The sequence below is a fragment of the Ostrea edulis genome, chromosome 8, assembly GCF_947568905.1.
Source record: "Ostrea edulis chromosome 8, xbOstEdul1.1, whole genome shotgun sequence".
NCBI lineage: Eukaryota > Metazoa > Mollusca > Bivalvia > Ostreida > Ostreidae > Ostrea > Ostrea edulis.
In genome coordinates, this window is record NC_079171.1 from 53,004,224 (window position 1) to 53,112,448 (window position 108,225).

Sequence of the window (108,225 nt, forward strand, 5' to 3'; positions counted from 1 at the left end):
GTAGATATGATACACAAAGCCGCGTGCAGTGACGGGTAAATTATAGTTTACATATAATACATTAAGGCGCGGGTGGTGAAGGGGTAAACAGTAATATATATATTACATTCATATGCCGATTTGATATATCCCTGTGAGCTCGAAATAAAGGACACCGCAGAGTCGTCCACTTCTGCTTCATACTTAGATATTTTATTGAAAGTAGACATTAACGGTAAACTGACAACTCAACTGTATGACAAACGGGATGATTTCAGCTTCTCCATCGTCAACTTCCAACATTTGTGTAGCAATATTCCATTATCACATGCAAAAGGTGTTTATATATCTCAACTGATTCGATATGCAAGAGCTTGTTCTGGGTATAGTCAGATTTTAAATCGAGGTAAGCTTCTGACAAACAAGTTGATGGTACAGGGATTTCAACAGTCTCGATTGAAGTCAGCATTTCGCAAATTATATGGTCGTTATAACGATCTAGTTCTTCAATACGACCTCGCATTGGGTCAAATGCTGTCTGACATGTTTTATACTGATTGTTAAGCCGTTCTTGACACACTGAATTTGACTGCGGATAACTCTGTTTACCTGATCAGGATATGGGGCTCACGGCGGGTGTGACCGGTCAACAGGGGATGATTACTCCCCCTAGGCAACTGATCCCACCCCTGGTGTGTCCAGGGGTCCGTGTTTGCCCAACTATCTATTTTGTATTGCTTGTAGGAGTTATGAGATTGATCACTGTTAGTTATCTTCACCTTACATAATAAAAAGGGTGCGTATATTACAATGCACATATATATAATATGCAGTGACGAAAATAACAGTGCAAATTTAAAATACAAAGTATTGGGTGTATATGAAGGTAGACATATTTTTTTAGATGTACGGCTTATTTTTTCGTAAAAGAAATGTTGGTTTCAAACGATTCGTTCAACCGAATGTCCTGATAAAATATCACAGATATGCTGCATTATCACATTTGATTGAAATAATCGACATAACATAAAAGAACAAACTCTACCTGTACAGTGTTATCAAGATGAACCATCAGAAATTGCAGTCCTTAATTGTCACGAGAATCGGACGTATTTTAAGATAAACGCGGTGTTATCATTACTTCGGAGGATTTCAAGGTGAATTTGGAGAGGGAGAAAATCAGTATAATTCAAAAAGGATGTAAAAAAACCCTCAAACATGCTTAAAATGTTTGTAGAGGGTGCTGAAATATCGCGGAAAATAATATCATATTCATAACGAGGTCATCATTTTGTAAAATGAAAAGGTTTATGAACAATTAATAGAATCACAACTAGAAGTTTTCCTCAGGTTATACTAATTACTATATGTATTTTAAAATCAATGTAACTTGTTACGGAAAATTCCATATTTGCATAATTTAATAATGTACAAATAACCGTTAATATACTTATTGATATATCAATATGATTATAAGTAAAGGTATTTACAGGAACCGATTTCATTAAAACCAATTAAATTTTCGTTATAAAAAGATCTCATGATATCCTATTAATATTCATGTCAGCGGTTACTTTTTTGTGGAAGTCGTAAATGTTGTTTATTGGCATTTATTGAGTTAGGATTATACAAGCCCCTACATTCCAACCTAACCAGTGGATGTGGGGTATTTTACAGGTAAAAATATGAATGCAACAAGCACTCACAAAGAAAGAAAGAAGGAAATAGGACAGACCAGTATAAAAAAAAGATGTTACAATACTTTGGCTATATAATCATTATATAAAAAGTAGACCAGGGTTCTAAGCAATTAGACAACCATATATTGACAGTCTTTACATGTAATTTACTACATTATGTACTTGATAATATTCATACATATAGCATTATAAATACAAAACTTTTATTATTGCATTTTAAGTTGCTCGAATAGCTTAAAATCTACATAGTTGTTTCTTTTAGCAAATTTTAATTATATGTTGTATATATTTGACAAAGTCATTAAAACTATTCAATGCAAGTGTTTTGTTCTGACATCTATAACAATATATAATATTTAAGGCGGAAATTAATAATGTTAATAATTTCATTTTCAGCACATCCAAGAATGTATTCTTTTTACAAGTTATAACATCAAAAGGAAAACTGTCACTGATCCATTCATATACTTTCCTTATAAATATCTGAACTAGTTCACATTCATACAATAGATGCTCATCATTTTCTGTCTGTTGGCTACAGAATGAAATATGAAAACGAAGAACTTGATACATTGTCAGAATGGGTTAAAAGCATCAGAGGGATATTAAAATCCCGCATTAGACACATGAAAACAAAAGTACGTACCATCTATCCTTCTGTGTTTAGTAAACCAGAAGTGATAAAAGAATTAGATAGGTTACATGAGGAATATGTTTTGGTTCCAGCTGACAAAGCTAGTAACAATATTGTCTTTGTCTGTAAGGCTCATTATTACAACTGTATTTTAAACGAACTTGGCATTAATTCCATTTTTGGTAATCATACTTATACTCCAACTGCCCTTTCAAAAGACGAAATTCTTCAAAACCATGCTTCAGTTTTAGACACATTTAATATTCCAGTCAATGGGTCGAATGAATATGAGTTACCGTACATATACTGGATTCCTAAACTACATAAAAACCCTTACAAAGATACATTGCTGGATCCAGTAAGTGCTCTACCAAGCCCCTATCTTTGCTCCTCACGAAAATGTTAACAGCTGTGAAGGAGAAACTTCAAACTTACTGTGCGACTACATATGCCAGAAGTGGTGTTAATCAAATGTGGATTCTAAAAAATTCTAAAGAACCTTTAGTAAACTTGAAATCACAGAATTTTCCCCAAATTAATAGCATTAAAACCTATAACTTTTCAATACTATACACGACCATTCCTCACGATAAATTAAAGACTAGACTTTTTGACATCATAGACAGTTGCTTCTTCAACAAAAACGGAAAACGGAAATACTCATATCTAGTGATCAGTCATTCAAAAACTTACTTTGTTAAATACCACTCTGATTCCACGCAAAAGTACTCTGAAGTTGAAATAAAAAATATGCTACAGTTCCTCATTGACAACATCTTCGTGGTCTTTGGTGATCAGGTCTTCCAACAGTCTGTTGGAATTCCCATGGGCACGAATTGTGCTCCTTTGTTAGCTGACCTGTTTTTATATTCATATGAAGCAGAATTTATTCAAAAACTTCTACGTGAGAAGAAAAAATATCTCGCTGTGACCTTCAATTCGACTTTTAGATATATCGATGACGTTTTGTCTATTAACAATGATAGCTTTCATTCATATGTCGATTTGATATATCCCGGTGAGCTCGAAATAAAGGACACCACAGAGTCGTCCACTTCTGCTTCATACTTAGATATTTTATTGAAAGTAAACATTAACGGAAAACTGACAACTCAACTGTATGACAAACGGGATGATTTCAGCTTCTCCATCGTCAACTTCCAACATTTATGTAGCAATATTCCATTATCACCTGCATATGGTGTTTATATATCTCAACTAATTCGATATGCAAGAGCTTGTTCTGGGTATAGTCAGTTTTTAAATCAAGGTAAGCTACTAATAAACAAGTTGATGGTACAGGGATTTCAACAGTCTCGATTGAAGTCAGCATTTCGCAAATTCTATGGTCGTTATAACGATCTAGTTCGTCAATACAACCTAGCATTGGGTTAAATGCTGTCTGACGTGTTTCATACTGATTGTTAAGCCGTTCTTGGCACACTGATTTTGACTGCGGAAAACTCCGTCTACCTGATCAGGATATGGGGCTCACGGCGGGTGTGACCGGTCAACAGGGGATGATTACTCCTCCTAGGCACCTGATCCCACCTCTGGTGTGTCCAGGGGTCCGTGTTTGCCCAACTATCTAGTTTGTATTGCTTGTAGGAGTTATGATATTGATCACTGTTCGTTATCTTCACCTTACATAGATCTGTGTCTGACTTGTGAATGATTTTTAAGAGTGTGTCAGTAGTTATTAGCCTATAGTTAACACGATATTGAAGCCATTGCATTTTTCGTTCTTGAACTAATGAAAATACATTAGTATTAATGTCTTTCCATTCATCTTGTAAAATTTGAAACCTTTCATTCCATTTTAATTGTCCTTTAGGTTTTACTTCAAATCATTAAGATTATCATAAATTCTTTCATTTTTCTAGTTTTTGTTGTCGTGTTTCTTATTTTTGTAGGAACATCAATTTGTCACCATCTGAAAAATATATCACAAGCATTGCGTATTTATTGATCTTTATGGGTTTCAAAAGAATACAGAAAGCAATATTTGCTTTATACTTTCGTTAACTTATTATGTTATGTTAATTTGTTATATATATATGTCTTAAATGCAGAGTGCAGAGAGTGTGTAGAAGAAATAACGTCTGAACATGAAGCACACCACTTTAGTCGTGATTTGTGCCTTGATTGTAAAAGGTATTACATTCTTCTGAGAAAATGCACGTAATTGGTAATGTTTTGATGTTGTTTACAATTAAAGTCAAAAGAAATAAGTGTTAAACAAACCCTAAAAAACAACAAGGTTTATGAACTTATAACCCCTAGAAGGAATACACATTAAAAGTTAGGCAAATATATGTATACATATCAAACAACCTTCTTATTATCATATTTAAGGTTTTTTCGTCTTCACAGATTTGATCTGAAATTGTATCTTCCTCATTTAATTCTAAACATCAATCTGTGATTTATTTTCATAGTAGTTTTCATATATGGCATCACACATTGAGTATTCAGTAAGTATTTCCCAGGTTTCGGTTAGCTTTATATATTTGTATACCAAGTTTAAAGTGAAGGCTTGCGTCCCCAGGTAGCCCAGACGTAGTTATCAATTTTTATCTATTTCACGAAACATTTATTTTCCTTTCTTATGTTTGAAAGTTGAGATTGCGTAAAATAATGTAAACTTTATATTTTGGAAGATTTCCTATAGTAATGCACTGTGGATACCTACCACGGAAATAATTTTCAAGCCCATGTTGATATTCTAGAAAAATAGCATCCTTTTTCACTTCATTTGTTTGAATATCCCAGTGAGCGTTTGTCATGAGTAAAATCAATTGATTAATTTTTTAATACAGTCATTGCCTCCACTCTGACTGTAACCTTCAACTTAACATTTACATGCATCAATAAAACGCTGTCGATATATCAATAACATTCATTTCCATTGATGTGTCGTTTCTATGTATTTCAGTGTACTCAAAATGAAAAGTACTATCTTGATATCTTACTCGATTACTCCGTTTACTTGATCAAGATGTAGGGTTCAAGGCGGGTGTAACCGGTTGACAGGGGATACTTACTCCTCCGAGTCACGTATATCCAGGGGTCCGTGTTTACCCTACTCTTTTTGTAGGAGTTATGAAATTGATTACTGTTCGGTATCTTCACCTCTTCAATATAGCTGTTAACGGAAAACTGTTACCTTTACTTTTTAATGAATGCATAATGGTCTCAACTTTCAGTGCCCTATCTATATAGAACAATATCCCAAGCATTACTTGTACCGGATTACCTGTTATTAGAGAACTATATCATTGCAGTATAACGCCTTCCTCATAAATTAATGATAGTAGGTCCTAAATAATTTCTTTCTAGGTGAATTGCTCTCTGCCATTGGGTTCAGTGCCCGTCTCTCTGGAGCTGTCTACTTTGGAGATGGACAAACCGTAAAATACGACAGAGTGATTACTAATTATGGTAATGGATACAACAAGTGGACTGGTCACTTCAAAGCACCTAGAAAAGGACTGTACTTGTTTTCATGTTCCATTATGGCCAAAGGGAGAAACCACATTCACATTGAAATTGTCAAAAACGGAAGAAGAATATCAACCATCTTTTCCAACGACTCTGGCTTTCATCAAAGTTCACAGACTATTGTACTATATCTAAAGAGGGGAGATTATGTTTGGACAAGACAACGTGACGAAGGACGGCATCTGTTTGACAGTATAGGGTATAACATGTTTACTGGAATTCTGATATCAGAAAACGTTTAATATGTTGATGATACATTCACTTATAAAGAAGAATTATGGAAGAATGAGGTATATCAACCTGATTTTTCATCACATTTCAAATATTTTCATACACAGACACACATGCACACGCACGTCCACAGAAACGAACGAATGCACGAACACAAATTTCAAAAATATTAACTCTGTTTTCAGAGGTAAAGATCTAACGCATTTTGAAGTAAAGGTACTTTAATTGGAATTGAAACCAAAGTATGGGAAAGTGACAGATTAAAAGCGTTATCATTTGTTGATGTACAGGTAGTGGAGCATATACTTGGTGTCTACATATTTAGATCTTTAAAACATTCTTTTTCGATCATGTTCTCCGTCTCTGCATTTTTTGATAACCTGTGTGTGAACATTACGTACAGGTACTGCAGCATTAGAAGAGACATAGGACATTTAAATATTCACAATTTTTATGATTCAACATGTACTCCAACTCTACATTTTTTTTGTAGAAATCGAAACCTATGGTAAATTGATCAATACGAATGTAGTTGTTTGTAATCTCAGATAACGAAGTTTCAATACCTATGATTGAGAAATTTTAACATGTAAACCCACTATCTCTTTCTACACAGATGATTGGAACTTTTATGAAGGCAAATATAACAAACAGTGATCGATCTCATAACACCCACAAGGAATACAAAATAAAGAGTTGAGCAAACACGAACACCTGGACATACCAGAGGTGGGATGAGATGAATAGTAGGAGTAAGCATCCCCTGTCGACCGGTCATTTACGTCGGTGAAAATCTGTGGTCACTAAATAAGATACATATATTTCCAATTGATAATAGAAGAAATCCATTTTGATTCCCTTGGCCATTTCATTTTGTTCACGAGGTTCATAACTCTGCGTGAAAAGAAACTATGGTCACCCTAGCAACTGAAATTTAAATTGATAAAGAGAAGATTAATGATTTAGAACACCAGGCATAGTTATTCTATGAAATATAAAAAAATACGATAATCCATGAATGAACGTACACGGGTACCTGTACATCTAAGCTTCACGTTCGCGTACGCACGTTCCCGTTTTTGGAGTTTTATATTAGACCAGTCAGCAAAAACATGAGGCGTTGTTGACCCCGTGTCGCTACATCATGTGATCGTCACTCCTACATCCAAATTGGTACCGTATAAGTTATACATGTATAACCCTGATATTTATAAGAGAAATACTGCCATGATTCTATCAGTCCTTCTTGTATTCCTTGACTTGATATTTGTTATTTCATGTTACCTTATAACATTTCAATTTCCATTCTTAATTCTATTTTTTTTTTTACTACATGACATTCTTAATTACTCAGAAACTAAAAGTACATGTATGTCATAAACATCTGCATAATATAGATGTTTTAAGAATTTCAAGCAAATTTATGTGTTGATACCTTACCTTATCTACATTGTATGTGGTACTGTCAATGTGTAGTATTGTGCCAAATAAGTCCAGGAATAGGACGTTGGTTTGTAAGGTCGTGTATTGAAATTGATATTGAATTGATGAGTGACTTGATCTTTAGTCAGATGTATAGTTAAAAAACCATTTTCTTTTACCATCCATTTGGTACAGTAAAAACATGTACAATTCTTGCATGTCTTGTGTTTGAATAAAACGGATATACACAGTGACTTTAGGTTCTCAATCTTTATTGGCATGATTGAAAAAAAACAACATTTTAAAGATTAAGGGCGAGATTAAAAGTTCAATAACTGACACCTTCATGAAATCCCTAGTGGTTTTCATCAAGACATTACAACCCTTTGAAAATGATAATTGAAATAAATTCATAAGTATAAGTACATTGAACTAATAGCAATGAAACTTACTTAGTACAACTCAAATGACATAGACGTAACATGTTCAATCTTTCTCACAGATCCTTAAAAAAACAGAGCCTACCCTTTGAATGAAAGGTGAAGATAATGACCAGTGACCAATCTCATAACTCTTATAAGCAAATCAAAATAGATAGTTGGGTAAACACGGACCCCTGGACACACCTAAGGTGGGTCAGGTACTTAGGAGGAGTAAGCATACCCTGTTAACCGGTCACACCCGCCGTGAGCCCTATATCCTGATCAAGTAAATAGAGTTATCCGTAGTCAAAATCAGTGTGCCAAGAACGGCTTAACAATCGGTATGAAATACGTCATAAAGCTTTTGATTTAATGATAGGTTGTATTGATGAACTATATCGTTATAACGACCGTACAAAATGCGAAATGTTAAGTTCAATCGAGACTGTTGAAACCCCTGTACCATTAACTTGTTTGTCAGTACCTTGCCTCGATTTAAAAACTGACTATACGCAGAACAAGCTCTTGCGTATCGAATCAGTTGAGAGATATAAAACCATATGCAGGTGAAAATGGAATATTGTTACATAAACAAAGGAAGTTGACGACAGGGAAGCTGAAATCAACCTGTTTGTCATACAGAAAACAACCCTTTATTCGACATGACCTGTTGTATCTCGCCCCATTTCAAGCATGTAATATTTCAAATATTACCACTGAAAAGGAAAAGCACAACTATTGATTTGGATGGTTTCTTATTTTTACCCACCCCTCATAAGCTTTTTTAGTGAAAAGTAATTGAAAAGGCAGACATAACATGAATTGAAGTCAAGTGTGTCATCTAAGAAGTCATTATCTGAACTGCCAGAATAATCTTCAGCCTTATTACTGTCTGTGTTAAAAAAAAGTCCTTCAAAGGAAAGATATTTAGAATCTCCACAACTACTAAGTATGTGACACACATCGCAGCATTTTGTTTATTAAATTCCTCTTTAAGTTCATTTAAATTGAATTCACTCAAAAACTGTTTCATAATGTTTATTCATCAACAAGTAAGTGAACGTAGGATATTTTGCATGGATTTGTCAAATGTACACAGATGGTAGGTGTTAAACAAAATCAAGGCAATTGATGATTCCCCATATCTTCCAATGTGCCCTATTTCTTGCACCAAATCTAAAATATTTTCGGATATTGCGAACAGAATTACACCGTTGCAATAGGATTACATCGATAACCATCACTAATGCACTAGTGCAAATCACTTAAATAATGTTGAGGTGTTATTTTTATTCACTTAGGCTGTGTTATTTGTTGATTTTGTTTTGCCAATGGGTGTTTCTGAGTGAAACATTTCAATGAGAGAAAAACTATTGCCATCCACCTCCTTAACGAGATAAGCGTAAAATTTAGAAACATCATTAATGCTAGAACAGTAGATTAATGTTTTGGGGAAAGTCACTCTGCAAATGTTGAATTCCGTCTACACTCCAGGGCAGTGCCATTTGAAGATCACTGGATACTTTAGATATTGAGTATTTCATGTTAGCTTTATTTGGAGACGTAACAATTTCTACTGTGTTTGGTCCAAACGCGTTTTGAAAATCTTTTCTAAATTTTTACTGTAGATGTTTCACTCAGTGCGATAACACTGGCTTTTGGAAATAAAGATATTTATTCTCCCAGTTGCGGAAACCACTTCACCAATGCTTGTTTCTTTGAACCAATTCGGTCTTCGCCCTTAGATAAAAAAGAATAATCTGGGCAGTGGTGGTTATCAAACATGAGAAATCATTAGTAGGAATAGTGTTTGTATATGAAATACACTTACTCACAATAAGTAAATGAAAATTCACCATGCTGCAATCGTATAAAATTCATCAATGACTATGTTGTCTTTTTTTCATATATTCCTTCCAAACTGCATTACTTATCACTGATTCTGGAGATGTATAAATGACATCTATTTCCACAAATAGTATCTGCCTGTCACTTTCTTCTCCTGAAACTGTAACAATGTTGTTTTAAGGAATACCCTGTAAAATGGCTAGTAATAAAAGATTTTTCTCCATTTTATATGTATTTATTTATTTTTGTTGTGAAAAAGTATCTAACGCCTTTCGTGTGCTATTTTGAACCTTCAATCTACAGGGTTCGACATAATCTGAGGAAACTTGTGTATCCTATTGTCATAATACAATATACAATGTGAGACTTAGCATCAGTGAACAAAATCGGCATCATGGATTACATAAAGCCCTTTACCGTTGTACGCTGCCGATAAACCCGGCACAGCTGATATTTTCTTCACTTGGTCCTACATTAGTGCAGCTAAAGGACGGCAGACTAATATCACAGCACTGAATCCGGGGTTCATCTCGCGCATAAGCGGAATGAAAACTTGAAAAGGCAGCGATTTGCAAATTCGCCATTCAGTCTGTGCCTTCAATCGTGACATTTAATATCTCCGTTGTTCTTTCTTCAAAGCACAAACAACCAAACGTGTTAAGATTTTCTCCAAAGCTGCATCAATTACTTTAATGTCAACCATTTTCCCTTTCATACCAAATGTATTTTGTAAGAATAACCCGAAATTGGTTTAAGCAGATGTATTTCATTGGTGAAACTCAGGTCACCAAAGTTGACCAGATTGTTTGACTGCCATATCTTCTGACGTAAATGTTGACATAGCTACCCACCAAAAAGTGAATGAAAGAAAACAAGTAAAGTTGTTTACACATTCGATAACACGCAGTTAGTGTATACAGGCTGACACGCCGCACAGGTATATAATTCTCTGGACTAGGTTTAGGTTGAAGTAACGGGGAGGCTATGTTGGATTTTCAGGTAAGACACAATTTTATACACACAATCTAATATTTTACTGTCATTAATATGGAAATTTGTGTGATGTACTCATTTTCAAAAATCATTTCATATAAATCGGAGGGGGAACTTTGATATATGGATGCCTCGTTTTTTGATGTAATGTAATTCTAGTTTGTCATTTGTTTTGAGATATCAAAATCTTTAATTTAGATTCTATTTTTAATTGACAGTAAATTGTTCGTGTGGTCCCGAGGTCAGAAATGCATCCCCGGCGCAGTGGTCAGGAAGTCCTAATGTGTGATATCTGCGAAAGTGTCTTCGTACAGAGTCATTGTGAACTTTGTAATCTAAATTTATGCAAAACCTGTGTTGGGGAGCATCTCTCAGATTCGTCTGTAAGGCACAACGTCGTACCCTATTCACACAGGAAGTCTACCCCAAACTATCGGAAATGTCCGAAACACCCGAAAAGACAATCCGAACTTTACTGCGAGAATTGTGAGATTCCTGTCTGCATTATCTGTGTCTCCTCGGGGAAACACAAAGGTCACGATATATCAAATGTCTTGGAAAAATTCAGCTCAAAAACGCAAAATTTACAAAAAGATCTGGAAGAATTAGAAACAAGAATTTATCCCCGATATCAAGAAATGGCGTCCGATGTCCAATCAGAAAAAGCCGAGTTAGTAACGATTTACGGAAAACTGATCACAGCTGCCGAAAAACAAGGAGAAGTCTGGCACCAAGAGATCACCGCCATTGTCAACCGACAGACTTCCGATATTCAGGAAATGAAAAAGAAACACCTATTTACCCTGAATAAAAATACAGATGAAATCAAACAGAAAATTATTGAACTCAAACAGATCATTTCCGACTTGAAATCAATCCTAAAATCAAATGACGTCTCCTTAACCTCTACTTACAAATCTAGGAATTCCGAATTTAGAACATTACCGCTTAAAGTCCGAATTACACTACCACGCTTTTCTCCACGGAAAATAAGCAAAGATCAGCTCAATGAAATGTTTGGTTCTCTGTCATCATTATCCATTAACACAGAACATGGCGACACAATGAAGTCACCAGGAGCTGTATCGTCTCATTCAGTCAAACCACTGCTTGATGAACCGCGACTCACCGCCATCATAGACACTGGGTATAAACAAGGATTATTCAGTGTTAGCTGTATCAGCGAAGATCAAGTCTGGACACGCGGGGATACCAACACCATGAAACTCTTCAACCTCCGGAGTAAACTACTGACTTCAATACAAACTGAGTCAGGGAACAGGCCAGAGGACATAACAGTGACACGGAATGGAGATCTTGTTTATACTGACTATAAGAGTAAAACTGTAAATCTAGTGAAGAATAAACATATACAGACCATGATCACACTACAAGGGTGGAGACCCCGCAATATCTGTTGTACCTCGTCTGATGATCTCCTGGTTACCATGGACAGTGATGATAGAACACAATCGAAAGTTGTGCGTTACTCAGGTTCCACAGAGACACAAAGCATTCAGTTTGATGATCAGGGTCGTCCTCTCTATTCACATGGTTATTATAATAACTATCAATACATCAGTGAGAACAAGAACCTGGATATTTGTGTCGCTGACCGTGAAGCTAGTGCAGTAGTGGTGGTCAATCAGTCAGGAAAACTCCGATTTAGATACACTGGTCATCCCTCTATTACCACGGAATCATTTGATCCAGTCGGCATCACTACAGACAGCCAGAGTCACATCCTAACAGCAGATTGGGATAATGGTTGTATCCACATCCTAGATCAGGACGGACACCTCCTCCGATATATTCGGAACACTGACCATTTAAGCACCCCATGGGGTTTAAGTGTGGACACCAGGGACAACCTCTTTGTGGCTGACTATCACATTGCTAAAGTGAAGAAAATCCAATATCTTCAAACACAGTGTTAATCACACATATCAAGACAGCGTTAATTACACATACCAATAGTATTAATTACATAGCTTGTTCTGGGTATAGTCAGTTTTTAAATCGAGGTAAGCTACTGACAAACAAGTTGATGGTACAGGGATTTCAACAGTCTCGATTGAAGTCAGCATTTCGCAAATTCTATGGTCGTTATAACGATCTAGTTCGTCAATACAACCTCGCATTGGGTCAAATGCTGTCTGACGTGTTTCATACTGATTGTTAAGCCGTTCTTGGCACACTGATTTTGACTGCGGATAACTCCGTTTACCTGATCAGGATATGGGGCTCACGGCGGGTGTGACCGGTCAACAGGGGATGCTTACTCCTCCTAGGCACCTGATCCCACCTCTGGTGTGTCCAGGGGTCCGTGTTTGCCCAACTATCTATTTTGTATTGCTTGTAGGAGTTATGAGATTGATCACTGTTCGTTATCTTCACCTTATAGTTAAACTGAGTGTTACAATCTTGTGACAATTTTAGATATTTTTGTATAATATATTTATCGAATAGTTTCTTACGTGTTGTCGTTATTTGTTAACTATTAGTGTAAAGCGATCGACTATTTTCACTTCTCTGGTCACTTTGTCTATATTAGTAGTAGAAAAGGTGCAGAGTGTTTCCTTAGTTTGGCCAGGTATACAGATTTTGGGTGTTGATCAGAACGTACGGATGCAGACGTTACAATTCCCTGCTGAGTGATCTCGGAAGACACGAGTATTGTCTTTGAGGTTATTTTTCCATATGCTTAATGATCGAGGGATATGCTACCTGTGTGGTTATAGTTTTACTTGTACCGTAGTGGTTTTCTGTTGTTAAGACGCCACAACTCAGTGTTTTCTTATTTTTACGAAGTTTGTTTTATGATTTGCATAGAGTACTTATGCTTTTTAATTGCCTGAACATTGAACTATCCTGACTAATACCCATGGTTTGACTGGACCGGGAACCAGATCCGAGAATCCTGTGTCACGTAATCTAACGACTGAATTATCCAAACGAATATCGATGGTTTGACTGAACCCGAACTCAAACCCGAGGCTCCTAATATCCACTACAGTATGTGGAGGTCATTTTTAATTACCTAATACGATTGGGTCTCATTTTATACAATCTGAATTATTACATAGATATTTGTAGACCTTGTATGTAAAAGCATAATACAATGGTGTGCACTTTTTCCGTTATATTATGTTTTCATAATGAAATTGTCTACAGAAGAGAAAAATCATAACATGAGACTGTATAACTAGAATGAAAATATTCATAACATATTATATGTATACATTAAATCCTTTCCTGCATCTGAGGAAATAGTTCCACGTTTAATTTAAGTGTTTTGTTGCTTAACATTTTAAGCAATGAATGAGAACATTCTACCCAATTTACCTGATACTCTGGTTAGAACTTGACATAACTTTTACTTTGATGTATTCGTTAACAACTAAAAATCAGGTTCGTGGGGAGATCACTCACATACGTTATTGCTAGAACATGATATGTCCTCCTGTGACCCTGAACCCGAGCATAATTGTTTGAATTTGAATGTTCAGTACATGATGATGCTTGCTGATCAGTTTGACAAAGTGTATAAAGAAGATGCCATTTCAAGGAATTTTTCCATTGTTGTATGTAAAACTTATACGGTACCAATTTTCATGCACCAGATACGTATTTCGGAAAAATTATGTCTCTTCAGTGATGCTCAACCGGAATTTTTGAAATCCGAAATAAGAATAAACTTGTAAAAGTTAATTTAGGGACAGAGTGCCAAAAATAAAAAAAAAAACCAAAAAAAAAAAAAAAAAAAACCAAAAAAAACTGGAGTCAAATACGTCTAAGGATAAGAGCTATGCATGAGGGAGATAATCCTTAATTTTGAAATGAATTTCTAAATTTTACCCCAGCGATTAAATATACATCCGTATTTTCATGCTAGGAATGAAGTACTTAGCTACTGTATGCTACACAGTGTGGTAATATCTAATCAAATGAGTTTTTCCACTATGGTTTTGAAGGATATATGTTCAATTGTTAGGTGTAGGATCAACTTCTTGTCGTGATATGAAAAGGGAAGGAACACAAATATTTTTCCCAAAGAACCCAGTAAAATCTTTTCACCATCTAAAGTTTGTATTACGTTCTATGAGATACGTTCTGCATTCCAAGCACCGAGAGAAAAAAAAACCCAGACACACACAAAACGCATAGGGTCCTACAAGGAATTTCGGGAGTAATTTTGGTAGTAATGTAGACTGATAATGTTTGGATATATTATAATACAGAGCGTAATTTTATATTATTTCGTTTATTGTTTTTACTTCAGTGAACTTGGATACCCTATACCAAAGTTCGATACCTTTACTTCTAACAAAGCGACACATTTAAGAGTAATATCATAATCGTCCGACTTTTGATCGTATCCGACTCGAGACAAAGAACAATGTACGATTGTATACATAAAAAGGCCCAACAATTTTCTCTCTATAAAATGTGTCTGGAATTAACCTTAATCAGCGTTTTAAGAAAGTAAAATATATGCCAGGTATACTATGTCAACAAAATCAGAATGATATTCCTAATTCGATAGCATTATGACGTCATGAATAAGACATTTCCCGCCTTTTTTTTTCAAAATAAGCCTCAAAATTGTCAAATGTCATACAGATTATTCCTCAGGGAAAGATGTGCGCATTTGTCGAGCAAAATGAAAAAGATATATATTGTGAATTATTTTAAGATGAAAAACATACTTGAATATGAATTTGCTCGACGCATGCGCTGTATGTTTTTTGAAAGGAAAACCACCTGAATTTATTGATATTTTCGTTGAAATTGGAATTTTTGCTATTTTATGCCAACTTCAAGCTCTCGTCATATGACACAAATCATTTTGCTGATCAAACTGAGCGGATTTTGGGTTTGCTAATCTGTTCCTTATTTGAATGACAAGGTTTGAGCTCCAAGTGAAATCATCAATATTTTGGGCTAAATGACTTTAGAAACTTTACCGACTTCTTTACCCTGCAGGAATGTGATTCAAACAACAGTCAACACCTAATACTTTAGCTATCAATTCTCTCGTCCAAGATAAATAGGACAATACAAAAACGATGAAGTGCATACAACACCTCGAGCCATTTAAATGTTAGTCGCTTGAATTTAATATTTCTAAAAAGATAGACTCCATGGGGTAGACCTAAGCATTGAGTAATTGCTGTTCTGTTATAATTTGCTTCGGTATCTACATTGTAATCAGAACCGCAATGTACAACATGACGTCAACAGGTGAATATATTTGTTAATTAGATAATTTATCAATCTAAACCTTAAATAAACCAGTGATTGGTGGGTGCTCTATTGATAGTAACTGGGTAAATTTAAATGCTGTAATTGAACATGAACAATTCTGTACTTGTAAAGATTGTAAAGGCATACTTTTGACTCGTAAATGAAATCGCGAAATCTCAAACGAACATTTTAAAACAACTTCTCCGAGTCTTGTTTTATTAAGTAACAATTTCATATCTATTTATCAGACTTACTTTATCAGGATATAGGGCTCACGGCGGGTGTGACCGGTCAACAGGGGATGCTTAATCCTAAGGCACCTGATCCCACCTCTGGTGTGTCCAGGGGTCCGTGTTTGCCCAATTATCTATTTATATTGCTTGTAGGAGTTATGAGATTGATCACTGTTCGTTATCTTCACCTTTCATCCAGAGGAATTCCTAACATTCCAGTAGAAAGTAATTCCGGTCATTTATGTTTCTTTTCGTTGAAAACGATTTACCAATAATTTTTCAACCAATGCAAAAGCGTGCAACATGTAAAATTAAATGACAGTACGATCAAAACTTGTATATCCACACAACATCATTACAAGTTAATTCTAGCGATTCTCATTACTGGAACAATACTTTGATGTTATTATTGGATTCTTCCATGTAAGTCTTGGACATTTGAATGGCAATGTTTTAATTCTACATGAAACATTATCAGACTGTTTTCGGCATTAACAAGTCTCAAACAGTCTGATAATTTTCAATATAGAACAGTATTCGGCATACTCGTATATCCAATACAAAAGCTATTTAAACCTCCAAAATCTTGATAACATCTAGACTGGCACAGGTCGCCATGTTTGATAACCAGTGCTCTCTTTAATACTTTTTGATAATGCCAAACATGGTGACATCTAAGTATAGTAGAGAGCGGATATATAGATTTCTGAAACACAGTAAAATTTGGACGAAATGATAAAGTAATTAAAACAGCATTTATACTTGAGCAAGTCTAAATAGTATCGTACGGATAGAGTTTGTTCTTTTAAGATCGGGTCGACTTTGCGTCACTACACGCGCCTTTGTGTTTTATCGTGTGCAGTGTACGTTACCCCTCACTGCAGTAGTAGGTAAAGATCGGCCTGTTTTCTGATATAAAAGTATATTGTGAACATGAGGAGGTTGACTGTGGGCCTTACACTTTCAATGTGTTATCTCTTGTTTAAACAAATTCAAAAATTGTTTTGGTTAGTTATGTCAATATTTACTTCAGGAGATGGGATTAACGGTTATGTTTTCTTCTTTCATGAAAGAAAATAGAATCATATACAATGTAAATATAAATTACAGCACTATTTAGTTTACAGAGAGGAAATTTCGGGATCTCTCTATCTATCCATCTACCTATCTCTACTTGGTTTTATGCAGGTGTGACGGAATTTTCCCCATTCACGTAGCCACTTCATATATGCCGACTTCGTGTATTGCAAAAATCATCGCTGATACAGACGAAACAGACATGTATCATCATCTATTATATACAAACACTCATGATCTTGAAAAGCGCATGTTTAATACAGTTGTGATACTAAGTTTATTATCCTTTACACCTGGTATGTATGTGTCGCTATTAGCATACGTTTTATAGAAAAATTCCCGAAACAATATATGTCTTATTTTGGTAGAATTATATACTTTTAGAGGGTTTTATCCCAGGTCCACAACGAGTGTTTGAAGACAGCTCCCACACCTCCAATAAAAAAACTGTGAGATCTTTGAAGTAGAATATGCGATATTGATGTAATCTAAGTTGTGAAATGGTGTAATCTACGTTATCAAATTTAAACAGGCTTTGCTTTCATAGATTGGTAAAGTTCTTAACAAATATGCAAATAATAGTGCGAAACAAATCATCACCCTCATAGAAAGTGGACAAACATTAGTGAATTTATGTTCAAATAATTCAAACACCTCAAATCTTTTCCGTTGCAGATTTGATTTGGTAATTTACGTGAGCGACTTAGAACGCTTCTATGGTGTTGATTCTGACATAGTGTCAAAGTTACAGCGTGTGCAGAATTCAGCAGCACGGCTGATTACCAGAACTAAGAAAAATGAGCACATAACACCAGTTTTAGTGAACCTCCATTGGCTTCCAGTACATTTCAGGGTTCAGTAGAAACTGTTAATGTACACATTTAAAGCTCTCCACGGTCTTGCACCTGTCTACCTTGAAGAACTGGTCAGTCCATACAATCCATCAAGGTCTGTACGATCCGAAAACGCCATGCTTATTCAAACACCAAGAGTTAAGACCAAAACGTATGACGACAGAAGGTTTGACAAAGCAACCGCCACACTCTGGAATAACGTTCCAAGTTACATCCGCTACGAAAATTCTTTCGAATTTTTCAAGAAAAATTTAAAAACTTACTTCTTCAGACTTGCTTATCACGATTTTATGTAAGCCATTTCCAGTGACAGTATTAATATTCTTTTTTATGAAACCTTTTTGTATGTATTTTCTGTAGTTTGATCACGGTTTTGTGTAAGCCAATGCTAGAATTCATATTCTTTTAATGAAACGAATGTTGTTTTTTTTTACACTGTTTTAGATATGTTCAATTTTTAATTGTAGTTCATTGTTATTTTAATGTAAGGCGTTTAGAGTAATTTTATAATATATGATGCGCTATATAAATACTGTAAATAATAATAATAATATAATCAAACGATATATCGAAAATCACACAAAATATCTTAAACTTACAAATAGTGATTTGATGTTTTTAAAGTGTTATTATCAAGATATAGGCCTCTTCTTTTCCATTTTGTTTTTATGTCATATGGAAATCGATAGAAATGATGAAATACATTATCATATTTACATGAAAATTGCTCCTGATACAATTTCTTTAAGGTAATATGTTATAATCAATGTAATTAATTACTTAACGCATTCTTTGCTTGGTTGTCAATATGTTTGTGCAGGTGACCTTTATTAAAAAACTGCCTGCTGGTTCTCTTTTTTGCTATTCGGAATATCAGCAAGTAGCATAGTCTGAACACTACCAGGAAATACAACTCTTTCCATTGTTCATTCACACCACTAAAATTCTACAAGAGTTGTCTTTCTACATCTGGTGTTTATATCTCTCAACTGAATCGATACACTTGTTCAGCGTATGGTTAGTTTTTAAATAGAGGCAACCTACTGACAAACAAGTTAATGAATCTGGAGGTATTAACAGTCTCAATTAAAGTTAGCATTTCGCAAATTATATGGTAGTTATAACAATCTAGTTTGCCGATTCAACACATCACTGGGTCAAATGCTCTCTAGCTTGTTTCATACTGATTGTTAGGCCGCTCGTGACACATTGATTTTGACTACCGATAATTCCGTCTACCTGATTAAGATATAAGGCTCATGACGTGTGTGACCGGTCGACAGTGGATGATTAATCCTCCTAGGCACCTGGTCCCACCTCTGGTATTTCCAGGGGTCGGTGTTTACCCAACTCGCTATTTTGTATTGCTGATAAGAATGACGAGATTGATCACTGTTCGCTATCTTAACCTTTCCTTTTCCCATTATTTCCCCTTAGCAAGAGATAAGTTCCTTTATTTCATCAATTTGAATGTTTTATTTAATGATGCTCTATACTGAGTTTGGTTCAAATTAGGCTAAGTGGTTCTAAAGAAGTTGAAAATGCGTAAAGTGTTTATATCTCTCAACTGATTCGATGCACAGGAGTTTGGGTGATGGTGCATGGATTTCAACAGTCTCATTTTAAGTCAGTATTTCGGGAATTATATGGTCGTTAAAACGATCTAGTTTGCCAATACATCCTATCAAGAGGTCAAATTGTGCCTGAAGTGTTTCATACCGATTGTTGAGCCGTTCTTGGAACACTGATTGTGACTACGGATAATTCTGTTAACCTGATCCAGCTATATGGATGACGGCGGGTGTGGCCGGCGGACAGGGATGTTTAGTCCCACTAGACACTTGATCCCACCTCTCGTATATCCATGGGTCCGTATTTGCCAAACTCTCTATTTTGTATTGTCTATAGGAGTTATGAGATTTATTATTACTGTTCGTTTTCTTCACCTCTCATCACTTGAACGTTTTTATTAACTTAAGCAAATATGTCAAGTTTTTTACTTTTAGTACGACATTATCCATATAGCAGCACTTTTTGACAGTTTAGATATTCCGTTTGTTTTTATACAAGGTAAAATGATTATGTTTCTTGGCTCTGCGTTCATTAACTCATGTAGCGAAAACAACTAAAATCAGCCTCCACCACCGGGGATGAAAGATTTGAAGTATGGCAGAAAGCGCCGATTTTATGTTCATTGATGTGCCCATATTTTTTAGCATATCATACAGTCACCAAAGTTCCAGCTGGCTGTCCCTCTCTTTGAAAACGGTGCTACAAGTCTGTATATTTATAATTCAATGCTGAATCACATACGAATTCCCATATGACAGATGAGATTGCAGCCCCACATTGACGAATGTCTCTTAAGCGCAAAATTCGGTGCACACTTGCCAGTGGACATCACTTCCTAACCTTAGTTTATGAAAGAAAAAAATATTCATAGCACTTATTATGGCAATTTCTCTTCATTCGCTCGTCATGCTACACGTATGTATTAATAAACGTAATTAATGTGCACCTGTAATATATCTCAAAAATAGACTTTGTTTAGTATGAAGTCGATCTGACATACAAATCAAATGTGCAAAACGATGACATCTTTGCGCTTAAAACGAGTTATTAAATTAAGACTGTCATATACATGCTTTATGGAGATGTAACTCAAGGTGGCGAATATCTGACCATGTCCACAGGCACCTGCGGATCCAAGCTACATGCCCACATTTGTATCCAGCATGGAACCAAACAAGGTTACCGATAAAATTCCATTTATAAATGAATACGTGAGCGCTCATTACGAATGAGGCTTTAACAAAACATATTCAGAAGTTTCTCGTGGCATTCATGGAGTGGGGGAATACATACACGTAGTCGGCGTTGTAAACATACGGACATGTAAGACCTGAATGAGTGGCGGATTTAGAATTTGTTTAAAGCGGGGGAGGGACTGACCGAGTCTAGGAACCTCATAGTTATTAAGCTTTACAAGACTACTTTAATGGTTGTTCTAGTTATAATTTATATATAACTGAAATCAATAAATAACAACGATTGACTGTAATCATATGCCCTTCTGTGTATACTTTTTTCTGTTTAAACTGTTTTTAAGCACCCAGGAGGTGGGGGAGGGGGCTTCCATCCAAATCAGCCTCTGCATTGCATCTGTATTTTGTCCAATAAAGGGAAGTGGAAGACTCTAAATAGCAAAATGACATTTTTTTCTCAAACATATCTAAAAAGAATTGGGAGGGGTAGAGGTCAACGCAAACCACTCTACATCCGCCAATGACATTGATAATAAAATGATTCGTAAAGTCCTAAAATGTTCAGGACTAGAATAAAAAATGTTTTTATGGATAGTTTTTGTTAAAGGTGACATTTATTAGTTTTAGTTTAGTTTTCAATGTTCATATCAACCATCCATTCATATATGTTCATATAATATGATCAAATGGGTGAACAAAAGGGAAGAATTAAGTGTATAACATATAGCAAACTCTAATCTAAATTTCTTGATAATGTACGAATGCTGAAATATTTAATCATTGTGTTAAAGATTAGAATTTTCTATTGTGATATTCAACACCTTCAACGATCAATAATAAATTCAAAGTTCACGGATGCATATAACGTGAATTGTGCTTGAAAGACATCATCATTTATCATATCTATAAATTTAGTTTTCGGGTTAAAGATAAAAGTATTGCATGGGAAAAAGAAAATGCATGCAAGTAACTCAGATGTAACATACTTGATCATGTTTAGTTGTACGTCAACAACATTTTATGTATCAGTGTAATGAATAGAACCCTGTAAATTCCGGCGTTGTATCCTCCCCTCGTCACATAAGATCCTGTATCCACCCCTGGTGTATGTAACGTGACAATGTCACCTCGTGACCCAAACTGTATCAGTTACTCTCAAGTTTAAATATCATGGATGTTAAGTCTAGCAGATGTTATGAAAACAATACTGGTAAGAATATTTTCTGAATGTATACATAGACTGGTGAAATGTATCTAGATGTATGTAGACGTACATAGGGTGCGCATTCTCATCATGGAGAGCTTTTATTTGTTCGCTATATTTAGCTTATCAGTAAAAAGATGTACACATCGGCTCGTCTGACACCCGCAGGATCTAATCTTTTATTTCCTACCCGTAACGCGGACATTGGTTTGAAATGAATCCCCCACATGTCTAATATTTGATTTAAATCACTCTAGATATTTCCAGCAGTGCAATTCTATTGTCGGTTTTAGCTAACTTACGCCAAAGGATTTTACAATCACTGGGTTAATTTCAATTCCTACATTTAATATATAGACATTCTCCAGGTGTTTTAATTTATACTTTCCTTCACATTATGGATCCTTGGGTTAGGTAAAGGCTAAAATGGAGAATCAAATGTTGCACTAAACATTTTTAAAAATGTTTTAAACAATCTTATTTATAACAACACACTTATTTAGGTTCGTGACATTGATTTTGAATCATTAACGTTTTATGAATCATTTTAGTTTAGACCCTATCGGTTTTAATGGGTGTTTCAGCTAGCGAAGATCGCTCTAATGACTATACATTTGACTATACATTTGAGTCACATGGTCTGCTCTTTATCAGTTGCACCCGGATCACATACCGATTCCACCTAACCTCGGATGTATGTTTTCCGCCATATTACGTATACCAGTGACGTATAACACCATTTTTGACGTTACTGATCCACAAGAACTATTTCTAACTCCCACGAAATATAATCCTTTCCATCATATAACACTCTCAATGTTTGTAACTGTTATTCTTTGAGAATTATGTTTTATATCCAAATAGAAGGCAAATCCGATAATTTCATTTAAAAAAGCTATTTTGATCACTACTTACAAAAAGTGGCAGTATTTCCGGGAGAGTAAAAAAAAACAAAAACGACCGCATTACAAATGTTAGGCGTAGCTAAATATCAATTACCGTCATACATCCGAGGTTAAATCAAAGGTACCGGAATCTACCGACGTTTGCCGAATGCATCAACTGAGAACTATGAGTATTACCCGTGATGCCTCAGGAAATAAAGTGCCATCTCTGACATATACTTTTTAGACAACTCTGTAGAGAAACAAAATAGATAAATTGAAAAGGATCACAGAAAATTTTAAATTCCAGAGAAAAGTTTCTCATAACATCATGCCTTTTGCTCTGGATGATTGCCTGGTTTGAAAGAATAGAAAACGTAGCTAATATGACACGACAAGGCACTGTTTACATCAATCGCGTTATATCACTCGTTTTGAATGAATAGGCGGATCACATGCCTAAAATCATGTTACGAGATGTTATGGGTCTTTCCTCGTCTCAACGGTCCTACCGTAAACCATATGTTTTATGGCGTGACCGTGTTTAAGGGCGATCCAAAAGGTATTGACATTAGTATATATATCCATGACACGACAAAAAATAACCCGTGGTTAGGAGAATAACTGTACTGTTTAATTGTCACGTGCAGTATTATGCAGCTTTCTGTGTCCATACCGCACTGTGCAGCCGCCTGTTCAAATTTTATATTAAAATGGCACGTGAATATAAAATGTATATTACATATAAATGAACATATTTAACGAACAGTGATTAATCTCATCAATCCCATGAAGATACCACATCAAGATAATGGCAAACACGGATTCCTGGATACACCAGATGTAAGATCGGGTGTTGAAGAGGAGTCAGCACTCCTTATTGCCGGTCCCATCCGCTTTGAGCCATGTATTTTGATCAGATAAACGGAGTAATCCGTAATCAAAATGGGTATCGCCAACTTCAATCCATATTCCTGTAGCAACATTTCGTTATCACCTGGATACGGATTCTCTGTCTATTCTGATAGAGAAAATGTTGTAGGGGTTTCAACGGTCTCTAATATCTCGTAGTTTTGTATCTTAAAGAGATTATGAGATCGATCACTGTTGATTTTCTTCACTTGTTTATACAAGTAGATATACACGAAATATGAAATTGACATGGAATATTTGATATATACCGTGGACTTTTTTTTTTGCTCTATATGTCTTGGTGTTCAGGTCAGAGATAAGACCCATAATCTGATGTTGTTAGGATGCCAAAAGATTACGATTGATTGATTGCTTTGTTAACTAATATAGCAAAATTTCTTATTTCAGTTTTTGCTTAGAAAATACAATGGCGACCGGTCAAGAACAGGATGTGATACGATGTGACCTTTGTGAGAATCCGGTAGTGTTCCACTGCAATCCCTGTATTACAAATATGTGTGGGAACTGTGTTCTCACACATATGTCAGATAAAACTAAGAAACACGAAGTGGTGGAGTTTAAGAATAAAAAAGAAAATTTCCTGTATCCAGAGTGTAAATCTCACGAGAGCAAATGTGAGACTTACTGTCATGGCTGTAAAGTTCCCGTATGCATAAAATGCGCCATAAGCTTGCATAAGGAGCATGACGTCACGGAAATAGAAGAAATCGTACAGAAACACAGAGAGATTATTAAGTCCGATACACAGAAACTCAGAGGAAAGGTCGAAGATTTCCAAACGCGTAAAGAGAAAATCTCGAGAAGCGAGGAAGCATTTGATAAGGTCATTGCTGATATAACAAGAATGGAAAAAGAGATACAAGAATTGGCTCATAATGTAGCTGAAAAGATGAGGAAAGAAGTTGCTGAAAAGAAAGATGAGAATGAAGCGGTGAATGCCGGCAACGAATCTAAAGTATCCGATGCCGAACGTAAGGTACAACGAGCTATAGAGAATAACATCGAACTTCTACAGTCCAAAAATATCATGGATTTTATTAACTATCGTGGTGCATATGAAGATGTGACAAAATACCTAAATCTAGCAGAAAACCTATACCCACTTATGCTATGCAGTGAAATTCGAGAACATCAGATTTTGCATCTGTTTGGAACTTTATCTTTTGAAGAGGATCAAAAGGTCAGACGTGAAGTATTTCACTTAATAGAAAATCCAAAGGTCCTTGCTACCGTACAGAGCGATCACAGCAAACTTAGACAAATATTTTGTGCTGGGAATGAGAGAGTATGGACGAGCGGGAATAAAAACACGATAACACAAATAGAAAAGTACGGGGACAATTCAATAAATATTAAATCAAATGGCAGTCCCACATGTTTATCAATAGACCACCAGGGGTGCTTAGTGTTTTCAACAACAGATGATACCAAAATCAGAGTATACAAGGAGGGACATGTAGAAACACTTTTGAATATCACAAGCTGGCGTCCAAGGGGTATCTGTCATACAAGGAATGGGGATATGCTAGTGAGTTTGCGCTCTAAAGGTAAAAAGCAAAGTAAAGTGGTGCGGTACTCGGACACCACGGAAACTCAGTCGATTCAGTATGACAAGAAGGGACAGCCATTGTTTTCTACTGGATCACAGTCTGCACTTTTCCAGACTGAGAATGGAAACGGAGATGTATGTGTTGCTGACTATGGCGGGAAGGAAGTGGTCGTGGTGAATGCGTTTGGAGGACTGAGATTTAAGTATCGGGGCAACCTTTCTAAGCAATCCAAGTACACCGAATTTAAACCATTATTCATTGCTGCTAATGTCTACCATCAAGTACTGATCAATGACAATATAAATAACATTGTACACGTTGTAAACAGTGATGGTAACTTTATCCGTTATATAGAACATCCGTGTAACGGAGGACTAAGCATTGATGCTGACCATAATCTGGTCGTTGGAGACGAAACGTCTGGAGAAATTAAAATAATGAAATACTTGCAGTGACAACCTTGACTGAAAATCAGCCATGGCCGCACAAACCTGTCTCTAACTTGCATTCATGTATCTATACATAAAGAATTTCAATATTTAATCACTATTTCTGTTAAATGGGTTTCTTAAAAGACAGTTCATAGGTGGCTCATTACAGTAAATGTTTACTCAATGACTTTTGTAGTTAATTGATTTTATGTTGTTTAACTTCACTCTCGAGAATTGTTTACTCATATGGAGAGGTCACCATTGCCGGTGAAGGGCTTCAATCTCACATTGGTGATAGGAATGCTGGACAACACGCCCCCAAGACAACTCGCCCTCAGGACAACTCGCCCCCTCTTAGGACAACTCGCCCTCTCTCAGTACAAGTCGCCCCCTTCTCTTGAGACAACTCGCCCCAATATTATATATAAATATATTATCACATTTAACCCTATAAAGATACGTCTTTTTCTTTCATACTTTAACTGAATGGTAATTTCTAATAGAATTATACACATATTTAATTATTGCAATTCAGAAAAAGTTATATTTTTCATAAATCAATTGGCAAGGAAAATTATATTTACTGATCTTCAGGTAATTGATTAAATGTCTCTAATACTGAGAAAATTTTGAGGGTGTGGGTGTTTTTTTTTATCGATATAGTATCCATAAGTGTAAAGGTGAAGCATGAATATTCTGATACATGTAATTATCTTTTAATGCATTTCTCAACTAATACCTGTTGAAAAATAATAAAAGTCCCATTTTAGAAATTTTATAACGGCTTTGCTTTACTGATTCTTTTTACGCGGTGTGATTCTTTTTACGCGGCGATTTCAAAGTGTAAAGAACTCTAATGATGAGTAACTCATAACGTTTGAAGTAAATTTATAACAGCTTGGGGGAAATCAAACAATTAGATTTAACAACAGACGCATATTATTGATAATTATACTACGTCAGCTGTAGACCAAACTAATACTCTCCCTGTACCAAACGCTAACTTGTTTCCGCTGAGATTATATATTTTACATGTATATAAAAGTGATGATGAATTTACTGAACACAAACACTGGATTTTCACTAAAATCTTTCGTCTTGCATAAATGTAAACACGTCTTATTGTCTGTGATGTATATACTATCTATAAGAAATTCATTAATTTTTGCTAATACACCTCTTGGATTTAGACCAAAAATAATAATTGTAAACATGTATGATATGAAGGAGCAAATTATCTCAAGAGAGGGGGCGAGTTGTCTTGAGGGCGGGTTGTCTTAGGGGTGAGTTGTCTTGAGGGCGAGTTGTCTTGGGGGCGAGTTGTCCGATACCGGTGATAGTGATCTCACATGGGTAATATTGGTCTCACACTGGTGATAATGTGAGCAAGAAATTTCTCACAAGGGTAATGTCGGTCTCAAACTGGTAATGAAGTGAGCCAGAAAAATCTCATATGGTTGTCTCACATGAATAGTGTTTGTCACACACTGATTATAATGTGAGAATTAATAATGTGAGAATTAAGATGTAGATGAACATAATTGAATACTCTGGGTTAAAAAACGTAGATATGATTCACATGAATTTAATGTAATCCCAATAAAACCACAGCAGATGAATGTTCAAATAAGAATAGAGTGAATAGCTAAATCAAAGGATTTACTGAATTATCTAAATAAAAATTATAGACCTGTCAGTATATCACCTATATTGTCGGAGAGGGTTGAAAGCTAGAGCTATGAACATCATTACTTGGGTTTTTCAATTTCCATTTTAACGGTATGTTATCAGATTTTAGACCAGTATACGGATGTTAAAAGATAACACTAAAACAGCTGGCGATTGGAAATTAGCTTTCGATCGTAAAAATACACCACAGCAATTTTGATGAATCTATCAAAAACTTTTAATTGAATTTCACATGATATTTTTTCTGACAAAATTAAATGGTATTACGAGAGAAGCCACCAGTCTTACAAAGTAAACGGAAACAATGTGTCAAACTGTGAAATGTTTGTAGTGATTTTTTTTTAGAATTACACAAAGGTTTTCCACAAGGTTCTACTCTTGGTCCTGCTATCTTTATTTTTCAAATTTGTCAGCGATTGTGACCTTTACATTTATGCTGATGACAATAATCTTTTAAACTCAAGAAACGACACTAACGCACTGGTAAATACTTTGGAAAAGCAATAGAAGAGATAATCGGTTGTGAAATAGATAACAGTACTATTTCTCCAGAAAATGAAATTAGTCTTTTTGGTGTTGATATAGAATTCGAATTTCAGTTCAGCAGCCATTTCTCAAATATCTATAAAAAAGCACCCCAACAGCTAAACGTCCTAAAAGTAAAATACGAAAGTTAGCAATGTTATCACACTTTTATCATGTTAAATGTCCACACCTGTCTACTGGTTTGACGTTTGTGTGGTGATAGAGAAACAGGAAATGGGAAATATCGGATAAGGGTTTTGCCTTTCGTACGATTATAAAGAAATCGCACGGGTTTCTTCTTGAAAATTTAAATTACCATTTTTTAAAACCCTGAAGCGTCAGAACGATGCCGTTAGAATGTTTTAGAGTTTTTAACATATAATACATGAACCTTACCTACCTACAAGATTTTCTTCAAAATAATAAGACACCGTATCCTTTAAGATACACACAAACTGCTGTTTTACTAAAGGTTAATCATCAACATATGTATTAAAGTATTTTAATCAAGGAGCTGCAAAACTATGAAATTTCTCTTTTAGAAATTAGAACCATTTCATATCTAACATTAGCAGTTGGTACGGAGATTGTTGAACGTGTAGCTAATCTTATGATAGAAGTAATTTACTGGCGAATGGAACACATATTGTTCCAAGTTTTTGGTATAGCAGATTTTTTTTTTTCAAATAATAATATGATAATGGTTACATGCAGGTTGCTGACCCCGAAGCGTGCTACTGCACCTCCAAAGCCGTGCACACTGTCCAACATTCTGTGCAAAACGTTCACTGTTCCGTGCAACCCATTCATCGTTCTGTAAAAGGTGAAGATAACTAACAGTGGTCTATCTCATTACTGCTGCAAAAATCGTTCCGTAAATGATCACGCGACGCCCAGAGAAACGTGCAGACCGTTTTACCTATGCCCTTAGAGGGTTATAGACCGTGCGAAACGTTCAAGTCCTTTCGCTAGGGAATCTGGAACAGGCGGGCGTTGCTGGAAATTTGAGCTAATATGTTGAAATGTCTTTGATGTGGCCGTCCACAAGTAAAATATACCAAAAATTGCATTAACCAAAATACATGTAATAATATTAAAACTACTGGGTAGGGCTAACGTCGGTAAACTCGTAGCTATAACCCTCAAAGTATATTGAACACCCTTGAAAGTCTCCAGAGACGTAATGTAATATATCTGCTCTCGTGATTCTTCTTCTATTTATGGGAATAATTTGTCTTCTTACACCTGTTTGTTCACATTTCGTTATTCAAAACTATTGTAATTATATAATTTGCTTTAGAAATGTCAGAATGAAAATGCAAAGAACGACATGTGTATCACTTGAATATGAAAGGTGAAGATAACGAACAGTAATCAATCTCATAACCCCTATAAGCAATATAAAATAGATAGTTGGGCAAACACGGACCTCTGGACACACCAGATATGGGATCAAGTGCCTAGGAGGAGTAAGCATTCCCTGTCGACCGGTCACATCCGCCGTAAGCCCTATATCCTGATCAGGTAAATGTAGGTATTCGTAGCCATGAACGGCCTAATAATCGGTATGAAACATGTCAGAGAGCATTTGACCTAATGATAGGTTGTATGGACGAACTAGATCGCTATAACGATTATAGAATTTGCGAAATGCTGACTTCAATCGAGACTGTGGAAACCCCTGCACCATCAATTTGTTTGTCAGTAGCTTGCTTCGATATAAAAACAGACTATACGCAGAACAAGCTCTTGCGTATCGAATAAGTTGAGAGATATAAACACCATATGCAGGTGATAATGGAATATTGCTACATCAATATGGGAAGTTGACGATGGAGAAGCTGAAATCATCCCGTTTGTGATACAGTTAAATTGTCAGTTTGCCCTAAATGTATATTTGTTGTCGGTATAATCTAGGCAAATTCCAAGGTGCTTTAACCATAATAGAGGTAAGATAGTACGGGTATTTGAAATCAACAGCAGTTTTACAGACTGGGGCAATTTGAATATGACAAAAGAGATGTGTATCTGTTCTCTCTCAAAAATGAATATGTGATATGCAGTAGCTTTCCTCGGGTTTAAATTTGAGAAAATTAAAACAATGTCAAAATCATTTCATGCTCAAAATTGCTAGAAATAGGTTTTGAATAAATTAATATAATAAATATTGCTACAAGAAAAAGAAGTACGATTAAAGTTAACCGTTTTTATTTATCTAATATCAGAGTGCAGTCGAAATTTTTAGCTGCAATATGCGATTGAAACACCAAGAACCGGCTGATAATTACTGTACTTAGTAATCATTTGCTTTATTTATTTAATTCATTTATCATGTATTTCATTTATTCATCAATCTGTGTAATTGATTTTTGAATGTTTATTTTTGCTTTGTATTGTTTCTTCTTATCCAAGGTGTCAGGTTCTTGTCGACAGGCTAGTACGGTGTCTAGATGTAGACTAATAACCACACCCAGGTCCAGTCCACCATCCCCGGAAATGTGTTTCAGTCTTACCTGATGTGAATGATAAATTCTTTTTATTTTTTTCTATGTTGCCATTCATATATACAACAATATATAGACAACACTAAGATCAAACTGGGAATACGATTGCCCTATCAAAATCTTGAGAACCGTTTAACTGACATATATCAAACTTGGTATACTGATTTACTCTAATGATTTTGAGGTCACGATGTTAAGGGTGAATATGGACACTGTCAGATATTTTCTGCTCAATTTATCGATAAACCTTTGCATGACAGTAAACAAGTTTAGCATACTGGTTCTAAATAAGGAATATATAAACCCTATTGATTTTGAGATCACTACATCAAAGGTCAAACTACTCTGGATATTTGCTATTGTCTATTCAGCAACTTCGGAAACCTCTTGCTTGAGAGACATCAAACTTGAAAACAGTTTGGGGAACCCTTTGTTTAAAAGACACCAAACTTAAAACTTTGGTATATGCTTAGCAGTAGATAAACCCTATTGATTTTAAGGCCACAACGTCTATGGTCAAATTGTTCGCTCATTATCGTGAGAACCCTTTGGTTGACAAACATCAAACTTGATACACTGATGCCTCCTTAGGAGTAAAGGACCCCAATTGGTTTTCGAGTCACAAGGTCGGTGGTCATGATTCAGATCACTGGTTGCTTGGAAAAGGCTGTTCAGTGTGTTGAGATATCAACCTTATGGTTGACACAGTCCATTAGATCATTGTTATTCACTCTCAATACAGACATTCTAATTATGAATGTGGTCATTTAGAATATTGTCGTACGGTGGTTACATGTTTCCAAAACGTTTTTTGTTTGGCAAGTGTACATCTCCAGTCGGTTACATTAACCCTAGATACATATTTGTCTGCATTCAATATGTGTAAGTGACGAGCGTGTCGTGCATAATACACACGTTTATTGATCTAACATGAAGTTATAATGAATAGTGTAATTTGTATATATCTGTTGTCTACTTCTGGACTGCATAATATCGATATGTTTGCTGAAAATGCTTATATGTACTTGGAGTTTTATATAGGAAATATTATCTACATTATTAAAAACTGTTAGAATATTTCAATCATAATGTCTATGATGTCAAAAAGTCTAGTCTTTAACTTATCGTGAATAAATGATCGTATATTTCAAACAATTCGGTTGATCATCACTGAAGAGACATTATTTGTCGGAATGCGCATCTGGTGCATCAAAATTGGTACCGTATAAGTTTTACATTATGACCCCTGGGTCGAGGCCTCTTCTGGTGGACTGTTAGTCCCCGAGGGTTTCTACAGCCCAGTAGGTAAGTACTTCGTTACTAGCTTGAAAATAGGGATGTATATTTATATGCTGTTACAAAATTTAGAAATTCATTTCAAAATTAAGGATTATCTCCCTCACGCATAGCTTTTATGCTTAGACGAATTTGACTCCACTTTTTTGGCACACTGTTTTTGTCTATAATAGCTCTAAAACTTCATCGTTGTTTCGGATTTCAAACAATTCCGTTGAGCATCACTGAAGATACATTATTTGTCAAAATCCGCATCTGGTGCATCTGGTGTATCAAAATTGGTTTTACATAGTGTTGAAAAGTCATAGATTTTGATGTTATTGATTTTGGAGGAGTTTTGCGATTTGAAGTTTGCTAAACGTTCTTTAGATTTTTTTTAGAATCCACATTTGATTAACATCAATTCTGGCATATGTAGTCGCACAGTAAGTTTGAAGTTTCTACTTCACAACTGTTAATATTTTTCGTGAGGAACAAAGATAGGGGTTTAATAGAGCAGTTACTGGATCCAGTAATGTATCTTTGTAAGGGTTTTATGTGTATAATGTGATAAGGAAGAAATATATCATTTATGTGATTAACGTCCCCGTGGATTATCGTTTCCCAAATTAATTCGAATAAAACAAATACACGCATTGAACAAAACATCTTTCTTTTGAATAAAAATCTCAATGAAAGTCATTTCTTCATTCATATTCAGCGATACATGTGTCTACAGAAAATCTTGGTTACTTTCCTTATCCAAAGTTTGGTATACATTGGCCTAGCTGGCTTCAACCATGTTCACTTTTTGCGTAACACAAACAGAGAAAGACGTGCTTGGCCTAATGACTATTTTCCGTGAGAGTCGTGATACATCTGTTCATGTTGCGTGCGTGTGCAGTAGAATGGCCATTTTTATCTTTGTTGTTTTTAGTTTTGCATTATCAACAGACAGGTGGGAATGTCTTTTTTATCCATTTGAAAAATATATAAGTTTTACATAGAAAGTTTACATGGTAATGTGCTTCACTTATCTTGACATGTAATAATCCTGTGTATTTACTGATTTTTATGGATTTCAAAGCAATATAAAACTGATGTATATCTTATACTATCGTTAACTCATTGTGTTAATTTGAAATTCATGTGTTACATACAGAGCGCAGTCACTGTGTAGCAGAAATAACGTCTGAACATGAAGCACACCACTTTAGTCGTGATTTGTGCCTTGATTGCAAAAGGTAATTACATTTTTGTTCTTAAGAAATGCAAGTTACGGTTAATATTTTTTATGCCTCCTCCTTACCAAACACAAGAAAATTCCAATGTTGTTGAAAATTCAACATGTATAATAGAGACAAAATGAATAGATCATGTGACTACAGATATAACATGTATAATAGGGACAAAATATAGCAGATCAGATGATCACAAAAATGCCACCAACTAATACCAAGTGTACTTTGGTCAATCATTCAATGGCAGGCCTGCTACATCATAAAAAATACACCTATCCAATATTCATATTTTACCGGTATTAAGAGAACAAAGGTAACACGTATGTGAGTAGCCAATAGGAATATCAACAAAATTATGTGCAAAGGCGGGATCATCGCCCACAAGTTGAGTAGATCATGGAACTTTGAAATTACCTCACCCCACAAAAGCCTATGCTTGCACATCTTCCTTAGCAGCAAACAATATCTCATACAAGCTACATCATCAGTAATTATATCCATGATGTCTACATACCAAATGTAAGGTATTACCGGCCCCAGCACGTAATACTGAAACAAGTTACATATCAAACAATTATATACAAACGTCTAGTGTATTACCGGCCCGAGCAGGTATTGCTGAATACAAGCTACATATCAGGCAATTATATAAAAACTGTCAGAAGACAAAATTGGGTATCACTAATTATCCTTTTTTTTTTGGTTAACGCGAAGCGATAAAATAATTACGTTTCAATTGGCTACTGGTTCCAACCAACACGACTTGCAACAATACCGCCTTCGTTTCTAAGGCTCATTATTACAATTGTATTTAAGAACTTCATTCTTATTCCATAACCCAACTTGTACTTAAAGATTGGTTTCAGAAAGCCTTATGAAGATACATTGGTGGATCTAGTAAATATTCAAAAAGCCATCTTTGCTACCCACGAAAATATTAAATGCTGCAAAGAACAAACTTCAGTTTGCCAGAATATACATGCAAGAGGTAGTGCTAATTAATTATGGTTCCAAAGAACCTTCTCCTGAAGTGATTGATTGACTGAGGCTTTACGCCGTTTTTGGCAATATTTCAGCCATTTTACGGCCGCTTTCCTGAAGTGACAAACTTTTCAAAAGTGAATAGAATGATCAATGTCATGATTTTTTGTCAACAAATTACAGTATCATTGCTGATGATGATTTTAGAAACTGGACCTTTTGAAATCATAAACTCCTGCTTCTTCCTAAAAGAGGAAGTGTGGAATATTCATATATTGTGATCAGCATTGCAAAGACTAAGTTTCTGAAACGTCATTCTGATTCTGCGCACAAGTAATCTGAAGTCGATATTAAAATGAGATCGTAGTCCCTCATTGGCAAAACTTACGTAGTGTTTGAAAAATCACGTCTTTTATCAGCCTGTTAAATTATCAAAGAGCTTGTACAGGAGAGGAAAAATATTTTGTTGTGATCTTGAAATTGACATATTACATGCATCGACGACGCTTCATTTATTAATGATAGTCATTTCCATTGTCGAATCGATATTTCCCAGCAAACTTCAAATTAAAGAAAAATCTGTTTTTACTTCGATACTTTACTCGAATACTCCATTTACCTGATCAAGATATTGGCTCATCAATCGTGTAGGCGGTCGACAGGGGATACTTACTCCTCCCAGGCACCTTATCACACCTTTGGGAAATACAAGGATCCGTGTTTGTCCTACTCTATTTGTAGGAATTATTAGATTGTTACCATTTTTAAAGTAGACGTTAACGGGAAAATACGTATTCAACTTTATGGCAACATCAGCTTCTCCATTGTCAGCTTGTTGTGGTGTTGCTAGGTGTTCGTGTCTGTTTTGCTCCCATTTTTGCATTGTTAATTGGATTTATGAGGTTGACCATTACTTCTTACTTATACGTGTGTATAATAGCTGAGAACCTTAAGTGCCCTACCAATAGAGAATATTCCATGCGCTGCTTGTACCGAGCTGTCAGTTAATAGTTAACCACACTATAGCAGAATGCTGCTTTCCCCCGAGGTAGAGGAAATTATACACAATGATATAGATCCTAGATGTATTTTTCTAGGTGAATTGCTCCCTGCCATTGGGTTCAGTGCCCGTCTTTCCCGAAGTGTCTACCTTGGAAACGGACAGGCCGTAAAATACGACCGAGTGATTACTAATTATGGAAACGGATACAACAAGTGGACTGGTCACTTCACAGCGCCTAGAAAAGGACTGTACTTGTTTTCCTGTTCCATTATGGCCGGAAGAAAAACCCTTATTCACATTGAAATAGTCAAAAACGGAAGAAGAATATCGGCCATTTTTGCCAATGACTCTGGCTTTGATCAGAGTTCACAGACTGTTGTACTATTTCTAAAGAGGGGAGATTCTGTTTGGACAAGGCAACGCGATAGGGGACGACATCTGCATGACCATGTGGGGTATAACATGTTCACTGGAGTTCTGATATCAAAAAACGTTTAACATGTTTATATGTTCTCTCTAATATGATGACTGAAATAAATTGTGGGAAAATGAGACACATAGTTTGGTAATTTTTTTTTTTTTTTTTTTTTTACAAACAATCATTTTCGCATACACCCCACACAAACACGTATTCCAGATAAGTTATCAATATTTCCAGAGGTATCAAAGTAAAACATTTTATTCAAAAAGTGACATTTATTTGAAATGGATATTAAAGTATGACCAATTCATATATTGAAAGAGGTATCATTTGTTTATGAAAGGCGAGGTTTGATGCTCCATTTCTACAATTTTTAAAAGAAATAAAAACCAGTGAAATCTTTAGTATATTGGTCAATAAGAATACATTTATTTGTAATCCTAGAGGACAAAGTTTCAATTATCAAACTTTTTGAAAATTTGACATGTAACCCTTTGAAGTTGTTTAAATATTTGAGTACAACTTTCATGAAGTGAATTACATCGAAGAAACTAGATTAAGGCATACATTTCAAAGGAATGATAGAAGAGATTCATTTCAATTCCTTGACCATTTCATTTTCTCCGCGAGAGTCAGAATCCTGCGGACTACTTCCGGTCAACCGAAATGGACACCAATCGCATGTTTACGGACAAGAAAGACATTAAACTGGCAAATAACGGTTGTCAAACGGAGGTCCACGGGAACAGTACAGATCCGCTCATTCAACAATGAAAGAACGTTTTATCAGTTAATCATGTGCCTCGTGTTCGTTTAACCCGGTAATTGTCCGTTATTCAGACGGCAATGTCCGTTAATAGAACCTTCGGGATCTCTCTAGATTCAAACAGGGTTTGGGTCGATCTGCTCTTCTGCAGCAATGTCAATGACAGAGGGAGGACATCGGCGTCTTGTAGCATTTCCCCGTGCCCTGATTTTACTCTTCTTAACATTTGCAGTCCTTCCTAACGAGTTATCATGAAAATTTGTCTTGAAGGGTGATGCGTCTGGAAATATATATTCACTTTCGATGTCCCACGTTCGTTTAACACGGTACTTGACCGTTATTTAGACGGTGTTGTCCGTTATTAATACAGTGTTGTCCGCTTTTTGCCACATACACGTCCAGTAATTATGGTTTTATATGATGTATACACCGACTGCAGGAGCTCCAAGTAGCGGCGGCGAGAATGACTTTCATCAACAGATACCAACATAAATCATTATGTCACAATTACTTTTGTCCGTGCGACATCTGTTTATCCTATCCGCTAAGGTATCGCTGCGTCTAAAGTCTACATTTATGGTACTTCACCTAAGTCGGTAACGTCTCAGCGTAATTGAAAATTTTTTCGACAGGACATAACACAAGCAAACAAACTTTATTTACAAGACTGAAAACGTCAGTATTTGTACCATTGCTTATAAATTTCCAATTTTGCACGGTGAATCTCAAGGTGACTGAAGAGTTAACTTAGATAAGTATTGATTTGAGATAACAATCGGGTTATGACCATTTAAAGAAATTGTGGAAACATTTTTGTTAGATTTGAAAAAATTACAAAGACCAAAAATGTTAGAAATTTGTATTGATTGATTCAAACGCAAATATAACTGTAACTTGTTGAACATGATATAACATGTACTATACTTAACATAAATTCGGATGGTAGAAACCATCAATTTCGAATGAGAAATGCTCAGTTTCTAGGGCTAAAATTTTTAATATTTCAAGATGCATGTGGACTGGGTTCTTAATTGTAACATAAGTTACCTTTCTTGTCACATAAACATTTTCTTTAACATTGTCAACGGAATCTCATAAGGGCTATTATATATTGAATCATTAATGCTGGATTTCATGTAAAATTTGAATAATCAACAATGTTTTAAACAATTGTTTATAAAAGATCATGCACAAAATAATCAAGTGACCAAAATGTCACAGTCAATTAATTTCTGAATATTATATTTTTTTGGCCTAAGTTTTTATGTTTTAAAAATATAGGGCGCAATACCAATCATCATTATGATAATCATTATGCAATAGATTAGCCTCGACAGTGATATACCACTAAATTATGGAGTTGAGTTTGAGACTCACTATGTACTGTCAAGCCTCTCATGTTACTTTTATAGATTATTCTTGCTATTCCTTTTACACAAATATCAACAAAGAATTGATTGTTGCATAATGCCAAATCGTATACCTTTACTTATTTAGTTTAAATTTGGTCAAAATAAATACAAGATTTTGTTCCTTTATTGTAGCCCAACCCAACCCTACCATGTTTTGAAAATACTTAAATTACACTTCCTAAGGATGTTTGCATATCAATAATAGTATTTATCTTATACATGTTGTCTGTATTCCTAGTGAGATAAAACATTATCTTTATCACACGGCCGTTTGATAAAGCACTTCCAGTCCGAACTACTTTTGACACTGTCCCCGCTTGGATCAGGATGACATATTTTCTGTGTTGATGCATATCGATACATGGAATAAAACGTATAACTTGTTATTCTGTATTTATTTAGAATTTCTTTTATAGCAAAATCAAAATGATATTGCCCCGACTGACCTAATGCAAGTTAACGGTCATAAAAATGTCAACTCCATCAATAACTGCTCAAAAATATTACGATAAGAAAACAAAGAGATGTCCACACTATCATCAACAAGGAATTCACCGCCTACTGGACAGGCTTAATCGAAAGTACCTCGACCTTCACAATCATTCACAAGCACAGTCTCTTTTCTTTGAAGCCATATTGAATGTAATAAATCTTAACAGCTTTACTTACTAGATTTCTAACTTACTGAAGTGCCTCAGGATTTCCTCTCACCCTCAGTTTCAAAGAAACCACGTGAATAAAATCCAAATACACAAACACTTCTATTTTTCATTGTAAACTGTTGAACATTCTAATAACGCTGCATTAAAATATTAGGCCTATTTTCAAATATCGGTATTACAAATCCAATCAGCTGTTTGTACCATGCTGGGGATCATTATCCAAATTAAACGAAAATAAGACGTATAAGATAAATAGAACATCTATAATTGCGCATTTTGATTTTGGGTTTATCCAACTCGTTGATATGATGTATTTATTTGGCAAGCCTTGCGAATAAATACACTATATTAACTCGTTGGATAAATCAAATATCAAAACACGTAATATATGATATCCTCTATATCATGGTCATGTTCTTGAAAAGGTTTTATTGTATACCCTCATGTAAAACTTGTATTCTATTTTCTGACGTACATGCTGGCATTGCTGCCCAATACATGAACTAAGGCAAAAGAAATTTTGAATGCATTTAGATAAGAGATGACACCTAGATAGTGAAGATCCGCCATTACCCGCTCCTTATTTTTACAAAGCGACTTTTAGCTCTTCTGAGCCGAAGGCTCAAAGAGTTAATCATATGGCCATGTCTGGCGTGCGATGTGCATCAACTTTTTGGGAAAAGGGCTATATCTCAAGAACCCCTTGGCCAATTTTTGTCAAATTTGTCACAGGGTATCCTTGGCCAAAGGGCTTTCATTTGTACAAACACTAAGGATGTGGCCCTTTAACAAGGGGATATAATTAGGAAAATACCAACAAAAGTAGTGGTTTGCTAAAAAATCTTCTTCTCAAGAACCACTGGGCAAATGATCACCAAACTTATGCATGAGGATAGATTGTAGAAAAAAATGTTCAAGGCATTATCCTGGGGCAAAAGGTGTGGTATCAAGGTCACTTCAAAATTGACCTTAACTTTAATTGTGTTAAAACTTTGATATTTTGCTTATTATAAAGACTAGGATCTACATATTTTGTCAGTTGATGCATCTTAGGACCTAGTATCATGTTGTCTCAAAAGTAAGTCATGACGACCTACTTTTGGAATTTCGCAGGTAATTATCATTTAATGGATTTTGATGCATATCTTAGACACTTTTGAGCCTATGATCATCAAAAGTTGTCAGTTGATGGATCATGGGATCTTAAACTGCGTCAAGTGAAAAGTATGTCACCTTGACCTACTTTCTGAATTTTATGGTTAATCATTTATGAATACATTTTAGGTTGTTATTACAATTACGGAGAGGTTTACAATCATCAAACCTTGTAAGTTGATGTGTCTAGAATGCTCGAAACATATTTATAAAAAAAAAGTAGGTCACAGTGACCTATTTTTTGAATTTTGAAGACATTTAAATTTAACTTTTTCAATTTTAGATGCTTATTTTCATCACTATGAAAGCTAGGATCATTAAACTTTGTCAGTTGATGAATCTTGAGTCTTCATAGTTTGTTAACCAAAAAGTAGGCAACCGTGACCTACCTTTGGAATTTGAAGACTATATTTTAATATTTCAGATACTATTTGACTTACAATCATCAAACTTTGTCAGTTGATGGGTCTTGGGTCTTCAGAGTGTGTCGACCAAAAAGTAGGTCACTGTGGCTTTCATTTGGAATTTGACGTTTATATCTGAATATTTCAGATACTATTTGACTTCAATTATCAAACTTTGTCAGTTGATGCATCTTGAGTCTTTCGAGTGTGTCGACCAAAAAGTAGATCACTGTGGCTTTCTTTTGGAATTTAACAGCTATATTTGAATACTATTTAACTTCAGTGTGTCGACCAAAAGTAAGTCACCGTGACCTACTTTTGGACAGTTACATTTAAATGTTCAGGTACTATTTGACTTAACATCATCAAACTTTGTTAATTGATGAATCTTGGTTAGTGAGAATTTTTGCCTGTTCTACAATGTATCAGAAGAGCGATTCTAGGCCCATGGGCCTCTTGTTTGATCTTGACCCACTTATGCAGTGACGGATAAAGTACAGATATAATATACAAAGGCGCGTGCAGTGTGGAATAAAATTTAATGTAGATATAGTATACAAAGGCGCGTGCAGTGACGGGGTAAAATACAACGTAGATATGATACACAAAGGCGCGTGCAGGGACGGGTAAATTACAGTGTACATATAATACACAATGGCGCGTGCAGTCACGGGTAAATTATAGTTTACATATAATACACAAAGGCGAGGGTAGTAAAGGGGGTAAACAGTAATACATATATAATAAAAAAAGGTGCGTATATTACAATGCATGTGCAGTTCACATTTAAAATACAAAGTATTTGGGTGTCATGAAGGTAGACATTTTTTGTTAGATGCAAGGCTTATTTTTTCGTACAAGAAATGTTGGTTTCCAGTGATTCGTTCAAGCGAATGTCCCGACAAAATATCACAGGTATGCTGCATTATCACATTTCATTGAGATAGTCGACCTAACATAAAAGAACAAACTCTACCTGTGTAGTGTTATCAAGATGAACCATCAGAAATTGCAGTAATTAATTGTTACGAGAATCGGACGTGTTTTAAGATAAACGCAGTGTTATCATTACTTCGGTGGATTTCAAGGTGAATTTGGAGAGGGAGAAAATCAGTATATTTAAAAAAGGATGTAAAAAACTCAAACATGCTTAAAATGTTTGTAGAGGGTGTTGAAATATCGAGGACAATAATATCATATTCATAACGAGGTCATCATTTTGTAAAATGAAAAGGCTTATGAACAATTAATGGAATCACAACGAGAAGTTATCCTCAGGTTATACTAATTACTATATGTATTTTAAAATCAATATAACTTGTTACGAAAAAATTCATATTTGCATAATTCAACAATGTACAAATAACCGTTAATATACTTAATGATATATCAATATGATTATAAATAACGGTATTTACAGGAACCAATTTCAATAAAACCAATGAAGTTTTCGTTATAAAAAAGATCTCATGATATCCTATTAATATTCATGTCAGCGGTCAAATGAAATTGACCATTGAAATCACTAAAGTCAAAAATTCAGAATGTTTTCTGTGTTATACAAAATCATAGTTATCATTAAATAATGATGATTTTTTGATAGCAATTTTATTCAGTTTTTGATGTGCAAATTTCTAAAGACCATAGAAAATGAGTTTTAATCGTTAGTAGTTGGGTTTCCATTGGAATGAAATGTTTGATTTTTTAATAAAACTGAAAAATAAGCCATCACAAATAATTGTTTTTATGCCGCCGGAATGACTGTACTTGAGAAAAAAAATGGCATATCTGGGCTCATTTTTTTAATGTTGAGATATGACATTCACCACTTGACCCAAATATGGACTGTACGGATCTTTTGTATATTTTGGACATGATGAAATATGACCTGATTGAAATATCTATTGCAAAGAAACATTGGGTAAATTTAGAGGCAATTTTTATTGTTAAGATATGACACCACAACTTGTCTGAAATTTGGAATATACAGAAAAACAATGTACATATAAGATCATTTAAGGTCATGTTTCAATATTAAAACTTGATCTAACCAGTAATTATCCCTGGGGATCATTTTGATAAGGGTCAAAATTTTACCCGTGGGAGGGCAGTTAACTAACGGTCTGGGTCAGTTTTCAACGTTGAAAATGATGAAACATCCGTTGAAAATGACCCCCTAGGATCGCATTTCGACGGACTCTCTATTCATGTTACACAGGCTGTACCCATCTTTTGTTTAGTTGTGAAATGATGCTATAAACATGTGTATTTTTCAAAAGTAGAATTTAAATGCTGGAATACCAGACAACCTTCATCCGCGTTCACATTCATTACGACATGATCAGGATCACCTGATGGAATTCATGATAGCTGAAGTTGCTGCCCCACATTGACGAGTGTATTTTCTCAATATGAAAATTGAAACAAGCAAAATTGAATTGATTGGTTCTTTTTTTACCCTATGCGAACATGTTATTCATATTGAGACGTCACCAACTGTAGGTGAAGTAATGCAATTTTTAGACATCTTTAGTAATCTCCGTAGCAGTGATGAAAAGTGAAGATAACGAACAGTGATCAATTTCATAACTCCTATCAGAAATACAAAATCGATAGTTGGGCAAACACGGACCGCTGGACACACCAAAGGTGGGATCAGGTGGCTACAAGGAGTAAGCATCCCCTGTCGACCGGTCACACCCGTTTTGAGCCCTATGACCTGATGAGATAAACGTGACGCTTCTTCAATTTGCTGACAACGACACGACACTGGACCTCAGTTTTTAAGGTCATATCCGAAAGAACCGTGATTGTCACTTCAAAATCCTAAACTTTTATTACCTTTGTTTTTGCCATGACACGAGCATATAGACGGGAATTGCCGCCATTAATTATCCCCATGTTTCTGGAAATTTGATTATGCCATATGACAATAACATTTCTAATTTGAAAAAAAACCCAGCGTGGAGCTTCTCCCTTGGCTAGATTTTATAATATAGTTGAGGAGTTACTCTACGTCGTCATAATGACTTCTTTCTTCTTAAAAAACCACCGATCAAGAGGTAAAACGGTCGCCAAACATGCGGAGGGTTGGGTCTAGAAGGCCGTTCGATCCCGGCCGCGAAATACCTAAGTCGTTAAAACAGATAGTGACAGTTCCATTGCCAAACGCTCGGCATCATGAATGAATGCCACAAGTCATCTGAGATTACCTTAAAAACGGATAACCCGTGTCAAGCTAACAAACCTTCTCTGTTCAATGGCTGTGAGCGCCAAGCATAGACCTACATTTGAAGCTCTTCATCGATCTTGGTGACGTTTCCATTTGAGTGAAAACCTCAAGGGGGACCTTAAAGAATATACAATCAATCAATCAATTCTTTTGAAATATGAATAAAATATAAAAATGTAGTAATGTTTGTTCATACATTTCAAATATCTTTGCCTAGTCGTGTAGCTCAGTAGGTAGCCCATCGACTGATGAACTGTAGATCGCAGTTTCGAGTAGAGTATTATGTGTTGTCAGATTGCTTTCTACTAAAACTGCCTTTTTTAATAGAAAAATTTGAAAGTTTTCGATTATCAAATATTGTTGAAGTGCGATTATCACGCCAAGGTGCGATGGTTTGTTGAAATTATGAACCCAAAAGTGCGACAGCCCGTTATTTGTAGGTGCAGCACGCCAAAATGCGATGGCCTGACACTCCAAAGTCCGATGGTGCGGACTAGAGTAACGTTTGTGATGTCACATTATGTGACGTCATTTGTAATGTTTTTCATAATCAAACCGAAGACATGCGATTTCCGTTTACCCCCAACGACTGTTCTTTCTGCTGGCACAAACGTCTTTGGAGTGTTACAGGAAGTCTAGGTGATTAAGATGGGTATTGAAAATAGTAAAGAGAAGGTCTGCCCTGTTGAAGATTGTGAGAACGGCAAAGTACAAGTAGATATCTAAACATGCTGTAATTCATGCTGTAATTCATGATAAACCATTGCTTGTGATGTACATGTAATAAATTTCAGGGAAGGTATGATATAATGCAAAACATTCTATGTGATTTCGCATTTGGAAGTATTGTGCTTAATAACACAACAGCTGAATGGTAATGAAATAATTTTTATCATTATTACTATTTTCATGGATTTTCGCATTGCTATTTTAGTGAAACAGCACATGGCTGGTACACTCTGTGCTTAAATACTGTGTCCATGTTTGCAAACCAATGGAGGTCGGTATGTCACTCCGTCGCACTTTTGTGCATTAATGTTTACCATTGCACTTTGTCGTGTCATACCATCGGTGTTTGGCGCCTGAGCGATGACCATCGGTTCTTGTCGTGTCATACTATTGTAGGTCGGCGCATACGCACTTTGGCGTGGCCATCACTCTTGGTACCCTACACACATCCTCTGCTTTTCATCCATATCAAATTTATCTGGTGTAGCATTCCTCCTTAAATAAATCCTATGAAGAAAGGTTTTCTTCTTTAATCTCTGTTCAAAGTCTCTAGTTCAACAAAACGTAAACTATTATTAAAATAAAACTGGAAAATGTAATTCAGGATAAGCTAACATGCACGAGTACAACAGAAGTTTAATCATACACGTGTAAATGTACATAGATATCTAAAGGTTCTTTATTCCACTCACCTCAATCTACAATAGAAAATAAATGAAGTATATAAAACACAATTGTTCAAATTATCTTTCAAACCCTTTCACTAGAAATGAATTTATTTACAATGATTTCTTTTTTAAAAAAGAAACCATTTGTCTGTAATCTATATATTAGGAGAGAATGTAGTGGCGGATCTTGAAAGTTTAGAAAGGAAGTGGGTGAGGGAGAGTAAATGACTGGAGGTGTGAGGGCTAACTTGTAAGGCCCCAGTGGGTTCAGAATAAGAAGGTGGTATGTCAACAACAACATGTACATACAGGATGTGAAGGATAATTAATAAACTGAATATCACTGAATTCAATCGTGGGTGTTTGTATGCAGTGAATGAATTAAGTGAGAGTTAGAGAGTGGTTTGCATAGCAACAATTCATACACTTACTTTTACTAACACATGCCGACTTTTAGATGGACACGTAAGAGAAAAGGGCAGTCTCATCTGTTTAAATGTGTTATCGCCCTAACCTATCCACCCCACCCCACGATGAATTAGGACTTTAGAATTTAGAACCACCCTCTTAAGTAGCTTGCTCTATTCGTGTAAATAAATTCAAGACAAACTTTAGATTTCTATACACTATCTAAATACAAAGTATATACAGTGAAACTTCTCTAAACCGACCTGCTCTCGGACCGAAAAAAAAATGGCCGGTTTAGAGGGGTGGCCGCTTTACCGAGAATTTAGAATTTAGATATTTTATCTCAATATTCACAAAGTAGGTACCGTTCACTTTGTTCTGGTGATCTATGATTGGTGATCGGTTTAGATCAAATTAGTTCACTTGTACCTACAGATAATTATAAACACCAAGAAATATCCTCGCTGAAGTCATCTGATTTTAAACTGGAAATATATAACAGAATACATAAAGAAAAGACAGAGGCCTATTATTGGAATTCCTCTTACCCATAAAAACTCTGTTTACATTAATCGCTTATATCATTAACAATTTCTTTGACGTTTTTGAAAAGTACAGTAGTAAATATGAAATTGTTATTTGAACATTTCTTAGGAATTTTAAGTCTATGGAAACCAGGAAAATTCATTCATTATTTAGTAATTATCATTAACAGCCATGGGTTTGTTCTTTATTAACTACCGTTTATATCCATATTATAGTATGGTGCAACAATATGGCGGTTGATACTGGATCATTTAATATGTTCCTAACTATTTTTTACATTTTGTACATAATTTTGGAAGGGTTACTTGGATTAACCAAGTGTCATTTAATACCCTTGACAGTACAAGTAAACATTTACAGAGGCCACTCGTGTCTTTCACACCTCCGGTCGATAACTTCCTAATCTTGCTGATACGTCAGTCAATTTGCATACCTGGCTGATCTTGACCACCCTCTGACAAAAGTTTCTTGTCTTGAAAAAGTGGCGGGTACTATAAGGGTATATTACACATGTTTGTTAACAAATGTACTTTAAAATGTGTCCGATGTGCGGTTTTCAGAGGTAGCCGGTTTTGTAAGACTTTTTTAGTGAGAAAATGTTAAGGTTTCTGCCGGGACTTTGAAAATCGGCCGATATCTAGAAAAAGCGTTAATTACAACCCTGTGTTAATTTCAGCCCTGTGTTAATTACAGCCCTGTGTGATGTATCTGTGATATGTAACATGTATTTGTATTTGTGTGTTTAATAGTCTCTCTGAAACTGAAACTGTTTAGTAATTACTGACGATGGAGAAGCTGAAACTGTTTTTATTTAATTTGACACAGTGTACTTTATGGCGTTGTACAATATAAAAAGCTGTTTAGTAATTATACCTTGCAATCTCTGTATATATTTAGTGGAACAGTTTTAATTTTAGTATATGCTGATATGTGAAACTGATATGGTACCAATTTTGATGCACCAGATGCGCATTTCGACAAATAATGTCTCTTCAGTGATGCTCAACCGAAATGTTTGAAATCCGAAATAACTATGAAGTTTTAGAGCTAAATATAGCCAAAAACAGCGTGTCAAACAAGTGGAGCCAAATTCGTCCAAGGACAAGAGCTATGCATGAGGGAGATAATCCTTAATTTTGAAATGAATTTCTAAATTTTATAACAGCAATTAAATATACATCCGTGTTTTCAAGCTAGTAACGAAGTATTTAGCTACTGGGTTGTAGAGACCCTCGGGGACTAACAGTCCACCAGCAGAGGCCTCGATATCTAATTTGACTGCTAGTACGTATGTAGTGGTATATATCTTTTTGAACACATTTGAATGACTTAATACAATTTGATGAAGGTAAATCAGTGATTGTGAAGTAGAAAGAAATATCACTTTGTCAGTACGCAGTTGTGTTCAGTAGGGTCATAGAAGTATGTCAGGGGGATAAGCATTAATAAACAGTTCAAATTTTGACAAATTCTATACACACAACCCTTTTATACAAAAACAATATAGTACATACAATTAAGTGTATATTGACCTCCTATACATTTTCCACCAGACCGACAGTCTCTACATCAGTTTCATATCACGTGATCAAATATCAAGATAAAATCGTACCGTGTATGTATAAATCGTCCCATTGGCACGATATCCAGATATCAATGGAAGTTGAAGTTAATATAACTTTAAAGCATATTAATTTCTTAATTTGAAAAGTGATGAGAGCAAGTTTATAATGACTTGTAACATGTCTAATTTTTACATTGAATATGCGAGATGCAACGATTTTTGCATATACGAAGTTGAATCTAGCCTGAAAAACATGTTTTCTGTTGAAGACACAACTTGCTCCCCTAATTTACCTTTTGCACTGAAGTTCACATGTCACATAAAATATCTTTCACCTAAAAACCCCGGGGTGTCGTGCCAATGATGAAATTTTTATGTACGGAAACCCTGTTTATGCAAATGAGTCCATTGTGAAAATCATTATACGTGCAAATTAGGGGCGATATTAAGATCACAATATAATATGGATATTACTTTAGTATATATGTTATATTAAGAAGAAAATGAAATTATTTCAATATCAAAGAGAATTAATATAACCCATTTGACAGAAACTTTTACACGATTGCGGTTTATTGTTTGAAAGCGGTGGTAAATAACGAAAATATATTTTGACATTTCCAAACGCACAGGGAATGTAGATATGTACGTCATGACCTTCGTCATGACGTATATTTCATTGTGACGTCATGTAATGTGCCAGTGCGGTAAAGTACATTTTTGACAGCACTGGTAGTTATGAAGAAAACCTTAATTCAGCCGCGTATTTTGTGTGTAGCCTAGAATTATAGTACATCCACTACTGGGTACTTACTTATAACTGTTTTTGTGTTGCAGGCTACTAATTGAATTATTCTTTTTGTTAATAATATAAGGTATATATGATAGATACACGTAATTTGGAGTACAATCTTACATTATTACTGAGTACTTATATATGTAGTTCAAAGACAGACCCCAAACGTCCAGTCTTCATCACTAATCTTCAGATCCAAGGCCACGATTTCTGTTTGTCATCATTAAGTTGAAACTACGTATCTAAATATCCACCATCCTACAAAATAAACGCTAAGTGTAATCACATCATACTGAACTGTCAATACATTTCTGTTATCAAGAAGTCCATTAATCTATTAGTCTAGTATAGTGTGCTATATTTACACCTATTTATGTATGCATGTAATTGTAATTTGACAACGAAAACGTATGGATGGACTATATTTTCAACGTAACAGGAAGGTGAAAACGTTTGACTGGATCGGGAGTCGAACCCAAAACCACAGCACTACAATGCAGGTGTTTAACCATTGGACTATCCAGATCAATAGCCATGGTTTGACAAGGAATCCAATCCGCAAACATGTAGTGTGTGGGGGTTGTTTTAATCACTGAGCTATTGCGACCGATAACCATGGTACACATAGCTAAACATTTACCGGCAATCCTGTACTAACATGCGTATATATATTATCATAACAGGATTATATTTCTGATTTTGGACATTTTAGTTCCATATCTTTGACTGATGAATAATCATCGACTTAACTTGTTGATGAGACTTGTTCCATAGTAGTCAGTGGGTAGAGCACCTACCTAGAGTTTCTGGAACTCCGGGTGTCTAATCCCAATCTGGTCTGTTACATTCCTGTTATGCAACAAATATCTATGTTTACAACTATGCATAGGACATTGAGCTTCTTGCAGACCATATATGACGAATGTCTCCGGCAGTGGGACACACAGGGATGCTATTTAGTCACTAAAGTGAAATATTTGACTCTCACTACCCCCATCTTCCACATAGTTGGTGATAGGAAAGGTGGACATGTCATTATTCAGTTGTAAGGGAGAAATAAATGGGTTGGAGCGACACAAATGTCTCTGCTCAGGACCATAACCCTACCAAAACTTATCCGAATTAAACCATACAAGTATTTGACCTGTATGTTTTTGTGATATATCTATCTTTAGAATTTCAATTCCATATATCCATGAATCATACAGATAATGAGCAGAATATGTGGGTTGTTAATACCTCTGGTATATCCAGGGGTCCGTGTTTGCCCAACTCTCTATTTTGTATTGTTTATAGAAGTTATGAGATTGATCACTGTTCGTTATCTTCGTCTTTCATTTCCTAATTCCAACAGACATACCTCTGCCAAAATATCATCTCATTCTGACCAAATTCATACATAGAGTAACTCCACCTGTATTTTCTCATGCATGGGTATATGTACATATATATCCCATGGCCAATTTCAATTTGAAATGTTCATGTGTAACTAAGATAATGAGAGGAAATTGTGAATTGTTTAAAGTTTTAAAAGTCCAAGGGGCATAACTGTCCTGTGTATTATTAGGATATATATTTCCTTAATTTCAATACATCTTGGGATAATGTTAAAAAAAAGTCCAGAGGGCTTAACTCTACAAATACCATCTCATTAAAATCATGCATAGGGTAACCTTTGTGTGCATAAATGATGTTTTATTGGCATTTATTGGGTTAGGCTTTTAAAAACCCCTACATTCCAATCTACCCAGTGAATATAGGGTATTTTATCGGTGAAACAATATCCAACAAGCACTCAAAAATAAAGGAAGAAGATAAGAAAACAGGACAGTGAGAAAGATGTGTAACAAGGGGCACAAATCGTTAAAACAGAACTAAATAAAACCCTATCTTAGATATCCTTATGATGTATCTATATACCAAATGTCAGATGAATATTTGCATCCAAAGTAAAAATAATGAACAGGAAGTGAATTATGATGGAATGGCGTAAGTACAAAATGGTGAAATGGGGTAAATTATGCCTCTGCCGTTTTATGGAGGGGCGGAATATTTTGCATTATTTCATTAACAAACTTAACATTTTCTACAGCAAAGGATTTATCAAAGTCCTACACTACGTCAGTGTCTCAGGAATATCTGTCGGACAGTAGATGCTACCCTGAAAAAGAAAACTGTTTTCACATTGAGGATTAAGTAACCATAAATGTCATTTTCCTTATAAAGCATTATATCATTACGTCTCTAAAACATAAATGTTTGCACAAAAATTCAAACAGGGGATGTTTTCTTCTCCTAGGCACCTGATTCCACCTCTGGTGTGTCCAGGTGTCCGTGTTTGCCCATATATCTATTTTGTATCGCTTATATGAGTTATGAGATTGATCACTGTTCGTTATCTTCACCTTGCATACAATGCTATTGAATGTATGAAAAAGACACCGTGAACTTAGCTGAAAATATTCCTAACACGCATCATTTGTATACATGCATAATGGTTCTCAATCTTATAGTTCAGTATTTGTAACTATGCTTAATTTAAGTTTCATGCAAGGTGAAGATAACGAGTAGTGATCAGTCTCATAACTCCTATAAGCAATACAAAATAGGGAGTTGGGCCACTGTGGACCTCTGGGTTTATTTAGCCCATCGTCTGGCATATTCTTCCACATGATTTATAATAGAGATGAACGATGAAATTTTGTCGTCAATTGAAAGACCGAGGTTCTCTGTATTTAGGACCTTTTAGAATCAGTGATTTTACATGTAGGTCCTCATTTTCAACTATATCAACATCAGCAGTAATGCCATGTTCAGCTGGACTATAGTTAAAAGAAGATGAATAACAAAAACACGCTGGTGAATTACGTATACGTATACGATGGTCTATATCTAGGCACTGTAAAAGAACTAGAACCACAAAGTACTAAAATTGGCCCTTTTGCCAAATTAAATGAGATTTTCACAGTTGATGCTCGAGGATTTATAGGTTATAAAACAATTTATCTTATAACTATATCTTTTCTAGTTTTCGTTTTACAGTCGTTTAAACTTTGTGCTGTTTTTCAACAGAAAAACTATCTAACGTCATGATGTTGACGCTATGAGAATCACAGTGTAATGCACAAAATATGGACGAATAGGTTAATATATATTTTGGGGCTTATTCTGGCTGTAAATCACAACTATTAAAATGCTAGGAACTATATTTTCTATCACGATGTTTACATTTGTGATACATCCCCCCTCCCCACTACATAACACTTTACTTCTTTTTTTCGCTGTATTTGATGTAATTGAAAAATGGTGATCAAAAATTAAAATTCCATGCAGTGAAAGGACTACAGCAAATATTATTGTTTTACCGTCTACCTCAAAAACGAGTTTATATTTTCAAGCTGCATATATCTATTCGTATCAATTTCCATTAAAATTGATATTAATTGACGATAAAAAGAGACAACTGAATAATTTTGGTTAAACTTGAGTAATTATAGTAACTAATTAGAAAAAATGGATTTTTTTAACATCCGCCTCGTAAACTATTTTTTTATTAAAACACGATGGACCTTTAAAATTGTCGGCACCTCGATCTGAAGTCTCAATTTTCTGAGCGAGGTAGACCTATAAGTCCACGGACGATCTTCGTGGACATCTGACATATGTGCCACCGTGTACCTTCGTGTGATAAAACAAAGAAATAAATACTAAGCGAAATGTTAATGGGTGAAAATTAAAACGTATAAAACGGCGACTTGTATATATTCTTATCATTTAATGATATATGTTATTGTACATTTATAACAGTAATTTAATTTTTAAAAATGTACTTTCACTGTCTATCTTTAAAGAATTAGCATACTGATTTGATAACTTACTTAAATTGTTTACATGTTGGAGTTTGCTATTCGAAACAATTTATCTTAATTACCCTTAACTTATGACATCCGTTATGTACTAATTTTTCACGTTTATATGTTTGAAGCAGATAAATTGTTTCTAAAACCCCAGAAATAGAGTGGACAGTGTCGCTAAATAGATTTTAATTACCTCTAAGTAGAATCCTCAGCATGTTTGTAAATCGGTATTATTTCTTGTACATGTATATAGATATATCAAGATATTGATATATATCCGTATGCAGACCTCCGCAGACGTTCACACCTTTAGGAAACGCCCAAATTATCGACACCCCGTACACAAACACCTGTACGTGTTAGTCAGCACATTGTTTCACAACACGAGCAGCACGAGTTCACCAAATAAGAGAAGGATCAGTTGACTTTGAAAATGAACAAACGAATATCACATGTTATAAATTGGCAATGATTCAATTTGATAAATAGCATGAATTATTCCAGCTCAAAGAAATGTGGACCATAAAATGACAAGTAAAAGCATTGGTTTATTTGTGCGACTATTTTAAAAGATTAACATTTATATTAGTACACCATATGTCTTTTAATGTATAGTTGTTATTGTAATTAAGAATATTAGATGATTTAGATCCGCTGTCTACATGTTTACAGGTAGTGTAGAAATATCAAAAAGTGTACAGTTGACAACGATTGATATAAGAATGCGGACGAGTTTTTGTTTATTCATTGACTCACGAACCTACCCGTCTTCTGAATGAAAGTTGTAAAACAAACATACTATTTTGTTGGTCAGTAATAACACCCGAAAACAGGTGTAAAAATCATCTTCCTTTGCCATGGGTTTTGGGTCCATTGTGTTCTTCGTGGACTGAATACATTTTGCTATCGAAGGTGGAAAAAATAATTTTAAAAATGTCTAGATTGTCCGCTTGCATAAACATGTATTACGGTGGTAGAAAATCTAGTAAATCCAATGAAGTTGTAGTAATATAGATTATATACTTAATTTTAATTTTAACTGAGAGGGCGTTAGATAGCTAGGTACGAAACATCGGTTTAAAAAAAACTCGCAGTCCTAACTCGCGCAAGCAGAATAATTTAACACGGAAAAAAGGGAAATTAAATATATCAGAATGAAGTGGAATGGTTAATTACAGTCCCTGAAACGTTTTACTTTACCATTTTTCCGTTCGCTCACCGTTCGTTCACCGTTCGCTCACCATGCGTTCACCGTTCTTTCAGCGTGCGTTCACCCTGCGCTCTCCGTTCACAGTTTTGAGTTCAGCGTGCGCTCACCGTTCGTTCACCGTTCGAAAAGCGTTCAGCGTGCGCTCACCGTTCGTTCATCGTTCAGTCTTTTCATTGTCATTCGGAACACCAAAGTGGAAGGACCAATCTTGATAGCAAGGCGAAAATGAAAACTGAAGGTGTGCGTAAGAGTGGAAGGATACTTTTTTACTATATCAGATATTTAATTTTGAAGTACAAAATGTCAGGATTATCCACTGTGAATGCCGAAAGGTTCATTTGAGCTTTTCCTAAAAGCAATTCTAAATGAGAGACGAATATAAGGGCTTGTCGTTATGAATTTAACCCAATTACAAAAAATAAGACAGTTTCAGGTAATGAAAACCTCTTCCCCTGTGTTCACGATTTAGCATTTACAAGTTCGGGTACAAATTATATAATTATTTTGCATTGCTTGACAAGAGTTTTAAGCAAGTCACCCCCTACTTTGAAAAATAAAAACAAACAAACGATGCTACACAATGTACATTGTACCGTATCAACGTGTTAGAATGTCAAACTGATATAGCTATTTTTACGCCTAATTTTATTAAAGACATTGTCAATAAACTGATATTTACTATTCTTGCCAATTTTGAAACCTTTGTAACATTTGTCCTTAATGCAAAGATGTAAGTGTTTATCTGGTACGTTTCTGCATTAGCCTTTAAACATTCTACGGGTAGTTCAGCATAATAAACAGTTTTATCTACATCAAATATATACAAATATTGCACGATCTAACTGCAATTAATGGTCACATCAATAATAAAAATAGAAAGTTGTGTACTGATTATTTCCTCGGGTCGATGTAGCTGCGACAAATGAATGACTAGGAGTGTTGAGGTGTTTACACAGTGTATACCGTCCATATTTTTTTTTTTACTGCATCTATCTTGACTCCTTTCGGGGGTGTTTGTTAATTACATGTATCCCAAACGATCGAGCTCGTAAAGTTTGAAGCCATACATGAACACCTGTTAATTCTGGATGTCATTACACATGTAGACTATAGTGTTTTCCTTTTCAAATACATTGTTTATATATTATATCCATGCATTAAATGTATATGTACATGTAATGGTATACACAATGTAGATACGGAATTTGCTTTTTTTTTGTGTATGACTGTTGCATGTATCAAAGGGAAAGGCAACCCTAACCATATAGTTGCTTTTATGAATAAAGTATCACTTACTGATATCGTAATTAACAGTCTTTAACAACAAAAACCCTTGCTTAACAATTAAATCAATATTAATCTATCATGTATTTTGAATTACCCGCCGCTAAGAGAGTGGCCATTGAAGTTTAATTTATAACGTCATTACGTCTATTCTGGTTTATTTCATCAGCAGCACTGTAAACATGACAAGTCACGAACAATTAAGTTTGGACACGTATAGATTTGAGCCCGCTCTTTCGCAAGAAGAAATTAAGAAAAAAAGACATTCAGTCAAGTCGGAGAGCAGACAGACGGTAAACGTTTCTTTATACAAATGTCTTGAATCTCAACTTGTTATTAAGCAAATGATGAATCCACAGTTACATGGTCTTTTCAATTCAAATGACTTGGTTGAGTCTGGAATTTCGGGAAAGAAACCTACTTTTTCACATCTCCCTTTCGCATTAGTGTAATTAACTGCTTGCCAGGAAGGCATCAACCTACATGCATTTATTCGTAAGATCTACCACATGCACGTCTTTGATGATCTCACAGGTGATTTGGGTTCAGGACCCCCCCCCCCCCCTTCTTCCGAATACGCTACAAGAGTTGATTTAATTAATTTTTGTTGAAAATATTTCTAATGCATGTCAACAACGTCTTGCATACCCATAAAGTCCAATATACATGTAATTCAAAATAAGCCCTTTTTAAAAATAATACGCTCACTGGTAAAAGGGCTTATTTTGAATTATTTTGGACTTTATGGGTATGCATACCGTTGTTGATGTGCATTAGAAATATTTTCAAGAAAAAAATAATTAATCAACTCATATAGCTTATCCGGAGGGGGGAGGGGGGTCCTGAACCCAAGCACCTGTGGATGATCTTAGAATCTCATCAAAACCGGAACAGACGGCGTGACGTCAAACTTATTGATTTCTCTGTTCTTGAATACAAAAGAGTTACACATCATGGCAGCCTCTACAGAGAATTTCAATTTTTGACGTTTTCAAATTAGTCCTGAAGCTTATCTAGGCCACATATCAACAGATTTGTATGACAAATCTTTATCATGTAAAACTTATACGGTACCAATTTTGATGCACCAGATGCGCATTTCGACAAATAATGTCTCTTCAGTGATTAAGCCTATCATTTATCATGTAAAAATATTTTGGGTTGCCTTTCCCTTTAATGTACAATTTGCGATAATTTCATGAAATATATACATGTACAAAAATATAGTACATTGAATATATCCAGAACTGTAAAATATGCTGTATCACGATTCTGGTTTATTTAATTTTTTTTATTAATTGATGAAATATACTTGAACATGTTTTTTATTACTTGATTATGAAATAAGTAAAATCCCAGGGAAAAATCCGAAACAATCCGAGTAAATAGATCATGTTGCGTTCAGTGTGCGCTCAGCGTTCGTTCACCGTTCACTTTACACTCTGCGTTCGCTCACCGTTCACCAAATTGCGTTCACCGTTCGCTCTGCATTCGTTCACCGTTCGCTCACCGTGCTCTCATCATTCTCTCACAGTTCAAGTGGGAAAGAAGAACGTTTGAGGGACTGAAATGAGAAGAATATTGTACATTTTAAGATTTGATTAAACTTTTCGTACCTGTATTCAATTGCTAATGTTCTCCTCTCTCTCTCTCTCTCTCTCTCTCTCTCTCTCTCTCTCTCTCTCTCTCTCTCTCTTTCGCGCACGATGTTATAGGTTCAGTACTGCTGTATAGCGTGTATGAATAGAAACAATTAAAATGCAAATCGTCAAATAATTCTGTCTATATTTTTATTTGTGCGAACTTGTTGCATTTGAAACCGAAATTTCATCACATCCTTACAGTAGAATTGGATGGGTTCATGTGGCGACCTATCCACTGCACACTTAAAGAAATTGAATTCGGAAGGGGGATTGGGACAGTTTGAGTGGATGAGAACCACCACCCACCACCGCCACCACACACATGTACAAAATTTCAGGCTTGAAGATTGGAGAATTTAAGCACAATTTCCTGTTGCTATTGTAGGCTGGATTATTGGCACAACACATGTCCAGATTATTAATTGACAAAACATATATAATATAGCATTCAGTCCGCCTGTCATAATTTAATTTCACTTGTAAAACGCTATTCGATTTATTGAGCACGCTGTAAAAAAAATGTGTTTATATTGTAAAAATGTAACTTGGTATGGGGACACACCTCCTTGACAACCAAGACGACGCTACTTTTCCTTTTCTAATTTTACATTGGACAATGGAACACTGATACGTTGATAGGCCTTCGAACTAGGCCTATGAAATAGGAAATCAACGGAATTATACATGCACAATAAATACTGTATTGTCTTAACCCCAACCCCCCCAAAAAAAACCACCCCAAAAGCACACACACAAAAAACGAAACACTGCACAGTCTTTGTTTACAAGTAAAGTTACATATAAATACAAAATAAACTCTTGACATGTACAACAATATCATATGTGAAATTAAAAAAAACCTGTATATCGAGTATTTTCATATGGGGTTACTTGATCCGCCTATCAAAGCATAAAATGCGTAATGAATGTCTTACAACAGATGAAGTCATGTCTCATCGATAACATGTGGATCGCTGTATATCTATGAATCGCTTACATAATTCACTGTGTCGGATTTAACTGGCGGCAATGCTGCATACTATGGTAAGTCATATTGTAGTTTAAATATTTTAGTTTGAATTCCTTTTTTCCTGACCAGGGCATGTTAATATTCAGCACGAAATTTGGATGTACTGTAAAGAAGGACTTGCTCCCAATGTACGTAAAGTACGTAAAATAAAACAGTTATTTCGAATGTTGACAGTCTAAAGCTGCGTAGTAACAATTTTGTAAAATAAATAAAGCAAAAATTATTCGATATGATATCAGTACCATACAAGAATACTTGCGTGAAGCCTGAATATTTTTCGATATCCCAAAGTGAAAGAAGATGCCATGTACATTTCAGTCACTAGGCCTAACAATTTCGGTAAATGTAGTTTCGTTTAATGATAATGTTTATGATAATAATGTAAAACTACCAAAATTGTACACAGTTTTTAAGCAACGATGCAATGAAGGTGCTTTGTGAACGACTTTAAAGGATGAAAACGATTAGGTATTGAAAACGAACATCTATATATATAGTAAAAGGACAAAAGAAGCTACAACCAAAAACTATTATTAGGTGAGGGAATTTCCCTTGCTTTAAAAATAAACACCGAACTATAATGACCTATAGATACATGACACGAAATAAAAAACGAAATAAAAAACGTAGTTTGTTTCTCCATAAGATACTTCAATCAGCCATATTATCTGTAAAATCCAAGTTTACCAACACCAGCGCATTATAACCGTAATATTTTTCAGCAATCCGGAAGATCATTTTTTGAAAAATGAAAATAGTGCTCCTGGCTCGCCCTAAAATATTTTTACACTTATGGTCAATTTGAAAAGGTGTATATTATAAAAATACTTTAAATATTTTGGGCGAGATGAAACCAGTATGGCTAAACCTTTATAAAATAACCAGTTTTTGGATAAATATGACCGAAATACGGTACCATATCCGTTTCTAATATGTATAGAGCTTTAGTTGTGCTCTTATTTTCAAAATCCAACATGTTTTTTGAAGCCCGGATTCTGATACCTATTTATAACACCAATACTCCTATTCAACATTTACTTTCATTTTTATATATTTTAAGGGCCATATTTTGGGGGTTTGTGAATCAGGTTCTTTGTTTAGAATTAAAACGTTTGGATTTAATAGTAGAAGTATATCTGTAGGAAATACAGGGTGTAGACTTGAAATAAGTTGGAATACAAAAGTTGAATACAAAATAACACCTTTTACGATTTCAAAGACAGGGTTGATATTATAGGTCACCAAGGTTAAAAAGTTTGGCACTAGTGGAAAGGTTTTGCCACAATGAATACACACACGAAATATGCACGTTTGATGATGTAAAATATATGACAAATGTTAAAGTTTTTCGATTTTTTAAAAAAAATTAGGCATATGGTCAATGTTGGGGTCAGAATGCCAACACATCTGGTATCGTTAGAAAAGCCACCTCACAAAAATGCACAGACCTAATCTACCAACAGTAAGTACCTTCTTCAGTTTGAAATATATTGCTTATTTTTTAAAGTACATTAAAGTTGAATGTCATCATATCAAAGATTTTGCCGAAATAAATACAAATCCCATTTATGCCAAGTATCAAAGCTGTACCTCTTATGGTGTAAACGATATGACAGAGTTTAGAAGTAGGTCAAAACTCAATGTAATAATCACTATGTAAAACTTATACGGTACCAATTTTGATGCACCAGATGCGCATTTCGACAAATAATGTCTCTTCAGTGATGCTCAACCGAAATGTTTGAAATCCGAAATAACTATGAAGTTTTAGAGCTAAATACAGCCAAAAACAGCTATACCAAACTTTGGTAAAAATGGAAAAGCTACAAGGAACACACATACCAAATATGAAAGATTTACCTCTGATGGATTAAAAGATATGGGCAAGTTTAAAGTATTTTCCCACAGACAGACAGACAGACGAACAGACTCAAATAACTTGATGCTCCAAATCATTATAGGAATTTAACTTCATGCATGCTCACATTCATGAAGACATGATACGAATTCCCTAATGGATTCATTGCAGCCCCACATTGTCGAGTATCTTTGTTCGATATCAGAACACCTCTGGTGTGTCCATGGATTCATGGTTGCCCAATTAAACAAATTCACAATACTGAACAGTCTGGTCGAAAGTCAGCATTTCGCAAATACTATGGTCGTTATAACAATCTAGCTTGCCAATACAACCTGCCATTGTGTCAAATGCTGTCTGACCCGTTTCATACCTATTATAGGCCGTTCTTAGCACATTGATTTTGTCTACGTATAACTCCTTTTACCTGATCAGGATATAGGGCTCACGGCGGGTGTGATCGGTCGACAGGGGGTATTTATTCCTCCCATGCACCTGATCCCACCTCTTGTATACCCGGGGGACCGTGTTTGCCAAACTATCTATTTTATATTGCTTATAGAAGTTATGAGATTGATCACAGTTCTTTTTCTTCACTTTTCATCTATATATGTCTTTTTCGGGTTTAAGATTAAAAGAATTCGATAGGAAAAAGAAAATGCATACAAGTATTTCAGTTGAAATCACCATTGATCGTGTTTAGTTTTTCGTTAACTACATTTTATGTATCAGTGTAGTGCGTATAACACTCAACATTCCGGTGTCGGATCCACCCCTCGTCACACAAGTTCCTGCACCCGTCCTTGTGGTATATAACGCGACACTGTCACCCTGTGACCTGAGCTCTATCAGTTACTCTTAGGTTTAAATACCATGGATGTTAAGTCTAGCATATGCTAGGAGAACAATATTGGTAAGATTATTTGCTAAATGGATACAATGTATATAGGCGGGGGAGAGGTACCTTGGGTGTGTATTCTCATCATTACGTACTTTTATTTTTACGCTATTTTTAGCTTATCGCTGAAAAAATGTACACCTCAGCTCGTCTGCCAACCGCAATATCTAACCTTACCCGTGATGCCGACATTGTAATCCCCCGTTTCCAATATTTGATTTGATTCAAATCAATTTAAATCTTTGAAACAGTACAATTCTATTTTCGTTCTCAGCTCACCTGAGCCCAAGGTTTGTCGTTGTCCCAATTGTGAAGTTTTTACTAGCACTGGTTAAAATATATTTTGGGAAGTGTCACGGGCATTTTTGAATTCTAGGGAAACTGGCTTATGTCTTGATGCGTTTTGTTGTTGTCAATACATATTTTGAAACATCGCAGCTACAATTTACATCGACTTTTATATATTCCGCGTTAAATGAATCGGTAGATTAATAAATGTCTAAGTCATGCTGTAGGGTATTAAGAGAATTCGCTCGTTTCAGCGTTCACGCCGTAAAACACATCATGGGATCAAAATTTTATGAGAAAGAACAGGGAAAACACTTTTTGAAATTATATGAAAACAAGTCCAAGTTGATCCATGTGAGCATTTTGTCCCATGGAGGACATCTTGTCATTATTTATCGTACTTTCGAATATGTTTTAAAAATGACTAACACATAAATATACAGATTATAATAGGTGACTTATTTTACTATACAGTTTCATGAGAGATAATGTAAATTAATATTTCGAGACACCGGCTGTTCACTGTCTGAGTAATGAGATACAGTATGTAAAACGTATACGGTACCAATTTTGATGCACCAGATGCGCATATGTATACAATTTGATATGTATAATACTTTTTACTTGCAACGTGTTTCATAAACCCAGCTGCAATTTCTGCATACAATGCATTTTGTGTTCAATTTCAGGCAACATACATGTAGGTCTTGTATCAGTTTATTTCTGGTCAATATGTATTTATTCTTCTGATACAGTATCAATTTATTTCTGTTGATGAATTTTGTGCAGAAATTTAATTAGCTATATAATTAATAATTACGAGTATTGCATTCGGAATCCCATAATTCCTATAAACAATACAAAATAGAGTTGTGCAAAAGGTGAAGATAACGAACAGTGATTGATATCATAACTCCTATAAGCAATACAAAATAGAGAGCGGGGTAAACACGGATTCCTGGACAGACCGAGGGTGGGATCAGGTTCCTAGGAGCTCTATATCTTGATCATGTAAACTGAGTTATCCATAGTCAAAATCAGTGTGCCAAAAACAGTCTACCAATCGGTATGAAATAACATTGCATTCAATGATAAGTTGTATTAGCAAACTACATTGTTATAACGACCATAAAATTTGCAAAAAGCTGATTTTAAACGCGACTGTTAAAACCCTTGTACCATCAACTTGTTTATACAAGGTGAAGATAACGAACAGTGATCAATCTCATTACTCCTACAAACAATACAAAATAGATAGTTGGGCAAACAGGGACCCCTGGACACACCAAAGGTGGGATCAGGTGCCTAGGAGGAGTAAGCATCCCCTGTTGACCGGTCACACCCGCCGTGAGCCCCATATCCTGATGAGGTAAACGGAGTTATCCGCAGTCAAAATCAGTGTGCCAAGAACGGCTTAACAATCGGTATGAAACACGTCAGACAGCATTTGACCCAATGCGATGTTGTATTGACGAACTAGATCGTTATAACGACCATATAATTTGCGAAATGCTGATTTCAATCGAGACTGTTGAAATCCCTGTACCATCAACTTGTTTGTCAGTAGCTTACCTCGATTTAAAAACTGACTTTACCCAGAACAAGCTCTTGCATATCGAATAGCCTGCCTCGATTTAAAATCTGATTATACCCAGAACAAGATAAGCTCTTGCGTATCGAATCAGTTGTAGGAATCAAATATCATATACAGGTGAGTAGAATGTTGCTACATGGATACGGATAGTTGACGATGGAGAAGTTGAAATCACGATGGAAAATCTAGAATCCCCAAAGAAGTCAAGTTAACAGCCTCACAATAATGGAGTCCGAAGAATTCCAGCATATTACCCTCTATATCAAATTCTTGATCCGCCACTGGGATATATAACATAGAATTTTCTTATCTACGTATGACATCCATAATTAGTTGTCTAATTGTAGCTTCATTAGTCTCCAAAAGCGTTGTAGAAAGTTTGATGGTAATAATGCTTCATGTAGGATAGATTTTGATGTATGTTTTAGAATATTAAAATGAATTGGAATGAATTTGATCTGTGATGCTAAACTCATCAGATCTCGATTGTATCATGTGACATGTAATTTAGATACCCATTACCTATCTAAATGATCTCTTCTCTGTTTCGTTAGATTGCAACATGTGTCAAGTAAACGATATCATTTCATTTTCTGTATACTTTTTCTATATAAATCGCGGTAACCACACATGTTTTACCAGACTTTTGAAAACAAAGGTAAGTCACTTGAACTGATTGAATCTGGTATTACATGCATAACGCTCAACTGCTTCGATACGCAAGCGATTGTTTTGCATTTTATCAGTTTTTAATTCGAGACAAGCTACGGACAACATGTTGATGGTACAGGGGTTTCAACAAGTATCGTATAAAGTCAACATTTCACATATTCTATGGTCACTATAACGATCTAGTTTGCCAATACAACCTAGCATTGGGTCGAATGCTGTCTGACGTGTTTCATATCTATTGTTAGGCCGTTCGTGGTACACTGATTTTGACTAAGGATAACTCCGTTTACTTGATCAAGATATAAGGCTCACGGCGGGTGTCACCAGTCGAGAGGGGATACTTACTCCTCCTTGGCACCTGATCCCACCTCTGGCGTGTCCAAGGGTCCGTGTTTGCGCAACTATCTATTTTGTATTGCTTGTGGGATTTGTGAGATTGATCATTGTTCGTTATGTTCACAATACACAACATGTAGTGCTTTTCTATGTTCCTTACTGAGAATAGTTCACGTACATTTAAAAAACACTTACCTTTTGTCCTTTTTACAGAAGCTGCAAGTCTCCCTAATCGGAACTCATTGACGGGTATTTAAACACTAGAGGCATTTATCAAGATTTAAAGGCTTATTATGTATTTGTCATTCCAATATTTGTAGCAACTCTTTTATCATTTCAATCAGAAAAGCACACAAGTTCTCGCTAGCAGTATTGATTAAAAATACAATCACATGCTGTATTCGGCGTGTTTATTGTGAGTCTCATTCACATATTGGAGAGGAAATCAATAATTAAATATACTCAGCGCATTGTAATAAACATGAATTTGAAATGAGACAATCATAAATAATCAAGCAAAATCGAGATTGAAAACATGAAAAGAATCGTGTGTCCGTTGTAAAAACGAACAAACAATATTTATATTCAAAAGTTTACGACCTTACCCCCTGAAGAATGCAGTAAACCATAAATGCTTTTGGAAAATTAACATAAAGGTGAATTTGAAAATAATATTAATGAAATCGTTTCAATTGTTTTGGAAATTACAAAGAAAAATGCTCTCGTGAAACAACATTTTAAACCCACAGATTTTTAGTGCAAAAGTAGAACATGTACAGGCTAAATTTATTTTCTATCATGGAGGTACTTTTTTGAATTCGAAGTTGCCCCTGAATTTTAACAACAAAAATCATATGAAGCCCTTATTACTTGATTTCAGAAAATTATTTTGGCTATTTTTGTGTTATTGCACGTTATGTCTTTAACATTTATTTAAAAGAAGAACTGTTGTATTAAGAGATAAGTTCCAGTTTGTTTCATCATATATTTGAGTAACTTAATTTCATCAATCCATCACGCAACACCTTTCCGGAAATTAACATGAGACGAACAACACTTTTATTTCATACCCTCATGGAAGGTGAATATAACGAATAATAATAAATTTTATTACTCCTTTAAGGAATACAGAATAGAGCATTGGACAAACACAAACCATTGTAGGGTTCGACGCTCGTCAGAATTTAGACTCGCCATTCGAGCAACCTAGATGCTAATCACAGGTTGCCAAAATGGGTTTCAGGTTCCCCATACAGAACGAATTGTTAATGTATTGTTTTTGTATTTATTGTAGTTTCAAACTTAATTCTAGAACCTTTCTCATCGCAAAAAGCATTTTCACTTTCACCAATCTCCTTATAATGATAGGCAAAGATAACGAACAGTGATCAATCTCATAACTCCTATAAGCAATACAAATTAGATAGTGTGACAAACATCACGCCCATTCTCTCCGAAACATTTCGTGCTCTCTACCACTATATTTTCTTCATTTCTGTCTAACATTTAATTCTTCTTTGCAACTTAATTCACACTCTATATCAAATTGACATGTCTATCATTTTCATTTCTTCCCCTCCCTGTATTCATTTTGGCTAACTCAGTGTATGGATGCAGAAATGTAACCCCTACATGTACATGTATTTCAGTCTTAACTGATTTTAGATTTATATTTTGTCATACACGTACAGGAGTTTTTCTAATATCTGTCTAAAAGAATAGGCTGTTCTCTTATTTCTTTCTTTTTTAGAAATGCATTAGAATACATAAATTGCACGTGCATTTCTACGATACTCAAATTGAACGTGTGGATATATTGAAACAGACGCAACCATGTCATTTTCAGTTTGAATGAAATGAAGTGTGAAGAAAACGAACAGTGATCAATCTCATATATCCTGTAAGCAATATGAAATAAAGAGTTGGGCACACACGGACCACTGGACATACCAGAAGTGGAATCAGGTACCAAGGATGTGTAAGCATCCCTTGTCGACCGGTTACACCCGTCGCGAGCTCCATATTCCGACCAGGTAAACGGAGTTATCCGTTATCAAAATCAGTGTGTAAAGAACAGCTTAACAATCGGTTTGAAATATGTCAGGTATCATGTGACCAAATGTTAGGTGATATTGACAAATTAGATTGTTATAGCGGCCATATAATTTGCGAAATGCTGTTATTAAACGAGTTTGTTGAAACTCCTGCACGCTATTGATTTGGAGGTCATAAGGTTAAGGGTTAAACTGGCACTGTAAGATACTGTCTTCTCAATATATCAAGAACCCTTTGCTTGACAGACATAAAAATGACGCACTGGTTCTAATTAAGGAGTAGATGATCCTGATTATTTTAAGATTACTAGATCAAATGAAAAACTACTCTGGATTCTTTATATCCCCCATATCTTGAGAAACTATTTGCTTAACAAACATCACACTTGATACACTAATGCATGCTAATGAGTAGATCACCCCACATCTGTTCCATGTAAGAAGGTCAGAAATCATGGTTCAAATCGCTGGTTATTTGGCGGACAGGGAATAGTTGTCTCTTTTTCACATACTGAAGTCGCAATTGGGTGCACATTTGCTCAGTATTTTAAGAGATCAAACTTATGGCTGACACAGATCAGTATACCTATATTTTCATTCTCATAACATACATTTTAATCATGAAGTTCGCCCTTTACAATATTGCTAGACGGGGACATGTCGTATAGCGTTTTTTTTTTGTCGGGGTTATAATTGTGGCTTATTTTAGCAGTTAGATAACTTTCCGCCAAAATTTCACTCGTCAAATATGCACACGATTGCGACTTCAGTATGTGAAAAAGAGACAACTCTTCCCTGTCCGCCGCAATTTATTCCGCCAAAACTATTAGCATACCTTTGAGTCAGAAAATCGCGAATAAACCTGTTACACGGTATATGTTTCTTCTTTAGCACGTGTACATCCCCAGTCGGATACATTAACCCCATATAAATATTTTTCCACATTTTATACGTTTTACCAGCGAGTATGTCATGGATCAATACTTTTCATGATAAATTAAATACTGTAAATTCTGTGATATTTCTTTTTTACATTATAACTCTATATATTTCATCAATTATTTTTCCGCCTGGGTTCTATAATCTCGATATGTTTACTGAAAATACGTCCATGTAAAACGTATATGGTACCAATTTTGATGCACCAGATGCGCTTTTCGACAATTTATGCCTCTTCAGTGATGCTCAACCGAAATGTTTGAAATCCGAAATAACAATGAAGTTTTAGAGCTATTATATGGAAAAACAGTGTACCAAAAAAGTGGAGTCAAATTTGTTTAAAGATAAGAGCTATCCGTGAGGGAGATAATTCTTAATTTTAATTAGATTAAATATAAATATTAAATATACATCCGTATTTTCAAGCTAGTAACGAAGTACTTAGCTACAGGACTGTAGAGTACTTGGATTTATGTATAGACCTTTCTACATTTCTTAGTTTAAATCATTCAAAACTTTTAGAATACTGTATTTTAGTAAGACACACTTTCTTAGATTCTAATTATGATTCATACTTCTTGTTTAACAGGTGGTTTCATGTATTTATTATGTGAAATTGACGTTTGTCATTAGTACGTTTAATTCAATGCCAATAAATGACAAGTATACCTGATACATGAGAACAATGTATATCTGAATCACGTGCTGTAAAATACTTACATACATGTATGTGTATAATTCGATTTGTGATAAGGAAAGATATATTTCTTTTCTTAACCTTGCCTTAGATTATCGTTTCCCAAAATTGATGTGAATGAAACGAATGTACACATTTTCTAAAACATATTTCTGTTTAATACAAATTTTAATGAAAGTGTTTCTTCATTCACAGTCAGCGATACTTATGTCTACTGAGACCAATATATTTCATAGATTTCTGAGAACAAGACAAAACACCTCTAAGTCTTGACTGTAGTTGTTACCCAAAGCTTGGTAAAATTTCACCTGGCTGGTTTCGACCATATTGCGTAATATAAAACAAAGAGGAAATATTACGTGACTTAAAGTATCTTTTCTTGAGAGTTGGGATACATGTGTTCCTACTATGTGTGTGTAGTAGTAGAATGGCAATGTTTTTATTATATTGGTTTTAGTTTTGCATTGTCAACAGACATGTAGGAACGTCAATTTATCCTCATCTGAAAAATATATCACAAGTTTTGTGCATATACTGATTTTTTTTTTTTTTTGTGGATTTCAAAAAAATAAAAGAATAGAGAAAATTATATTTGCTTTATTCTTCGTTAACTCATTGCATTAATTTGTAATCCATGTATTACATACAGAGCGCAGAGACTGTGTAGGAGAAATAACGTCTGAACATGAAGCAAACAACTTTAGTCGTGGTTTGTGTCCTGATTGCAAAAGGTAATTACATTTTTCTTCTGACAAAATGCAAGATTTGTTTATCTTTTATAATGTTTAAAATTATAACCAAAAATAAATCAATGTAAAACAAAGATTGGGTCTCCTGGAAGGAGTTTATTACATGAAAACAGTGATGAATCTCATAACTCCTATACTAGTGAGGCGGAAACCTGACAAACTATTTCATTTTATGATGTTCCGTTTACCTGATCAGGATATAGGGCTCAGGGCGGGTGTGACCGGTCGACAGGGGATGCTTACTCCTCCTAGGCACCTGATCCCACCTCTGGTGTGTCCAGGTATCCGTGTTTGCCCAACTATGTATTGTGTATTGCTTATAGGAGTTATGAGATTGATTACTGTTCGTTATCTTCACCTTTCATGATACAAGCATCAAATTTTGCACACTAGTTCCTCAAGATATGCTCTTTCGAATGACATTGTGGGCCACTTTGATTTTGCCATTTTGAAAATATATAATGTTGTATATTACAGTCTGGATCTGTAGCAATTACCGGAGCATTCTTTCTTGCAACCACATTTCAAACGTTCTTGACATGAGACCGCTATGGGAGGCAGTGAGGTCCAATATGGAACCCACATATTGTCTTGTTTTTGTCAACCTTTTCTATCTGGTGCCGGTAATTGCATCATTCCATTCAAAGACAGACCCCCAAATTTGACCTTCTTGTAATAATACAACTCTTTTCACATGTTCTACTGGTGCAGCTTTTGTCGGCAGAACAGAATTATACAGAAAAATACAGTTTTAGCGTTTGTGTGAAAAGATCAAATAATATAAAGTCAGTCTAACAGTGCCATGTAACATTTTATTTTCATTAATATGACTTTATGAGGTATAATCACTAGATTTGAAAAAAAATAATGGGAAAATTTGAAAATTTCTATTTTCCCTAGATTTCTGCATTTTCGAAAGACAAATCAGTCTTATTTTATGCGTGTACAGAAAGTGAGAAATATATAGTGTATATGAGCTCAAGTGTGGAAAAGAGGACAAGTATATAGTCTTTTTATTGGTCCCGCCCTCTGTAATCTGTTGACAAATCTTAATTTTTTTGTACAAAAAAGGCACACTCGCAAAAGAAAAACAACGTTAAGTGAATGTATTCAAGTATCCGTATTATCATCGTGACTCTGTACCATTACAATACCAGAAATCAATTCAATTAACATATTTTCTTAACTTAAAGACCATTCGTGATGAAATGGAAGTTTTGGTTTTGACCGTCATTCTTAAAAAAGATGGCGGCCATCTTTAAAAATGCAAAATCGACGTGGCTTCTGGTTTGATTTCAACTAGCATATGAAAGGTGAAGACTCCTGTAAGCAATTCAAAATAGAGAGTTGGGCAAACACGGACCACTGGATATACCAGAGGTGGGATCAGGTGTCTAGGATAATCCTTGATGAAATGGAAGTTTTGGTTTTGACCGTCCGGTATAATAAAGAATAACTGCAAAATTTGGTGGTTGTATTATAAATTGAAATATTTTTTGTCAAATTGGTCAAGTTATCCACCCCACTATAAAAGAATACAAATTAAGTGTTAAGAAAACATGCATATAAATATCGAACACCTTTCTTATTAATACATACAAAGTTTTTCCGTTTTCACAAATTTGATCAGAAATTGTATGCTAATATTCTAATTCTAACCCGTAATCTAACCAGTAATCCGTGATTTATTTTCATATATGACATTGTATCTCCCAGTGTTTGGACTTTTTTTTTACTTTTCGGTTAGATCTATATAATACTAAGTTTAAAGTGAAGACTGGCGTCCTCAGGTAGCCCAGACGTTGTTGTTCTCAATTCTTATCTATTTGACGAAATATTTGTTTTCCTTTTTTTATGTTTGAAAGTAAAGATTGCCTCAACTTTACATTTAGGAAGATTTGCTATTGTAATGTAAAACTTATACGGTACCAATTTTGATGCACCAGATGCGCATTTCGACAAATAATGTCTCTTCAGTGATGCTAAACCGAAATGTTTGAAATCCGAAATAACAATGAAGTTTTAGAGCTATTATAGCCAAAAACAGCGTGCCAAAAAAAGTGGAGTCAAATTCGTCTAAGGATAAGAGCTATGCATGAGGGAGATAATCCTTAATTTTGAAATGAATTTCTAAATTTTATAACAGCAATTAAATATACATCCGTATTTTCAAGCTAGTAACGATGTACTTAGCTACTGGGCTGTAGAGACCCTCGGGGACTAACAGTCCACCAGCAGAGGCCTCGACTCAGGGGTCAAAATGGAAAACTTAAACGGTACCAATTTTGATGCACCAGATGCGCATTTCGACAAATAATGTCTCTTCAGTGATGCTCAACCGAAGTGTTTGAAATCCGAAATAACAATGAAGTTTTAGAGCTATTATAGCCAAAAACAGAATTGAATTGTGTATACCTACAACGGAAATCATTTTCAAGCCTATGCTTATATTCTAGAAGAATAACATCCTTTTCTACTAAATTTGTTTGAAAATCCCAGATATTTATGTTCCCCAAACAAAGTTTGGGAACATATTGTTTTTACTCTGTTTCTCATTAGGGTCTTCCGTCTTCAGCGGAAGACCCTTCTATTATTCTATTGTTGATTTTTCACTTTTCTTATTATTATTATTATCAAGGTCTTCCGTCTCCTGCGGAAGACCTTACTATTATTGTTCGCGTTCTTCTTCTTCATTATTATTATTATTATTATTATTTTCCTTGGTAGTACACGCGTTTTTCTCAGCCATTTCTCGATCGATTTTCACGAAATTTTCAGGAAAGATGTCTTTTGGTGACGAGACTTTGCTTGCAAAATTTCGTGCTTGACGTCACTTCCGGTAAGGAGTTATCTCTCTTTTAGTGACTTTTTGAAGGGCCTTGTTGTCCACACATCTCCTCCGTTAATTTTGAAGCTAGAGTCTTGAAATTTCTACACAAAATAGAGTAAACATTTTAGAAGATTTGTGGGGGATTCTATTTTACCGGAGGCGATTTGCCTAAACGCTCGCCTGGACCTGAAAAAATGGATGCCAAACTTTTTTGCCGATTTCGGCGATTTTTGACCTTTGATCTCCAATATCTTTTTTCTTGCAAATATTTTGTTAAGACATGTAGAACAAAAGTTGTGCACATTTACGAGATATTTTCGAAAATATCAAGATTTAGGGGCTAGCCCCTTAAATTAGGGATCTAGAAGGGCTCAAAGTCTAGATCAAATATCTCAAAAATCGTTAATATTTTGGTATAAGTCAAAGAACAAAAAATGTTCATCTCAACAATCCAAATCTATTCATATAAAAATTTAGGTCATATGTTACGTAATAAGGGATTTTAAGGGCCAAAACCATAAATTTTTTACCCCTTGTATCTCGAAAACGACAAATATTTTGAAAAGCAATAAAGAAGAAAAGTTGTTCAGAATGATGATCTGAACAATATGCATATTTCGTTTTTACCCTATGTGGCCCCGTTAGGGAGCTACAGTTTGGCCCCTAAAAATTACTTCTAGAAATAACTCGAGAACGGTAAAGAATTTCTAAATACTTGTTGAACAAAAAATGTTTGAAATGTCATGACCTTTCTTACGATATCAAGCAAAAGGGGCTGACCCTTTAAATTAGGGGCCCAGAAGGGTCCAAAGGTTTATGAGAATATCTCAGAAACTATTAATATTTTGTAATAAGTCATTGAAGCGGAAATGTTCATCTAAACGAGCTTGTTCTTATCAAATCAAAAAGTAGGTCATATGTTACGTAATAAGGGATTTTAAGGGCCAAAATCATAAATAATTGACGCCTCATATCTTGAAAACGACAAATATTTTGAAAAGCATTATTGAACAAAAGTTGTTCAGAATGATAATCTAAACAATATGTACATTTCGTTTTTTTCCCTATGTGGCCCCGTTAGGGAGCTACAGTTTGGCCCCTAAATATTTCTTGTAGAGATAACTCGAGAACGGTAAAGAATTTCTAAATACTTGTTGAGCAAAAAATGTTTAAAATGACAAGGCCTTTCTTACGATATCAAGCAAAACGGGCTGGCCCTTTAAATTAGGGGTTCAGAAGGGTCCAAATGTTTTTGAGAATATCTCAGAAACTATTAATATTTTATAATAAGTTGTAGAAGCGGAAATGTTCATCTCAACCAGCTTGATCTTATCAAATCAAAAAGTAGGTCATATGTTACGTAATTAGAGATTTTAAGGGCCAAAATCGTAAATATTTGACGCCTCATATCTTTAAAACGACATATTTTTTGAAAAGCATTATTGAACAAAAGTTGTTCAATGTGTCATAACCTATCGATCAATATCAAAAAATGGGTCTGTGGGCCTCATGGCTCGCCTGTAGAGTCGATTTTTGTCGATATCAGTCGATTTCAAAAACTTGTAACTGGTAAATATTTTGTAAGGACATATTGAACAAAAGTTGTTCAGTTTATCGAGATCTATCGATTGATATCAAGAAATAGGCCTATGGTCCTAATGGCTCGCCTGTAGAGTCGATTTTTTGTCGATATCGGTCGATCTCAATAACTTTTTACAGGTAAATATTTTGTAAAGACATATAGAACTAAAGTTGTTGAGTCTATAGAGGGCTAACAAATGACATCAAGAAATAGGCCCGCGGGCCTTATGGCTCGCCTGGAGAGTCGAATTTCAAACGAATTTCACCGCAACTTTGCTTCAGAAGCTTATGATATGAAAAATTGATTATATCTAAAGTGTCTTAAAGTCGGAAACTAAATTGGGACTCATTTGTCTTTTCTTTTTTTTTTAACTCCGAGTGCATCAACAAATCGGACGGAAGACCTACTCGTTGCTCGCAACGAGATCGTGTCTAGTTATTCTTTTTTTTTCTCCTTACCGATTTTTGTGCAGAAGATTTCTCGGAGATGGCTGGATCGATTTGCTTCAAATTTTCAGGATTGATGTGTTGCCATTTGAGGTTTGTACCGCCTTTTCAATTTTTGAAAAATCACTTCCGGTTGGAAGTTATCCCCCTTTTATCGATTTTCAGATGACCATTTTGTCCAGACAAAAACTCAAAAACGATAAAAGCTAGAGTGCTGAAATTTTCAGTGATGTTAGACGACATGTTGTAGTTGTGCGCCTGGGTTTTAAAAATTTCCGGAAGTGCCTAGTATGGAAGCTCGGTAGGGGTCGAAAATGGAGTTTAAAAACGTGTCCAATTTTTTTCCACGTTATAAATCAGAACTTTTTACTCGTAAATATTTTGTTCAGATATATATAACAAAAGTTGTACAGTTTATTGAGATCTTTCGTGTCATATCAAGAAATAGGCCCATGGGCCTCATGGCTCGCCTGAACCATTGAATTTCTGTTACAATGATTAACTTTTTTCTCACGAAAGTTTTGGTAAGACATGTAGAATAAAAGTTGTTCAGTTTTGCAAGATCTATTTACAGATATCTTTTAAAAAAGGCTTCCGGGCGTCATGGCTCGCCTGAACAGTCGAATTTGTATCACAATTAATAACATTGATAACTTTTTTCTCGAGAAACTTTTGACAAGACATGTAGAACAAAAGTTGTTCAGTTTCGCAAGCGTTAACTAATGATGTTAAGAAATAGGCCTGAGGGTCTCATGGCTCACCTGAACAGTTGGATTATTGTTGCAATCTATAACATTTTTGTCAAGAAACTTTAAATAAGACATCTAGAACAAAAGTTGTTCAGTTTTGCAAGATCTTTCGAACAACATCATGAAAAAAGCGAACGGGCCTCATGGCTCACCTGAACAGTTTGATCAGTGTCACAATTACTAACTTTTTTCTCGAGAATCTTTTGATAAGACATGTAGAACAAAAGTTGTTCAGTTTTGCAAGATCTTTCAAACGATATCAAGAAAAAGGCCCAGGGGCCTTATGACTCGCCTTAACAGTGATAAATGTCGCATAACTTTATACTCGTAAATATTTTGTTTAGAGATATATAACAAAAGTTGTACAGTTTATTGAGATCTTTCGTGCCGTATCAAGAAATGGGCCCATGGGCCTCATGGCTCGCCTGAACCACTGAATTTCTGTTACAATGATTAACTTTTTCCTCACCAAACTTTGATAAAACACGTAGAGTAAAAGTTGTTCAGTTTTGCAAGATATATCTAATGATATCAAAAAATACGCCTACGGGCGTCATGGCTCGCCTGAACAGTTGAATTTGTATCACAGTTAATAACATTAATAACTTTTTTCTCGAGAAACTTTTGATAAGACATGTAGAACAAAAGTTGTTCAGATTCGCAAGCGTTAACTAACGATGTTATGAAATAGGCCTGCGGGTCTCATGGCTCACCTGAACAGTTGGGTTATTGTTGCAAGCTATAACATTTTTGTCAAGAAACTTTTAATAAGACATCTAGAACAAAAGTTGTTCAGTTTTGAAAGATCTTTCGAACAACATCATGAAAAAGGCCAACGGGCCTCATGGTTCGCCTGAACAGTTTGATTTGTGTCACAATCAATAACTTTTTTCTGGAGAAACTTATGTAGAACAAAAGTTGTTCAGTTTTGCAAGATCTTTCAAATGATATCAAGAAAAAGGCCCACGGGCCTTATGACTCGCCTTAACAATCTGATAAATGTCGCAATCAATAACTTTTTTCTTAAGGAAATTTTGATAGGACATGTTGAACAAAATTTGTTCAGTTTTGCGAGATATATCTAGAATGATATTTTAAAAAAAGGCCTCCGGGCGACATGACTCGCCTGATCAGTCGAATTTGTATCGCAGTATATATAACATTATTAACTTTTTTGTCGAAAAAAAGGCTGACCCCTTCAATTAGTGGCCGAGAGCGACAGAGAGTCTTTAATTCATAGCACTTAAATGATCAATATTTGTAAAACATTACCGAAACTATATTGTACGTCTAGACAATATATTTGTATCATTATTCATGAACGAAAATCTCATTCGAATTCTTATCTCATCACATCTAAAATTGGACGGAAGACCCACTCGTTGCTCGCAACGAGATCGCATCTAGTTATTATTATTATTATTATTCTTTTCTCCGGTACTTTTTTGTCCGGTAGTGTTCTCAGAAACTACAAAAGGGATCAATATGAAACCTTCCAGGATGATAGTATAGCGTTTGTAGATGTGCATGGTGATAGTCATCTTGTCTGCACGTGCATGCACGCGCGCGCACGTGCATTGCAATTTTGGTACAAAAAATGGAAAATCAGAATTTTGAAGGAAGCGATATAAAACCTAAATAGGATGATAGTATATCATTCGTAGATATGAAAAATAATGGTTATTTTGTTAGCACGCGCACGCATGCGCGTGTACGCGCATTACAAAATTTGTACATTAACTTTGGAATCAGTCTAACTTTTTTGTTGTTCATTGAAATGGCTTGAAATTCATATCATAGGTAGATATTGAGACCCTTAACTGATCTGCATGGTCAAAATTACCAATTTGCACGCGTATGCACGTGCGCTTCATTTTGATTGGATAATACTAAAACATTTGTAACTATCTTATTTATGAAGCGAATGAGATGATATTCACAGCATACGTAAACAATATGTGTATCTATATATTGGTGTAACAAAAAAATGCCAACCTACACGCGCATGCGCGTGCAACGTTTTTTAAATGTTCAATTTTTAAAGGACGATAACGTTTTTGTTTTTCATCAAATTCTATTGATATTAATGGTTTAGATGTGTCTTAGTACTCCTTACAGATTGCTTGGTTAAAATTACTGCTCATCACGTGCATGCACGTGTGCTGAATTCTGATTGGACGATTTTAAAATCGCTATAACTTCCTTATATTTGGTGGAAACGTTATGAAATTCACACTGTGGGTATATGATACAAATGCCTGTTGAACGACAACAACAAAAATTCGGAATCATACACGCATGCGCGTGTATGCGCGTGCAACGCTTTCTTTCATTTTTTGGTACTGAAATGACCATATTGAACGTACTACATGTAATTAAAAGCTAAAATAAAATGATTTTTTGCTATAGATTCACAAGGACATCACTTTTTAATCGGGGGAGGTTTGGGGAACATATGTAACTGTCCCCGTTACAATTAGAACTAGTCAATAAAGGTTTGATTTTACCAAATTCAGTAAATTGAAGTTAGAGAAGCGTTAATCATGATTAAAATGAATTAATTTATTTTTAGTACAGTCATTGCCTTCATCTCTAATTGTGACCTTTAACTTGTCATTTACATGCATCAATAAAACGCTATCGATATATTAATAACACTCATTTCCATTGATGTGTCGATTCTATGAATCCCAGTGTACTCGAAATGAAAGACAATATATTCATATCTTACTCGATTACTCCGTTTACTTAATAAAGATATAGGGTTCACGGCGGGTGTGACCGGTCAACAGGGGATGCTTACTCGTCCTAGTCACGTAATATAATCTCTCTTAATTTTTTTTGCTGTTTTCTGTCACATCCAACAATTTTTCAGTTATCTGGTGGCGCCTACTTTTTATTGGTGGGAGAGAGAACCTAGATACAATGTACCTGGGAAGAGACAACCGACCTTCCCAAAGAAATCTGGGAAACTTTCTCACTTACCGGCGCAAGCGGCATTCGAACCCGCGCCGACCAGAGGTGAGAGGTCGTGTGATGTTGAGCGGGATGCTTTAACCACTCACCTCTGTTAAATCCAGGGTTCTGTGTTTGCCCTACTCTTTTTGAAATTGATCACTGTTCGGTATCTTCACCTTTTCAATGTAGACGCTAACGGAAAACTAAAGTACTTCTTTTTACCTTTACTTTTTAATGAATACATATATGCATAATAGCTAGAAATTTCAGTCCCCTATCTATATAGAACAATGTCGCATGCACTACTTGTACCGGGTTACTTGTTATTAGAAAATTATATCATTGCAGTATATTGCCTTCCTCCAAAATAGATTTATCACTGTTCGTTATCTTCACCCTGCATGATAGTATACACAATGATAGTAGGTCATTAATACTTCCTTTCTAGGTGACTTCCTCCCGGCCATTGGATTTAGTGCACGTCTTTCCCGAGATGTCCACCTTGGAGACGGACAGGCCGTAAAATACGACCGAGTGATTACTAATTATGGAAACGGATACAACAAGTGGACTGGTCACTTCACAGCGCCTAGAAAAGGACTGTACTTATTTTCCTGTTCCATTATGGCCTTAGATGAAAATCACATGCATATTGAGATAGTCAAAAACGGAAGAAGAATATCAACTGTATATTCCAATGAATCTAAATATGATCAAAGTTCACAGACTGTTGTACTATTTCTAAAGAGGAGCGATTATGTTTGGACAAGGCAAATCTACTCAGGACGATATTTACATGAAAATCATTTAGGATACAACATGTTTACTGGTGTTCTGATATCTGAGAATGTTTAAAATGTTCATGGTATACTTTCTAACACATAAGGACATGCAATGAAGTATTGAGATTTACAACCAAGATTTTGTTTTTCAAATTTCAAGAATGCATTTTCATTGAAATAGAAATTAAAGTATCAAGAAGTGATGAATTTAATCAAAGGCATTACTATTTGTTTATGTACTGGTATTGCAGCATTAGAAAAAAGTTCTGATATCGAACAAAAATTTTGATGATTCCATTTCGGGTATTTGTCCAATTTCTACCCGTTTTGTCCAAAAAAAAAAATGTAAAACCTGTCACACAATAGGAATGCATTTCTGTGTAACCTCAGAGGACAGATACGATCAATTTCGTTTAACGTACATGGAAGCGCATCTTCCTACTTAATTAAAACTTGCATTTCACTTCCTGTATGTGATATTTTATTCCGTGCTACCTTATACTATTTTAACGTTCAATCTTAATCCTAAATTTCATATCGCTACATGACATCCTTAATTCCATGTCGCGTTGTTATATTTCAATTATCCATTTGTTTTCGTCTTGCTTCATTCTTAAATCTTTGATCACAATATGTATGACATGAATATTTCTATCTCGACTTTTTGCTTCTCTGCACTTGTTACATTCTGAATTAAAACTTGAATTTTACAACCTGCCATTTAAAATCTTATCGAGATTGCATCCATTGTTACGTTTTCGTCCTTTTTGTTAATCGCATTATGCTTTATCCTTAGGTCTAAGTTTTTGTCACTTTAACGTAAAGTTACCAACGTCTCAGATTGAAGAATTCTCAGTAGGACGCAACACAAACTATATTTCACAGACTGTAAAACATCAGTATTACTACAACAACCTTTTAGCATTGCTCATAAAAATCAAATGTCGATGAATTTCAATTGAAAGAACTTGGATATGTGAGATACTGAATGTGTTGATGACCATTTAAAGATGTTACTGAGAGATTTTGCTTGATTTGAAAAACTACAAAGACCAAAAATGATATTATGAATTTGTATTTATTGATTAATCATATAAAAGGAAATAAATTGTAACCTTTTAAATATGATCGAGCATATACTGTAGTTAACATGAATTCGGATGGTAAAAATCATCGATTTGATATGAGAAATACTAAGTTTCTCGGGCGAAAACTTTGAACATTGCATTTAGTATGCGGGAAAATCCTTTTAGCCGTGGCATGAGTTACCTGTCCTTGTTTGGAAAAGTATCTATTCAGGATTATCAGCTGAATCTTATCACCTATCTCTTGTTTCTTCCATAGTGTGTTGGTATATGTGAACGTATTTGAATCAACATTTATCTGGAGTAAACAATGTTTTCAACACTTTTTTGTGAAAGATTATGATTAAATTAATCAAGTTACCAAACTGAAATCTGGATGAAAACAGGAAATGAAAGTTATTCTTCTTGTCACTGTTAAATAATTTCTGAAGACGGCAGTACCTGAGAAACTGAATTTTGATTCCTTTAAGCCTCAGGTATGAACTTTTTAAAATGATAGGGCGCAATACCATTTTCATTATCATAAGTGTTATCGATTGACTCCGACACCAGATATATACCAATTCCAGGACTCGAATTTTGACTCACTAGGTACTGTCAGGCTTTTGGGGGGTTATGCATTTTCTTCTATGAAAGGAAGGAACAACTGCAACACAACTGTTCATTCTATTTTCTGACGTGTATTTTGATTGATTGATTGTATCTTGCTAAAAGTCTCGCTCAAGAATTTTGCACTCATATGGAGACGTTACCAATACCGGTGAAGGGCTTCAAATTTAGGCCTATACTCGGCGCTTACGGCCATTGATCAGTGAGGGATCTTTATCGTGCCACACCTACTGAAACACGGGACCTCGGTTTCTGCGGTCTCATCCGAAGGACCGCCCCAATTAGTCGCCTCTTACGACAAGCAAGGGGGTACTGAGGATCTATTCTAACCCGGATCCCCACAGGATACGTGTATTTTGACATTACTAAACAACATGAACTACATTGTTAGTCAAAACAATTTCTAAATCTGTTTAAAGAAGACATACCTCGTAAATAGTGAAGGCCCGTCATTTACCCCCCCCCCCCCCACACACACACACTTATTTTTACCTGGTATTTGTTGAAAGCAAATACGCAAATCTAAATAGCACAGCAGAGAAAATAAACAAAGACCTTTAAAAAATTGTTTTGCATTGAAGCAAGTGCATTTTTTGTTTATATGTAATGTAGTGGTCAAAAATGAATTTGTTTTTGTTCCAATTATTGCGATGCTTTTGATTGCCAAACCTTGAAATCCTTGTGTAATAAACATTGATGTACTGTGCTGTTTTCTTTACCTTATTTAGTTAGGAAGGATATAAGAAGAATATATTTAAATGTCGTTTGATGTATAGACATTGTGTCTTAGTTTTGTGGTGATCTTTAGCTAATTTTGATATATCAATGTTAGCATAAAGTAATTATGTAGCAATTTGTATTAATGTTCTATATTTTATGATTGGAGAATTGTAGATTGCGATGTAGGTTTACATCATGCTTATACAGACCCTGAAGCGTACTACTACACCACTTTCATGGAACGGTACGAAACGATTCTTGCACGGAACGGTGAACGGTCTGCACGGAACGAAACGAAACGCTTTGGAGGTGTAGTGGCACGCTTCCGTGTCTGTACAAGTAACAAGCCAATTGAAGAAAATTGTGGTGACTTTGTATTCAACGTCTACAAGCTGTTTATTAATATTTTACATCTGAATTTTATCATCATTTCATGATTGTTTTTATTTTCACATGCCAGGTTTTTTTGTTGGTTTTCCTCCAATTTCAAAAGCACATGTATATTATGCTAATTACAATGAAAATGTTTGCATCATAGCAACATAACTATAAATATTTGACACAACCTGGCAGTTCATTTCAAATTCAAAGCACTGTACAAATCAATGAGTGTCTACACAACATGAGAAATAGAAACGTAAGTATCTCGCGCATGGAAAATTTGGGATTCTAATGCGCAAATACTCCACACAGAATCTAGATTCTTTATGGATACTGATTCTCGGCTCAAACACAATTTTCTTAACTGCTGCATGTTGTGGTGGATTTAAAAATATTTATTAGTAATTACTGTGGAATTTGTTTTCCTACTATGGAAGTTACAGAACCTGTTCTACTGAATTAAGAAACCCAAGTTATAAAGATGTAGAAAACTTTGCTATTATTTGCCTCGACCATGCAAATTGAAGATAACGAACAGTGATCAATCTCATAACTCCTATAAGCAATACAAAATAGATAGTTGGGCAAACACGGACCCCTGGACACACCAGAGGTGGGATCGGGTGCTTGGGAGGAGTAAGCATCCCCTGTTGACCGGTCACACCCGCTGTGGGCCCTATATTTTGATCAGGTAAAAGGAGTTATCCGCAGTCAAAATCATTGTGCCAAGAATGGCTTAACAATCGGTATGAAACACGTCAGACAGCATTTGACCCAATCCAAGGTTGTATTGACGAACTAGATCGTTACAACGACCAAAGAATTTGCGAAATGCTGACGTCAATCGAGACTGTTGAAATCCCTGTACCATAAACTTGTTTGTCAGTAACTTACCTCGATTTAAAAACTGACTATACGCAGAACAAGCTCTTGCATATCGAATCAGTTGAGATATATAAACACAATATGCAGGTGATAATGGAATATTGCTACATAAATATGGGAAGTTGACGATGGAAAAACTGGAATCATCCCGTTTGTCATACAGTTGAGTTGTCAGTTTGCCGTTAATGTCAAATTTCAATAAAATATCTAAGTATGAATCAGAAGTGGACGTCTCTGTGGTGTCCTTTATTTCGAGCTCACGGGGATATATCAAATCGACATATGAATGAAAGCTGTTATTGTTAATAGACGAAACGTCATCGATATATCTAAATGTCGAATTGAAGGCCATAGTATGTCAGAAACTTTCATATGGATTTTAGATCTTCTGGCCCAGTGATTTTAAGCGAACCCACCCTATTTTTGCAGTGTTATGATTACCTCCCTTTAAAATGGGTACACAAAGACCTTTATTTTAACAAATTTGAATCCCTTGCTACCAAGGATGATCTGTGCCACATTTGGTTGAATTTGACTTATTCGTTCTGAAGAAGCTGAAAATGTGAACAGTTTATGACGATGATGACAACGACGATGGTCCACGGACAAATTCCGATTAGAAAAGCTCGCTATGGATTTATGAAAGCTTAAGACTACTGTACTGCACTATTGTACTGCCAGAGCCTCGCGCTGATGGGTAATGGTATGTGTAACATGCTAATTATCTTATAAGGGTTAGACAATTAAAACTGAATGATGACGACAATACCAGGATTTTCAATGAATTATTGTTATTCAATATTTCAAGTCAAGCATTTATATCAATAACGTTTATATTTTTAATATGAAATGTCAACAGTTTACCTCGTATCTCTGTATGCACTGGTATATGTTGTAACGAATTATGGTGGCATAAATTTAACAAACTTGAATACGCACTATGTCACGAAGCTTTTATGTAATTTACACTTTCCTGGTCAATCAGTGGTACTGACTAAAACCCGGTCTCGGTCCCGGTCTTCGGTCTCGGTCCCGTGACTAAAACCCGGTCTTCGGTCCCGGTCCCAAATACTTTTATTCTTTAAAAACAAAATATATCAGGATATTTGAGCCCCATTTCTCAATAACTTAGGTATGACATATCATGCCTGCATTCTGATAATAAACTGATCATATTATTTTCTTCTTTCGTAAAATAATATGTGAAAACTCCGGGACCGGTGGGACCGAGAAATAAAAACAATGCTAAAAGCCGGTCCCGGTCTTGACATTTTTCCTCAATAGCCGCTTTAATCTACCTTTTCATAAAAAAGATAAGGACGTGATACTCAATGGCATCCCTTTGTATACATATATTTCTTATTTATTGTGTGTGTAGGTTTTTTTTATTCCAATGTTCTTGATGCCAGAATCGAACTCAACTACATGTACGTGACATTTTGTCCCAAATGATCGCGTTACACTACCTTTTCATAAGAAGATAATAATGTAGAAGGGAAATAATATATATGTACTTATCCTGATGTATTTGTTTGTTATTTACAGTTAGTTTATTTGTTCATTTATTTTATTTCTATTCCTGTCAAATTCAGTTTTTAAAGATTCATGTTTTGTATTCCGAACCGGATCTCTTTATATGGGTATAAATTTTACATATACATTTTTATTTGTATATAACCAATGAATAATTACTATAAAATATTTCTTCCTTTCTTATTTGATACTTAGTTTTTTTTTTTGTTTTTTTTGTTTTTTTTTTCAGTTGTGGTTCTTTTAGATACAATGCTTTTTTTTTTTAATCCACCTAATAATATACTGTATTTACATATCTATAAAAGTGTGTCATACATAGAGCACATGCTCACCAAAAATGTCAGATTCTGTATATTTATACAGAATATACCCTCTGACTTTAGATGATCTTCAAATCATTTATGGTATGTTTTTACTGTAATATTATGTGGTAACTATATTTATTGTGAATAGTTATATACGTATATGTACAAACTTACATGTATAAATCATGCTGCACAAAAACTGTTTGTTTCCTATTTTCAAAATATCTTATATTTCAAAGTGCCTAAATTTGACATAAACTGACAAATTTACAAACAATGAAATCTACATTTATAAATATGCAAGACATACATGTAAATTCATTTAAGAAATAAATTTCAGTTTTGAAAATACAAATAGGCCTACTGTTAGCGCTTCAAGAAAAGTATGCCTGCCTGAAGCATTTTATAGCCTCGTGTATTTTTACTAACCATTAAAAAGTTATGGCTAAAGTTAAAGATTTTCAAAAGTAGGTCAAATTTGAAAGGTGAAGAATTGCATATCAAGAAAGATCTTGTCACAAGGAGTACACATGTGAAATATGAAAACCCTATCAACATGCATTCAACAGTTATGCCGAAGGTTCAAGTTTTTACTGAAAAACAGATGGATGAACCAAAAACTATATAAATACACCCCGAATATCCGATTACGGGGATATAACATTTGCTTTTCAAAATCATCATTCTTGTATTCAGAATCTTTCTGGAAAGGGGCGGGGGAGGGGGTTGTTGACAAGAGTGCACATTAATTTTGTTTCGCTATCAACAATAATTATTCATCATGTTTCAAAAATTATAATAAAATTTAAGGACAATATTTGTTGTGGGTTTTTTTTCCATTTCACTAATGAACATACTTTTTAATGTACTTCATACAACGTACATTCTGGACTCATATTTTGCACGTGCACTCTACTTTGTATAATTCTAATATTTACATACTAGAGGCTTTTCTTCCCTGATTAAAACAACTAATATAACATCATAATTTAACAAATTAATGCGATTCTCATGATACACTCGAAAATGAGAGAGAGAGAGAGAGAGAGAGAGAGAGAGAGAGAGAGAGAGAGAGAGAGAGAGAATTAATTTCATAAAAACTACATCCAACAGTAAATTACAAACAAATACACCAGGATAAGTACTTATATATCATTTCTCTTCTACATCCTTATCTTTTTATGAAAATGTAATATAACGCGTTCATTTGGGAGAAAAAAAGTCACGTAGTTGAGTTCGATTTTGACATAAAAAGGAAAATTGAATAAAACACAAACATACAATAAATCAGATACATGCATGTGGATACAAAGGAATGTCATTGAATATAACATTCTTATCTTTTTTTAATAAAAAGGTAGATTCAAGCGGCTATTTAGGAAAAACAGAAAATATCGAGGCCGGGGTCGGCTTTTAGCACTGTTTTTACTTCTCGGTCACACCGGTCCCGGAGCTTTCACATATTATTTTACGAAAGACGACAATAATATTATCAATCAACTATCAGAATGCAGGCATGATATGTCATATATAAATTAACGAGAAATTGGGGTTGAAATATTCTGATGTATTCTGCTTTTATCGAATAAAAAAATCTGGGACCGGGACCGAAGACCGGGTTTTAGGCAGATTCTGAAAATTCTCAAAAGGGGAGAGCGACCAAAGAGAGGGAGGGGGAGACCGCAAAGTAGGCCTAGCAAATAATGACACTTGTCGTCGGAAATGTTCATCAAAATAAAGGGGGGTGTTCAATGCCACACTCTAGATCCATGCACCACTCTAAATTATTTAAAGTTATTTGAATATAATCATTTCATTATGTCAATATGTCAACGTACATTTTTAATCATTTAGGCAACTAATGAAAATCGAAAATAAAAAATAAAACAGTACAGCGAACTTCTAAATGATGACTTTACACACACAGCATTCTACTCCCCGACATTTTAATCACCCCGACACTTCATTATGCAGAGTCAGTGATGATATACACAAGAACAGTGTTAAAATCTTAAATCGAAATTCAAATAGAGGGTGACGGTTAGATAACGTAAAGGAAGCGTTGAAATATTCTTCATATCAAATGATTAATTAGAGCTGTGTGTACTGAATGATTGTAGACATTGAGACGTATTTAATTATTTGCTGAAGCGTAGGAGTTTAATACAATTATAAAATGCGTTTTAATGCGATTAGAAATGAAAAGAAAAGACAATTTAACAAGAAAAACATTTTGATAGTCAATACATGTAATTATTACTGAATAATTTAATTTTTATTGTATCCTTGTCTCTGATTGGTCAAATTCCAATTGCAGAAGGCAGTTTATTTTTGTATAACCTGGTTTAATCAGCTGGTTTGGTATGGGCACACACACCCCTGACAACCAGAGTCGGAACTATTTTTTCTCTCTCTCTAAATTTACATCGCAGCACTGTTTTTAGCCTTCTATGGTATAGATAGTCAACGTGTACAATACATTTCTTCGGTTTGATACAGATATTGTTTTCTTGTTGTCATTATTAGCATCTACTTGTACGAAAATCACTGTTGTAAATATCTTTCTCTGCATGTATGGTCGAATAATACATGTAGATTAAAACAAAAATATTATATTCGAATTAATGATTTGCCAAGTAAGCATTACTCTGTTCCATTTTGAAATGCATTTCTCGTTGGGGAAAGGGGAATGTTTCCTTGCTTGATCCGTCTTTCAACAAATCAAACAGAAATTCAAACGCCACATTTTTATCACATGACATCAGACACATTGACATGTGCATCGCGATTTCTCACTTGCTTACATATTTTCTTGTGTCGGATTTACTATTAGCGACAACGCTGCATGCAAGGGTAAGTTTTCATGTAGTAGACGTTTTACCAGAGTTAAAAGCCGCAAATTATTGCATTTTCTGATATTTGAAGATTTATTTCGGGTAGGGTAGGCCCAAACAATACAATCTCCAGTATTTTCTCAGTCTGTCGGAGATGAGCGACTTCAAAGTCGATCTCTATCTCTAAAGGGCAACGAAATACGCATTGCTTGCATTGTCAACGCATATTTTCTATTATGACAAACTTCACCTTCGATACAATATTTTGATAAATAGGCTAGGCTCCGTAGAACTAAGATTAAAGATGGCGACCTTCACAGTTAGACGCTTCATCGTTGTTGCTAAGTGAATCATTGCGCGGCTCAGTTGTATTTTTCCGGGTTTATGTACATTTTGATAAACGAACGTTAGGATATCTGTCTCTTGCATTAAATTATAAGGAATGACTTTAATTTTGGGGCAAGTTATACGAATTTAACCTGGTTTGGGTCAGTTTACGCTTTTTTATAATCCGCTTCGCATGTAGCTGCCAACAAAACTGTTATACCACATTTTCAGATGTAGAAATCAAAGAAAACATTTTTTAGTACGAGGAACTTATACGTGTTATTAACATTTCCTTTAGCATATGTCGCCCTCCATGCATCACTTTTGACACAACCTAACGATGAGTGTTACTGAGTTCTCAGTAAAACTCTCACATTGTTACTAAGTTCTCTGTCAAACTCACACAGTATAGAGGGACAGTGTTACTGAGTTCTCTGTTCAAACTCACACAGTATAGAGGGACAGTGTTACTGAGTTCTATGTCAAACTCACACAGTATAGAGACATGTTGTTCGGAGTTCTCTGTCAAACTGACACAGTATAGAGGAACAGTGTTACTGAGTTCTCTGTCAAACTCACATAGTAAAGAGGGAAATGTTTCTGAGTTTTCTGTCCAAACTCACACAGAATAGTGCTTCTGTGTGCATGATTTCTCGGTCTGAATTGCAGAAACTCGATATGTTTGCTGAAAATATTTATGTGTATTTAGAGTTATATAGAAAATAGATTTTTCTACGTTATTAAAAAGTGTTAGAATATCTTAGTAAAATTCTAATTTTGATTTATGCATCTTGTTTTACCAAGTGGTTTGATATGTTTCTTGTATGTTTTGTGTATTTATCGTTTGTCGCTCAGTACGTTTTATTCAATTTCAATAAATGACAAGGATACCTGAGGTTTATCGGAGTTACGTTTTGTAGAATAACTACATACGTGTATGCTGTGATTTTGTGATGAGGAACAATTATATTATTTTTGTGATTTACGTCCCAATAGTTTACCGTTTCCCACAATTAATGCGAATAAAACAAATACACACATTTTAAAAACATGCTTGTTTTAATAAAAATCTTTATTCGCAATCAGTGATACATATGTCTGCAGAAACCTTTTATTTAGACCCACATATTTCATAGATTTTTGATAACAAGATAAAATACCTTTAAGTTTTGAGGGCTTTCCCTATTCATTTGTTGCGTAACACCAAACAGAGAAAAATCATACCTTGGCCTAATGATTATTTTTCGTGAGATTTGTGATACATCTGTTCATATTGCGTGTGTATGCAGTAGAATGGTCATTTTTTATCTTTGTTGTTTTTAGTTTTGCATTGTCAACAGACAGGTAGGATCGTCATTTTTCCTCATCTGAAAAATCTATAGCCACCTTTAATTATTTTATATGATAATGTGTTTCACTTATCGTGACGTGTAAATATCCTGTGCATTTACTAATTTTTATTGCGTTTAAAGCAATACAGAAACATTTGTGTTATCCAATCATTAACTTGTTGTGTTGTATTAATTTGAAATCCATGTGTTACATACAGAGTGCAGAGACTGTGTAGAAGAAATAACGTGTGAACATGAAGCACACAACCGTCGCTTTAGTCGTGATCTGTGTCTTAATTAAAGAAGGTATTACATTATTCTTTTTTAGAAATGCAAGTTCTTCTATCAGTAAAAAAAAAAAAAATGATAACAACAAACACAGACAAACAAACCTAAAAAAGCTACTAAAAAGCAAAATAGATAAATAAATAAATAAAACATGTAAAACAAAGTTTTAGTGTAAATCCTGGAAGGTGTTTATTACATACACATAGATAGAGATGAATTGTTATCGTAACAATTGTTTTTATAAATCAACTATGAATCTGTGATTTATTTTCAAGGCAGTTTTGATATATTACACGCCTTGGGTATTTGTTAGGTTTATTAGGTCCCAGGGTTTGCACGTTTTGGTTAGGGTTATATATATACTATACATGGCATATCTGCATTTTTACGCATCTCCGATAGAGTATGTGTGAAGGTTTGTTTATAGCCTAAAAGAAGAATGTCACAATATTTGAACTAATAAAGACAAAGATCAACAAATAAGAAAGAAACCGTTTGTTTGTTAGAAATTATGGCGAATGTTTTATTTTTTTTTTTCAAATGTAAAGGGGAATTCTATTCATTGTCTTTTTTTTTCGGTATTTTTTTAATCGAATCAATATACATCATCCATATCATACTGAGCAATTGTTCAATAGTTATGTGAAAAGTCACAAAACTACAATTCAGTTCAAATATCAAAAGTCCATATAGCTGTTTGCATAACATACACAAGAAGTGGTGTTAATCAAATGTGGATTCTAGAAAATTATTTTTAGAAAAATTTGTAAATTTAAAATTGCAAAATTTTTCTCAGATTCATCAACATCAAAACTTACTGATGACTCCGTTTACCTGATCAAGATATAGAGCTCACGGTGGGTGTGACCGGTCAACAGGGGATGTTTACTCCTCCTAGGCACCTGATCCCGCCTATGGTATGTACAGGGGTCCGTGTTTGCCCAACTATGTATTTTGTATTGCTTATAGGAGTTATGCGATTGATCACTTTTCGTTGTCTTCACTCTTCATGAATATTTTAGAATCCACATTTTATTCACACAACTTCTGACATATGTTGTGGTACAGTGAGTTTGACATTTCTCCTTCACAGCTGTTAATATCTTCACGTGGAGCAAAGATAGGGGATTGGTAGAACATTTACTCGATCCACCAATGTGTCCTTTGTAGGGGTTATTGTGAAGTTTAGGAATCCGGAATAATCACGGTAGTTTCTTATTCATCCATCCCATTGACTGGGATATTAAAGTAATACAAGCTGTAACTGACGGTAAATAAATTAAAAAACAAAAGAACGAATGTTTAAGATATTTTTGATTGAAAATATATAACTTAATAGAATCAGAGTGAATCCGAAGTAATAAACCCGTCAAATCAGCAGAAGATGTCAATTAATGAATCATTATTATACTATCAGCAATTCCTGCTCGTAATCTCCCATATGCATTGACCTCGGAGATCAACAATTCCGAAAAGAACGAAATAGAAACACAGAGCACGTGCCAGATTTGTAAACAATTTAACATGCCAATTTTATTAAAAATTCACTATCAAAATATCATTTGAGTGGTACATTTGCGTAATTATTAATATCTTACAGTTATAGTACATATACTTCTTGTCATTTGTGAAACGATGTAATATTTAAAACAAACGAAACGTGTAGTTACTCGCGTCAGTATCCATCTTAGTATAAGACCTCGGTCTCAGCAACCCGATTATGTTCGGCAATCACCGTTCCCATGTCTGTGTATACGACGCAATGCTCTCAAACAATCTTTCCATGTGTATATTGCTGATTTATTTTTCGGATCTTGGGGATTATATTAGCTATACCGATGGGTGTTAATGCATAATTGGATAGCTTAAAAAATACCGTCAGTGACAGCTTGTATTGCTTAATAATTTTTATTTTTTGTGCGCATACTGTTACATCAGATATACATTAATCTGAAAAACAAAAAACAAAAAAAAGAAACAAAGCATATAAGTTGAAGGTATGTGGGATTTGAGAGAGGAAGAGAGAGGAAGAGAGAGAAATTAAGAAAATAGAAGGTGCCATCGAATCCATTGGGCATCAAGCTTTTCCTTTTTACCATTTTTATACGAAATAAATTTTTGAGTTTCATAAAAAAACAATTACTTAATATTTGTCTAAAACTGAAGCATTGCGTTGAAGAATGTCATCTTCTGAAAGGGTAGTTGGAACATAAGTACACTTACCAAACGTGAAACTAATGCCAAGTTCGTTTGAAATGCAGTTGTGATTGATTGATTGATTGCAATGTGTTTAACGTCCCTCTCGAGAATATTTCACTCATATGGAGATGTCACCACTGTCGTGATAATGAGCCTTAAAACAAAACAATGTTGTTACAAGCTGGAATTAAAACATATTCCTCTTGTAATCTATCTAATTTTTTGATCACTTCTGGTTTACAAAACACAGAAGGATAGATGGTGCGTACTTTTTTTTTGATGGGTCTAATACGAATTTTGATATTCCTCTATTCCTCTTATTCTTTAAATCATTATGTCAAGGTATTAAGTTCTTTTTCATATTTAGCCAATCATCTGGCATAATCGTCGACATAATTTATAATAGAGATGAAGTTCTGTCGCCAATTAAATGACCAAGGTTCTTTGAATTTATGACCTTTTGAAAAAAAAATGAATGCAAATCCTCATTTTCAACTATATCAATATCACCAGTAATGGCACATCCGGGTAATATAAGGTTTTTTTTTATTAAAAAGTTGGAAGCATGTAATTCAATTTTCAGAAGTAATGTCAACTAACACTATGTTGAAAAATGTAGCTTATTTTGAAATGTATGACGCTGCCTGTCCTCCTTGACTCCAGGCTTTATAATGACTATTTATCTATGCCTCGATCTTAATATTGTACCTGCGTCTAGTTTTGTTCATTAATGTACATATTTTATAATGTACCCCATATACAAAAATAGTTTGACAGAATAAACTTAACTTGAACCTCCGAAATAGGGAAGACTATTCGCAATGATATAGGTCCTAAATAATTTCTTTCCAGGTGATTTACTCCCGGCCGTTGGGTTCAGTGCCTGTCTTTCTCGGGATGTCTATCTAGGAAACGGACAGTCCGTAACATACGACAGAGTGATTACTAATTACGGAAATGGATACAACAAGTGGACTGGTCACTTCACAGCGCCTCGAAAAGGATTGTACTTGTTTTCATGTTCCATTATGGCCAAAGGGACAAACAGAATGCACATTGAGATAGTAAAAAACGGGAGAAGAATATCAACCGTATATTCCAATCACTCTGACTATAATCAAAGTTCGCAGACTGTTGTACTATACCTAAGGAGGGGAGATAATGTTTGGACAAGACAACGTGAAAGTGGACGGCACTTGCATGACCATTTTGGGTATAACATGTTTACCGGAGTTCTGATATCAGAAAACGTATAATATGTTTATAGTATACCCTCTAGCATATAAGGTATTGAAATAAAGTATTATTCATATTTACAACAGAAATTCTGTTTTTCAAATTTCATGTATGTTGAGACACTCGTACGCACGTACACACAAATATACTGTACAAAAGTTATCTCTGTTGTGAGAGGTATCAAAGTAATACGTTTTTGTAAATGGATTTTAATTAAAATGGAAATTAAATTATAACGAAGTGATAAAATCTAAATCATTATCATTTCTTTGTGTGCTGGTACTCCGGCGAGAGAGGAGAGATCTGAAGTCTATATATTCTCATGATTTCATTTCTCCAGCATGTTGTCTGTCTCTACATGTTTTGTTAAAAGCTATAAAAACTGTCACACATTGATCAAGAGGAGAACCTTTGTGTGTAATCTCAGAAGACAGAGTTTCAATACCTAAACTTGGGGAAAATTGAAATGTGAAATCCTTTAAGGTGGCTCATTACACTAAGATTTAATAATGCCTATACATCGCTTTCCTGGTGTATTCGGAAAGTCTAGATCAATTCTTGTAAAAGTGCTGAGCTCGCAAATGAAGACCAATATTTATGAGAAAGTGGTCTATGATAAAAACTTTGGGTAACGGGCAAAACCTAGTAGACGATGTCTAGAGCACGCCGATGAACTCTTTAAACATTACTGTGAGAAATGTGACATTCCTGTCTGTTCTACCTGCGTCTCCTCAGCTAAACATGAAGGTCACAAAATATCAAATATTCTGAAAAAACTCAGCGCTAAAACACAAAGTTTACAAAAAGATCTGGAAGAACTAGAAACCAGAATATATCCCCGATACGAAGAAATGGCGTCCGATGTTCAGACTGAGAAAGCCGAATTAGAAACGAATTACAGAAAACTTACCATAGCTGCTGACCAACAAGGAGAAATCTTACACCGGGAGATCACCGCCATTGTCAACCAACGGAAATCCCACATTCAAGAAATGAAAACCAAACACCTATCTACCCTGAATAAAAATACAGATGATATCACACACAAAATTACTGAACTCAAACAGATCATTTCCGACTTGAAATCAATGCTAAAATCAAATGACGTCTCCTTAACCTCTGCTTACAAATCTAGGAATTCCGAATTTAGAACATTACCACCTAAAGTCCGAGTTACAGTACCAGGTTTTTCTGCTCAGAAAATAAACAAAGATCAGCTCAATGAAATGTTAAGTTCTCTGTCGCCATTATCCATTAACACAGAACATGGCGAGACAATGGCGTCAGCAGAAGCTGCATCGTCTCCTCCAGTCAAACCACTGCTTGGTGAAATACTGCTCACTGCCATCATATACACTGGGCATAAATCTCTATACAGTGTTAGCTGTCTGAGGGAAGATCAAGTCTGGACATGCGGGAATAACGAAACCATGAAGCTCCTTAACCCCCGGGGTAAACTACTGACATCAATACAAACCAAGTCAGGGTACTCACCACGGGACATAGTAGTTACATGGGACGGATATCTTGTTTATACTGATCACAGAACTGTGGACTTAGTGAAGAATAAACAGATACAGACCGTGATCACACTACAAGGATGGACACCTTTTTCCGTCTGTCGTACCGCCTCTGATGATCTCCTGGTTACCATGATCAGTGATGATAAAAAACAATCCAAAGTTGTGCGTTACTCTGGCTCCACAGAGAAAAAAACCATTCAGTTTGATGATCAGGGTCGTCCTCTCTATTCATCTGATCCTTACACTACTAAATACATCAGTGAGAATAGGAACCTGGATATCTGTGTGGCTGACCAGTCAGCTAGAGCAGTAGTGGTGGTCAATCAGTCAGGAAAACTCCAATTTAGATACACTGGTCATCCCTCTAATACCACGACATCATTTGATCCATACGGCATCACTACAGACAGCCAGAGTCACATCCTGACAGCAGACATTAACAATAACCTTATCCACATCCTAGATCAGGATGGACAATTCCTCCGTTACATTCACAATTTAGAACGCCCATCAGGTTTATGTGTGGACATCAGAGACAACCTCTTTGTGGCTGAGTTAAACAATGCTAAAGTGAAGAAAATCCAATATCTACATGTATAAACACTGTGTTGATTACACAGCTCGACACAGCGTTAGTTGCATATCTAAATACAGTGATATTTGTATACTTAGACAGAGTGTTAATTACATCAGCTTGTTAATTACATCACCTTGTTAATTACAGTCCGGTGTACATTACAGCCCTGTGTTAATTACGGTCCTGTGTATAATTAACATGTACTTGTGTTTGTGAGTTTAATTGATTGAACTTTAGTCTCTCAAGGTTGTTTAGTGAGTGTATCTTACAATATCTGTATTATTATATTTAATGGAACATCATTAATCTTAGTATGATAATTACTAATTAGACGGTGTTACTAGTTATATACATTGTTTTCAACATAAGTGAATGTAAATCTGTTATTGTGAAGTAGTTAGTATTGTCACTTTGTCATTATTTTGTGTGTAGCCTTGAATTATAGTACATCCACTACTGAGTACTTACATGTATGCTTATACTTGTTTTTGTGTGATAAACTACTAATTGAACATTATTCTGGTTTTTTAATTAAATAATTTATATTTATTAGATAAACATGATTTAGAGTTCAGTCTTACATTATTACTGAGTACTTAGATGTGTAGTACTGTAACAGAGAGTGACCCCAAACGTCCAGTCGTCATCACAGATCTTCAGATTCAAGGTCACAGTTTTCTCTTTACCATTAATAATTCACACCACCTATTTACATTTCCACAGTCCTACAAAATGAACACTAACTATAATCATATCAAACTGAATTGTCGAGGATTCTTTGTATTTCAGAAGTTCATTAACTTAGACTTCAGTCAATTACAGTTTGCTATATTTACAAGTTTATATATGTAAATTTAATGTGACAACGAAAACTTATGGATGGACTATATTTACAAGTTTATATAATATGTAAATGCAATGTGATAACGAAAACTTATGAATGGACTATATTTACAACGTAATAGGAAAGTGAAAACTTTTGACTGGATCAGGAATCGAACCCCAAACCACTGTAGTAATAGTAAAGAGCATTAACCAGTGAGTTATCCTGACTGATATACATGGTAAAAATAGCTAAATCCATTATCCACTAAAACATTTACTAGTAATTATGTACTGATATGCGGTAAATCACATTTCCAATGAGAACATTCTTTTTCTACGGAAGCCAAATTAGGACCTACCAAAACATATTTTTGAATTAGAAATTTTCTAGAATTTGTTATTACAGATTTAATTTGTTATTTCAAAGTTTTAAATTTGTTATAACTTATTTATATTTACGAATTAAATTTGAAAACACCAATCTTAGAAATGGTTATATCAAATTGTCAAATTCGATATTACGATTTATAAAATCGTCGAGATCATATTGATAAATAATTCGTGATAACAAATTCTGGAATTAGTAAGAATATGTTAAATAATATTAAATTATAGATTTTTCAATCCATTAACCTCATCCCACCTCTAGTATATTCAGTGGCCCGTGCTTGTCCAACTCTTAATTTTGTATTCCTTATAGGAGTTAAACTCCTATGCTTGTTATCTTGACCTTTTCATCAGTGCAAGTTTTTAAAAAATTGTTGTAACGAATTATGCAATTCGATACAACGAATTTTGGAATTCGTTTTTTCAAATAGCACGTTGCACTACGAGATATACAGATCAATAGTAATAGGTCATCTGAGTCCAGTTGCACAAAAGTTAATTACGTTTAACTGACAGCTAACTGCAAATTAATGCTATATAAATGTTCAAGTTGATGACAAGTTAACTGGCAGTTAAAGTTAACTAACCTTTTGTGCAACTGGGTGTTACAGGTGACCTAAAGATGCATTCCCGGAGAGTCAGGTACATGAAATATATGGTTAAATGTGCAGATATACTAACAAGGGCCATGGTTTTAACAAACTTGTATCTGCACTATGTCAGAAATATTTCATGTAAATGTGTACTTTCCTGGCCCAGTGGTTCTTTAGAAGATTCTTAAAGAGTTTCCCTACATATTTGCAAGTAAATCTTTGATCCCCTAGTGTGGCCCCATCCTACCCCCAGGGGTCATGGTTTTAACACACTTGAATTTACAATATGTCAGGAAGCTTTCATATGGATTTTAAATCTTCTGGCCCAGTTGTTCTTGAGGAGAAGAATTTTAAGCGAACCCACCATATTTTTGCAGTTTTGTGATTACCTCCCTTTAAAATGGGTACACAAAGACCTTTATTTTAACAAACTTGAAACCCCTTCACCCAAGGATGATCTGTGGCACATTTGGTTGAAATTGACCTATTCGTTCTGAAGAAGATGAAAATGTGAAAAGTTTATGACGATGATGACGACGACGACGGTCAACGGACGAATTCCGATTAGAAAGGCTCGCTATGGCTTTATGAAAGCTTAAGACTATTGTACTGCACTACTGTACTGCCTCATGCTAATGGGTAATGATATGTGTAAAATGCTAACTATCTTATCAGGTTTAGACAATTAAAACTGAATGATGACGACAATATCAGGATTTTCAATGAGTTATTATTAATTAATCAATAATTGAATTCCCGCATCTATATCAACTAAGTTTATATTTTTAATTTGAAATTTCTGTTCTTTCAGCAATTTATCTCGTATCTCTGTATACGCTGGTATATGCTGTAACCAATTTGGTTTTGCAAGCATTACAAAAAACGATTGCATCTGAGAATGTTTAGATATATTTCTTTTTCTATAACAAGTTAACATATATCAAAGATCCACTATTGTGGTGCCGCACTACCCCATGGTGCCATAAATTCAACAGACCTGAATATGCACCATGTCAGGAAGCTTCTATGTAATTTGCACTTTCCTGACCAAGCGGTTCTTGAGAAGAATATTTTCAACCAAAGTTGGCACAACGTATCCTTGCGTGAGAGGCTCTTAGTTTGTTCAATAAAGGGTCACTCCCTTCAAAGGGGAGATAATCACACAGATGTAATAATACGGTGGGGTTATTTAAAAATCCTTTTCTCAAGAACCACTGGACCAGAGGAGCTGAAATTTACATGAAAACTTCATGGCATGGTGCAGATTCAAGTTTACATACAGATATATAGGAAAAATCCTATACTGAAAAACCACCCGATCAGAAAAGTTTACATTTTTATGAACGCTTTCTGACATAGTGCAGATTCAAGTTGTCGAAAATAATGACCTCCAGGGGTAGAATAGGGCCACAGTAGGGGATCAAAGTTTTACTTATAAATATGTAAGGAAAATCTTTAGAAATCTTTTCTCAAGGGCCACAATATGGGATCGAAGTTTTTCATATTAATATATAGAGAAAATATATTTCAAAGAACCATTGGGCGAAATAAGTTTACATTTACATGGATGCACTATGCCATAGTGCAGATTCAAGTTTGTAAAAACCATGGCTCCCGGGGGTAGGTTCAGGCCACAATAGAAACCAGCTCTTTACATGAGAATATATATGGAATATCTTTTGATATGGGCATAGTTGAATCAGGTGAGCGATGTGGACCGTAGTCCTCTTGTTTATTTGATCAATCAAAGTTTGAGTAAATTCTCAGATTAAGTTCAACTTTCGACAGATTTTTAATTATATCGCAATGGGTTATGGGTCTGTTGTGAAGACTTCAAGGAAATGCTCGATCGGACTTCTCTCTCTCTCTCTCTCTCTCTCTCTCTCTCTCTCTCTCTCTCTCTCTCTCTCTCTCTCTCTTATACACACAGGCAGTTTTTAGACGGTGATTTTAGAATATTACATTACAATATTGTGCCGTAAATTTTGGACACGTCTCGATTGATAATGCAAAAGGTGATGTCCCCCACAATAGTATATACTAATTTATCTACTAATTCAATCAGCACGGGGACATTTATCTGTGTACGTCATGTACTCAGTCTGACCGACATAAAGCAGACTTATAGCTAAGTAATATGTAGTCACAGATATTGATCCTGTCATCTTGTTGATGAGTGATACTGTATGTATTTTGTACACGTCCCAACTGATAACACAACAAGTGATGTCTCCCACAATAGTATCTACTGAGTTATCTGCTAATTCAATCACTACCAGAATAAACAGATGTCGCACGGACAAAAATTATCTGTCCGTTGGTATCCGTTCATGAAAGTCGATCCCGTGCGACATCTGTTTATGCTATCCGCTAAGGTGTGACTGCGTCTTAAGTCTAAATTGATGGTACTTCACCTAAGTTGGTAACGTCTCAGCGTGTTTGACAAATTCTCGACAGGACATAAGACAAGCAAACAAATTTTATTTACAAGACTGAAAAAGTCAGTATTTGTATTATTGCTCATCCAATCTTGCATGGTGAATCTCAAGAAGGTGATAGAAAAGTAAAGTTGGATATGTATTGATTTGAGATACAAAACGTGCTATGACTATTCAAAGATATTGTGTAAACATTTTTGTTAGATTTTAAAAAAAAATTACAAGGACAAGAAATGTTATACAGAGGGTGTTGCACCGAAGCGGGAACTTCCCCTAATCGGAGCTCCGTGCCAGTACTCGTGATGTGGACTGACATTCATCCCTATTTATGCTCTTATTGCATATTTGCCATTTGAACACCCGTATGATTCCCAGTACTAAGTACATGACTAATGCAATTTATGTGTCAGTACATTATACATGTAGTCTAAGCATAATTTTTGTAATCGTGAAAATCAAATTGTCTTTTATTTCTTATGAGTACCAGATACAATGTATACAGTTACATGTTACGAGTGTATCAAATATCTAATACTCTATAATACTACATTCTAAAAATTCTTATACTCGTATGTAATATTTTCTACAACCAACAGTTGACAATTGTACATGACTCTGACCCCAAAACAAAATATGGGAAGTTTAATACGCAATAATAAAGTTCAACATAATTCGAAGTGCATGCACTTGAAAACATGTATGCACCATAGCAATTTGTTGCTGGAATAGATATCATCTTATCCACTCAAACTGTTTAACGGTTAATTGCCTTGTTTGGCCTGAAAAATGGTCTCTTAAAGCTTTGCAAACTTCACAAGGGTTTATCGTAAAAGGCACCATGCCTTTTATCAACACCTTTCACTCAGGAAAACAAACAAGTTCTCATTAGCAACCTTGACTATTAAAACACAGGTATTGTATGCTGTATTCGGCGTGTTTGTTGCGAGTCATAATCACAAACTAAACAGTGTCCAGGTTGGAAGCTTATTTCAAAGTCAGCATAATGTAGAAAACAAAGATTTGACATGAAACATTTATAAAAACTAGAAGTGTGTTTCAAATACGAAAAAACAATGAAGATGGAAAACGTAATATGAAAAAAGTGTGTTCGTGAGGAATGCGAACCCGGTCGTTTTAAAAAAAAAAAAAAACATATTTGCATATAAAGGTATATGACCTTAACCACTGAACCACACAGTAGACCATACATTACTAAGGAAAATCAACGTACATGTAAAAATGAAAATAACATTAGTGAAGTTGTTTCGATTTTTTTAAATTTACAAAAAAATGCTCCCGTGAGACATAATCTAAAAGCGACAGTTTTTTAAGTGGAAAACTCGATGAACATGTTCATGCTAAATTCATTTTGTTTCATTTGGGATAGTTTTTCTGAAATTCGGTGATAACCCTCCATTTGTACGCTAAAAATCATTTAAATCGCTTTTTGCTTGATTTAAACTCGAATCATTTTGGCTAATTTAGTCAGTACACACCTTTTAAACTTATATTCCAAAATGTTTGAATCAACACATAAGTTCCAATTGACTTTACTATATATTTGACAATCTAATTAAAATTAGATCCTATGATTCGTTCATCTATAATCGCTGCACATAGGTATGTGTAGCGAAAGTATATGAGCGGATCATAGGGTCTAATTAAACCTATGTGTAGCGAAAGTAAATGAGCGGATCATAGGATCTAATTAACCCTATAATTTGCATATATTTGAATAGCTTAATTTTATCGATCGTTCATGCAACACCTTTAGGGAAATTAACACGAGAGGTGCAACACCTTTGTATTATTGATGAATGATTTATCAGCAAATATAACTGTAACCTGTTGAACATGATATAACATACTGCAGTGAACATGAATTTGGATGGTAGAAAACCGATTTCGAACGAGAAATACTCAGTTTCCAGGGTTGAAACTTTTAACAATTCAAGAGGCATGTGGACTGGGTTTATTCCTCATCTCTCTTAGTTGTAACATAAGTTACCTCTCTTGTCATAGAAACATTTTCTCCAACAATGTCAACTGAATCTCATTAGGACTATTATCTATTGGATTATTAATGGTGTATTTCATGTAAATTTGTTTGAATCATCAACAACGTTTTAAATAATTATCTATAAAAGATCATGCACAAAATAATCAAGTGACCGAAATGAAACCTGGTTGACAAAAGAGAATAGAATGAGCTATTCTCCTTGTCACTATCAATTAATTTCTGAATTCTATATTTTTAGGCGTAAGTTTTTATATTTTTGAAATATAGGGCGCAATACCAATTAGTATGAAATAGATTAACCTCGATCGACACTGATATGCCACCGAAGGCGCATGCAGTGAAGGGGTAAAGTATAGTGTACATATGATACATAAAGGCGCGTGCAGTGCCAGGGTGAATTACATTGCACATATATATAATATGCAGTGATGGGAAATTGCAGTATACGTTTAAAATACAAAATATTGGGTATCATGAAGATCTCTTAGTGAGACAAATGTTGGTTTCCAGCGACTCGTGCTATCAAATGTCCTGACAAAATATCACAGGTATACTGCATTATCACATTTCATTGAGATAGTCGACCTAACATAAAAGAACAAACTCTACCTATGCGGTGTTATCAAGATGAACAATCAGAAATTGCAGTACCTAATTGTCACGAGAATCGGGCGTATTTTAAAATAAACACAGGGTTATCATTACTTCGGAGGACTTCAAGGTGAATTTGGAGAGAGAGAAAATCAGTATACATTTTAAAAAGAATTTCAAAAGTTCAAACGTGCTTAAAATGTTTGTTGAGGGTGTTGAAATATTGCGTACAATAATATCATAACGAGGTCATCACTTTGTAATATGAAAAGACTTATTATGAACAATTAATGGAAGCAGAAGGAGAAGTCATCCTCAGGTTCCATCGTTTTATATATCTCATAAGTTATATTAAGTACTATATGTATTTTAAACTCAATGTAACTTGTTATGGAAAAATATTAAGCAATAGCCTGCGGGTATCATCCTCTTTCCCCGGCTTTTTCATTTACTGAACCCTAACCAACTATGAGAGCATGTTGTTTCACAAAGACAAAAGTGAATGATATTTGAATTATCCTTTGACCTTTAAAATTTCATTATTTCATTCTCAGGCTGCTATCATTAAGGAGGAGTTTATGACATAAGCCTGACCAATTAATAAATGGTTTTTATAACCTCGAAAACGACGTTGCATCAAAAGAGATAAAATAATTTTCTTAACTGTTTTCATCAAACATAGCCTTTTGCAACGAACTTATTTTTAATCGAACTAGATATCTTTGAGACAATGAACTTGAAATTTATTTTAATTCGATACCTGTATGATATGCATATATGTACCTATGCATCACATATTTAAAGCGAACGAGCCCGCTGTGTATAGAAGATTTCCCTCCTTTGTGATCCATTTAGTTCGTACATGTACCGGTATCCTGCGGATATGTGTTGAACCCGGAGAGTTGTGAGGAAAATACGATTGAAACAAAATCATTATAAATTAGGTGAAGAAACGCATTGATGTCATAGTATATGAAATAGCTAACAAGGATTAAATGTTTGAATTTAAATAAAAGCCCATCTCATAATTAATCTAAATAATAAGATAGATGTACCAGTATTTAGATTAGAAACAAACTGCTAAAAGATCTCTTATTGAAGAGAGATTTTACTCACTTAAAGCAATAGGGAAATTGTTAGTTTCTAAATTAAATTGAGAAAAAAAAAAAATAGTAAAAAGGTTATAAATTTTGTATGGGAAAATATGACGACCTCGCTTTTTTGTCTTAACTCGATCGTCTTATTTTCCCATACAAAATCTATAACCTATAAGTATTGATTTTAGATTTATGATGTCTCTAAGTTGTAGTGAATGATATGGGTTGTCTACTAGTCATGGACAACCACAATATTAAGTTTGATCTTTCAAGATGCTGCGCAGATAATCAGTCATTGTAACCTTCTAATTTAAAGGTCTGAACTGATAATTTACCAATTCAATTTTCCCATTTTTAATATTTAGAATGCTTAATTAAGGTATTTCTATTGTTCAGCAAAAATTTGAATGTCAGTTGTCGAGGTACATGGGAAATACAGAGCTCACAATTCGTTGTTATGCAAACAAGGTTCGTGCCATGTTTTTGTTTACATAAATCAAATATTCTAATAAAAGTTTTGTTTATAGCAGATTTGTTTTTTCTATTTCCATATTAATTCTTAACACAATTCAATATTTTCTAGTGTTTGACACATCTCATTTTGTTTTCGTCTTATTTTCCCATACAAAATCTATAACCTATAAGTATTGATTTTAGATTTATGCCTTGTTTACATGACAAAGAATTGCGAGTGCTATATTTCACTTATAACTTAACAACTAATATTCAAATCTTGTTTGATGCTTAGAAATACTTTAGTTAAGCATTGTAAACAATAAAAATGGAAAAATAGAATTTAAAAATTTTCATTTCAAATCGTGTCCATGTCCCTTCAAGATTAATGGGGGTCATACACGCTTTCGGCGGTAGCAGTGTTTGTAATTTGTAATTTTGTGATAATTTGTCTTCACTCTGAAAAGTTTTCCATATCTAAAAAGTCTAACATGGCATCAGATATTTTCCATATTCTCTCAATACAAAGGGCTACAGATACGAACACCGAAATTAACTCTGCTACAACAAATTAAATATTAGAATGATATTTGAAGGTTGCAAAGGTGTATAATCTATTAAATTGGGACTATTATGTTGCGTTTATTTACTTTTAAAGAGGAATATGGTAGAAAAAACAAGACGTATCATATCTAAGAATGTGCGCATCATTCAACAAAGATATGTACAAATAACTATTAATGTACTAAATGATATATCTATTTTGTATTTCTTATAGGAGTTATGAGGTTGATCACTGTTCGTTATCTTCACCTTTCATCTATATGATTGTATGTAACGGTATTTTCAGGTACCGATTTGATTAAAACCAAATAAGCTCTCTCTTTTAAAAGATCTGATGATATCCTGTTAAAGTTCATGTCAGGGGTCAAATGAAATTGACCAATATAATCACTAAATTAAAAAAAAATCACAATTGTTATTAAAATTTGATGATTTTTGAATAGCAAATTTATTCAGTTTATGTTCATGCATATTTGTAAAGGCTATAGAAAATGAACTATAATCGTTAGTAGTCAGATTTGTATTGGAATAAAACGATATGTTTTTATTATCAAAATAAAACTGAAAAATAAGTCATTACAAATGATCGTTTTTATGTCGCCAGAATAACTGCACTTGAGAAAAATTTAGCATATATGAGGCCATTTTTCCATGTTGAATTATTACCCTCACCACTTGACTTAGGTATGGACCGTAAGGAAGATCTTTTGTATATTTTGGGCATGCAGAAATATGACCCCCTACTACCTGATAGAGATGTAGATTGCAAAGAAACATTCTGTAAATTTGGGGGCATTTTTCATTGTTGAGATATGACCCCTCTACTTGTCCGAGATGTGGAATGTAGAGAAAAATGCCGCACATAGAGGTTCATTTTTCAATGATAAAACTTGACCCCATCAGAAAATATCCCCAGGGGTTAATTTAATAAGGGTCAAAATGTTACCCGTCGGAGGGTAGTTAACTAACGGTCTGGGTCAGTTTTCAAGGTTGAAAATTGATGAGACACCCGTTGAAAATGACCCCTAGGGTCGCATTTCGGCGGACTCTCTATTCATGTTACACAGGCTGCACCCCATCCGTTGTTTAATTGTGAAAACGATGCTATATACCTGTGTATTTTTCAAAAGTAGAATTCAATGCTGGAATACCAGACGACCTTCATCCGCGTTCACATTCATTAAGACATTATAAGGATCACCTGATGTAATTCTTGATAGCTGAAGTTGCTGCTCCACATTGACGAGTGTATTTTCTTAATATGAAAACTGAAACAAACAAAATTGATTTGATTGGTTCTTGTTCGACCCTATGCGAACATGTTATTCATATTGAGACCTCACCAACTGTAGGTGAAGTAACGCAATTTCTAGACATCTTTAGTAATCCCCGTAGCAGTGATGAAAAGTGAAGATAACGAACAGTGATCAATCTCATAACTCCTATAAGAAATACAAAATCGATAGTTGAGCAAACACGGACCGCTGGACACACCAGAGGTGGGATCAGGTGCCTAGGAGGAGTAAGCATCCCCTGTCGACCGGTCACACCCGCTGTGAGCACTATAACCAGATGAGATAAACGTGATGCTTCTTCAATTTGCTGGCAACGACACGAAACCGGACCTCAGTTTTTAAGGTCATATCCGAAAGAACGGTGATTGTCACTTCAAAATCCTGAACTTTTATTACCTTTGTTTAGGTTTTTGGTTTGACGCGGCCATGACACACGCGTATAGACGGGAATTATCGCCATTAATTATCCGCATCTTTCTGGAAATTTGATTTTACCATATGACAATAACATTTCTAATTTGAAAAAAAAACAGCGTGGAGCTTCACCCTTGGCTCGATTTTATAATAGAGTTGAGTAGTTACTCATAAATAAATCCCATCAAGAAAGGTTTTCTTCTTTAATCTCTGTTCAAAGTCTCTAGTTCAACAAAACCTAAACTATTATTAAAATAAAACTGGAAAACGTAATACAGGATAAGCTCACATGCACGGGTGCAACAGAAGTTTAATCATGCATACGTACATAGATATCTAAAGGTTCTTTATTCCACTCACCTCAATCTACAATAGAAAATAAATGAAGTATATAAAACACAATTGTTCAAATTATCTTCCAAACCCTTTCACTAGAAAATGATTTATTTACAATGATTCCTTTTTTAAAAAAAGAAACCATTTGTTTGTAATCTATATATTAGGACAGAATGTAGTGGCGGATCCTGAAATTTCAGAAAGGAAGTGGGTGAGGGAGAGTAAATGACTGGAGGTGTGAGGGCTAACCTGTAAGTCTCCAGTGGGTTCAGAATAAGAAGGTGGTATGTCAACAACATGTACATACAGGATGTGAAGGATAATTAATAAATTGAATATCACTGAACTCGATCGTGAGTGTTTGTATGCAGTGAATGAATTAAGTGAGAGTTAGAGAGTGGTTTGAATAGCAACAATCTATACACTTACTTTTACTAACACATGCCGACTTTTAGATTGACACGTAAGAGAAAAGGGCAGTCTCACCTGTTTAAATGTGTTATGTCATCTTCCTTTTGTTATTTTACCTACAAAAGCCGTTAACCCGTACAATGATCGCTCTTACCTATCCACCCCACCCCACGATGAATTAGGGTTTTATAATTTAGAACCACCTTCTTAAGTAGCTTGCTCTATTCGTGTGTTAATAAATTCAAGACAAACTTTTGATTTCTACACATTATCTAAATACAAAGTATATACATTGATACTTCTCTAAACCGGCCGGCTCTCGGACCGAAAAAAAAATGGCCGGTTTAGAAGGGTGGTCGGTATACCGAGAACTTAGAATTTAGATATTTTATCTCAATATTCACAAAGTAGGTAATGTTCACTTTGTTCTGGTGATCTATGATGAGTTATCGGTTTAGATCAAATTAATTCACTAGTACCTACAGGTAATTACAAATACCAAGAAATATCATCGCTGAAATCATCTGGTTTAAAACTGAAAATCTATAGCAGAATACATAAAGAAAACACATAGGCATATTATTGGAATTCCGCTAACCTATAAAAACGTTAATCGTTTATGCAAGGTAAAGATAACGAACAGTGATCAATCTCATAACTCCTATAAGCAATACAAAATAGATAGTTGGGCAAACACGGACACCTGGACACACCAGAGGTGGGATCAGGTGCCTAGGAGGAGTAAGCATCCCCTGTTGACCGGTCACACCTGCCGTGAGCCCTATTTCCTGATCAGGTAAACGGAGTTATCCGCAGTCAAAATGTTTGTGTCAAGAACGGCTTAATAATCGGTATGAAACACGTCAGACAGCATTTGACCCAATGATAGGTTGTATTGACGAACTAGATCGTTATAACGACCATAGAATTTGCGAAATGCTGACTTCAATCGAGACTCTTGAAACCCCTGTACCATCAACTTGTTTGTCAGTAGCTTACCTCGATTTAAAAACTGACTATACCCAGAACAAGCTCTTGCATATCGAATAAGTTGAGATATATAAACACCATATGCAGGTGATAATGGAATATTGCTACATAAATATGGGAAGTTGACGATGGAGAACCTGAAATCGTCCCGTTTGTCATACAGTTGAGTTGTCAGTTTGCCGTTAATGTCTACTTTCAATAAAATATCTAAATATGATGCAGAAGTGGACGACTCTGTGGTGTCCTTTATTTCGAGCTTAACAGGGATATATCAAATCGACATATGAATGAAAGTTATTATTGTCAATTGATGAAACGTCATCGATATATCGAAATGTCGAATTGAAGGCCACAGCGAGAGATTTTTTCTTCTCACGTAGAAGTTTTTGAATAAATTCTGCTTCATATGAATATATAAACAGGTCAGCTAACAAAGGAGCACAATTCGTGCCCATGGGAATTGCAACATACTGTTGGAAGACCTGATCACCAAAGACCATGAAGATATTGTCAATGAGGAACTCGAGCATGTTTTTTTTTATTTCAACTTCTGCGTGGAATCAGAGTGGTGTTTAAGAAAGTAAGTTTTTGAATAACTGATCACTAAATATGAATAGTTCCGTTTTCCATTTTTGTTGAAGATGCAACTGTCTATGATATCAAAAAGTCTAGTCTTTAATTATCGTGAGGAATGGTCGTGTATAGTATTGAAAAGTCATAGGTTTTAATGCTATTGATTTGGGAAAAATTCTGCGGTTTGAAGTTTACTAAAATTTCTTTAGAATTTTTTAGAATCCACATTTGATTAACACCACTTCTGGCATATGTAGTCACATAGTAAGTTTGAAGTTTCTCCTTCACAGCTGTTAGTATTTTCGTGAGGAGCAAAGATAGGGGCTTGGTAGAGCTCTTACTGGATCCAGCAATGTATCTTTGTTTGTAAGGGGTTTTATGTAGTTTAGGAATCTAGTATAGGTACGGTAACTCATTTTCGTTCGATCCATTGACTGGGATATTAATTGTATCCAAAACTGAAGCATGGTTTTGAAGAATTTCATCTTTTGAAAGGGCAGTTGGAGTATAAGTACGATTACCAAATGTGGAATTAAAGTTTGTTGAAAATACAGTTGTAATAATGAGCCTTACAAACAAAGACAATGATGTTACTAGCTTTGTCAGCTGGAACCAAAACATATTCCTCATGTAACCTAATTATTTTATCACTTCTGGTTTACTAAACACAGAAGGATAGATGGTATGTACTTTTGCTTTCAAATCTCGAATGCGGGATTTTAATATTCCTCTTCTGCTTTTAACCCATTCTGACAATGTATCAAGTTCTTCTTTTTCATATTTTACCCATCGTCTGGCATAATCTAAATAATGATGAAGTTCTGTCGCCAATTAAAAGACCGAGGTTCTCTGTATTTAGAACCTTTTAGAATAAGTGATTTGAGGTCCTCATTTTCAACAATATCAACATCAACAGTAATGACATATCCAGCTGGACTGTATTTAGGACCTTTTAGAATCAGTGATTTTACATGTAGGTCCTCATTTTCAACTATATCAACATCAGCAGTAATGCCATGTTTAGCTGGACTATAGTTAAAAGAAGATGAACAACAAGAACACGTTGGTGGATTACGTATAAGATGGTCTATATCTAGGCACTGCAAAGTTTGTTTATAATTAAAAAGTTTGGATGCAATAGTAGAAGTATAGCTGTAGGAAATACAGAGTGTAGACTTGAACTTGAAATAAGTTGGAATACACGACTGAACACTTTGATGGCGAAGAATGTTGCTTATGTTGACGGCATCTATTCCTTTGTTTGTAAATTGGAGCTTAAGGAACTGGCGGCATGATCTGGAAGGAATATCGTCCATGGTCCGTGCTGGTTTATAAAGCCTGTAATGGGCAACATCCATAATCATAGAGTTCAGTTTATATTCAGGTGTTGAAAATCCAAGTATAGACTAGCCATAGCTTCTTCAAACAACGTGTGTGATATCATTAACAATTTTTGAAAAGTACAGTAGTAAATATGAAATTGTTATTTGAATATTTCTTAGGAATTTAAAGTCTATGGAAACCAGGAAAATTCATTTATTTTTAATAATTATCATTAACAGCCATGGGTTTGTTCTTTATTAACTACCGCTTATATCCATACTATAGTATGGTGCAACAATATGGTGATTGATACTGTTATCATTTAATATAATCCTAACTATTTTTTAAATTTTGTACAGAATTTTGGCAGGGTTACTTGGATTAACCAAGTGTCACTTAACACCCATGACAGCACAGGTAAACAATAACACTTATATAGGCCACTCGTGTTTTTCACACCTTCGGTCGATAATTTCCTAATCTTGCTGATACGTCAGTCAATTTGCACACCTGGCTGATCTTGACCACCATCTGGCAAAACGTTCCTTGTCTTGAAAAAGTAGCGGGTATTATAAGGGTATTATAAGGGTATATTACACATGTTTGTTAACAAATGTACTTGAAAATGTGGCCGATGTGCGGTTTTCAGGGGTTGCCGGTTTTGTAAGACTTTTTTAGTGAGAAAATGTCAAGGTTTCTGCCGGGACTTTAAAAATCACCGAAAACTAGAAAAAGCGTTAATTACAATCCTGTGTTAATTACAACCCTGTATTAATTAGAACCCTGTATCATGTATCTGTGATATGTAACATGTACTTGTATTTGTGTGTTTAACTGACTTGACATTCGTCTCTCACTGCTGTTTAGTAATTAGTGACGAGAAGCTGAAACTGTTTTTATTTGATTTAACGCTAAATTTTACACAGTGTATTTAATGGCGTTGTACAATATAAAAAGCTGTTTAGTAATTATACCTTACAATATCTGTATATATTTAGTAGAACAGTTTTAATTTCAGTGTATGCTGATATCTAATTTGACTGCTAGTACTTATGTAGTCATATATATCCTTTTCAACACATTTGAATGGCTTAATACAATTTGATAAAGGTAAATCAGTTATGGTGAAGTAGAAAAAAATATCACTTTGTCAGTATTTTGTGTGTAGCCTAGAATTATAGTACATCCACTAATGGGTACTTAATTATAATTGTTTGTGTGTGACAGGCTACTAATTGAATTATTCTTTTTGTTAATAATATAAAGTATATATGATAGATACACGTGATTTGGAGTACAATCTTACATTATTGCTGAGTACTTAGATATGTAGTACCAAGACAGACCATAAACGTCCAGTGTTCACCACTAATCTTCACATCCAAGGCCACGATTTCTGTATGTCATCATTAAGTTGAAACTACGTATCTAAATCTCCACCATCCTACAAAATAAACGCAAAGTGTAATCATATCATATTGAATTGTCAATAAATTTCTGTTATCAAGAAGTCCATTAATCTATTAGTCTATGATAGTGTGCTATATTTACACCTTTTTATGTATGCATGTAATTGTAATTTGATAACGAAAACGTATGGATGGACTATATTTACAACGTAACAGGAAGATGAAAACGTTTGACTGGATCGGAAATCGAACCCAAAACCACAGCATTACAATGCAGGTGTTTAACCATTGGACTATCCAGATGAATAGTCATGGTTTGACAAGGAAT

The 108,225-nt window shown here is 34.9% G+C and overlaps 4 protein-coding genes and 3 long non-coding RNA genes across 7 annotated transcripts; 6 read left to right on the top strand and 1 right to left on the bottom strand.

Moving 5' to 3' along the window:
• Positions 1-8,912: 8,912 nt before the first annotated feature.
• LOC130049191 (uncharacterized) lies at positions 8,913-11,769 on the bottom strand. The gene is made up of 2 exons (XR_008797686.1): positions 11,645-11,769; positions 8,913-9,897 (listed from the first exon to the last, which is right to left on the bottom strand). It is a non-coding gene; the product is annotated as an uncharacterized LOC130049191 (long non-coding RNA).
• On the top strand, positions 10,155-13,201 carry LOC130049189 (tripartite motif-containing protein 2-like). Its single transcript, XM_056146446.1, has 2 exons — positions 10,155-10,736; positions 10,949-13,201. The coding sequence occupies exon 2, from the start codon at positions 10,979-10,981 to the stop codon at positions 12,665-12,667; it is 1,689 nt and encodes a 562-aa protein (XP_056002421.1). The 5' UTR covers positions 10,155-10,736; positions 10,949-10,978; the 3' UTR covers positions 12,668-13,201.
• Positions 13,202-21,986: 8,785 nt separating this feature from the next.
• On the top strand, positions 21,987-26,020 carry LOC125662206 (uncharacterized). The gene is made up of 2 exons (XM_048894386.2): positions 21,987-22,116; positions 24,315-26,020. Exon 2 carries the CDS (start codon positions 24,334-24,336, stop codon positions 25,930-25,932), a length of 1,599 nt encoding a protein of 532 aa, XP_048750343.2. The 5' UTR covers positions 21,987-22,116; positions 24,315-24,333; the 3' UTR covers positions 25,933-26,020.
• A 7,043-nt stretch (positions 26,021-33,063) lies between these two features.
• Positions 33,064-35,686, top strand: LOC130049192 (complement C1q-like protein 4). Its single transcript, XM_056146448.1, has 2 exons — positions 33,064-33,145; positions 35,221-35,686. The coding sequence occupies exons 1-2, from the start codon at positions 33,100-33,102 to the stop codon at positions 35,622-35,624; spliced, it is 450 nt and encodes a 149-aa protein (XP_056002423.1). The 5' UTR covers positions 33,064-33,099; the 3' UTR covers positions 35,625-35,686.
• A 31,160-nt stretch (positions 35,687-66,846) lies between these two features.
• LOC130049193 (uncharacterized) lies at positions 66,847-78,741 on the top strand. The gene is made up of 2 exons (XR_008797687.1): positions 66,847-66,980; positions 76,012-78,741. It is a non-coding gene; the product is annotated as an uncharacterized LOC130049193 (long non-coding RNA).
• Positions 78,742-86,577: 7,836 nt separating this feature from the next.
• LOC125661485 (uncharacterized) lies at positions 86,578-88,343 on the top strand. Its single transcript, XR_007364935.2, has 3 exons — positions 86,578-86,661; positions 87,440-87,560; positions 87,737-88,343. It is a non-coding gene; the product is annotated as an uncharacterized LOC125661485 (long non-coding RNA).
• A 3,012-nt stretch (positions 88,344-91,355) lies between these two features.
• LOC125661483 (uncharacterized) lies at positions 91,356-92,201 on the top strand. Its single transcript, XM_056147709.1, has 2 exons — positions 91,356-91,927; positions 92,012-92,201. The coding sequence occupies exons 1-2, from the start codon at positions 91,356-91,358 to the stop codon at positions 92,199-92,201; spliced, it is 762 nt and encodes a 253-aa protein (XP_056003684.1).
• Positions 92,202-108,225: the final 16,024 nt, after the last annotated feature.

Bases quoted from the DNA above. Each gene is read 5' to 3' on its own strand.
- LOC130049192 (XM_056146448.1), top strand. From the start codon at position 33,100: ATGAAGCACACCACTTTAGTCGTGATTTGTGCCTTGATTGCAAAAG. The intron at 33,146-35,220 runs GTAATTACATTT...GTATTTTTCTAG, and splicing joins TTGTGCCTTGATTGCAAAAG to GTGAATTGCTCCCTGCCATT.
- LOC125661483 (XM_056147709.1), top strand. From the start codon at position 91,356: ATGGCGTCAGCAGAAGCTGCATCGTCTCCTCCAGTCAAACCACTGCTT. The intron at 91,928-92,011 runs GTCAGGAAAACT...CACTACAGACAG, and splicing joins GCAGTAGTGGTGGTCAATCA to CCAGAGTCACATCCTGACAG.
- LOC125662206 (XM_048894386.2), top strand. From the start codon at position 24,334: ATGGCGACCGGTCAAGAACAGGATGTGATACGATGTGACCTTTGTGAG.
- LOC130049189 (XM_056146446.1), top strand. From the start codon at position 10,979: ATGCATCCCCGGCGCAGTGGTCAGGAAGTCCTAATGTGTGATATCTGC.